This window comes from Pelodiscus sinensis, chromosome 1, assembly GCF_052426305.1.
Source record: "Pelodiscus sinensis isolate ZL-2025 chromosome 1, ASM5242630v1, whole genome shotgun sequence".
Taxonomy (NCBI): Eukaryota; Metazoa; Chordata; order Testudines; family Trionychidae; genus Pelodiscus; species Pelodiscus sinensis.
Window position 1 is genome coordinate 4,786,674 of NC_143052.1, and position 141,278 is coordinate 4,927,951.

Sequence of the window (141,278 nt, forward strand, 5' to 3'; positions counted from 1 at the left end):
CCCCAGTCAGGGTGGGGCGAGCGCCCCCTCACAGCAGTGCTGTGGCAGGGGGGCCGTGGGGCTGTTCTAGCTGCTGCCGTGGGGCTGGGCAGCCGTTGGCTGGCACATCCTGCCCCGGTCCCTTGGGGTGGGGGGGGGGCTGTAAGTTTGAGGGGTCAGAACCCCACAAGGCCTCTGACCTGGGTTCCACTCTGGCGGGGGGCTCCTAGGCCTATTGCCGCCTGCGGGGACCCAGGGCCAGTGCTGGGCTCATGGGGGCTGCCTTGGGGGGCCAGTGCAGGACCCTCCCTTCCCTCAGTGGGGGGGGGGGGGCAGCTGGCTCCTGTCTCTGCCCCAGCCTGAAACCGGCTCCCCCCTTTCTTCTGCCCCCTAGGCCCGGGAGTGCAGGGCAGAACTAGCAGCCCCCCCCCTGCCTCTCAGCCGTGGCACCCCACTTCCCTCGGGTGAGTGTGGGGGCTGATCCTGCCCCCGCCCCTGAGTGCTGCAGCCAGGAGAGCACAGCGAGCGGGGGCCACGTTGCTTTCCCCCACCACGGCTGGGGGTGTGTGTGTGGCTGTGGGTTCGAATCCTTTTCCCAGGGGCCAGGCCCCCTGGTAGTCGCTTGGGCCACCCAGAGTCTCTGGCCCCACCCACTGTTGGCCCCTTACCCCTCCCACCCATGGCATTTGGGGAGCACATGCCCCCTTGTACCCCACCCCCATGTGTCACCAGGGCCGGCTCGAGCCATTCCTCCACCCCACTTCTCCACCCCACCCTCCAGCGTGCTGCGCATCTTACAGCTGCCAGCAGGCACCCCCCATAGGCTGCCCCCCAGCCCTGGGGGTCACCCCAGCTCAATAGCTTGCTGGGCTAACTGTGCTGTTGTAACAAATCTCCCGTGGCTGGCAGCCCCCCCAGCAGCACCTCAGAGTTTTCTGTGCCTGCTTCATGCCCGCTGGGTCCCAGGCAGCCAGGGCGAGGGGGCGCCCCCCCCCCCATCCCACCCTGTGTCCCTGGCAGAAGCCGAACCCAGGGCTCCTGCTGGGGCAGCCGCATGTGAGAAAATCCAAAGCCAGGGTGGTTTCTGCCAAGGGCTTTAATTGCAGAACGCTGGCAGACCTGCGGAGCCGCACACCAGAGCCGGGGGCCGGCCGGTGCACCAGTGAGGCTCTGGGCAGGGCTGGGGCCTCGTGGCCTGCCGCTGGGGTAGGTTAGATCGTAATTGATGAAGGCTGGGGCCTGTGACTTTAAAACCCCCAGCCTGGCTCCCCCTCGCCGCCCGCTGGCCTGCCTCCGAGCCACCCCGCTTAGCTGGGGTTGGGTCCTGCCCCCGCTTTCTGCCCCCTCCCGCAGTGCGGTGCAGTGCCTTGGAGAGTAGATGGGGCGATCACGGAGCACAAGGGAAGATGGGACATTGACCAGCCCGAGAGGGTGTTTCTAATGCCGGGGGGTATTTACAACGACCCGGGGTAACAGCAGGGGCTCACGGCGGTTCTGCCCTCCAGCATCTCGCCAGCCTGCCCCTCGTTAGCGAGCGCCAAGCTCCCAGCCGGCGCCTCGTTGGGTTTCAACGCTGTGCTGCCCAAGGAATCGAGGTCCTGCGCCTACTCGAGCGAAAGGGGCTCCCCCAAGGGTGAGAGCGGCTGGATTTGCCCCTCAACTGGTCTGTTGAACAGCCTCTCTCCATCCTCTTTGGAACCCCCTTCAGGAAGTTGAAGGCTGCTCTCAAATCCCCCCTCACTCTTCTCCAGACTAAATAAACCCAAATCCCTCAGCCTCTCCTCATAGGTCATGTGCTCCAGCCCCCTCATCATTTTGGTTGCCCCCTGCTGGACCCTCTCCAATGTGTCCACATCCTTTTTGTAGTGGGGGGGCCAGAACTGGACACAATACTCCAGATGTGGCCTCACCAAAGCCGAATAAAGGGGAATAATCACATCTCTGGATCTGCTGGCAATGCTCCTCTTAATGCATCCTAATATGCCATTCGCCTTCTTGGCTACAAGGGCGCCCTGTTGACTCATATCCAGCTTCTCATCCACTGTAACCCCCAGGTCCTTTTCTGCAGAACTGCCACTTAGCCAATCGGTCCCCAGCCTGTACCAATACTTGGGATTCTTCCGTCCCAAGGGCAGGACTCTGCACTTGTCCGTGCTGAACCTCACCAGGTTTCTTTTGGCCCAATCCAGGTCACTGTGGACCCTCTCCCTGCCCTCCAGCGTATCTACCTCTCCCCCCAGCTTAGTGGCATCTGCTTAGGGTGCAGAAGGGGGGTTGGTGACTGGGGTAGGGTTTCAGAATGCAGGCTCCAGCTGGGTCCTGCTTATGTGAGGTGGGGGGGCAGTGGGGCAAAGGCAGGCTCAGGCCTGCCCTGGCCCTGCACCACTCCCCAAAGCAGCCAGCAACCTCCACCCCGAGTCCTGTTCAGCCCCGACCCTGCTGTGGGGAGATAGGATAAAGGGGGGGAAGGGGGGCACCTTGACATCAGCAGCCTCCTGTCCGTCCCATGCTCTGCCCAGCAGGCTCCTGTGGACACAACTCCACGGCAAAGGGCAGGAGACACGCAGTGGTGGGGAGGGGGAAGCTGAAGTGCTGTGCCTGATACTAGCCCCCTGGCCAACCCATCCGGATCCCCTGTCTCAGGCGCCAAGATTGACCAGTAGATCCAGAGCTATTGCTTGGTGACCCCTGGCTTAGAAGCTCATCTGGAGCCTTCCCAGAATCATGTGCATCTGCCGGCCTTCTTGCAGGAGAACGAGGGGCAGGCGGCTCTGAGGCCTCGCCTTTCGCAGGCCGCTGTGTCGAGTGAAGCCCCACGCCTTTGAGGGAGTACTTCAGCCTTCTCCAGGCCGTAGGTGGGACTGATCTGCAGCCTGCAGGAGGGGGCCCAGAATCCCATCCCCCCTCCTCTTCTAGGCCCAGATCGTCTGCCTCAGTGACTTGAAATCCTCAAGTCCTGATTTGGACACCAAGCGGTGGAGACGGAAGGTGGCCAGATGGTTGGACCCAAAATACAGAACCCCTCTTTCCCCCCCCCCAAAAAAAGTGTACACACTGGGGAAAAAATTCTGTGGAGGAAAAAAAAAGGGGGGAGGGGAAGAGGAGGAGACCAAAGTTGTTGAGGGGAGAAAAAAAAAAAAAAAACTCAGACTGAAACAAACAAATAAATAAATAAATAAAACATTAAAACCGCATAGCCCCTTGCAGAGTGAGTGCGGAGTTAGAAGAGGGGTAAGAACAGGGGAGCACTAAGACCCAGGGAAGGCATTGCTTCCCTTTGGTCTTTTTGCCGGTGGCCATTTTGTATTCTTGTTCAAGCCAGAATTTAGCTTCCCTGCGGAACCAGGCAAGCACGGAGTCCAGGGGTGGGGGGCTGGGGTTGTCAGGGCCCAGGTGGAGAGGCTGGGGGCTGGGCCCGGGCTCAGGCACTAGTGTTGCCAGGTGTCTGACATTTTCACATCCTGGCTGGGAAAAAAATAATCAGAAAATACAGGGCATTCTGAATTTTACCAGACAGGTGGTGAAAATACTGGATGGTCCGGGTCAATACCGGACACCTGGCAACCCTACAGACATGCTCCCATTTCCTCCTCTTCAAACTGGCCAGGGTTTGCTCCCATACTGCAGAGGAAAAGAAAAATCCAAGCTCCTGGCCAATATGCCTGTGTCACTCCCCAGGAAAGAACGGTCTGTGATCAACAGCCTAACAGTCGGCTTCTTCCAAGGCCTTCGCTTGTGTTAAGACATTCACTTTTGCATCCGCTACAGCGGAACCGTTTGCGGCGAGGGTCACCGCTGCCTGGAAGTTGTGTTGCCGGCGGGAATCATTCCTGCCATCTGCAGTGTGGTTTATAGCCAGAGGCAGGTGACGCAGCAGGAAGTCTAGGCGCGTAGCCTCCGTTACGAAGCTACTCCTGAAACCAGGATCCGGTTTAAAGGCAACCTCTGGAAGCCCATACAGCTGCCAATTGCAGGGGACACGTTAAAGCCGCGTTATTTTTATTGCGATACACAAGAGACATACAGCGGGAAAGGCCGGCACACACACTTCGGCACAGCTAAAACGGGGCATTCGCAGGGAGCGATGCGGAGGAATTGTCACGGTTCGTGCAGGAGGGTGTTGCGAGCGATGCGCAGTTTGGGTCAGGCATTAGCACCTAGTGCTCTTTTTAAAAAAAAAGCTGGCCCCAGCATGAAGCTGGTAGCATCTCCAGCCTTAGCAAAGCTTGCTGGGAGGGACGTGAAACGTTAAATGGTTAGCATCACGCTACATCGGTCCGGGGGAACCGGTAACCAGAGGGGGCAGGAGCAGAGGAGTGGCTCCCTGTTCGCCCTGGACAGGGGCTGAGAACTGGAAGCAACCCAGACCCAATGCAGGGCTGGGAGCCAGCAGCCAGCCCTACGTGGGGTGGGGGTGGGGGAGAGCCCTAAAGGATGTTCCAGCCGGGTTGGAGTGATCCCCACCCAGATGCCGCTTAAGCAGTGAACCGGTTACACGTTAGGTCAAAACTACCGTGTAACCCGCTCCCTTAAGCAGCGGGATTTTACATCCCTACTTGCTGGAACTCTGCCCTCCGGGGCACGGAGCGTCTGCCGCATCCGCCCCCACATGCATCACTCAGTACTCGTCCTCCTCAGCCTCCTCCCCGTCGGCCGAGTCCCTGCCCACCTCCTCATAGTCCTTCTCCAGCGCAGCCAGGTCCTCCCGGGCCTCGGAGAACTCCCCCTCCTCCATGCCCTCCCCCACGTACCAGTGCACGAAGGCCCGCTTGGCGTACATCAGGTCGAACTTGTGGTCCAGCCGGGCCCAGGCCTCCGCGATGGCCGTGGTGTTGCTCAGCATGCAGACGGCCCGCTGCACCTTGGCCAGGTCCCCGCCCGGCACCACCGTGGGCGGCTGGTAGTTGATGCCCACCTTGAAGCCGGTGGGGCACCAGTCCACAAACTGGATGGAGCGCCGGGTTTTGATGGCGGCAATGGCGGCATTGACGTCCTTGGGCACCACGTCCCCCCGGTAGAGCAGGCAGCAGGCCATGTACTTGCCCCGGCGCGGGTCGCACTTCACCATCTGGTTGGAGAACTCAAAGCAGGCGCTGGTGATCTCCGGCACCGAAAGCTGTTCGTGGTAGGCCTTCTCCGCCGAGACGATGGGCGCGTAGGTGGTGAGGGGGAAGTGGATGCGGGGGTAGGGGACCAGGTTGGTCTGGAACTCTATCAGGTCCACATTCAAGGCACCGTTGAACCTCAGGGAGGCTGTGACGGACGAGACGATCTGGGCAATCAGCCGATTCAAGTTGTTGTACGTGGGCCGCTCGATGTCGAGGTTCCGGTTGCAGATGTCGTAAATGGCCTCGTTGTCCACCATGAAGGAGCAGTCTGAGTGCTCCAGCGTGGTGTGGGTGGTCAGGATGGAGTTGTAGGGCTCCACCACCGCCGTGGAGACCTGCGGGGCAGGGTACACCGAGAACTCCAGCTTGGATTTCTTGCTGTACTCCACCGAGAGACGCTCCATCAAGAGGGACGTGAATCCTGAGCCCGTGCCGCCGCCGAAGCTGTGGAAGACCAGGAACCCTTGAAGGCCGCTGCACTGGTCAGCCTGCAAGAGAAATGCAGTATTTATTCATCTCATTACTGATGAACAGCCGACTGCAGGATCGGACAACACTGAGCTCCTTGAGTTTATCTGTGCAAGAACACGGGTCTAGCAATTCTCCTCTCTCTCGAGTCCTCAAAGCATGGGACTGGATCGGACCTCAATAGATCTCGTCCAGTCCCGACCACAAAGCAGAACTAAGCAATATTAATTAACATTCCTCTGGAGACCATCATTCAACCTTAATTCAGAAGGCTCCAGTTACCCCAAGATGGTTCCAAGTCCTTGATTTGGGTGTTAAGTGGTGGCACAAAAGTGCAGAGTAGCTGGCGCTATTAGAGGTGCTACTTCTCGAGTCTTCGGGCAACGCCTCATCCTCCAACATCCACCGAGCACGTGTCCCAGTGGACGTTCTTGGCTAGTTCTCGGACAGCTCCAAGAGAGAGCTAACCCCGAGTGCCTGTTACCGGTCAGTGCTAGTGAAAGTTGCTTATGGACAGCGTGGAGTTGGAAGTCATTTATGATACAGACGTTTGTCTACATGGAACCGGGAGGAGATCCCCCAATTTTATGTAGGCCTCCTCAGCAACTCTAGGGTTACAAGATGAACAGGGGTCCAATGCAGCGAGAGAAATTCACAGAGAACGGGTTCGGCAGTGGCCATTAGCCAGGCAAGGAGGGAGTCCTTAACTTCGGTCAGAACCTGGGAACGGGCGACCACAGATGGATGATTGTGTTCCCTCCCTCTGGGGCACCTGGCGTTGGCCACGGTCGGCAGATAGGACACCGGGAGGGATCGACCATCGGCCTGACCCACTATGGCGGTTCCTATGGGTTTTGTAATCTCCTCACCAGGCTGGGTTGGGAGACGTTGGTAACTGACAAGGCCTTGCATTAGACAAGAGTCGCCAAGTACAAAGATCTGACCCTCTATTTCTGGCCCCCGAAGCTCACTTTGCAGCCATCCCCAAGAGAAGGAACCGCCCCCGAGCTAGGGCGTGCAGGGCTCTTGTGGGAGCAAGGACCCGTTTGTACTTTGACCCTCTTGCCCATCACAAACATCACCTTAGCCCCTTGCTGCAATCCCATTTAAGTAGGGGCTGCCCTTCGCGCCAGGCCATGCCCCCCGACCTCTCTGCCCCCCCACATCTCCCCGATCGCCTGCTGCCCCATTCGGAAAGATGACCCACGGAGGGGCTGTAAGCCAGGTTTGGAGGACAGAGCAGGTGTTCTTTACTTGCCATTTTGCGGACTCTCCCCAACACGGGATCGATGATCTCCTTCCCGATGGTGTAGTGGCCCCGGGCGTAGTTGTTGGCCGCGTCCTCCTTGCCGCTGATCAGTTGCTCCGGGTGGAAGAGGGCCCGGTAGTTCCCAATTCGGATCTCATCTGCAGGAAGGTGGGTGGTCGGTTAAACAGCAGACAGGTCACAGGCGTGGGAGGGTAGATGCAGACAACTGAACACCAGGGCTAGCAAAGCCAGCAAGAGCCCCTCTGAGAGAGACGGGCTTGGAAGGTAGCACAGGCAGCGGAAGGAAAACAAGTGGAGTCGAGATAGCGGAGGAATTGACGGGAGAGCCCGGGGATTGGCGAGCTAGGCCCGGAGAACAATATTAGCCCGATCGACACCCACGTTTTGGCCCATAAGCTTCAGAGGGGGAACGGAGTTAGTTTGGGACTGGAAAAAACTTAAAAACCCAACCAATAGTCCTGCAGCATATTGATGGGGTCACGAGATTTGATGGGCACCACATGCAACTAGGACTTCAGCCTCTCCCTCCAAGTTTTCATGGGCTTTAGGAACAGCTTCCTGCCAGAGGATGCAACGCGGGAATACATTGCCTAGGGAGGTTGTGGAAGTCCAGCCTTCGAGATATGCAAGAGCAGGTTGGACAGACACCTGTCGGGGATGGACAATCGTTTTCGACAGAGGTCACTGCAGAAATTTTTTAAGTGGCCCTGGACCACCCCGGAAGGGGCGGGGCCAGGACACTTCTGTGCTTCCCCACTCAGACCCAGATTGATCTGGGGGTGGGGGAAACATGCAAAGTCTCCCCCCCCCCCAGAGAACTGCCAGCTGTTCTGAACAGCTGGCGGTTCCCTCTAGGCACTTGTGTGGGAGGAGACTTCACACCCTCCCCCTCAAGCCCTGATTGGCCTGAGGGCAGGGGGAGCAGCAGCGCCTCCATGCGGATTAACTCGCTTGGCAGGCCAGATCCCCCCCGATCTAGACGGCGCTGGGTCCTGCCGTGAGGGCAGGGGACTGGACTTGTTGACTCTCTAGGTCCCTTCCAGTTCTAGGATCCTACGACTCCATGTTCGGACGAGGGTTCCAGTCCATTTCTAGGATGCTGGCTGGGTTTCCGTGGGATTAGCTACCCTATGAAACTTGCCCATTTGTCTCACCTACTGAAAGCGCTTCATTTCCAATAGGCCGGGTGGGACCATTACAGCCTCTAGTCCATGGGTTCCCAAACTGGGGGGCATGAAGAAATTCCAGGGTGGGGGGGCACGAGGAGCCCCAGCCCCCCCTCCCCCCCGTCAACTCCCCCCAATTTTTGCTGCTATTTTTGTTTTTCGACTCTGGTCAGTTCCTTTTTTTGGCTCAACAAGTTTTGCTGCTATTGGGGGGGGGAGGGAAGGTGGCGTGGGGGTTTCTCAAAAATCAAAAAGGGGCTAGATGGACCTTTGGTCTGACCCAGTACGGCCGTTCTTATGTTCATGGGTGTCCCTAGCCTCTGTCTGAAGCTGGGAAGGGTGACAGGGGTGGGATTGCTTGATGATTCCCTGTTCGGATCATTTCCTCTGGGGCAGCTGGCATTGGCCACCGTTGGAAGACAGGAGACTGGGCTACAGGGCCCTTTGCTCCGACCCCATGGGGCCGTTCTCGTAAGACAAAGAAAGGCTGTGGTAATGGACTCTCAGAAACCCTCTTCACCCAGGAACCAGGTGCGTGTTTACACGGACATTACGGGGACGTTGTAGTAGCCAGTCTCAAGCCAGCTGACAGGGCCAGATCCTGCCCTGGGGTAAGACAGCAGAGCAGGCCTGAAGTCAATGGTGCTCTGCCAGCTTCCCCCAGCTGCGCATGTAACCCCCTACGCAAGAGACCCTCCCACGCCGGAGAGGGATGGCAGGGGTTCAATGTGACGCGCACCCTTGCGGAGGAGGCGTAACCTGGAGCCCGGTGTTGCACCCGCCGGCGATTCCAAACACCGCTTGATGGCCGGCCAGCGTCACCAGACTCTGATGGAGGGGGCAAGTCAGCGGATGCAATCGGTGATATTCTCTATTAGACCAGTGGTGGCCCACTGGGGCGCCACCTGTGCCCCCCCCTCTGCCCCCATGTGCCTCGGAGACATTGGAGTCCAACACTTCCTGCTCCTCCCCCGTTCCCCCCCCAGCACTGTCGGAGGAGCTCTGAATCGTGCTCTGTCCCTGCTCCTGCCCCTCCCTCCCAGAGCTGGAATGCCACGAGTCAGCTGTTCCCAGCATTCCGGCTCTGGGAGGGAGGGAGGGAGAGGAGCAGGAAGGGCGGGGGGGCGGGAGGGGAAGGGAGCAGTCAGGGGTCCGCGAGCCACAGGTGGAGCCCCTGAGGGCCACAGGCGGCTGCGGCCACTGAGGTGCAGGAGGCCACCCCTGCCGCCCACCCCCCATTCCCGGCTGCCCATCCCTGCATTAGCCCCTCCCCCCCATCAAGAGGCTGGGAAGGAAGGGGGAGAAAGTTCTCCCGCACATGGAGGAGTCGGCCCCGTTACCTTACCGATGACGGTGGGTTCCAGGTCTATGAACACCGCCCTGGGCACGTGCTTGCCGGAGGCCGTCTCGCAGAAGAAGGTCTCGAAGGACGAGTCCACCTGTTCCGTCTCTGGCTCGGCCGGCGGAGCTGCCCTGGCGCTAGGAATGGTCCCATCCGGCTGGATGCCGTGCTCCATGCAGTAGAGCTCCCAGCAGGCGTTGCCCATCTGCACGCCCGCCTGGCCGATGTGGATGGACAGACACTCCCTCTGGAAGTAGGGACACGTCTCGTTACTGTTTGGGGTTAAGGAGACACCGAGCCGGGTGGCAACTAGGTGCTGGCTTGAAGACAGCAAAACACAACTGCCGAGGCGACTGTCGACCTGCCCATCAAACGCCGCCAGGCCCCGTTGTCTGCGGGCGGACTCGAACCGGGGACCTCTGCTGCCTAGTGCAGAAGCCTCTACTGCAGGAGCGAAAAGCCAGCTGTTAGAGGCTAAACGCTCCCAGTGGCACTAGATGGGACAGTGCCTCACGCCCAGGAGGTGTGCGGGTTACACAGACACTTAGCCCCACTACGTACGCAGCAGTGACACGCCCTGCTGCTCCATTATACACGATTCCTGGGAGACCGTGCCTCTGTCTCCAGTATTTGCAAGGGTTCTGGCCAGCTGTAGAGCCCCAGTTTGAGTCCACCTGCAGACAACGTGGCCTGGTGGTTTAACAGGGTGCCAGCCTGGGGCTGGTCGGGGACACAAGGCGTGAAGGAGAGGAGAGAGGAAATTGTTCTCCTTGGCCTCTGAGCATAGGACAAGAAGCAAGGGGCTTAAACTGCAGCAAGGGAGGTTGAGGTTGGACATTAGGAAAAACTTCCTACCCGTCGGGGTGGTTAAACACTGGAATAAATTGCCCAGGGAGGTTGTGGAATCCCCATCACTAGAGATATTTAAGAGTAGGTTAGATAAATGTCTCTCAGGGATGGTCTAGACAGTACTGGGTCCGGCCATGGGGGCGGGGGGCTGGACTCGGTGACCTCTCGAGGTCCCTTCCAGTCCTAGTGTTCGATGAGTCCATCCCAGCATTGCAAATGGGCACCTGGTGTTGCACAGCACGAGGCAGCCGGCCCTTTGAACGCCACTGGCCTGCCTCTTGCACGGGTCCGTACTGAGACGGCCCCAGGCTGCGGGTTCCGTTCCCTGCCCGTGCGTCTCTTCTCAGCCCCCGCTGGTTCTCAACGCCTCTTACCAGGGGATGCTTCCTGGGAACCGGTTAGCCAGCCTCCCTGGGCCAGGTCACCTGCAGGAGGGTACTTCACTGGCTAAATGCAGCCTTCCACCAGCGAACGGATGAAACAGGCTTGGACAGCCCTCCTCATAGGGCCCCGCGCCCAAGCGCCCCTCACACCCGATCTCACTCCCCCTGCACAGTGCCCAGCAGCATGTGGCTGGCGAGGGAGAACCGAGGAGAAGCCACGGGGGTGGGGTGTGTGTGTGTGCGCGTGTACTAAGGAGAAGCCACGGGGGTGTGTGTGTGTGTGTACTAAGGAGAAGCCACGGGTGTGTGTGTGTGCGTGTGTGTACACTAAGGAGAAGCCACGGGTGTGTGTGTGTGTACACTAAGGAGAAGCCATGGGTGGCGGTGGGGTGTGTGTGTGTGTGTGAACTAAGGAGAAGCCACGGGTGTGTGTGTGTGTGTGTGTGTGTGTGTGTGTGTGAACTAAGGAGAAGCCACAGGTGTGTGTGTGTGTGTGTGTGTGTGTGTACGTACTAAGGAGAAGCCACGGGTGTGTGTGTGTGTGTGTGTGTGTGTGTGTGTGTGAACTAAGGAGAAGCCACAGGTGTGTGTGTGTGTGTGTGTGTGTGTGTGTACGTACTAAGGAGAAGCCACGGGTGTGTGTGTGTGTGTATGTACTAAGGAGAAGCCACGGGTGGGGGTGGGGTGTGTGTGTGTGTGTGTGTGTGTGTGTGTGAACTAAGGAGAAGCCGTGTGTGTGTGTGTGTGTGTGTGTGTGTGTGTGTGTGTGTGTGTGTGTACACGTACTAAGGAGAAGCCACGGGTGGGGGTGGGGTGTGTGTGTGTGTACTTAGGCGAAGCCACGGGTGGGTGTGTGTGTGTGTGTGTGTGTGTGTGTGTGTACGTACTTAGGCGAAGCCGTGTGTGTGTGTGTGTGTGTGTGTGTGTGTGTGAACTAAGGAGAAGCCACGGGTGTGTGTGGGTGTGTGTGTACACTAAGGAGAAGCCACGGGTAGGGGTGGGGTGTGTGCGTGTGTGAACTAAGGAGAAGCCACAGGGGTGTGTGTGTGTGTGTGTGTGTGTGTGTGAACTAAGGAGAAGCCGTGTGTGTGTGTGTGTGTGTGTGTGTGTGTGTGAACTAAGGAGAAGCCGTGTGTGTGTGTGTGTGTGTGTGTGTGTGTGTGTGTGTGTGTGTGTGTGTGTGAACTAAGGAGAAGCCACAGGTGTGTGTGTGTGTGTGTGTGTGTGTGTGTGTGTGTGTGTGTGTGTGTGTGTAAGAAAATGTAGAAGACAGATGGGTAGGGAGAACCATGGAGAGAACCCATGGTTATAGCCTCGCCCAGTGCAAGGAGACACGGGGGCCCGGCCAGCGTCTATGGAAATTGGCACTGGAAGAGTTTGGTCGCCTGGGTTGCAAAGGGCTAATCTGAAAGAGTCTTGGCTCCTAGCTACAGCGTGTGACTGAGGGTCCGATCCGCCAGTAAGATTGTCCTGAGTGGGCGTTGTGGGTCTTACGGAAGAGCTTCGGGGGTTCCGAACCCCCCCCCAAAAGCAGCATTTCTTCAATTGCCACCAATCTAGAGACAGACGCAATGGTGGGGCAAGAGTGTAGCTACCCACCAGCGGCGCAGCAACTAGAAGAGCTGTAGCGACACCCTAGACTTCCCGGCCTGTTGGATGCCTGTTCTGTACTGGAGCAATTCCAGTGGGGGACAGGTCCCTCGGACGCATCCCTTCGAGATCTCAGGCCCGCGCTGTACGCGGCAACCCAAGGGAAGGAAGGGGACGGCCACACATTTGTCAAGACACACAATGTGAAAGCCAGCGGCCAGCTGGCGGGATTGCCCTTGGGGATTGGAAGATCGCCCCCTAGCACCGTAGCCTATGGTTGCCAATTTCACTCCAGGCCTCATCTCTCCCCACAGCTCTGGGGTGTGAGCAGGCCAGTCCCCGGCCATCTCCAGAGGGCGCGGCCAGGCCTGACTATCTGGTGGATATTTGAGGTTACGCCTCTCAGAGTGCTGGCATTTGTACTATGTGCCCAGCCCTGCCATTTCCAGCCTTGCGATAGTGCTTAGCCACATTTTGCGAAGATCACCCCCACGGCCGGTTTTCCCCCCAGCTTTAGCAGAGACAGCTGTTTGGATGACTGGCCTATTATAGCTCACGAGAGACAGCACCTGCTCCCTCCCTAGCATGGTTAGTGGGATTTTAACATGAGTGCGTGGCAAATGGAAAAAACCCTCGCAGAATAGCAGGAAACGCAAGCTGGGAGAATGGTTTCCTTGGGGATGCAGTTAAGAAGTACCAGCTCAGCAGGGTATGCATTCTGTCTCTCTGCACCAAGACAAGCTGCATTTTACACCCTCAGGCACCACACTGAGCCAACATGGTTATCCAGATTTTTGCATTTACATTGCCAGGAAAGAGTTAAATTCTTGTAACTCGAGTCCTTAGACCAGCACTTTACGGTCTGCAAAAAAAATTTTCAAAAGCCCCTTTTCTTCATATTTTACAAGATGATTATATCCCCGCCAACAGGCAAAAAACCAAAAATCCACAAGCCTCCTGGAGAATATACTTAGTTTACAATAAGGTGACCCACTTGTATTATTCTTCCTGGGTGGGTATGCGGATTACATGCATACTTAAAAACTTGTCTGTGAAAGCACTTGAGTGTCAGAGCTGTAGAGTCCAGATTAAATCAGAGACGCTAACGGACAATTGTAACTTTACACACTTAATAGGGATAAACCCTTAGGGATACCACAGACAAAGGCAATATGGCAGCTCCAAAGGAAAAAAGTTAGCCTCTGCAGAAAGAGTTAGTTTCATCCATTGTTACACCGCAGTGTTAATTTCCAGGAGGAAGCTCACAAGAAAAACCAAGAGCCTGTCAGAGATTTTGCAGTTCACGAGAAAAAGAAAACCCCAACTCCTAGGAAAAGTTAGACACTTCAGAATGCTCCAGGCACCAGCTGCTCATGAGAGAAAAACCAGAGCAAGGGGACCACTTACAGCCATCCAAGTCTTAGCTTTTACCTTATAAGGAGCACATCTCGGTTCAATAAGCTATCAAGCAAGCAACAATTAAAGCAGAAACCTGCTTCCAATTAACACCCCCAGAGGAAGGGCTAGGTGGGGAGACCAGCTCCCTGTAGTTAGCAGGAATACAAACATGCATGCCTTACCATGATGACTTTGAGAGCTTCCTAAGGTTTAAGCAAACCCAGCTGCCTCGCCTCTTCCTGGAACTTTATATCCCAGTAAGAATTGACTCCACCTGAATGGAAAGGGGCCCTCTGCTCATTTAAAGCGGCAGAGGCGCCTTTTTGGGGGCTTGCCCGACACACATTCCTTAGGGGCCAGATACTGGGCGTGGAAGGATGAGGCTGATGTGAAGAGGGCTGGGCGGGAGGCGGTTTGGCCCCCAGCTTTTGCAAAGGGAGAAAGTGGCTGAAAAGTAAATCAATAAGCAAACCCACCGGGTTTGGAGAAGGAGGCTTGTGCTGCTTCGGAAGAACAGACTGGCCCTCCCAAGACGCAGGCTGGCACCTGAGCAGGCACCGGTCTGGTTATTGAACTCTGTTCCACATCCTCATGAGTACAATGGATTTCCGGTAATCCGGAACCATGGGACCTAGGTGGTGCCGGATTATCAAATATGCCGGACTATCAGGAGGTACTATAAGCTGGATATACATATAGGTTACGTCTACACCGGCATGATTTTCCGGAAATGCTTTTAACGGAAAAGTTTTCTGTTCAAAGCATTTTCGGAAAAGTGCATCTAGATTGGCAGGACGCTTTTCCGGAAAAGTACTTTTTGCAGAAAAGTGTCCGTGGCCAATCTAGACGCGCTTTTCCGCAAAAAAGCCCCGATCGCCATTTTCGTGATCGGGGCTTTTTTGTGCAAAACAGAACTATGCTGTCTACACTGGCCCTTTTGGCCAAAAGTCTTTCCGAAAAAGACTTTTGCCCGAACAGGAGCAGCATAGTTTTTCCGGAAAAGCACTGATGATTTTACAGGAGATCGTCAGTGCTTTTGCGGAAATTCTAGCGGCCAGGGTAGACAGCTGGCAAGTTTTTCCGGAAAATCATCTGATTTTCCGGAAAATCTTGCCAGTGTAGACACAGCCACACTGTATACATTATATACTGTATATAAAGTGTTCCTAGCCCTTTTGATTGTACATACTGTATACAGTATACTGTAATGTTTTCGGTTTTTTAAGCCTTTTTTACCCTTTTTGCTCAGATCAGCTGCTGCCGCTGTTACCTTGTGACTCATTTTTGGCCAAAGCTCACTCACTCGGCTCTTGCCATTTTGATGCCGGACTATCAGAAGTGCCGGACTATTGGATGCCGGACTATTGGAGTTTTACTGTACCACACGCTGCCACCAGTGTCATGTGCCCGATGGGGGTGGGGGTGCCACCTGGCCACAGAAGTCTGCCCATGCACTTACCAGGTCAGGTCTATTCTGTCTTATCCTGCCCCCCTTCCTGGCCGTGGGTGGCATTTTGCCCTGCACAGGGTGCTCGGGCCAGCCCTGTGCAGCACCGAGGGGCCCTCTCCCCCGGACACTCACCTCTCCCTCCCGTGCGTCTGCTCACATGCTTAGAGTTAAGCACCCATGTTCCAGGCCTGGCATTAAGCCCCGCGAATATGAAGGAAGTGTCTAGCTCCTAGGCAGGTCCTCAGCCCCGAGGCGAGTTTCCTCAGTCCTCAACTCCTCAGGCTGCAACCAGCCTCCTCGATTTCCAGGGGTGAGGGTTAACTCAGGGACTGAAGAGGCCCACGTTACCATGGTATCAGGGCACCTCGCAGGTTTCTGTGTGTTTATCCCGTCCGCACCCAGTGAGGTAGGGCAGGTTAGTATCCCTGTTTTACAGATGGGGAAACTGAGGCACGCAACGATCAAGTGACCCAGCTGAGGTCCCCCAGGAAGCTGGTAGCAGAGCAAGGAATGGAACGCAGGTGACCTACCTCCCAGGCTCAGAGCCTGATGATTGGACTATCCCCCATGGACCTCTCCCCAAGCATTCAAGGCAGCATTCAAACGGGTGGCATAATGGCAAAAGGGCAACAAAAATGATTCGTGGTTTGGAGCAGCTGCCATATGAAGCAAGATTAAAAAGACGGGGACTTTTCAGCTTAGAAAAGAGGAGACTAAGGGGGAGATGCTAGAGATCTATACAATCACGGCTGGTGTGGAGAAAGGGAATAAGGAAAAGCTGTTTACTTGTTCCCATAGCATAAGACCTCGAGACCATAAAACAAAATAATAATATATAGAGATATGCTATCTCATAGAGCTGGGAGGGGCCTTGAGTCCAGCCCCCTGCCCTCACAACAGGACCAAGGACCATCCACAACAGATTTCCCCCAGATCCCTACATGGCCCCCTCAAGGATTGAGCTCCTAACCCTGAGTATAACAGGCCAATGCTCAAACCACTGAGCTATACCTACCCTGCAAGGCCTGGGCAGAAGGTTTAAAACAAATAAAAGGAAGGTTTTCTTCATGCAGCACACAGGCAACCTGTGGAACTCCTTGCCAGAGGATGTTGGGAAGGCCAGGACTTTAACAGGGTCCAAAAAAGAGCTGCCCCCCTTCCTGGCCGTGGGTGGCATTTTGCCCTGCGCAGGTACTCGAGGGGGGAATAAATTAATGGGGGAATCAATGCTTATTAGGATGGGTAGGAATGCTGCCCCAGTCTCTGTTTGTCAGAGGCAGGAAATGGGTGACGAGAGGGATCACTTGATGATTCCCTGTTGTGTTCACTCCCTCTGGGGCACCTGGCGCTGGCCACTGTCGGCAGACAGGATGCTGGGCTAGATAGGCCTTTGGCCTGACCCAGTCTGGCCGTTCTTGTGGCATAGAAAGGCTGATCTGTTTTTAAAGAACCAGTAGCAAGGCGTTAGTGATATTCGCCCCCTCGAGTACCAGCCCCCCTGGAACCAGGTCAGTATCGGCAGGGCAGGCCATCAAGCCTGGATCCACGCTCGGGCCGTGTCTACGTGGCACCGTTTTGTCGGCGAAACAGCGGAGGTGCACACACGGACGTGCTGCTCCCGCCGACGTCACTCCGAGCAGAATAAGGCGCCGGGCGCACGTCGGTGTCGTTGGGGGGGCGTGGCTTTCCTTACGTTGCCTGGTGGCTGTCGTTCTGGTCAATCTCAGAGCCCAGAGCCCAGCTGCCCAGGAGAGCTGGGTGGCGGGACCAGACTTTGCGTGGGAGCCGTGGACAGCTGGACCACGCTCCCAGCAGGGGGCAAGAGGACCAGGCAGCTGGATCCTGCTACTGTCTGGGTGCCAGGGAGCTGGATCCTGCTACCATCTGGGCCGGGGTGGGGGCTCCCTCAGTCTGGCCCACAGGCTCCGCTGTAATGCACATTATGGCTGCACAGTGGCCAAACCTGGGTCGACTTATCTTGGTCACGTTGCCACAGCCTGCAGCTGGACGCTCTAGGCCAGTGATTCTCCAAGGGTGGTCCCTGACCGTCCCGCAGGTGGGCCACAGGGTCAAGGCTTGGCCAACCCCCCCCCCCCCCCCCAGTGGGGAGCCCCAAGCCTCGTGGGCCAGATCCAGCTTGGAGGGGAGGAAGTGGCTCCTATTGGCTGGATCTGCCAGAAACCAGCCAATGAGAATGGGCTAGGGGTGTGAAACGTCCCCCTCCCCTCTAGTTTCAAAGCAAAGGGAGCCCTGCAGCCGCATGGGGGTGGCCGGCGGGGTGAGCTAGGGACCTGCCTGGGGCTCCCCGCTGCCTCCGTGGGCCGGATCTGGGGGCTCGGCCGGCTGGATTCAGCCCTCGGGACGTATTTTGCCCAGGTCTGCTCTAGCAAGACTGGCTTCCCTGGGGGGCCCTCTGGGGTCACAGACAAGGCCCTGGAGCCCAGCCTGGCAATGCCGGTAGAGGGGCCCCCACCTGGTTCCCCTTTTGTTCCATGCAAAGCACTAGGAGAGGCTCAATGCGCTGGCGTCTGCGCTGGAGGGGCCCAGGGCTCTGGCTGCGGGTGCTGGGTGGCTGCCATTGTCCCACTAGCTGCTGCATTTCAATTCTCCACGCAAGGTGCTTAAGGTTCCAGGCTGGGATGCGGGACCCCCGGCTCTTCCACCACCTCCCTGTGTGACGCTGGATGAGTCCCTCAGGGCCAAGCATCCCCCCACCATGTGCAGGGACGTGGAGCCATCTGGGTCCCTTGGGAAGCTGGACGCAGGCCAACAAACCAGGTTTTCCCAGAGCCAAAGGCAAGGCCCTGTCCCAGCCCAGAGCAGACAGGCTCCACCCCTGGAGCGGGGACCTATCCCCGGCAGGCTGGGACTGTGAGAACGATTTTGGGGACACGCAGGACACGCAGGGCGCTGCTGTGGGGAACGCGGCTCCAGGCGTCACTAGGCCCGTGGGCAGAGGGGTGAGCAGGCCGGGAGGCGACACAGCCTCCGGGAGACGGAGATTGGAGGCTGCGGCCGCCTCCGGGGCCACATGGACACAGCTGTTGGAAAACAGGAGCTGGGGCAGCAAAGAGCCCCCCGTTCTGAGGGCTGAAGAAAACCCTTCTGCTTAGCGTCTGCCCAAGGACGCTGAGAGGGGACTCACGGACGTGTCGAAAGGCTTCCTGGGGCGACAACGTCCCTGAGAACGGGCTGGTTCACGGTGCAGACACGGCAGAACGAGGCTGGTGGCTGCAAGGGGCAAACAGACGAGCCCAGGGGGGAAATGAGGCACAAATGTTTCCCGGGGAGGCTGAGGCACCGTTGGCACAAACAGCCAAATCCAGGGAGGGATTCCCCCTCGTTTGGTGCCTCCAGTGCAGACGAGCGGCCAGTCCGGTGTGTGCGGGGTCAGAACGTGGATACGGGGGCTGGGACGTGCGGGGGGCAGATCTGACGCTCTCATGGGCCCTCGGGCCTCACGCTCTGCTAACGACTGAGGAGCTGGGCGGGGCGGAGGGAGCAGCCCCTGGGGCGTCACTGCCCAGCCCCCTGGACCCCAGACCCAACTGCCATTCAGTGGGGCTCCAGGGGAACCCCTCAGACAGCCGGAGGGGCCGGCCAGGGCCAGGACACCAGCCTAGCAGAGTGGCAGTGACATCACAAAGGTGGCAGTGACATCACAAAGGGCCCATTGCATGACCACAGCCTATTGGGGGACAGCGATGACCTCACAAAGAGTCCCTGGCAGCAGCCAATCAGGACAGAGGTGCAAGGGCGGAGCAAGCGCTGAGTTTCCTGCGGCTTGGCAGCAGCGCGGCCACTTCCCAGGGTCTCTGCGGGGGCCGGATGGAGAATCGGGACCGGGGGGGGGGCAGGAGGAGCCTCGGCGGCGTTTCCCCTTCCCTGCGCCCGGTCGTGTGACCCCGGTGGGGTTTGGAGCCTGCTCGGTCTGCTTCCCCTTTGCCCCCTGCCCCCCGTCTCGCCTTCTCCTGCGTCTTCCCCCTTTCCCTGCCCCACCAAGCAGGGGGGTGTTGGGGGGTTGGGGCGGTGGGAGGCGTCACACAGAGCTGGGGCTGGCAGAGCACTGGGAGCAGGAGGTGACCTGGGCCCTCCGTTTGGACGTGTGCGGAGACCCACCCCCCACCCCCCGGGGTCTCGCTGCCGACTGGCCGAGCGGGTGGTTACTGACGGGGGAGGCTGGCGGCCTTTTGTTCCCTTCCAAACCGTTCTCGGGGAGTCGTTCTGAACGGCGCCCAGCCCTGCGGGGAGGGCCTAACGCCTGGGGCTCCGCGGGGGTCTGGCTTGGGACTCTTCCCTATCTGCACCAGCCTTTCAGCTATCAGCATCCAGAGGGCGCTTGGTACGTTGGCAGATGATCCCAAGCTGGGAGGAGTGGCCGGTGCTCGGGGGACAGGCTCATACTGCAAACGGATCTGCACAACGTGGAGAAATGGGCTGAGGCAAACAGGATGCAGCTGAATGAGGAGAAACGCAACGTGCTCCGCTTGGGACGGACCAACCCTTTGGCACATGGCGCATGGGAAGCGACTGGGAAGGATCCTGCGGGAAGGGATCTAGGGGGCAGAGCGGATCACAAGGGAAATAGGAATCAACAGGGTGACACTGTCGCAGAAACAAGCAAACAGGATTCTGGGCGGCACGAACAGGAGTGTCGTGAGCCAGACTCGGGAAGCGCTTCTTCCGCTCTGCTCTGCGCTGATTGGTCTTCAGCTGGGCTGTGTCTACACTGGCCCGTTATTCCGGAAAATCAGCCGCTTTTCTGGAAGAACTTGCCAGCTGTCTACACTGGCCGCTTGAATTTCCGGAAAAGCACTGATGATCTAATGTAAAATCATCAGTGCTTTTCTGGAAAAACGATGCTGCTCCCGTTCGGGCAATGGCGATCAGGGCTTTTTTGCGGAAAAGCGCGTCTAGATTGGCACGGACGCTTTTCCGCAAAAAGTGCTTTTCCGGAAAAGCATCCTGCCAATCTAGATGCGCTTTTCCGAAAACTTTTTCCGAAAAACTTTTCCGTTAAAAGCATTTCCGGAAAATCATGCCAGTGTAGATGTAACCCTGGGCTGTGTCTACACTGGCATGAATTTCCGGAAATGCTTAAAACAGAATAGTTTTCGTTATAGGTATTTCCGGAAAAAGAGCGTCTACATTGGCAGGCTGCTTTTCCGGAAAAGCCCTTTTTCCGGAAAAGCCCTTTTTCCGGAAAAGCATCTGTGGCCAATGTAGACGCGCTTTTCCGGAAAAGAGCCCCGATTGTCATTTTTCGCGATTGGGGCTTTTTTCCGGAAAAGACTACTGGGCTGTCTACACTGGCCCTTTTCCGGAACAGTGTTCCGGAATAAGGACTTATGCCCGAGTGGGAGCAGCGTAGCTTTTCCGGAATAGCAGCTGATTTTGTACAGTAGAGCGTCGTTGCTTTTCCGGAAATTCAAGGGCCAGTGTAGACAGCTCGCAGCTTATTCCGGAAAAGCGGCTGATTTTCCGGAATAAGTGGCCCAGTGTAGACACAGCCCTGGAGTCTCGCTGCGGATTAGGCCTCTGTTGGATTAGTGTCTCCAGTTCTGGGCCCCACATTTCAGGGGAGTGGGTTTTATTTCCAGAAAAAGTTATGGAAATAGAGAACAGCAGTTTGAATAGTGGGGGTTTTTTTTTAAGAGGCATTTCTGGAGTTAAATGTCAGTACAAACCCTCTTTCCGAAGCTCCCTTCTTCCTGCTGGGAGGAGGCAGACTGGGCTTCCGAAACAGTGGGTTTGCACGTCCACAAAAAAATCAGAAGAGCAAATGTATTCCCTGGTTCCGGGCGGGGGGGGGGGGGGAAGGGGGTGGTTCTGGGATACCACTGGATAGAGCAGGCCTGAGACGGGCCATGAGAGCAGTTTTCAGGTTCCTAACACTGGGTTCCAGGGAGGAGGCGAATTGTTCCCCTTGGCCTCCGAGGATCGGACAAGCAGCAATGGGCTTAACTGCAGCGAGGGAGGTTCAGGCTGGACATTCGGGAACACGTCCTGTGCGGGGGTGACACACGGGGATATTTCCGAGCAGACGCCGGGCAGGGATGGTCTAACGGGGCTGGGTCCTGCTGGAAGGGCGAAGGGCTGGACCCGACGATCTCTGACGACTGGTGCCCGTTCGTGGGGGTTGGGCGGTGGCTGGGTGGAGGGGGTTGGGCGGTGACTGTCCGTGTGTCCTAAGGGGGTGGTTGGGGGCAGGACATCAGCCTGACTGGGGGGGAGGCAATGACACCACAAGGGCTGGGGGGGGGAAGGGGCTAGGGAAGGGCTGAGCTCATGGAGATCCCCTGACATCAGCTGCAAGGCAGGGCAGCCTCAGAGTCATCCCCCCCCTTCAGGCTGTGTGGGGAGCCCCCCAAAGAGGCGGGGCTGGAATCGCTCTGAGACCGACCCCTCTGGGGTGACCTGGGCCAGCCCTTGGGACGTCTCCTGAGACCTCTCCCCCCCCCCCCATCTCGCTGCTGATTGGCCGAGCAGGGGGCCATGGACAGGGAGGAGGTTTCCCGGGTGTGACCCCCCCCTTCCTTTGCAGGCTCTGCACGGGCGGGGTCAGGCCTCCAGCTGGCCCGGCAGGGGGACCTGTGGGCACAGCCCCACACAGGCGCCAGGAGAGCTGGTAGGTGAGCATGGGCGGGCGGGGGGCAGTTTTCCCTTAGTGCTGGGGGGGAGGGGAGACTGGGGACCCTCGGCAGGGCCGGCAGGGCAGGGCTGTGTTGGGCCGTCACTCCATCGGGGTCAGGGGAAGGAGATGGACGCTGACGTCAGGGCCTGGCTGCCCTTGGGGTAGGGACCCTCAAATCCCCCACACCCGGGGGGGAGGGGCTCGCTGGCACAGCCTGGGTGCTGGCCTATTGACCGGCCCCACCTCTCCCCGGCAGCGCGGCCGCTCCTGCATCGCCCAGGGTGTCCCGGGGAGAGCCAAGGCCCCGGATGAGACCCCCCTCCCTGCATTGGAGGAGAGTGACCCTGAGCAGCCCTTGGCCCCGGGGGGGCAGATGGCTCCCACAGGCCGCAGGGCGGGGGGCCGGCAGCGACCCCTGGGGAGGGCAGAGTCAGAGCCGGGCCTGAGCAGGGGGGCCGGGGGGCCGGTTGGAACCGGGCAGGCCGGGAGTTGAGCTCTCCGTGCGGGACAGAAAGGGAGCCAATGGGATTGAGCCAATGGGAACGGCCGGGATCCCCGAGGACGATGGAATGTCGGTCGGGATGGAAGGTCCCATATTGTTGAAACCGTCTGGCAAGCCCAGGCCTGAGCCAGACGGGGCCCAGCTCATCTCCTGGCTCGGGGAGACCCTGGGACGTTACGGGCCCATGTTGCAGCCAGGTTCCCGCCCCGCCCTGGGTCCCTCCTTGTCCCCCCGGGGCAGCTGGGGGTGCAAGATCCCATGGAGGGCCCTGCCCACTGCCCTTTGCCCCAGGAGCTGGGGGTCTCCTTAGCTCCTCTCCCCAGTGGCTCCAGCAGAGGGAAGTGGGCACCTGGCCCAGGGGGGTTGGGAGCCGGCTGCAGGACACTGATGGGCCCGTCTCCTCCCTCCCATCCCAGCTCAGCACTAGAGAGCTCGGGGCCCAGCTGGGACTGTCCCTTGGGGGCCCAGCCGAGGACACCGGCCGGCCAGGGAGGGGCCCGACCCCTCTCCCCACTACTGCTGCGCCAGAGGTAAGGGACCCGCTGGGCACCGGGCCCCTGAGCGCTGACACGGACAGACACCAGGCCAGGGGCCCTGCTGGAATGTGGCCCCCCCAAGCCTGCACCCCCCCCCCAGGAATGGGAGCCCTGTCTGTCTCCCCTCCCCCACGCTCCAAGGAGGACCAGCCTCTCCCCAGGCACCAAGGCACCGGGTCTCTGTGGGGCCAGGGAGGCAGCCCGCTGGGAACCCGGCCCCAGCCAGGGCCCTGGGGCAGCCGGACGCTGCAGGGGAACAGCTGGCGGGGGAGGGACGGGGGCGGGAGTAGGGCGGGGGAGGGTGTCGCCGATAGGCTGGGAGGGGTCTGGCCCTGGGGGGCACTGGAGAGGCGCCGTGCCCATCCCAGGCCCAGCTCCCACTGCCCCCTGGTTCCCAGGTCCCGCGTGTGACCAGCCCTTGCTCTCTTGGGACAGAAGGAGCCCGGCCACGAGGACGCGCCAGCTCCCCCTGTCTGACCCTGGCCCCAGGTGCCCCAGCTCGGCAGGGGCTGCCCCAGGCAGCTGGGGAGGGAGCCGCCGGCGGGTTGCAGCTTTTCCTGCTCACGCCGGGACAGGAGCCGCAACCGCAGCCGGGCGCCAGAGGAGAGGGAGGGGCTGCCACCCGCAGGGGATGAAACCCCCAACCCATCCCCTGTCTCTGGACAGGGACCTGCACAGCCTTGTGAGTCAAGGCCTGCTTACGGACAATAGCCATTAGGCTGCACTGCCCTGACTACAGGGGCAAAGAACTGACACTGGCCATTGGGCCGCACTGCCCTGGGAGAAGGGGCTAGGTACTGACACTGGCCATTGGGCCGCACTGCCCTGGGAGAAGGGGCTAGGTACTGACACTGGCCATTGGGCCGCACTGCCCTGAGAGAAGGGGCTAGGTACTGACACTGGCCATTGGGCCGCACTGCCCTGGGAGAAGGGGCCGGTTACGGACTCCACCCACTAGGCCGCCCTGCCCTGCGCCAGGCTCTGCTGGAGGGAAGCTGGGAGCCCGCAGGCTTTGTGGCGGGAGAAGCTACCGTCCCCTCGGCACCAGGAGCGGCCGACGGTGGCGATTGCAGCCCTGCACGGGGCGTGTCGCGGCGCAGACTGACGGCTGAAGAACCGGCCCAGCGGCCGCACACGGGACCGGCCCAGGCCAGGCCACACACGGGACCAGGGCAGCGGAGGAGGAACCGGCCGGCCGGGGCGGAGAGGCCAGATGGGGGCTGCACCTCGGGGACCTGCTGAGGCCTGGAGCAGACCAAGGGGTCTCCCCCTTGCGCCGCTTCCCCCAGACCAGAGCTCGGGCTGCCGGTGCCCGTCAGCCGGGGCGCTGGGCGGAGAAGCCACCGCGAACCTGGCGCCTCGCAGCCCTGTCCCGGGCGCTCGCGGCCTGGCCAGGCTGTTCCCAGGGACACTCCCACCCAGTGCAGATCCCTATGGCGGGGGTGGGGAACCTCAGGCTCAGGGGCCGGATGCAGCCCCGGCTGGCGGGGATCCGGCCCCTGAAGCTCGGGGCTCCCCCTGCATTGGGGGTCCATGTAGGGGGGGGCTGTTTCTCTGTTGTGTGCAGCCCCCCATGGCTCTCTCTGTGGGTCAGTAGCCCCGACCCAACAAACATTCCCCACCCCGCTCTGTGGGGGGTAAAGGTCCCTGGGAACCTGACTAGGGCCCCCCCCATTTCACAGCCAGGAGACGTGCAGCGGGGGGGCGGAGCGGGGGGAGTCTGAGCTCCCCACGTGGCGAGGGGCCGGGGGCACCAGCTGCTCCCTGACCGGGCAGGGATGGGACAGGAGTGGTCCTGCCCCAACACGGGCTCTCTTGGAGGGGCAGACCAGAGCCACCCTGAGGGGCGGGGAGTAATGAGGGTGGAACGGCTCCAGACCTGACCCACAGGCTGCTGGGAAGTGAATTTGGCACTCTTGGGACGCCCCCCCCACCCCTACCGCACACAAACCTAGTTTGGGCCAGGACCCGCCCGGTCAGGGAGCTGGGAAATTTCCCCCGGAAACCCCCGGGAGTGCGCCAGGGAGCAGTGTGGAAACGCCCTGGCTGTGGGATGGGCGAGGGTGCAGGGGGACGCGATGGGGCCCTAGTTCCAGCGTATTCCCTGGAAGTTGTGGGAAAGGGTCTGCCGGAAACTCCTGGCCCTGTTGGTCCTCAGGGTCATTGGGGAATCCCCAAGTGCCGCCTTTCTCCAGCGGGGGCTCCCCACCCAAAAGGGGGTCCCAGAGCCAGGGGAGGGAGCTCGCGAGCAGGGGTTAGCTGGACCTGGGCCTTCCCGCTCCACTGGGTCCAAGCCCCAGGTCCTGTTGGTCATGGAGCAGGGACTCTGACTGCCACATGCTGAGCTCGCAAGGAACAATTCCTGCCCTGGTGCCTTCCTACCAGCTCTGGCGCTTCTCTCCCGTCACGCGGTCTCTGGGCTTCCGTGGCCGTGGCTGCTGCTGGAGTCTCCCGCCACCCCCTGTTACACAGAAATCATGCCTGGCTGAAGATGAGTACTCATGGCTCCCCCCTCCCAAAATAGAATTTTCCCCAGTGGGGAGCCCTCCCCGTCCCCAGGGTGAAATCCCATTTCAGGTGTGTTCCAGCACCAGCTGGCAGGGCCACATGTCTCTGTGGGACCGACCGCAGCTTGGGCTTCCAGGGAAAACACAAAGCCATTCACAGATCATTGCCGTGAGCACTGGGCCATTAAGGTCCTTACACCTCACTAGTGGCTTTGTCTACGAGACCCAGATTAATAACAGGGATTGGGGCAGCTGGAGCCGTTTTAGTCTGTATCTATGAATACAATGAGGGGTCCAGTAGCACCTTAGACTCGTGGATTTATCTGGGTATCAACTTTTATGGGCAAACCCCACGTCGTTGTGACTTTCCTACGTGCCTCCAACTTCCATCCAGGACACGTCACATGCTCCGTTGTCCAACGCCAAGCCCTGAGACACAACCACACGGGCTCCAGTCTGTCGGAGACAGACACCCCCAGAGTCTGTGCTGGGCATTCTGCAAACTGCACCACGGGCTTGGGGCCGGGAGGACACCGACGGACAGAACCAGACCAGCAACCAGAAGTCACCTCCTGCAGGACAGACCCAAGAAGGAAGCTCACAGAACACTCCTGTGTCCATGTACAGCCCCCAGTTCACACCCCTCCAGACAGGCCCGGAGACAGCTCCCGCAGCCCCTCTGCTTGGTCTGTATCGCCCGGTGACCCCCTCAGCCTCGCACCCACTGCCTAACGGCTGCTCAGGACCCACAGAAACCGCATCCTGCTCCCATCGCCTCCCCAGCTGGGCCAGGAGCTGCGGGTCTCCAGGGACGAGTGTCTCTGGGCAGGGTCTGCCGGCAGCACTGGAAGAAGGACACATGCCGCCCCTTCTGGGAATCCAGCTGCTGCTCGTCCCCAGAGCCCGGATCCTTCCCTGCCATCTCAGCACCCCGCTTGGGCGCTAACCCGCCCACCTCAGCCATTACCCCCCACCTCTGGCCACTGAACCCCCAACCTCCATCATAACCTGCCTAGCCTCTAACCCCCCTACATCAGCCATTAGCCCCCCTGGCCACTAACCCGCCCCCCCGCCAGCCATTGACCCCTCCAGCCGCTAACCCCCACCTAGCTCAACCATTAACTGTCCCAGTCACTAGCCCCCCTCAGCCAATAACCCCCTGGCTACTCCCCCCCCACCTCAGCCATTAACACCCCTGGCCACTAACCCCACCCAGCCATCAACCGCCCCTGCCACTACCCCCCTCCCCTCAGTCACTGACCACTCCCACCACTAACCCCCCTCACCTCTAAACCCCCACCTCAGCCATTAATCCCTCTAGCCTGCAATCCCCTTCCTCAGCCTTTAACCCCCCTGGCTATTAACAACCCCAGCCACTAACCTCTCCCCCATCTCAGCCACTAACCCCTCCCCCATCTCAGCCATGAACCCCCCCTGGCTACTAACCCCCCCACCTCAGCCACTAATCCCTCCCCCTCAGCCATTGACCCTCCTGGCCCCTAAACCCCCACATCAGCATTAACCCCTCTGACCCCTAGCTCTCCCCGTCCCCCTCAGACACTAACGCCCCCACCACCACCTCAGCCATTAACCCTGCTGGCCTGTAACTTCCCTCCACACACAAACCTCAGCCACTAGCCACCCAGACTGCTAACTGCCCACCACAGCTCTTAGCTCCCCCTGTGATACCCCCCTCAGTTATCAACCCTCCCAGCACTCAACCCCCCCACCTCAACCACTAACCTTCCTGGCCTGTAACCCCCCTTCCTCAGCCAATAACCCCTGCCCCCAGCAGCTAACGTCCCTGTGCTGTCACTCCCCCAACTCAGCCATTCACCCCCTGGCCACTAACCCCACCCCGCCATTCATTGCCCCCTACTGACCCCCCTCCTCCGCCATTAACCCCCTGGCCACTAACCCCACCCCGCCATTCATTGCCCCCTACTGACCCCCCTCCTCCGCCATTAACCCCCTGGCCACTAACCCCACCCCGCCATTCATTGCCCCCCACTGACCCCCCCTCCTCTGCCATTAACCCCCTGGCCACTAACCCCACCCAGCCATTCATTGCCCCCCCACTGACCCCCTCTCCTCAGCCATTAACCCCCCTGGCCATGAATCCCACCCAGCCATGGGCGTCTGTAGAGTCTCCCTCTGCTCCTCCTCCCTCCTCAGCGTGTGCAGCTTGTTCAATCCAGCCGCAGTCGTTTCCCGCTTGGCCTGCACGTCGCTCTGGAGAAGGAAAAGCCGAGAGGAAACGGGCGCCCGGGGAGCAGAGAAGATCCGATCTGTGGGCGGGGGGCGAGGAAAGTGGCTTTCTTGGGAAATGTACCAGAAAGTTCCCTCCAGGGAGCCAGGTCCATCGCTTCCCCAGAAACACGGAGTCCGGGCTCCGGGTTCTCTGTATCCTGGAGGGTTTGTTTGAGCTTGGAGTTCACAGGGACAGCTCCATAGTGGGGAAACTGAGGGCACAGGGGCGAGGTACAGGGGGTGCATGGGTGTCTGGGGGGGATTTGGTTGCCCGGGGCTGGGCACACACACACCCGGGGGAGCCATCCCAGCGGGATGTGGGTGATGCTTGTTCTTTGACAACCTGTTCCCACTGTTGAGAATTTGCCCCAGGGGAGGGGCTGGGTGAGTCTGCACCACCGGACAGAGACCAGGAGGCGGCTGTGCTGAGACCCCCCCCAGAGACACAGCCGGATGGTGCCGGTGTAGCGCTGTCTCCCAGGCAGCCACCGGGCTGCACAGGGCAGTGTCCCAAGCAGGCTGCGGCGCCGGAGGCTGCCCAGGAGGGCACAGGGCACTCCTGCCCTTGCCAGGTAACATGCCCTGGGGAAGGAGCGGGAAGCCCCTTTAAAGCCCCACTCTGCTGCTGGGCTTCTGCCTGAGTTGCTTTCACTCCTGGCATAGGCGGAGGTGGGTGTGCACTTCTTTGGGGGCGGGCATGGGAGGAGGGGGGATTGGCTACTGGCCTATGCGTAGAGATGCCCGGGGCCCTCTGCACTTCCTCCCAAAACTCACCTGTTTGCTGCTCCTGGTTGCCAGCGTCACAGCTGTGAGCTGGCTTTTAAATCCTTGTTCTCCTTGAGTTAGCCCTGCCCCTTTGTCAATGTCAAGGGTGGCAGATGACAGCCTCCTTCAGAAGCTCTCTGCCTTGCCACCAGGTAGCTCAGCTAATAACCCCAAAGGGTCACCGAGTCGCTCCTCCTTCACCTGGAGAGCCCTCACCCTGGCTGCCAGCTCCTGTTACCGCCACCCCAACGCAAGCGTCATGAGGCAGCGGGCCCCGCGTATTAACCCACAAAGCCTATACCTATCTAGCTCACAGTAACAGAGATGTAGCTGTGTTAGCCTGGTCTTGCTGAAATAAAAGATGGGACTATGCAGCACTTTAAAGACAGCTTATTAAGTGAGGAGCATTCATCACCTAATAAACCATCTTGTTAGTCTTTAAAGTGCTGCATAGTCCTGTCTTTTGTTTTATCTACCTCATAGAGCTGGAAAGGACCTTGTGTTTAGTCCACTGCTTTCTCAGCAGGACCAAGTACCACCCCTGACAGATTTGCCCCAGAACTCTAAATGGCCCCCTTGAGGATTGAACTCCCAACTCTGAGTTTAGCAGGCTAATGCTCAAACCACTGAGCTATCCATCCTCCTTAAGAGAGAGTAAAAGGTTCCCACAGAACACAGATGTGATCCTCTTACGGCTCCCAGACACCTCAGGGGATGACTTTGAAAAGCTTAACCCACGTAAGCATCTCTTGGCAGAGTTACCCTTGCGGCTTTTCAGGGTGAACTCTTCCATCACCTAAAGCTTGATGACTGACTGTGGCACTCGGGTGCAACTCTCGCTTTCATCTCGAGGAGGTACCTAGGAAATAAGTGCAAGCGCTTTGCCGAGAGAAGCAAATACAAGAAGGCGGTTTTGAAATGGCATTAAACACTGAGCCACAAAAGCCCTCCTATCACTTGAGCCTGGATGACGTTAAGACTTTCGTCGTCGATTCCAAGGCAAAAGAGCCCACTGGGGTCATCTAATCTGACCCCAGAATATCCCCAAAATAATTCCTAGAGCAGGTCTCCTAGAAAACTGCCAGGGATGGAGAATCGGCCACCACCTTTGGTCAAAGTGATTTGTGGCATTCTCCAGCAGCAATGGGCAACCAGTGGGACGTAAGTTTGTCGCCACCCAGGCGGGCTCCTGGGATAGGGTCGTTTTGCTCACGGCGCTTGTGCATCTAGAATTTGCAGGGTGGGCCGATTGCACCGTAGCGACACTGTGATTGGCTGCAGAGGGCGCACACGGCTCTCACGATGTTGTGTGCTATCAGCCCGCCCCTCACTTCATGTGCCCTGGCTTTATATGAGTGTCCCTTTAATAAAACGGGCAGGAAAAAAACCTACGTGAGGGGGAAACCAGCAAAATCCGGCAACCCTGTGCATGGGCAACGCTCAATACAATATCTTGCAGGCCACACACAGAACCCCAACGGGCTGCATGTGGCCTATGGGCTGCTGGGTGCCTGCCCACCCCCCCGCCTTTGGGTTCAAATAGTGCTCTAAAGATCTAAGTTGTCTCGAATCCACTGGCTAGCAATCTTTGAAGGCAGCATGTGTAAGCGACCGACATCGCCAAGTGTGCAAATTCTGCAAAATGGGTCACTTGGCATCCTGAAAGCCAACAGGCATCTTTTGTAATCTGCGCACTTAACCATGCGTATGATCTTGAAGTGTAAAGAAGCCGATTTTGAATGCAAACGTGCAGAAGCTCCAGGATGTACATCTGTTAGTCTATAAGGTGCCACAGGACTCCTTATCACCCAATAATCATAGAATCAAGAACCTCGAGAGGCCATCAAGTCCAGCCCCCTAACCTCATAGTGATGCTTCCCAAGTAGCTGGTTAAGCGGTTACCCATTCACATCCCTATGGAAGACCGCTCTCTAATCCAGCCCACGTCTAACCAATGACTATGAGCCTTGTTTTTGCTGAGCAACATGTGCTCCTACAAACCAGCCTCGTTCATAATTCCCTCCCCTGCGGGTAGCAGTACATGTGGTTGGGCAAAAAATAGCTGCAAAGATAAAATGAGCAGCGGCATTAGCGGGGCTTGGCAAGCGGTGGTCAGCCCCACTCGCCAGCCGTGCGGTTTGGCATGCTGTGCGTGAGCTGATCGCACTGCGGCACCGTGCCAGCTTAAAATCTATTCGCCCCGGGTGAGTAGATTGACTAATCTGTCGAACCCTGGGCATTAGGCACGGGTAGTAATGAATGGTCTGTAGAGTCCAGCGTGGTACGAACTTAGTAGAGCAAGTTCTCATGCATGAGAGACCATTACAGTTGGCTTTCAGGCAGCATCTTCTGTCAACGGCTGCTTCCCTCCTCGGGTTTTAATCTCCTCAGCTAACTACTAGCTTCAGCACATCAAAACGCAGAACAGCAGTTACACTGCCATGACAAGCAGCGCTGTTGATTCATCCTGGGATGAGCTTGGCCCTCCAATGAGAGATTTTGGAACATCCCCAGGAACAGGCATGTGCTCGCTGGCTGGAGCTATTGTGCTAACGTAGCAGTGGGGTCTAGAACTCTCAAGCTTTGGGGAGCAAGCCTTTATTTTCTGTCCCTGGGGTGCAGATTCTGGGGAGACCGGGGAGCCCCTCCCCCCAGATGCCGGGGGGGGGGGGAGAGGGGAAGACAGGGAAGCATCTCCCCCACAGATCCTGACAAGGGAGGAGCCTCAGATCCCGCCAGTCTGCCTAGGGGGCTGGGTCCCAGCATCTTACATGCCCCTTCTTTCCTGCCCCCCCCCCCCCCACAGTTTGCATGGGCAAATCTTTGGCAGCGCGGCAGCTGTGGCCGTGGTGATGGTGGGGCAGCAGGGCCATGGGTGCCAGCTGCCCAGGGGGGGCAGTGTGGCCCAGTGGGTTGGGCAAGCAGGCCTGAGCTGCCGCTTCCTGCCTCAGTTTCCCCCCATTGAGCCCATAAGTCTTGGCTTGACAAAGCCCTGGCAGGTTGATTGAGTTGGGTTGGTCCTGCCTTGGGCAGGGGGCTGGACTTGATGACTCCTGAGGTCTCCTCCAGCCCTAGGATTCAATGGGGCTATGAGTCTAGGATAACGCATGCGCAGCACCGAGCACGGGGCGCCCAGCACCAGCCCCGCCCCTGCTCTCCCCAGACAGCCCCGCCCCCTGGATGGCCCCGCCCCCTGAGGCCGCAGGGGCCTCAGCCCCGCCCCTCGGTCCCTCCCGTCCCGCCGTCTCCTAGCAACGAGCGGCGGCGGCGATTGGCCGGGAGGAGCCGCCGCCATTTTCAAACCGCTGCGGGGCCGCCGCCGCCATTAGCCCCGAGCTGCCGCGGCCCGGCCCCTCCCCCCCCCCGCGGGCTGCCGGGGCCCGGCCTGGGCATGGAGAGCGGGCCCGGCCCGCGCGGGGACAGGCCCCCCCGGCGGAGACGGAGCCGGGCCAGCGCCCGCCCCCCCGCGCCGGAGGCGGAGACCAGCCCGGGCCGGACCGGGGCCCCCGAGGCCGCCGCCTGCAGCCGGTAGGTGCGGCCCCTCCCCCCCCCGATCCCGGCTTGCGGGGGGGGCCAAGGGGGAGCGCCCCTCCCCCCCAGATCCCGGCTTGCGGGGGGGGCCCAAGGGGGAGCGCCCCTCCCCCCAGATCCCGGCTTGCGGGGGGGGGGGGCCCAAGGGCGGGGGGGGGGAGCGCCCCTCCCCCCCAGATCCCGGCTTGCGGGGGGGGGGCCCAAGGGGGAGCGCCCCTCCCCCCCAGATCCCGGCTTGCGGGGGGGGGCCCAAGGGGGAGCGCCCCTCCCCCCCAGATCCCGGCTTGCGGGGGGGGCCCAAGGGGGAGCGCCCCTCCCCCCCAGATCCCGGCTTGCGGGGGGGGGGGGGGGCCCAAGGGGTAGCGCCCCTCCCCCCCCAGATCCCGGCTTGCGGGGGGGGGCGCCCAAGGGGGAGCGCCCCTCCCCCCCCAGATCCCGGCTTGCGGGGGGGGCCCAAGGGGGAGCGCCCCTCCCCCCCCAGATCCCGGCTTGCGGGGGGGGGCCAAGGGGGAGCGCCCCTCCCCCCCAGATCCCGGCTTGCGGGGGGGGGCCCAAGGGGGAGCGCCCCCCCTAGATCATTTGGTGATGTTGATTTGTCTGTGTTATAATCCGCAGCAATGTTTTTGTGATTATGCTATTCCAGGGAGGTGTTCATCTTTGTAGTTAAGTTTCTATCCTGTCGTCATGAAGATATTTGGGAGCACGTATAAACCTTAAATATGGTTTCTTGCCAGCAATTTGCAATAAATTAGACCCCTTTTACCAGGGATCTGAGTTTCCTGTGATTAAACAAACACACGCACAATTCTCTGTTTTTAAGAAGATGCGAAAATCCACATTTTTCTATCATTAAAATGTAATGCCATGGAGAAGAACCACAGCCTTGTGTGGGCCAAACAGATTCTCTGCCTTCAGAGCTGGGCAACCGGAGCATGGCAGCTGCTGGGCAGGCTCACGGCTCTGAAGGCAGCACTCCTGCCAGCCGTGGAGAAGTAAGGGTGGCGCTACCCAGTGCTTAATCTGTGCCAGCGCTGAACCCTGGAACCTCTAGGCTTGCCAAGTCAGTTAGGAAAGTAACAGAAATGAGGCATGACAGTGATGAAGGCGTTAGGTTGTTGTGTAAGCTGGTGGGACACTTATTTATTATTTGTATTATCGTAGTGCGGCTGTTCCTAACCCTGAACCCCTCTCTGGGCTGTGGCACATTGTGGAGCACGGCTGCCCCTGCGATCCCGTTCTCCCTCCTTCACTCCCTGCTCAGCAGGAGTCTTCCCTTGGCCTCCAGCTGCTCCCTGCCAGTGGCACACACAGTATTATTATGCATTATTAAGTGCCTAGGAAAATATGAATGTGCAGAATGTGTCAGCACGGTCACACCTGTTCACTCCTGCCTCTTTCATTCTGGTGCAATTGAGGCAAAAGCTTTGGCCTCTTTAACAAGTATTAGCAACTATTTTATTGCTTTTTTAAAGTGTGTGTGCAGCAGTTTTTTAAATTCTTGTTAACTTTCATGTGCCTCCCTCCTTTGATTTGCCTGATATACCATGGGCTAAAGTTACAATAATGAATATACAAACAAATTGCCATAATGAATATGCAAATGTTTCAGTGCCCATCCGCCATCTGTTTTGAATGAGTTTGCCAGTCCGTGGTCTAAAAAAGGATGGGAGCCACTAATTGTGGTGGTTAGGAGACTTCAGCAAACAGAATGAAAAGATCATTCCTGCTCCAAAGAGCTTGCAATCACAGACAAGACACAACAGGTGGATAGGAGCAGGCTGACTAGAATACAAGGAAAATGCAGGACAATGTAGCACTTTAAAGACTAACAAGATGGTTTATTAGATGATGAGCTTTCGTGGGCCTCATCATCTAATAAACCATCTTGTTAGTCTTTAAAGTGCTACATTGTCCTGCATTTTGCTTCAACTACCCCAGACTAACACGGCTACATCTCTATCACTAGAATACAAGGAGACACTGTGACTAGTTTGTGGAAAGGCTGTGTTTTCCTGGCTTTCATCCAAATTTCATAGCACTTCTGTTGTGGCAGTCTCCAGAGGCCCCAGGCAGAATCAGGCCATCACTGTACTAGGTGCTGTACAAATACATAGGTATTGATTGGTTGTGTAAGATGACAAAACACATGCAGTGGGCAAGGAAGAGGGAAAAAAACAATCAACTATGCACTGTTATATACAGATTTATTACAAAAAGCAAATTTTCCTCAGAGAGCCTGATTATCATTAACTGGATGGCTTCTTGCAGGCCTCACAAAATAGATTAGCCTCGAGGAAGATTAGAAAGACAAATAGTGACTCGCAGTGCCCTCCTGGAACTGAGCCAGCAGAAGAAACCGTTGTTTCTCCGCTTCTTAAGTCTGGCATCATTGGAGATCAGTGAGCGGGGGAGAGTGTGAGGCATGAGCTCGAACAGGGTGTGAAGGAACTTGAAGTTGGAGACGCGAAGTTTTACATCTGATGGGGTGCAACAGAAGAGTCACAGGAATGATTCCGAGTAATGCGTGTGTTCGATGTGGTCAGAGCAGCAGGCAAAGACTATCTTGGCAGCTGTATTGAACACAGACTGGGAAAGGATGATGTGGCGGCTAGGGAGGTCAGAAATGAAGGAGTTACTGTGATCATGATGGAAAATAAGGGCCTGGCTGTCAGCACAGAAAGGAAAGGGTGAATTTTCAGGGGAGGGCAGAATGAACAATCTCCTCCCTGAACTAGTATGAGTCGTCATTGCCTTTTTTTCTTTTTTAAATCCCACCCCCACCCTCCCATACACTCCTCTTCTGCAAGAAGTTCTCCATTTAGCTCTTAGGTTTATTCATTCTCTCCATTTATCTCGTGCTTTAAATATCTGTTACATTGGATTTTTTATTAGTTTAGCAGCCAAGTAATGCTGGTGGTGTCACCTCTGTCCTTTTCCCCCCTCCTTCCCCTTTCTCTTTATACCCCCTGGCTGTGTCTAGACTGGCCAGTTTTTCCGGAAAATCAGCCGCTTTTCTGGAAAAACTTGCCAGCTGTTTACACTGGCCACTTGAATTTCCGCAAAAGCACTGACTTCCTACTGTAAGAAATCAGTGCTTTTTGCAGAAATACTATGCTGCTCCTGTTCGGGCAAAAGTCCCTTTTGTGCAAAACTTTTGCGCAAAAGGGCCAGTGTAGACAGCTCAGATTTGTTTTCCGCAAAAAAGCCCCGTTCGTGAAAATGGCGAGCGGGGCTTTTTTGCGGAAAAGCTCGTCTAGGTTGGCCAGTGACGCTTTTCTGCAAAAAGTGCTTTTGCGGAAAAGCGTCCGTGCCAATCTAGACGCTCTGTTCCGAAAATGGTTTTAATGGAAAAGTTTTCCATTAAAATCATTTCCGGAAAATCATGCCAGTGTAGATGTAGCCTGTGACTGGGCTGGATGGAAGGGGGGAGAAGCAGCTCTTAAGAACAAACAAGGGCCCTGGCTAATCAGGGGCAGTTGATATAGCGGCTATAAATCCATTAAGGGCCAGGTGAGCTGATTTCAGGCTGCCATGAGGCCTCTTTAAAAGCCTTCCCTGTGGGAGAGGGTAGAGGAGAGTGGAGGAGGAGAGGAATGAATAACTGATAAGGAGACTCAGAGGAGCTGAGCAGATATTTTGGCCTTGGAAAGGGTTCAGAAAAGGGCAACTAAAATGATGAGGGGTTTGGAACGGGTCCCATATGAGGAGAGGTTAAAGCGACTGGGACTTTTCAGTTTAGAAAAGAGGAGACTGAGGGGGGATATGATAGAGGTCTATAAAATCATGAGTGGTGTGGAGAGGGCTGATAAAGAAAAGTTATTTATTAGTTCCCATAATAGAAGAACTAGAGGACACCAAATGAAATTAATGGGGAGCAGGTTTAAAACTAATAAAAGAAAGTTCTTCTTCACACAGCGTGTAGTCAACCTGTGGAACTCCTTGCCAGAGGAGGCTGTGAAGGCTAGGACTATAATAGAGTTTAAAGAGAAGCTGGATAAATTCATGGAGGTTAGGTCCATAAAGGCTATTAGCCAGGGGATAAAATGGTGTCCTTGGCCTCTGTTTGTCAGAGGCTGGAGAGGGATGGCAGGAGACAAATCGCTTGATCATTGTCTTCGGTCCACCCTCTCTGGGGCACCTGGTACTGGCCACTGTCGGTAGACAGGATACTGGGCTAGATGGACCTTTGGTCTGACCCAGTACGGCCGTTCTTATGTTCTTATCAGCGCTGCAGGGGGAGGTAGGGGATCTGACACGGAGTGTTTGGAGGCTCCCATGCCCCCCAGGTGGCCAGAAACTTCAGCCAGGGGCTGAGGAGGACTGTTTACTCAGCCTGGACTGGCCAGGGGCATTGGCCCCAGCACCCCTTTGTTTTGCCAAGAGACAGAAGGCCAAACGCCAAGAAAAGGCAAGTGGGACTTGTACTATGGCCCCTAAACTGCGGGATAGTGGGCAGAACAGGGGTCTGGGACCGAGGAGTGGGACTGAGCCTGCCATACCCCTTACACTGTTCCCTTTACTCTGTGCACTTGTACAGCTGCTCAGGAGAGATTCCAATGCTGCCCAGCTGCACTAGTGGCTCATAGCTAGGTTTGTGTTTCTCCTGGTGGTGCACCTGCCCATGCCTCAGTGGACATAAAATTATTCTGCACATGAATGGAAAAAATTAGAGGAAACATTGCTCCCTTGTGGTTTGTCTGAAATTAGTGATTTAGCTCCTTGGGTCAGAGCTTCCCTTTTATGTATGTTGGGAGGAGCCATTTGGTGGTTGGTAAAATGAGGCACCAGTGCAAGGTTTTCCTTTTCTCTAACTTGGTTGTAACATTAACAAATAAAATGACTTTCCACCTGACTGGAGAAGTAGTTATTTGTGAACATAATCAGTATTTGCAGTGCAGCTTTCCAAAAATCTAGACATTAAAAAAAACCCTTACAGCCACACCGTCCTGTATTATTTTAAGAGAACACTTAACTTGAATCATGAATATGAAATCCTAATTGTTTACATTATTTTAGAGTCTGTAATTGCACCCAAGTAGTCTTGTCAGTTTTGACAGTCTGTTTTCTTTCCCTGTTGCTTTTGAGCCTCCTTCCATTCTCTGCCTTGGTTCCCTCTTCCTTTCCCCTGTTTGTGTCCTCCCCTGCCTCTCAGGGATCCTTTATCCTCTGGCAAGGGAGACACGCACCACCGCACTTCACTTCATCTGCTGCAGGGAAGAAGCAAAAGAGATAAAACCTATGTCTAACATTAAATCTGTCAGTGACTTCAATTACAAATTCACTGACCTACTTCCTGCATTCTAGCCTTTGTGGATTATTTTTCAGTGAAATTACTTTGAGAACATGACAGTAATTTGAAGGGGTTTCCCAGTCTCTTTAACACTACCTGGATGCATCTAATGATGGATTAACATTTTTTCATCTATTTTCTTTTTCCATGCTACATTTTTTTAAATTAAATCCTGACCCCTTTGTAATTAATGAGTTTTGTAGTTGCTTTCCATGGAGCCAGGACTTTGCTCTTTGTGGTGAAGAAGCAGCATGCCTGATTTTTGTATCTTGCCAGCTGATGTCAGCAGAGTTCTGGCAATAGGACAGAATTGTTTAAAAACACACCTTCTGATTCAAAAACAATGAAAATGTAGATTTACTACATCAGGTGGCTTCTACATATTCCCATTCAGCTGTGCTGACAGTGCAGCTCTGGTGGTGGAAGCTAGTGAAATGGGAATTGAAATAGACAATCTTAAGGTGAAAGGCCTGCAAAACTACACACAGACTAGTTACATACACCATAGTAGAGGCCCAAACAAAACCTGTTCCCAAGTTAAAAAAAGCCATGGGTTGCATCTCCCTATTCTGGGACTCTCAGGTTGTCAACATCCGTGGACCAGCAGGATTACAAATGTTCCTGCACTATAGAGCCCAGCAACAGGGAGGTCTGGCCGTGGGGCAGGAGCTTGGTAACAGGACCGGTGACTCATCCAGGAGTCAGGGGGAGGGGTCCGGCCTCCGGGAGCTCTGACCCAGCCACAGCCAGGGAGCTCTGGCCCCAGCTGCGAAGTTCCAGTTCTGGCGCCAGGCAGCTGCGGAGCTCCCTTGCTGCTGCCGGAGCTCTGCAGCTGCCTGGCTTTGTGGCCAGGGAGTTCTGGCTGCAGGCCCAGGTGGCTGCAGAGCTCCGGCCCTGGCAGCAGTTGAGCTGGGGGCAGCTGGAGAGGCCTGGGGGGCTGGGGCCCTAGGTTTGGGGGCAGACGCGCAGTACAAGGCATTAGGGGAAGGGCCTCCCCATGTCTAGCAAATCCCCTTAGGGTGCTGGACCAGAGAGGTCCAACCTGTACAAAAAATGAGTGTTGCTAAAGAGCAGAGTAAAAGAGATGGATAAAGGCAAAAAGGTGTCCTTTCAGAACTGGAATTTAAGTGAAATTAGAAAGGCGCACAAACTCTGGCAAGCCAATTGTCATTAGGCTGGCCTAGGAAGAATTTGAAGAGCAACTAACAAAACACCTTGAACGCTGCATGCAGTTCTAGTTGCCCTCAAAAATATTAGAATTGGAAAAAGTACAGGCAAGTTCAGCAAATGATTAAGGTTACGGAACCGCTTCTGTACGAGGAGAGATTAGAAAGACAGCAGTGGTCAGTGCAACCACCAGCTGACTTGAGAGGGATCGGATAGGTCTGTAAAAGCACCTACATTATGGAGAAAGTGAATGGGGAAGAGCTATGTCACGAGAGCTAGAGCTCACCTGATTAAATTAATAGGCAAGTGGATTTAAAACCAAAAAACAGTAACTCACACAATATGCAGTCAACGGGGTCACAGAGTGCCAAACTTACAACTGCATTCAGAAAAGAATTAGACAAGTGTTTGGTGAATGGGTCCATTAATGGCTATTAGCCAAGATGGTCACAGACATAACGGACGGACACATTATCAATAAACTACAGCCTATATTGGAACAGGATACCATACTCAAAGAGGCTCTGGGAGACAGACCCATAGTCTCCTATAGACAACCACCTAACCTCAAGATGATTCTTACCAACCACCACAGGACATACCACACTAATACCAACCCTGGTACCTTCCCTTGCAACAAACCCCGTTGCCAGCTTTGTCCACATATTCATTCTGCTGATACCATTATTGGACCTAACCAAGTGAGTTATAAGATCAAGAACACATATTCCTGTGCATCCAGAAATATAATCTATGCTATCATGTGCCGAAAGTGTCCGTCTGCTATGTACAGTGGACAAACATCTCAGACACTTCGCCAAAGGATTAATGCCCACAAAACAGATATCAGACAAGATCACAAAGAGAAAACAGTTTCTTGCCATTTTAACCAGAAAGGACACTCTCTCAATGACTTAACCACCTGCATTCTGCTACAAAGACCTTTTACATCTGCACTTGAAAGGGAATCCTCTGAACTGTCATTCATTTTAAAATTCGACACTTTCCAACAAGGACTTAACAAACATTTGAACTATCTCACCCATTACCAAGATAGTTTCCCCAATTATCACCTCTAATACCATTAACTCACAAACATCCCACTCTCCCTACCTCTAATATCATCAATTCACAGACACTTACCTTCCTTCCTCCCCCCCCCCCCCCACATCCCCCTCCTGTTCTGCAATGTGATTTGTCATATTTGTTCATTTTTTTTAATTGTATCCTTTGGTATATATGGTTGTATGGACTACTTTCTTCCACTATTTGATCTGAGGAAGTGGGTCTGGCCCACGAAAGCTCATCATCTAATAAACCATCTTGTTAGTCTTTAAAGTGCTACATTGTCCTGCATTTTGCTTCAACTACCCCAGACTAACATGGCTACATTTCTATCACTATTCTACAGACATAACGGATTGTCTGAGTGCCACATAACCTTTGAGTGCCAGGCACTGGAACTGGGCAACAGGAAATGGATCACTCAGAATTGCCTGTTCTGTTAATTCCCTCTGAAGCGTCTGACATTTCCCATTGTCAGAAGACCGGTTACTGGGCTAGATGGACCATTGGCCAAACCCAGAATTCCTGTTCTGTTGTCAACAACAGCCCGTTGCATAATCTGTTCATGCTACAGTTAAAAATATTCTTAGGGTGAGTGTATTTCTGATGGCTTGCAACATATTGCCATTTTATAATGGTGTGAAACTCTGGGTGGGTAAAACTATCCTGGCTGAAGCTAGAAAATCTTAGTCCTATGAATTTAAGGATAAGCCCAGGATCCTTCCCAAATGGCCATTCTACTCACATCAACTCAGAATTCTTCCTGTACAAGAATAAATATCCAGGCACCTCTCACTTACCTCAGAGGATCCTCAACATCATGGGCAATATCTAGTGGAAAAGACCTTTCAATCCTAGATGCTCTTAGACTAGAACATAAGAGCAGCCGTACTGGGTCAGCCCAAAGGTCCATCTAGTCCAGTATCCTGTCTGCTGACAGTGGCCAATGCCAGATGCCCCAGGGGAGGGATCACAACAGGGACTCAAGTGATTCCTCCTTTGTCACCCATTTCCAGCCTCTGACAAACAGGCTAGGGACACCATTCTTACCCATCCTGGCTAATTGCCATTGATGGACCTAACCTCCATGAATTTATCTAGCTCTTTTTTGAACCCTGTTAAAGTCCCGGACTTCACAACATCCTCTGGCAAGGAGTTCCACAGGTTGATTGTGTACTGCGTGAAGGCTAGTACTATGAGTAGCAGCACTGGCTGGTCCCTCTCTCAACCAGGAACGTAATGGCTGAAATGCCAAAATATCTGAATTGGAAGTTAAACATTTAAAAAAAACTGTACTGAAAAGACATAGTTTGGAATGTGCCCTCTACTTTGTCATGATGCATCTCTCTGATTATATTAATAAATAGAAAGCAGTGCAACTTAAATAGGGGGTGAAAAACCTACTAGTGTAACTAGAATACAGAGAATCTCAGAACATGCAATTAAAAATGCGAGACTTTACAAAAAGACCTAATGTTACTTAAGGAAAGGGTGCTTGCTGTGAATGTTTGGCCACTGTGTAAAGGAGGGGGTGCAACTAAATTTTCTTCCACTGGGTGTCACTATAAGACAGTGATGCTGATATTTTAGAGTAATTAAAAGCTCGGTGTTTTCTTTGCTGTGCTTGCTTGTACTTTGAACAATGTTTATGTTAAACATTCAGCGGTTGGACTGCATGTGGATTTCATTTGATTTTTACTAATAAGAGATAGTGTAGTTAGGTTTTTTCCAGTGTAAAAACAAAAACCACCTTTTTAAACATAGTGGTAGAAATAGCTTCTTTCCCTTCCCCATCGCATGATTATTTTTTTCATGACAATTCTTTCTTATGACCAGCTTCTTTCTAACCCACACTGTCTGGCACCAGTTAAAGGTGACTTGCAAAGGTAACCTGAAAATTAAGCCAAGGATAGAAATATGCGCTAACCACCCTAAGCGCTTTGGGGGCGGGGGAGGAAGAATGTAGCCAGGCACGGGGTGTTGATCACATACGTCTAAACTTATAAATAAAAGAAAATCTTTAGTACATTCTGCTGTGTGGCTCCAGCATAAATCCTTCTGGTTGTGGCACTGAGACAAAACTCTGCTCTTGCATAATCAGTACGTAAGGTTACAATCAAAGTGTTTTTGCAAATGAGACCTTTTTTTTCAATGATGTCCATGTTTTGGTTGGTGAGGACACTCCATGCGTGTTACTGTGTTTGCTCACTTTACACCTGCGGGTCTCAACATGTGAGATTTTTGTGAGAGCCCAACTGACTTTCAGTGTGGATTGTGCTCCTGAGTCATTTACGCTCTTCAGAAGATTCCAGCCCATTTTGCAAGCCATGTCTGTGTGATTTCCTCTGCATTAGGAGCTTTGTACTCTATGTGTGTACAGGATAGGACGCCCTGGTGAGAGGGTATATTACTAAATTCATTTTATTACTGATGGGGAAAAGACAGTGACTGAACTGAGGGTCATGCACAGGGCTCGACATATCGCTGAATCTACTCACCCGTGGCGAGCAGATTTCAGCTGGTCACCCCCTTTACCAGCGGGGCGCGCATGCGCAATGCGGGTATTGCGCATGCGCAGTGCGGGGCTGGCGAGTAGATTTCGCTGCCATTTATCAAGACCTGGTCATGCAAAAATTCTGGCTGTCAGTTTATTGCACAAACAGCTATTCAGCATTGCCTTTACTTCCTCACCTAAGTGGTTGCATATTACAGTTAGGAGGCAGCGGGGCGTGAGGGGAGGTGGCTCTACACCCATGCTGGTTCCTGGGGAGAAGCAATTTACTACATTCAAATGGCAACAAAACATATTAGCATTTGATCAAGATGCTTGCAAGCAGATGAAACCCTGGGGTGCGTAGACCTAAGAGTTCACTTCAGTGTGATCAGGCAGGTATTAGCAATGAACTCTCGAGGTATTTACTTCTTTAGACCCTTTAACAAACAAGTTATTGCTGGTTACTTATCTTATATTAGTTAGTTCTTAGCTGAAGGCAGTTCACCCTTATTTCCAGTCCTAATTCAGATGAGATTTAGATCTCCTTTCTTCCCTATTTCTTCCTGACCGTTTTTCCTTTTCCTTTGGATTCATATAGGCCCTAACTTTGGAAATAACTGCGAGGATGGGAAAGTCCATGTTGACTCTTTGTAAGGCATAGTCTCTCTTATTTAAAAACCTTTGCACTCAGCCCTGTCAGTCAGAGGCCACTTTTTAGACTCATCTCTTATTTCATTAGTCATCCCTTCTGGCCTTAGAACTCTTCCCTTTCAAGGCCTTTCTTTTGCCTGCTAGTTAGTGTCTTTACAACACATCGCTTTAGCCAACCGTAAGCTAACTTCAGTTCTTTACTGCTGGGCAAGACAATAGCCGATGAAATTCCATGTTGATAACTGTAAACTAATGCGTGGCTGGAAAGTATAATCCAACTATATGCACAAAATCTGCTCCTTGTGCATGCGCCTTGTCGGGGCGGGGCAGCTTGCGTGTTCTTATGATCCCGGGAGCTATGCCGGCAGGAGCTTAGTGCTCCTGGTAGGTTCAACCAAGCCGGAAAGGTCAAGGGGGGAGGAGCCAGACTAAGCATGCACACCGATCTTCCAAGGCTAACAATCCTGACCTAGAAAAAGTTTTTGTTACGGAAACAGCAACAAAGAATTCCTTCATGTGTGACGGCCTTCCACAGTCGCTTACAGTGACTTGTATGACTGCCAGTGGTGAAAGCAGAAATGAAGCTACGGACATGAAGATGGTAGTCCTGAGCGCCAAGATTAAGACCAGAATTGGGTTCTGGAATGACCGTACCATGTATGAAACGGGTACGCTTGCACAGATTGCAACGAAACGTTACGAACTCAAATCAGGACCTGCGTGCACAGTGCAAACAAGACAACATGACTACCATCATTATGAAAAGATGCTGGAGATGGACTGGGCACGTGCTCAGGAAAGATGGAAGCTCTGTCACAAAGGTTGCTGTGCGCTGGACCCCTGAAGGGAAGCAGAAATGAGGACGACCCAAGACAACATGGCGTCGGACTGTTGAAGTGGAAATGAAGAGCATGAATCACACTTAGGGCACTATTGAGAGGCTGGCCAGAGACAGACAGAAGTGGAGGACCTTTGTTGCTGCCCTATATGCCAGTGGGCGTGAAGGGCGGCGATGATGATATACACAAAATGATGGGGACTAAATCAGCTGTTACCATTCAAGAAAGGCCTTGGCTGTGGATAGTTCTCTGAAAACATCAACTCCGTGTGCAACAACTGCCAAAGTGTTAAGAACAATTACGAAAAGGGACCAATAAGACCATGCCACTGTATACAGTAGGGATGTTAAATTTAGATTAATTAACTAATCAAATAGTCGATGGGATTTCTGTTGACTATTTGATTAGTCTATAAGGGCGCCTCTACCTTTGAGCTGTAGCAAGAGTCTGGTAGTCTCAAAAAGTGGTTCAAAAGTGGAAGCCCCGCAGGAAGCCTGGGGCCAGTGCGGGGACTCTTGCTAGCCCAGTGCTCCCTGCAGCGTCTCAGCAGGGGCTCCTGTATATTTCAGAAGGAAGCCCTGCAGTGAGCGCAGGTCCAGGTCACCCAAGGAAATGGATAGGCAGCAGGTTCAAACCAAACCTAATGAAGCGCTTCTTCATGCTGTGCACAGTCGGCCTGTGGAATGCATTGCCAGCAGACCTCATGAAGGCCAGAAGTATAAGTGGGTTCAGAAAATAATTAGGTAAGTTCTTGAAGGACAGGTCCATGAATGGCTGCTAGCCAAGATGGTCACAGGGACATAGCTCCATGCCCTGGGTCTCTAAACCTCTGACTGCTAGAACTGGGAGTGGACAACAGGATGGGCCACTAGAGAAATTGCTTTTCTATTCAGTCTCTCTGAAACATCTGGCACGGAGCCGTGCAGTGCGGCTGATGTGGTGGGGGGGAGGCCCTGGGGCCCAGCAATTTAAAAGCACCCAGGGCTCCTAGTCCTCACCATTACTGCTGTGGTGGCAACCAATTTAGACCCTCTAAATTGCCTCTGGAGCCCCACACAGCGTGGTCCAGGCAACACTGAGAGCTGCGCCTGCCCCTTCAGCCCGAGGCTCCACCCCTTCTGGGGGGCCCAGAGCTGAGCCCCTTCTTGCTCAGGGCATGGCAAAATCTGTCGCCAGCCCTGGAATCTGAAGATAGGATACTGGCTAGACCCATGGTCCCCAACGCGGTGCCCGCGGGCGCCATGGCGCCCGCCGGGGGATTTCTGGGCGCCCGCTGGAACATCTGGGTTGGCCCCGCCCCCGGCGCGCGGCACACGCATGGTGCCGGCTCCAGGCCCGGGACGCATGGGCGGCCCCTCCCCTGGTCGCGCGGCACATGCGCAGGGCCGGCCCGGGGCGCGTGGGCGGCCCCAGCCCCGGCCCCAGGGCACATGTGTGGTGCCGGCCTGGGGCCTGTGGCTCGTGGGCGGCCCCGGGCGTGCGGCACATGCACAGTGCTGCCCCCGGGCGCCCGGCTCGTGGGTGGCCCCGCCCCGTGGGTGGCCCCGCCCCCGGGCGCCCGGCAGCCACGCAACGTTGGGGACCACTGGGCTAGACAGACCACTGGTTTGACCTAGTGTGGCAATTCTCATGGTCCCTCCTGCCAGCTAAAACACTTGTCCAAGCCTCTCTGCCCCCATTTTCCATCCTAGTTACTGCTGCCACCTTCCTTTGGCCTCCCAAGAAGCTGTGTTGCTTTCTGTCTATACAAAATGATATGGGCAGCTGTATCTTCCTTGCTCATTGGCCCAGTCTCTGAATCCTTCCACTGGCTCCTCACTTAATCCTGTGCCGTTCCAGAGTCTTATCCTAGCATTTCAGCCCTTCCACGGCTCTGTGTCTCTGTTGTCTGTATGATCAGGTGCTCAAATGGCACCGAGCGCAGGACTGGAACAGCAGATGAAGGAAGGGAGTGTTGAGACTGGGAGCTAGGCATGTACGAGGAGGAAGGCTATTCTGGGAGCAAAAGGCAGCATGGGATAGTCACAAGAGAAATGAGGAGACACCAGCTGTGTCTCAGCACAAAAGTTGCTTCAGTTTAACACACATCTCTCTTACCAGTCGAATAAAAACCGCACAAACTCTGTGTGTCCTAATAGGCCTGCTGCTGGCTTAGTGATCTAGCATATCTGCCAGCAGTGACTGTCAACACCATTTGTTTCATTGTTGACATGCAGAGTTGCCTAGAAACCCAGCAATAAGAGGTGGGTGCTTACTTACCTTGCACGAGGTAAGAACAGAGGTAAAAGGAAGCAGGCACGCCTCATGCGCAGCTCCAGCAAGAGCTAGTTGAGCTGCGGTAAAAGCCAGCAGGGAGCTATTTCAAGAGCTGGCAGGGACCCGGGTTGCAATAGGATAGTGCCTGTAAGAAATGTTAAGTTAGGATGCATCTACCCTGCAGGGCTTAACTCAAAATAAGCTATGCAAATTGAGCTATGGCAATGGTGTAGCTTATTTCAAATTTGGGAGTGTCTACACAGCACTTATTTCAAAATAGAGCACTCTTTCCCCCGACCTCCCTTACTCCTCGTACAATGAGTGCTACAGGAGTTGGAGTAAGAAGTCCTCTAGCTTGACAGTATTTTGACACTTTCAACATAACTGCCTTCTGTGTAGATGCAGGCTAAGTTATTTTGGAATAGCGTTGCAGTGTAGACGTATAAGAAAATAATGCGAAAAGGACTCTCCCAAGAGAAAGCAACCCATATTCAATAGAAATACTTTTCTTATAAGGCTAAGGTATATCTTTAATTCATCAGAGTTTTAAAACATGAGGTCATTGTGCTGCCATGCCACCCACGCTCTACTGTCTGTGTTTATCTGAACCTCATCTGCTTAAATTGTACAGATGCTGCACTTAACAGCCCCACCCAGCAACGCTTTTCCGCCCAACCCTCAGGCTTGTATTCTCCTTGGCCTTCAGTAGCTTCTAATTTTTCCATCTCCCTTTCAGCGTCCCCCCTGCTCTGTATAGCACATGGGACCCAATGTTTGTCTGTTACGCTGTCCTTAATCCACATGCCCAAATCAGATCTCACTTCTGCTCATAGGTCCCATTCTCTCTACCCTCCAAAGCAAGCTGGATGCTCCTTTGCTAGCCGCTCCCAGGATCAGCAGGTGAATTTTAGTTTCCCAGCAGGATGGGGGTGGGAGAAGGATGGCTCCACACAGCAGCAACCGATGTGCCTCCTAAGCAGGAAGCAGCGGTGGCATGATCCTTCCTGTCCCCCCCAAGCTGAGTGCCACTGTGTACGTAGACTGGGCGGGCACTCAGTGTAAATAAAGATTGTCTGGATTGGGGGATGTAAAGTCCTGTTTCAAATGTTAAACTATGTTTAAGTGGCCCACGGCGCAGGTGGGGGCTTGTCTGGCCAAGGGCTGGTTAACCGGGTACCTCGGAAAGCATGCTGGCAAGGCAATGCTTACCAGCTAACTCTTTACCTCCCTAGTCTGGATTGCTTCCGATCCAAGCAAATGTTGTTTGTTTTTTATAAAATAAATCCACATACTGTGCTCTAGTTATCACAAATCCCCTGCTCTAATGCTGTACAAAGGGTACTGAGTGCTTTTTATGGACAACAGTTCCTTTTTAACTATACCAGCATAGTTAAAGCAGCACTCCTGGTGTAGATATACTGGTATGCAGCAGGGATGTGAATGGTTAACCTGTGGGCTGGAGCAGCCCCCCGCCTGACATGGGCTCCAGCCCGGCAGGGCCCGCCATGGTCGGGGGTACTACAGCCAGTCCGGCTGGAACAGTCCCTGCTCATGCTGCAACCCTGCCAGAGCAGCTCGGGCCTGGCGTGTTGGGGTTAGAGGCGCTGAGGGGTCCCCCATCCTGTCCACCTTTGTTTAGGCAATTAACCGATTAAATATAATGTTTGTGATTAACTGATTAAATGGGATTTTACATCCCTAATATACAGGTGCCTTTTCTTGGTATAGCTTATTCCTGAACAAGAATGGGAATAAGCTACATTGTGTATGATGCCTTACATCAGGTTAGCTGCATCTACGCTGGTGGTGTATTATTAAGTTGTTTTAATTACTTAAACCACTAACTGAAATAGTTATGCAGGTTGGACCTCCCTGGTCCTGCGCCCTCAGGACCTGACTGGTCCCAGATGAAAGATTATTCTGGACTAGGGGATATCGTTTCAGGTCCCCTGCTTCCTGCTTCCTCTGTGCCATCCTCCCACCTGGCTTCCTGGCCCTCCATAGCCCATCTGAGCCATGCATCAGCTCCTGGCGGGCCCCCTCCCCTGCATCCCAGCTGAGCTGTGCGCCAGCTCCCGCCCCCTCTCCCGCAGCCCAGTTGAGTCATGGCGCCCACCCCGCTGCAGTGTGCCGGGACAAATCTGTGGTCATGCTGGACCACGGATGTTAGTGGACTGGAGAATCCTGGATTTTAGAGGTGCAACATGTACCAGTGCGAAATCGGTGTAGACCAGGCCTTAAATGAGAGAGTCTGTGCCATCCAGCTTTAAAAGTGTGTCTGAACTGGTCTCTTGTGATGGCTTCTTATGTGTTTTTGAATCAAAACTTGTTCCCACAAGAACTCAAAATATCTTCTCTAGTTTTGAATATAAACATTCTCAGCTGGCATAGCACGTGGAGTGGAAATCTTGCTTTTGTGTGTTCTGGGCACATTGAATTAGTTGGTCCTTCTTAGTCTCCCATGAGAGCATTCAAAATAGAGACTTGAGGCTTAAGTGGAGAAAGTCACATAAAATACAGCTAATACCAGCTAATTCTGGAACACGCTTTTTGCCCTCTTACTGGAAATTTTCCACTGGTCTGAAGTTCACTGGAAACACGAATAAGTTTTAAGACCATGTTTGGGCTACAAACTTTTGTTGATGCAAATGATGATGGCACACAGTTGTCAATGTCTGTGTGTCGCTTGTGCACATGTATGCCTGCCTGTATTAGAGCAGTACATACTCACCAGGAAATGCACGTGAGGATGCAATGTGCATCACTAATGAGTATCCTAGTGCAGTGTTTCTCAAACTTTTTTATAAAGTACCCCTTTAAAAAAAAAAAAAAGAAAGTACCCCCAGTACCTACAGTTTTCAGACACACCATTTTTTTTTCTACCATTGCAACACATTTGTTTAAACAACTTAATCATAGCCAGGCGGGCGATGAAATTTTTGGGTGTAAAAAGTACAAAAATAATTAAAGCGCTGTAAAACTTAAAACAAAACTTCAGGTTTCTCCAAATTTCAGTTGTTGACGTACCCCCCAGACTTCTCTTAAGTACCCCAAAGGGAACTCGTACCACTGGTTGAGAAACGTTGTCGTAGTGTGCCGGGCTCTGCTGCCTGCTGCAATGTCTTTTGGGAGCTTTTTTTGCTGTTCTCTGGGTAGAACTGAATTGGGCCTGGATCTCTGGGAGCTAGAGGTCCAGTTCTCTCTGACAGAAGTTCTGTGCTGGGAAGCTCTGTTCTGCTCTCAGCGGTGCTGTAAGTACAGGACACATGATCCTCTGGGATGTGCGGGGCTGCGGGAAGGACTGCAGGATTAAGGTTTCTCTGATGGCAGATTAAGGGACATTCATAGAATCATAGAATACTAGGATTGGAAGGGACCTCGAGAGGTCATCGAGTCCAGTCCCCTGCCCTCATGGCAGGACCAAATACTGTCTAGACCATCCCTGAGAGACATTTATCTAACCTGCTCTTAAATATCTCCAGAGATGGAGATACCACAACCACCATCTACCCTGACAGGAACTTTTTCCTAATGTCCAACCTAAACCTCCCTTGTTGCAGTCCATTGCTGCTTGTTCTATCCTCAGAGGCCAAAATGAAAAGTTTTCTCCCTCCTCCTTATGACACCCTTTTAGATTCCTGAAAACTGCTATCATGTCCCCCCTCAATCTTCTCTTTTCTAAACCAAATAAACCCAATTCTTTCAGCCTTCCCTCATAGGTCATGTTCTCTAGACCTTTCATCATTCTAGTTGATCTTCTCTGGACCCTCTCCAATTTCTCCACATCCTTCTTGAAATGCGGTGCCCAGAACTGACACAATACTCCAACTGAGGCCTAACTAACACAGTGTAGAGCGGAAGAATGACTTCTCGTGTCTTGCTCACAACACACCTGTTAATGCATCCCAGAATCATGTTTGCTTTTTTTGCAACAGCATCACACTGCTGACTCATATTCAGCTTGTGGTCCACTATAACCCCTAGATCCCTTTCTGCCGTACTCCTTCCTAGACAGTCGCTTCCCATTCTGTATGTATGAAACTGATTGTTCCTTTCTAAGTGGAGCACTTTGCATTTGTCTTTCTTAAACTTTATCCTGTTTACCTCTGACCATTTCTCCAATTTGTCCAGATCATTTTGAATTATGACTCTATCCTCCAAATTAGTCACAACCCCTTCCAGCTTGGAATCATCTGCAAACTTAATAAGCGTACTTTCTATGCCAATATCTAAATCGTTGATGAAGATATTGAACAGAGCCGGTCCCAAAACAGACTCCTGCAGAACCCCACTAGTTCTACCTTTCCAACAGGATTGTGAACCATTAATAACTACTCTCTGAATACAGTTATCCAGCCAGTTGTGGAAAAATAATTTAGGATTGATAGTGGCAGTTATGGTGCAGCTGCAGACGATGGAGCAGTTTCTTGTGGAACTGAGAAATGAGCACTGATTAGGAGGGTTTCATGATCATGCAAGTTATGGATGTAAAATCCTGTTTATACAGGTAAAAGCAGTGCTGTCACTTCAGTTAGCCATTGAGCCAATTAAGGGGGCCAGCAGGGGTCTGGTTAGAGCAGCCTCCGCTACAGGCAGGGGCTGATCTAGCCCAGCTGCTCCTGGCCCCTGTGTGGGGGGCCCCCCACCACCAAGGTTCCAGGCCCCTGCAATTAAACAGTGGCCGTCGGGGGGTGGGGAAGGGGCCTGGTTCCCCCAGCACAGGCGATGGCTGCTCGGGTGAGGCTGGAGCACCCCTGGACCTGCAGTAGGCACTGGGGGGCTGGAGCAGCCCTCTGCCCGTAACCAGTAAGCATCACCTGGTTAACCATTCACATCCCTCCTATGAAGATCTTCCACCTCCCTTTTTTCTTTCCAGGATTTCAAGCTCTTCTGTCAACTAGTTTCTCTTCGGGTAAAGTTTTCTTTTTCTAGGTGTGGTCTTAGATCTGGGAGCATGGTGAGTGCGGCCCCAAGAGTCTTAGTCTCATTTTTACACTGTGTCGCACGTTGGGATTCCTGATTGGGGCCGTCAGTTAATACAGAACTGGACTTTTTTTAACATGGTGGGACCATTTTTGTTAGGTTTTAAATTAAGATTCAAAGGCATAAGGATGAAGGCTTGCGCCGTTGGAGATCTCAGGTGAAATGTCATTCACTGGGATAATCTACCTGTTTCATAATGTTTGCATCACTGTAATACACATAATCAAATAGCATTGAACTGATGTGAATGCAAAGAGCAAGCTGCAGTGAAAACAAGAAAGGGTTGGGAGTGAGCGGGGAAGGAAATACAGGCAGTCCCCGACTTACGTCGGATCCGCACTTACGAACGGGGCTTTCTCGCCCCGGAAGTCGGGGCGAGAAAGCCCCGTTCGTAAGCTGCTCCGGTGCCCCTGGTCTGCTGGAGACCGTCTCCAGCAGACCAGGGGCACCGGGCGGGTTCCCGCGCTTCTGAGGCTTTGCCAGAGCAAAGCCTCAGAGGCGCGGGGAACCGCCGCTGCTGCCGCTTCAATCTGGGTGCCTGTGGTCTGCTGGGGACGGTCCTCAGCAGACCACAGGCACCCAGATTGAAGCCGCAGCAGCGGCGGGGTCCCTCCCTCTGAGGCTTTGCCAGAGCAACGCCTCAGAGGCTCTGCTCCCCGTGTCCCTGGTCTGCTGGGGAGGGGGGGGGCGCAGCTAGTGTGCTCCCCCCCCCCCCCCCCAGCAGACCAGGCTTTTGTTTTGGACTCTGGGGCAGAGCAGCTGGGGCGCTGCCGATTGGTCCTGCAGCGCCCGCTCTGGGCACTACTGGACCAACCCTGCAGCACCCCAGCTGCTCTGCCCCAGGTCTTGATTCAGCCGCTGCTGGTCAGTTTCAGCAGCGGCTGAATCAGGACCCTGGGGCAGAGCAGATGGGGTGCTGCTAGGTTGGTCCAGTAGCACCCAGGAGCGGCGCTACTGGAGCAACCCAGCAGCACCCCAGCTGCTCTGCCCCAGGCTCCCCAAGTCAGCTTCTGCTGAAACTGACCAGCGCTGACTACAGGAAGCCCCAGGCAGAGTTGCTCTGCCCCGGGCTTCCTGGAATCAGCTGCGATCAGTTTCAGCAGCAGCTGACTTGGGGACGCCTGGGGTTCTTAAGTTGATTCTGTATGTAAGTCAGAACTGGCGGTCAGTTTCAGCAGTGTCTGAATCTGGACGCCAGTTCCGACTTACATACAGATTCAACTTAAGTACAAACCTACAGTCCCTATCTTGTACGTAACCCGGGGACTGCCTGTAAAGAATTGCTGCCCTGTCTAAAGAATTTATTTTGGATCTTTAGTTGGACTTAACCTTATGGGAACTACCAGATGAAAGTGTTTCTGCAGCTTCCCGAGTAAGTCGTGAAATACAAGTACAAAGATCAGGTGCTGACTAAGGGGTACACATTTAGTTAAAAAAAACCTGAAATAAGAAAGCTACATTAAATATGAGTTGGAAAGACGTTGCATTAGCCAGGAGGGTGCGGGCTCCCTTGTGCTATATAACGTAAGCCCGGAAGGATTTGATTTTTATCAGAAAAGGTCGATAACCCCATACGCACCCATCAATAATAATAGAAATGTACAGACAGACAAACCTGAATTCTGCCAAGTCTCTCTCTACTCTGTAGGGATGTTAAATTGTGTTTAATCAGCTAATTGAGTAGTCGATGGAATTTCCATCAACTACTCGATTAGTTGATAACGGGTGGAGCTGCAGAGCTAACCTGGGAGCTAATCCCATTGAGGCCCTGCCTTTTAAATGTATTAAGCAGGCTCTTAATACATTTAAAAGGCAGAAGCACAGCTGGGGGGACCCAGCGTGAGCCAGGAATCCGCTATCCCAGCTCCCATCCGGTTCCCCCGGCTACGCCTCTGTCTCCCCTTCCCCTCCATGGAGACAGTGTTGGGGGGGGGAGGCAGAAACTGCCTTTTAAACTGGTTCCCGTTTGCTGCCTTTCTCTGATAGATGCAGCGGGGGTGGACTAGTCGAGTCACTCCTTGACTACCTGATAAGCATGTGCTTATCGGGTAGTTGACTCATTGCTTACATCCCTAATACCCTGTTGAAACAAATCCAGATCCGATGCGGGATGCCCATCTTGTGCCCCTTGTGGATTTTTACTTATGGCTATTCTGCCCAAATAGAATTAAAGGCATGGAGCCCTGATATGGCATTAATATGTACACAGTCTTTTGTGTCCATCTTTCCTTTTCCCCTTCCCCCCAGCCCCTGACTTGAAACAGTGAAACACAGAACACTTTTCAGCCGGTCAAAGAAGTACACTTAAAAACCATTATGAAAATAATTTGACCAAAGTATTCAATTTTCTAAGCTCCTCCTAGATGATTACAGAAAATACGCTGCGGATATACCCGTCGGCCATGCCCACGCCAGGCGTACAGAAGTGGCCGCTTGTTGTTCACTGCTATTTATCCCTCGGCACTGGAATTCTAAAGGCCATCACTTCACTTTGTTCTGGGATGAGATCGTTGGCCTAAATTGTTTCTGCAGTTGTCTGGGGTCGAATTCTGAGGGCAAATTCTATGCGCTCTTCATGGCTTCAGTAGAAGCCACTTACATGCATCTGAAAGTCCAATTGTTTGCTGCAGAAAGACACTGAACACTGACAATACTTCATTGGACTTGTAACTTGTCATGCTGGCTTGTTTCCTCTCCTAGGCTGTTCTATCTTCAGTGATGTGTTAAACAGCAAATAGCCCAAACTCCCACCAACAGGGTTACACTCGTCTCCTCTGCTACCTTGCCAAACAGGGGTAGGTCCCTTTGCCTGCTTACATATGGATTTCTGGTTTTGAGAGTCCTTTGCAGCTTACTTTTCGGATCCAATGCCAACGCCCCATTTTTGCTTTTTGGATTTTGGGCATTAAGCTGAGCGTACCTTTGACATGGAGATCAGGACTGCAGGAGGCAAGCCACGGTATTTAATACAGACTCCTATGTTCTCCAGCCCTGTGGGAAAGGCAGACACGACACGACTGATGGAATTATTTTTGGCTGGTTTTGGTAAGCGCCTCATTTCCTTAAGCAGAGGCAGCACACCTCAGCCAATTTCTCTGGGCTTTCAGGCAGTCTCAATATCCTCTCTCAAATTTGGAGAGCTTTGCCTCTGCAGAATATAGTCGCAGCTCTTACATCTGGAAAACATTTAATGTGTTCACTTACCCTCTCCAGTTCTCTCTACAAAGTTAATCCGGAAAATACCTTCTTTTAAACCCAATTGCTCCCTGCTTCAGCCTCCTCCTAGTGGTCTCTTTCCATTGTTCTTTAAGCCCCTTGTGAACTTGGGGAGACTACCTGGTGCATGTTACTTGTATGCTTGTGTTCCCTCCAACTGTCTGCTCAGCCTGTCCTGAAGGGAGGGATATGGGGAGGAATGATACAAGTTCATTGTCTACCAAGAGCAGTCTCCCTTTTCAGGAATGCAAATGAATAACTAACCGCAGCTAGGAGTCATTCACTTCTGGGTTTCTTGGAGAAAACGAGCCGGTCCCCTTAATGTGGCATTGTTCAGGATAATTGGACTCCAACGGGTCTGTCTGCACTGCAGCTGGAAGCAACCCTCCCAGTCTGGGTTGACAGGCTCACGCTAGCTTGGCTTCAGCTAGCGTGCTAAACGCTGCAGCAGAGATATAAGCGACTAGTTGACTATCCGATAAGCAAAAGCTTATCAGATAGTCACCTAGTTGCTTTCCCCCCTTGCTGCCTCTATCAGAAAGAGGTAGCGGGGGAGGGAGGAGAAGAGAGGGTGCTGGGGGAGCCAGTTTAAAAGCCAGTTCCCTCCAGCTCCGTGGGAGGGGGTAAGGGCACGGCGGTCGCATTCCACCTTTGAAATGTACAAGAGTCCCTACTGGGACTCTGCTGGCCTCAGGCTCCATAAGGTGTTTCAGTCTTTGGGGCTCTTGCGCATTTCAAAGGCGGAACTTCTGTCTCTTGCTACATTTCACAGCGTAAGCGCCCCTATCGGCTAATCAAATAGTTGATGGACATTCCATCGATTAGTCGATTAATGTCATTGTAACATCCCTACACTGTAGTGCTGATGTTGCAGTTCTGAGAGTCACTCTGGCCAGCCACCCGAGCTCAGATGCTGGAGAGCCCAAGCTGCCACTCAAACCACAGCGTCCACACAGCTCTTCTTAGTGTCTAAGCTCAAGCCAAGTTAATCGGGTCTGAGCCAGGCCGGGAGACTTGTTCCAGCTGCAGTGTAGACATACCTTCATAGCTTGTCTGGATGGGGAGGTTGCATCAGATTAGTTTGTTCACTCTACGTGCAACAATTGAACTATATCAAACTGACGTGCCTCCACCCTGCTTAGTTATGGTACTTTCCTTAGTCAGCCTTGCATCCATGCATCTCCCCACTTGTTCAGATTACCAGTGCAGCACGCCAGGCAGAGGTCTGTGCTGCTCTAATGTGTCTTGCCATGCCTTGTGGCCTGGCCTGCCTCGTGAAAGCTGCTGGAAAACTGGGGTGTGAAGGGCTCAAACTAGCAAACGCCCGTGATTCCTCTCCAGGGCGTTTGCTAGTCACAACTTCCACTGATTTCAGATCTTCAGCATCTTCGCCTCCCTTCAGCTTACAGAGACGTGCCTCTGAAGAACGCCAACAGAAGCCTGAGTCTCTTGTGGTGTCCTGCTGGGGCAGATTATGTTGAGCATGGCCTATCTTCTTGGCATGGTTCTGTCCAGGCCAGGAGCTATCCATTTGGAACGAGTTCCTGGATGTTGGATTTGGCTATTGTATGTCAGTTACCTTGAGTTGAAAACCTCTACAGGAAAGGGATTTGTCCCAGAGGATACAAGTATTGAGAGCAGATTGGGGATAGGGATATAAAGGGTTAACCGGTCACCCAGTAAGCATCACCCTTACCCTCGCTGACTGGAGCGGCTCCTGCCCAGGCATTCCTAGTTAACCAGTTAAACTTAACGTTTAAGCTGTTAATTTTTTAAACAGGATTTTACATTTGTAGTTTGGGACGCTTGCTCAGATTTGACCTGGTTAGCGTGGGATGTTACATCACAGGCTTGTAAAACAATTCAAAGGGAAAGGGGGATTGAATTGATGACTTCCTGACATCTCTTCCAGCTCTATGATTCTGTGAACTGCAGCTACTGTCTCAATTGCGTTCTCAATTGATGTATCTTTCTCCATTCTCAACTCTCAGATACCCTTTGCGACGAGGCAGCTCTTTCACTTTCCTGACTCCTGGGCCCCACTGGGACTTCACGCTGGTGAGTAAAGCCTGTATTGTAATTGTTAACAAGCATTTGACATGCCATCAGAAATAATCTAAATAAACAAGCAGGTAATGTTCCTTCTTCCTGGATGAGGGAGAAAGAAACATGCTGTTCTCTTTCTGGTTAGGCAAATACAAACGCTTCCTCATTGAGCCATTCTGAGACTCTTGAGTGGCTATTGTTGGCCTTCACTTATTTGTACGCTTGTGGGTCTCTCAAGATAGTCCTTGTGTTTATTTGGGCTACAGCTTTTGCTCACTTGGCAGGAAAAATGTGACTGGGCTGGTACTTGAAACAGGATTTAGAACAGGCCTACAGAGTAATCTTTTGTAACAGAGAAAATCTGTATCTGATTTACAGGTAGAATAACTGAAGCAACCATAAACCTTACTGTAGTAACCCTGGTGCTATATTCTGCCTAATTCCTTCTTTGGCTTGCCTTCCTTTGGTCACGCATTAGGGCAGGTTGTGTAAATAATAATGCAGCGAAGTAGGGGAAATTAAAAGCTGACTTAATTCAAAAAACCCTCAAGTTTTAGCTGGTGGATACAAATTAACTTAATATTCATTTTTGAACCACAATGCGGATTAGATTCACTCAAGCCATCCTGCTCCTGTGTCACAGATTGAAAGCATTTGAAGCAATAATGTTATTTCTGTTTTCTGTGTGTGCTTCCCTCTGCTTTTTTCTTTGGTATGCTACTGCTTTATTCTCTGATGTTAAGTTAATGTTGCTAGATTTCATACCTCACCAATGAGAACTGCAAGGAGACTGATGATGAACAAATTAACTGTTTATCTACATTCCCCCACCAGTTCCCCCTATCAGTCACAACTACCTGTTCTTAATCTCTCAGTGCACTTTGTTTCTCCTTCATCCTGTGACTTACTGGAGACAAGTTCTGGGTGAACTCGAGAGAATTCTTCAGACTGGGGCTTCTCTCCGCATGGTTACCAACAGTAAGGAGGGCTCACGTGTTTAAGGAAGGATTCACTTTACTTAAATGAGCATGAATATGTGACGAAAGCAGCTCAAAGAAGGCATGAGGCGGGAGGATGAATCCCTGGGTTCTGTTTTCTTTGAGCCTGCATCGTTGCTACAGAGTTTAGGGCCACATCTACCCTTGGAAGGCTTTGCTGGTGTACTTATATCAGTCCCCGGGTTACATGGATCCGACTTATGTCGGATCCCTACTTACAAACGGGGTGAGGCAACCCCGCACTAGCTGCTTCCCCCCAGCAGATCAGGGAGACGCGAAGCTAGCGCCCCCCTCCACACCCCCCCCCAGCAGACCAGGGAGACGTGGAGCGGCTTTTCTCAGCAGACACCTCAGCTTGAGAATAGAGGACTGAGGGAAGTGAGGTGTGGGAGAATAAAACTGAGCTCTGGAGAAATGTTTGGCTAGAGTTTCCCCTACAATATGTACCAGTTCCGACTTACATACAAATTCAACTTAAGAACAAACCTACAGTCCCTATCTTGTACGTAACCCGGGGACTTCCTATATTAGCAAAACATCTGAGGGGTAGCTGTGTTAGTCTGTAACTTTAAAAACGAGTAGTCTTGTGGTAGCTTGCAGACTGACAAATAGGTACGACCATGAGCTTTTGTGGGTGAAACCCACTTCATCAGATGAGTTGGAGTGGAAATAACAGGATCCAAGGTGTGTGTATATAACAGCAAAAGCAGTTATCTGACAATTGCAGGACCTGGGTTAATGAGGCTAATTAAGTGGGCTGGATGTGTCCCATTCATAGCTTTTGATGTGAAAATGTGGATGTCAAAGGCAGGGGAAATTGGCTTTGTAGTGCGTTAATCAGTTAATATCTTTTTTGAAGCCCAAGTGGACAGTGTCAAATTTGTAAATGAATTCCTGTTCAGCAATCTCTCTCTGCACATCTAGTGTGAATCCAGCTATACCAGCAAAACTGATTTTGCCACCGGAGCTTGTTCGAGCCAGGGCCCTTCCTCCCCAAATGAAATAAGCTATGCTGGTGTGACTGCATCTATACAAGGATGTTTCCATGGTACATCTATGTTTATGGTGACCATATTTTTTGAACCAAAATTAGGGACCTGTTAGCCATGCCCCCTGATTCCCATTAGCCACGTCTGCCTGCCACAAGAAATCCCACTCCTGGAGGTAGTACTCCCGGGGTCAAGATGGACAACATGACTGGAAGTAAGGGGTGTCATGTGACTCCTCTAAGAATGCCTTCCATTGTCCTCTATCAACAGGGGTAGGTTTGGGCCCCCTAGGACCTTCCCATGCAACTCTTCTGCAATTGCATTAACCTAATTTGCATTGCATTAACTGGGGAGAGGCCGGGTTTGCCTCTGTTTCAGTGATTCTCAAATGTTTTGGCCTGTGAACCACCTGGCTCAATGTAAACCTTTCTGCGGACCAACAGTTGCTAATGGAAACTCACCGTTAATTACATAATTATGCCGGAGCCATTTTGCTTGTGCTGCTGCTAGGGAGAACAGTTTAATTTAAATTATTAAACAGATTAAGTGTTAACTTTCTCATGTTAGTTTATCAAACTTCATTTTAAATAAAGCAATATATTAATTTATGTCCAACTCGCAAGGTTTCAATGTTTTCTTCATGACAAGGGTAGGGAGCCTTTTTTGGATCGGGGCCACTGACCCACAGAAAAATCAGTTGGGGACCACACAAAGTGAGAAGCAAAAAAACCTCCTCCAAAGCCGCCCCCAACTAAGACATCACGCTCCTCTGGCGCGCCAGCCACACGGGACGAGGGAAAGAGACCGGGAGGACTGAGGTTCAGGGCTTTCCATAGGCCAGATTTATTTTTCTGGGCTTCCAGAGTTAGTGGATTTTATGGACCCCCTTAGGCTCTGGGGTGGGACAAAAATGAGAGGTTCAGTATGGGGGACAGGGTTGCTGGTGTGTGGGATAGGGATGAGGTGAAGGAGATAGGGTGCAGAAGGGGGAGAGATTGCGAGGTCTGTGTGGGAAGTGGGGTGCAGAAGCAGGCTGGGGGTAGGGTTTCTGGACAGTTGAGAGTGTGTCTGGCCAGGAGTTAGGGTGCAGGAGGAAGGGAGCGTGTTGGAGCAAGTTGTGGGTGCAGGATCTTGGTGGGGGAAGGGGAGTGAGTGAGAGGGATTGGGGTGTGGGGGTCTGGGCATGAGGGGGATGGTTACCTGGCTTTGCGCCCCCTTGCAGCAGGGGAAGCCTCTGGACAGTGCACTGCTGCTCCCCCAGTGGGGTGGAAAGGGGGAGAGTGCTCACCCCCCCCCCCCCACACACAGCGGGGATCCTGGTGCAGCTGCGAGGGTGCTGTGGGCGGGGCATGAAGAAATCCCAACCTTCCCTGCCAGACCAGGCTCGTTGCCTGCGGGGAGGGGAGGGGCGGGGGAGTGAGAGCAGCAGTGCACAGACCGTACCTGCTGAGCCTGAGCGCATCCTGTCCTGCAGCCGCCCCAGCTGGACTCGGCGCAGCCCCTGCTGGGGCTGAGGCAGCAACTCCAAAATCCAGAGGTCCGGGGCAGCTCCTTCAGGTTTTGCCTTGGATCCCATGGCGGCAGCGGCAGGAGCTGCTGTACTAACAAGCAGCCTAGTGGAGGAGGTGGCGCTGCCAGACCGGGGGCTCCGTGTGGCAGAGGCAGTCTCGTGAGGGGAGGGAGAGAAGCGCATGGTGGTGGAGCAGTGAGTGGTGTGCTGGCTGGAAACCGCGCTCCACCGGAAGCCAGCCCAGCTGCCCCCCAGCAAAACTCCAATGGGGCCGCTGTACTGAGCAGATGAGGCTGCTGCACCACACGAGGAGCAATGGCACGGAGCCATTCATACCTGCAAGCCGGTGTCCCCATCAAGTGGCAATATGTCCAGCGGGGCTTTCCGGGACATTTCACTACTTGATGGGGACACTGGGATAGAGTATTTAAATTTGGAACATATGGTCAGCGTATCTGTTGGTCACCACATCACACTTCATCGCACCCCTGAGCGACGTGGCTGTGCTGTCAAAGTTTGCAGTTTAGACCTGGCCTATTTCTCGGGTTCCAATGGGCAACACAGCCACCTAACCCAACCTCTTTTTCCCCCATTCCCATGTCTACATTAGCCCTCCTCTCAAACATTGCATGGCATGTTCACAGTCAAGGCCCAGGGGATTATGGGTAGCCACACTAAAAGTTGGGTTCCATCTTGACGCTGATGTGGGACCAGCTCACTAGAAATCTTTGCATGGTCCCATATTTGGCACCAATATGACCATATTGCTTTTAGAGAAGCAAGGTGGGCGAGGTAACAGTTTTCCTCTCTTGACCTTGTCAAAGGCTTTCTGGAAATCTAAGTATACTAGATCCGCTGGATCCCCCTTGTCCGCATGTTTGTTGACCCCCTCAAAGAACTCTAGCAGATTAGTAAGGCATGATTTCCCTTTACAGAAACCATGTTGACTTTCCCCTAACAAATTATATTCATCCATGTGTTTGATAATTTTAATCTTTACTGTAGTTTCAACTAATTTGCCCGGTACTGACGTTAGACTTACCAGTCTGTAATTGCCAGGATCACCTCTAGAGCCCTTTTTAAATATTGGCGTCACATTCGCAATCTTCCAGTCATTAGGTACAGAAGCCGATTTAAAGGATAGGTTACAAACCATAGCTAATAGTTCTGCAGTTTCCCATTTGAGTTCTTTCAGAACTTTTGGGTGAATGCCATCAGATCCTGGTGACTTGTTACTGTTAAGTTTATCCATTTGTTCCAAAACCTCCTCTGATGACACCTCAATCTGGGACAATTCCTCAGATTTGTCACCTAACAAGAATGGCTCCGGTTTGGGAATCTCCCCAATATCCTTAGCTGTGAAGACTGAAGCAAAGAATTCATTTAGCTTCTCTGCTATGACTTTTTCATTTTTGAGGGCTCCTTTAGCATCTCGATAGTCCAAGGGCCCCCACTGGTTGCTTAGCCGACTTCCTGCTTCTGATGTACAGTAAAACTCCGATGGTCCGACACTTCTGATGGTCCGGCACCATCAGGAACCCGGAAGTGCTCTGGGCAGCCGGACCATTGGAGCTGCTCTGCCCCCAGCTTCCCCGATTCAGCCGCTGCTAAAACTGAACAGCGGCTGAATCGGGGAAGCTGGGGGCAGAGCAGCTGGAGTGCTGCCGGGTTGGTCCCGTAGCGCTGCAGGACCAACCTGGCAACACCCCAGCTGTCCCCGATTCGAAACTGTCCAGTGGATGACTCCAGGAAGCCAGAGGCAGAGCTGCTCTGCACCGGGCTTCCTGGAATCAGCTGCTGGTCAGTTTCAGCAGCAGCTGACTTGGGTACACCTGGGATAGAGCACCTGGGGTGCTGCCAGGTTGGTCCCCGCAGCACTGAGGTGCAGCGCTGCGGGGACCAACCCGGCAGCACCCCAGCTGCTCTGTCACAGGCGTCCCGATTCAGCTGCTGTTGAAACTGACTAGCAGCAGCTCTGCCTCGGGCTCCCTGGAGTCAGCCACTGATCAGTATCAGCAGTGGCTGACTTGGGGACACCTGGGGCAGAGCAGCTGGGGTGCTGCCAGGTTGGTCCAGTAGCGCCAAGGAGCGGCACTACCAGACCAACCCGGCAGCACTCCAACTGCCCTGCCCCAGGCGTCCTGATTCAGCCGCTGCTGGTCAGTTTCAGCAGCGGCTGAATCAGGGACGCCTGGGGCAGAGCCGGGCTATCGGAAGGGGAGTCTGAGGGGTCTGGGGTGGCATCCCCCCCACCCCATCCCAGACCCCTCATAGCCCCCCCTTCCGATAGTCTGGCATATCTGATAATCCGGCACCCCGAGTCCTAAAGGTGCCAGAGTATTGGAAGTTTACTGTACTTAAAAAACATTTTACTATTACTTTTTGAGTTTTTGGCTAGCTGTTCTTCAAACTCCTTATTATATTTTTACATTTAATTGACAAAGTTTATGGTCCTTTCTATTTTCCTCACTAGGATTTGGCTTCCACTTTTTAAAAGATATCTTTTTATTTGTCACCGCTTTTTACCTGATTGTTAAGCCACGTTGGCATGTTTTTTAATTTGGGGTACACATTTAAGTTAGGCCTCTATTATGGTGTCTTTGAAAAGTTTCCATGCATCTTTCAGAGATTTTACTTTTGTCACTGTACCTTTTAATTTCTGTTTAACTAACTTCCTCATTTTTGTGTAGTTCCCCTTTCTGAAATTAAATGCCAGCGTTGGGTTGCTGAGGTGTTTTTCCCACCACATGGATGTTAAATTTTATTACATTAGAGTCACTGTTTCCAAGCAGTCCAGTTATATTGACCTCTTGAACCAGATCCTGTGCTCCATTTAGGACTAAATCAAGAACAGCCTCTCCTCTTGTGGGTTCCAGAACCAGCTGCTCCAAGAAGCAGTCATTTAAGGTATCAAGACATTTTATCTCTGCATCCTGTCCTGAGGTGATATGTACCCAATCAATATGGGGATAGTTGAAATCCCCCACTATTGCGTTTTTAAATTTTATAGCCTCTTTAATCTCCATTAGCATTTCATAGTCACTATCACTGTCCTGATCAAGTGGTCAATAATATATCCCTACAGCTATATTCTTATTATTGGAGCATGGAATTACTATCCATAGAGATTCTATGGAATATTTTGGCTCATTTAAGATTTTACTTCATTTGCTTCTACATTTTTCTTTCACGTCTAGTGCCACAAGGCTACAGCAACACAGAAAACAGGGTACAGTATTATTTTTTGTTACAAGACTTTTGCCTGAAAACAGGCTCTGTGATCTTTAGGAGTTTGAGCCCTGATGCACACTCCACACCTGAGGACTTCCAGGCTGACAATAAGCATCAGGAAGGACTTTTGTTCCTTAGGTATTTGCCAGCTATTTTCATGCAAATGTTCCTAGTGAAACAGAATGGGTGGGAGAAAAGGAGATGACTTGAATTATTTGCAGCCTGAAAAACACTGTTTTCCTCTGATGCATTACTGGATCATGACATTCAGTCCCTGAGGGTTGTTTAATGCTAATACTAATGGCGTCGTTTTGTGTCTGTCTTTATCCAGGTTTGCTTACATGTTTTGGAAAGACTTTTACCTCAGAGTTTCATTTAAAAATGCTTCATGCTTTTTCCCAATGCCTCTAGAGTAGCCTAAATAATACTTCCTGACTTCTTTTTTTTACAGTCTAATACCTTTCAGAGAAATATCTTTTCCACATGACCCGCCTTTCACGAGGGTTTTACATATCATGTCTTTAATTGTGACTATCGCTAGCCAGACACACGTCATAAAACAGTATTTATCATGGTTGCCCTTCTGCTATGCTGGTTAAGCCTCCGGCTTTGAGCTGTTTCAACAGGTGGTTTTCTTGGAATTCGTTTCTGTCCTGGTGCCATGTAAGAATGATACAGCTGGCTCTGTGGTCAAATGTCTACATTTTGAATGAAACTATGTTGGGCAGAGGAAATGGGGAGCCGAGCAATGCAGCGCCTATTACCCATGTCTAGCCAGATTAAAAACAAAACCTTGGCTTGGCTTTAAAGTCTGGGGCTGTGTGTTAAAGACATTAATACACTTGACTTACATAAAGGGAGAGGAAAATCTTCAAACCCAAAAGGTGTGGTGTCTTAAAACCTTGCATTGTGGCATGTTCTATTAAAAATCTGTTTTGAACTTTTTATTGAATTTAATCTAAGCAGCCAATGTGAGTATCAAACCAGCCAAAACTCTTTTGAAATAATGAACTGAAATCTGTACACGCCTCACAAATGAAATGCTGCACACATACGCTGTAAAAAGCTTTCCCTTAATCTACAGATGGACCTCAGTCATTTGGCTGGGAAGTTTGTATATTGTCTTTTAGAACTAAAATATTCGGACAGAGTAAAAGTGACTGGAAACTCTAACTTTGGTTAGCTGAAACTGCAGAAGGAGGGAAGTACTTTTGTGAGCTCATGGATTACTGTACTTTGTAATTAACATGTAATCGTCAATTTGTCTGACTGTAATTGTTATCCTGTAGAAACAGCATAGTATGTACTGCTAAGACTTATTGGGGTAGAAAAGTATCAATGAAAGGACTGTAAAACAAGGTGGGATTTCTGGAATCCCGAAGGGGAACTACAAGATACAATGTAGGATATATAAGGGGACTCTCACTAACATTACTAGAATTCTCAAGGCCTCCTTAGGCTTCGCTGAGGAGCCCATATGTGCTGGTGGGGTTACCTCTTGGGGAATAATGGAATCATCGAAGTCCTCTTCAGGATTCTAGAACCCCAAATCCAATTGTCTTTTAGTGGGAGCTGGCACCGTGCTCCCTTAGGGCACATCTATACAGCAGGGCTAAAGTCGAATTAAGCTACGTCAATTGCATAGCTGAAGTCAAAATAGCTTAATTCGTTTTTCGGCGCTTTCTACATAGCAGGACGTCTGAGTGAGCACTCTTCCTCCAACTTCCCTTACTCCTCGTGGAATGAAGGTTACAGGAGTCGGAGTAAGAAGTCCTCCAGCTCGCCATTTTTTAATTTCGAAATAAAGGCTTGTAGTGTAGATGCACACTATGTTGTTTTGAAATAACGTCAGTTATTCTGAAATAAAGCTGCTGTATAGACGTACCCCAAGATTCCTGTGAAAATCCCGACTTTGTTATTAACTGCTGAGCTTGGAAACCATACAAAGTATCTAATGTCCTTAAGTAAATCCCTGAATCTATTCAAAGTGCTAACTGCCACATGGATGCACTGTCTCCATTGCATTAGTTTTTCCTTGCTGTCTTTTCTTCACAGCCATAATTGTGGGGAGCATAAAGGAACAAATAAACTTACAAGTGTATGGTGTGTGAATGCAGCCAAATGACACGTCCAGGTGGTTTTTCCTAATTCTGCCAGTGTTGTAAGGAGAGCATCCTTAGATTGCTTCCAAAATGAGGCATGCTTTCTAAAGTGTAATCAAAAGGATCAACATGATCGGTTTCTTTTATTACAGAAAAGGAAGCGGAGGGAGAAAGATGACGACGTTGTCAGTCTTTGCAGCCTTGATTTTAAGGTAAGCCAAGCATTCTGCTGTTCAACATGGTGCTCTACCAGCTTCATCTGTCGGGCTGTTGTAGTTTATAGAGCCCCCAGAAATCCCCCAGTGGTTAATGTCTTATGAAAGATGCCCAAAGGAAGAGTATAAGCACGTTCCAGTGACCGGCACTTGAGATGGAAAAGAACAGTGGTAACGATGACACTTCAAATTCTGGTTTCATTAGCATGTTTCACTTAGGCATATACACCATGGCGCTTTGAGCAAATTGGACTTGATGCATGTAATGTTTTCATATCGAAAGCTTCAGTGTGCTTATGGTTAAAATGTGGCTCAAGTAAATGTTCTGGGCATTATGTGGTGGGAATCAGAAATCTGCTTCCCAGGAGACCATCCACCCCAACCTAATCCTTTGGCAAGGGAAGATTGTTTGTTGTAGTGTGGTTCTTCTGACGGTCTCACTGCAAGCGAGTTCTGAGAACAGAGGGAGAAAGAGGAATGAGCTATTCCTTCTGGGAAGGAGTAATTTTTGAATTCATAGCTCACTAGGCTTTATGGCTTTTTAATCTTGGCTTCTAGTTTTTTGGTGGAGAGTTATTTGTCTGACGTACAGTCGCTCTTCTGTGGCCTTTGTCATGCTTATATTTGTGACTGAGCGTGACATTATAACCACCTTATGTTGCGTTCGGGAGTGTCACAGCTTGCTGCTTTCCGTGAATAATCACTCTGTACAGAGGAAAACATACCGTGGATCCACTGTTCTGGACAAGCCTCTCTCTCTTTGTCTGGTATTTCAGTGCATGTTCCTTCAAATCAGTCTAGAAAGAATACCAGGGCTCCTGTGTCACATGGTGGTTGGGTTTTGGGGGGGTTCCCCAGGGCTTGTCTATGCTATGGGGGCTGGCGTGCCATAGCCATACTGCAGTAACCCCCTTTTAAGGGTAGGCCAGGCCCATGACTCCTCAGCAATTCTAGGAGTGCTGTGTTCCGTAAATGTGCCAGCTGGAACTTTAAAACAGTTCCAAACATTCTGCTGGGTTGGACAGAAATACCCAAACTCTGACACCGCGGTGGGTCACGATTGGGGAGAAAAATGAAAGTTATAGGTAATTTATTTGCCTTTTAATAGAGACTTTTCTCGGGTGTTTTCTCAGGCCCATTCAATGTTGAGTGTGTCTATTTGCCACATATACCGGCACCATGTTTTCCCCTCAGTGGTATCTATAGGAGACTGGGTCTGGCGCCCCCTGGAACAATGCCCACAGGTATAAGAGGTACCACCAGCTGGCCTCACCCTCGGTTCCTTTTTACCCCCAGTGATGGTGCTGGAATGTTCCTTTGCTCTAGCAAAGCCTTTTTCTCTCCAGTCTGTTTGTTGTGAACTTTCTGCTGTACAAAGTTAAAGTTTATTTTCTTCTTCGAGAGAGATTGCTCATGTGCATTCCATTTTCAGTGTGTGTGCCATGTGCACAGTTGCTGGGAAGATTTTCCCTTGCTGGATACCGTAGGATGGCAGGAGAGACCCCTCGAGTGACGCCCATATGGCTAGGTATAAGCACCTGCTGACCGCCCCCTCCATCAGTTCCTTCTTCCCACCAATGCTGGTTGTCAGCAGGCCTCACCAATGGCCTTTCTGGCACATGTCCCTGTCCAAGACGTTTGTCAAGCGGCCATGTGGTCTTTGGTGCACACGTTTACCTCCCACGCTGCCATTCCCTTCCCTCCCACACCTCAGAGTCCAACCGGGGTCCTCCATATACGGCACCAAACCTCCTGCCGGCGTCATCAGGATTCTCCTGGTACCTTGGCTCCCCTGCAACTCGTGGTGGTTTACACTGATGCCCTATGGGCACAAGCTGGTGTCCGTAGGCTCCAACAAACCTTCAGCCCCAGTCTCCTGTCCACCAGAGATGAAGGCTGCCCTGCTGGGAATCTCCCAAATGCTCTAGACAGGAGGGTGGATGCCCCACTGAGCAGATAGTTGAAGTGGTGACATCTATTGTGCCAGCACTGTCATTCTCTTCCCCAGATGGCAGGCCCCAAGGATGATGATGAAGGTTAGGATGAAGGGCCTTCCACTCTCTTCTGAGGATCTCTAACTGGATTAATTCCTGCGTCCAGACCTGTTTGGAGTTAGCACAGGTCCAACCGCTGCCTCTGAAGGCCTACTCGACAAGAGCACAGGTGTCCCCAGCAGTCTTCCTGGCCCATGTCCCCATCTAGGACAGCTGTAGAGCCATGGCAAGGTCTTGGGTGTTCACACATTTACAGAACATTATACTGTCACCCAAGAAGCCAGGAGTAATGCTGGTTTCAGCACAGCTGTGTTACAAACTTCAGCGACTGTCTAGGAAGGAGTACTGCAGAAAGGGATCTTGAAGGTCATAGTGGACCACAAGCTAAATATGACCCAACAATGTGACGCTGTTGCAAAAAAAGCAAACATGATTCTGGGCTGCAATAACAGGAGTGCTGTGAGCAACACACGAGAAGTCAGTCTTCCGTTCTACTCTGCGCTGATTAGGCCTCAGTTGGAGTATTGTGTTCAGTTCTGGGCACCGCATTTCAAGAAAGATGTGGAAGAATTGTCCAGAGAAGAGGGGGGGAAAATGATTACAGGTCAGAAAACATGACCTATGAAGGAAGACTGAAAGAATTGGGTTTTTTAGTTTGGAAAGAAGAAGACTGAGAGGGAACACGATAGCAGTTTTCAAGTATCTAAAAGGGTGTCACAAAGAAGAGGGAGAAAAATTGTTTTCCTTGGCCTCTGAGGATTGGACAAGAAGCAATGGGCTTAAACTGCAGCAAGGGAGGCTTAGGTTGGATATTAGGAAAAACTTACTAATTGTCAGGGTGGTTAAACGCTGGAATAAGTTGCCCAGGGAGGTTGTGGAATCTCCATCTCTGGAGATATTTAAGAGCAGGTTAGACAGACACCTGTCAGGGATGATTAAACAGTGCTTAGTCCTGCTGTGAGGGCAGGGGACTGGACTCAACCTCTCGAGGTCCCTTCCAGTTCTATGATTCTATGTCCATAAACTCCTGCCCAACTCAGTTGGTACTGCTTGAGAGTCACCTAACAAGGAATGGACATGAGCAAATGTAAGTGGTCTCAGTGCCATGTAATCCACTCACCTAGGCTGTATCTAGACTGCAGGGCAGTTTTTTTTTTAAAGTAGCCTTTTTCCGAAAAAAAATGCACCTGCGTCTAGACTACAGCCACATACTTTCGAAATTAAATCGAAAGATCGCGGCTTTTCTTTCGACAGCGGTTCTCCTCATTTCATGAGGAAGAACGCCTTTTTTTGAAGTGCTGCCTGGGTGCTCTGTTTTGAAAAAGCGGCTTGCTTTTTTGAAAGTACTGCTTGCCGTCTAGACATAGCCCCTAGTGGGTGTGGTTCACACAAGCACTTGAAGAAAAAAAAATCCCTTTTTCTGTAACTGGCGCTCTTCAAGATGTCCAATCCATGACTCCTTCCCCACTGTCTGAGTTCTGGCAAGAAGGAACTGAGGATGAGTTGGGGCGGGGAGGTTTCGCGTGGAATGGACACATCTCGAACACCAGTCTCCAAGACACCTCCTGAAGAGCACCAGCTATGGAAAAAGAAAACTGTCTTTTCTGCAGGGAGGGAAAAGCCCCAAAGCACAAAGAGTTAAAAGCTCACACAGTGTCTTTTGTTGGACTTGACATTTCACCTTCTTTTTAAATGGTCTGTCACTCTTACTTGGTAGCGTTGGGGTCACACCTACAAATTACACTTTGACACCCTTTTAAAAATGTTATTAATAGCTCTGATAATGCCTGCCCTTACGTTGTGTGTATTTAAAGTGTGTACGTGCCTTTTAACACAGTTGGCACAGTTTCGAAAACCCTTAAAGCCATTCGAGTCAAGGCTTTAGGGTAACATTTCATCCAGCAGTAAGTGCTCAAGTCATTTTTGACCAGGGGACTGAGGGTGACTACAGGGGTGTGAAAAGCAGCGTGTACCAAAGCGCTGCGCTATAACTCTAGAGTGTGGGTGCTGTGGAAGCAAATTAAAATAGCCCTACTTGCCATTTTGAAGAGGATTACATAATGTGAGCTAGGAACCTTGTAGTGTGCTCCCCCAACCTCCACAGGGAGGAGTTATTGTGTGGCACTTAGGTGCGCCTTGCTATTCATACCCCAATAAACCAAACCAAAGCATAGCAGGCCAGTGTAGACATAACCTTAGACTCCTAAGCTGCTGAAGTGCTTCTGAAAATGTTACCCGTAATCTCATCAAATTCATGAGTTGTTTAATCTAGTATTTGTAACTATTGGAGTAGGTTTTTAAAAAACCCTACTAAATCCTGTCCCCATAAAACCTGGAGATAGCTGTATCAAATGCATAAATTGTGAGGCCAGACGAGACAATTAGGATAATCTAGTCTGACCACCTGCACTACACAAGCAGTGCACTCCTAGCCCCGTTTTACAGATGGGCTCTATAGCACAGAGAGACTTGTCCAAAGTCACACAGGAAGACAGTAGTGGAGCAGAGAATTGAACCCAAATCTCCCAAGTCCCGGACTAGTCCCCTAACCACCTGAGCATCCTCCCTTAAATTAATTAATGTAACATATTTATAACTTTAATATGGGGTGGGGGTGGTTAACGACCATATAGGGAGGGACTGTGTAGCCTGAATTTGTATTTTTCGAGTTCTTGCTAATGTCCACTCCACTTAGGCGCGTATGCACCATGTGCATGAGTTCTGGAAGCTTTTTACCCTTAGCAGTACCCTTTGGGCCAGCCAGGGAGACCTCTGGAGTGGCACTGATATACTGGCGCATACATACCCCTGCTGGCCCGCCACCCGCTCAGTGCCTTCTTGCCTCCCATGACTGTTGCTGGAACACTTGGCTTGCGATTTTCAAGTGCGTAGGTTCCTACCTCTGACCTGTGGGCACAGCTTGGGAATCACGTAAGTGGAATTGACATAAGCAAGCACTCAAAGAAAAAATGGTTACTTATCTTGTAACTGTTCTTCTAGATGTATTGCTTATGTCCATTCCAAATCCCATCCACCTCCCCTTCATCAGGACGTTAGGCAAGAAGGAACTGAGGGGGTGGTGGGCCAGCAGGGGTATCTATGGGTGCCACTCCAGAGGTCTCCCTGGCTCGCCCAAAGGGTACTGCTACGGGAAAACAGGTTCCGGAACTTGTGCACACACCTAAGTGAAATGGACATAAGCAACGCATCCAGAAGAACACTACGACGTAAGTAACCGTTTTTATCTTCCTCAAAGGTTTTAGGTTTGTCCCTTCATATTCTTAGAACACTGACCAAGACAATTTTAGTTTTCATGTGCCAATACATTGCCGGTATTTTAAATTAAATGGAAGAGCATTCAAAGCCCAAAATGATAGAAGCTTCACATTTTTTTTGTTTGATTTTTGTTTTCAGGAGAGCAAGTGGGATGAAGTTTTCCTCCAATTTTCAAATAAACTAGGCTAGCCATGGCCGGCTCGCGAGCCACATGCATCTCTTGGGGGGGCCCCCCCCCAGGGTGTGGCTCGCAAAGCCCCTCCCCCCCAGCTCGCAAAGCCACCCCCGCCCTCTCCTCCTGGCTCCCTGTGCTCTCCGGGGTAGGGGAGCCGTCCGACACAGCCATGAAAGATGGAGTATTAAAGATGGTGTCGGCCGTCAGGAGCCTAATGTGGCCAAAAAGCTTCTATAAACATTTTTTCTTAAAGGGGCAGTCCTCTTTTTTATTGTTGTTGTTGCCAAAAAGTGACAGGAGACTCTTTTTAAAAGGGCAGTCTTTCCCTCGCCCCCTCTTGAGAACTTTGCCCTGGCTCTTTGCGCTGGATCCACTGATATCTCGTCTCTTTGCCTGGAATGGGTGGGCCACCCCTGGACTAGGCCAAGTTTAAGCTCTTTATGAATGCTATACTTCTCACAGTTTTGGGGCACACCAGAAATCCTTTGGTGATCCCACCTCTTCCCTACACTTTTTAGTGGGGGAAGCAACCACAGATCTATATATATATAATGCATTTTAACTGTTCCTGTTACGTTTTGTCAAATATATTCTCAGCACGTACAGCACACTGCGTTCTCACAGCTCTGTTATGCGAAGGGGGGAGTGATTCATTTTGAGATGTTCCTTAGTAACCAGTTTATGACCTTGCTGTATCTGATAGGGAGAGGACCAGGGCTGATGGTGTGCCTTGCCAGAAGCAAAATGAAGCCATTCTGAGTAACATTCGTGACTCAAATCTTGCTTGGCCTATAGATTTTTAGTGATTGTGGAAGGATTGGGAAAATAGAGTTCTCCTAAGGTGGATGTGTGAAGGGTACAGCTTTGAAAAGGGGAACTGTGCAAAGGAGATGCAAATGAACTTTCTATTTCTCACCAGTACATATTTTTATGGGGCCCTCTCATGCGAGTACGTGTTACTCAGTGAGTATGGCTAGGGTTTTGTCCACACTAACGCTGGAACGTCCATCGGTATTGGCAGTAGAGGGAAATTATTGCCAAGAAACTTCAGTGTAGACAGTTCCAGGGTGGGCAGGCCTGAATTTCTAATGTAAAAAACAAGCTGAAAAACCAGATCCCTTCTTGGGCCTTATTCTCCAGCATGTAGCATTTTAAAATCATTACTGGATGTTTTTGTAAAAGATAGGCTGTAGTTCAACCCTAAGTTATTGGGCTTAATGCAGGAATCATTGGTTGAAATTCTGTGGCCTGGATTATGTAGCAGATCAGACTAAAGGATCACAGTGTTCCCTTCTGGCCTTACATGTATGAATCCCTATGTCGTAATGATGCACCAAAGGCGCATATATCTGATTCTCCCTCCCCTCAACCACTCGCTCTGTCCTCATGCCTCCACCCTTGCCAGCTGCAGATGCGTTTTAAAAGAGAACTAGATCTGCTTTTGTCAGGTGTGGCAAGGAACGTTCATGCAACAACTTGCCCATTCACGGGTTGGAAAACAAATATTTGAAAATAAACGTTAAAACTAGCTCTGGCTGCTGGTCAGTCCTACAACATTTGAGACATTTGCAGTACAGTAATTTCTCATTTAACACTATAGATATGTTTCAGAAAATGATCGTGTTAAGTGAAAACGTGTTATGTGGGGTCAATTTTCCCACTGAAAATAATGGAAAAGGTGGGGGTTGCGTGTCAAGCGATGGTGTCTGTTGGGACCGGGACATAAGGTTGGGTTAGAAAGGGGACTGGGTTACAGCAGGGAGGGGAGGTGTTTGGCTCTGGAGAAGTGAAGGGGAAGAGAGAGGAAGGGGATTGGGTTGGGAGTATGCCCCTGTGACAGGTCTGCCGGGACCTGCACTGCATCCGGCAAGGGGGAGGTCACTGGGGAACGGCGCAGCGAGCGGCGAACCCTCCGCCGCTTTGCAGGGAGGCGGGGGGAAGCCCTGTGGAACTGCTGGCAACGGGCCGGCTGGGGAAATTGTGTTATTCCGGGGACGGTCATGTAATTCAAAAAACATTCCTTTAAAAAAAAAATCGTGCTATCGTGAAAACGTGTAGTGGGCACGTGTTAAATGAGGAATTACTGTACAGGAGTTTAAAGTGATTGTGCAAACACATTTCTGACTTGTACTAATACTTTGCTGGTGGGACAAATGTTTCATAAATGTCACAAGCCTTAAGTTCTTAATGTTACATCCATGTCAGCAGGATAGAAACTGTACCTTCATAGCCTGGGATCACATACAGCTAGGGTCCCAGATATCAAGATCATGGTATCTGGCTTTTAACAGAGGTCTCAAACGCTAATTTTAGAATAAAGAAAATATGTCTGTCTATACTAGTGCTGTGCTGTGTGGAATATTTGAACTTTCTTTTTATTCATTTCCATTATAATTAGAGCCTTCATGTCATACCAGTAAAAGTCAGGCTCTCAGACTACATGTAAATACTTCATATGACCCAGTAATCTGCTGATGTCATGTCCTACTTTTGTCTTCCTTCCAGAGTACTGCTCTGAATTTTTGACATAGAATATAAATATCTGCGGTGGAATGTTAAACGCAGAGCAGGGGTAGTAAACAATTGGACTGCACAGATAATGGTGGCTGACTTCATTCAAGTTATAAAAATACAAAAAGACACATGCGGCGGCCTGACTGTTGGCAAGGTCTGATTCAGGTTATGGGCCTGTTGTTCATGGCAGGATACAGGCGCCGTTAAAAACAGCTAAGTAAAAGTCAGCGTTTTTAGTTGGGATCCAGCATCTAATAAACTGAAATTTAGTTGAAAGTTATTTGTGGTGGTGGGGACTTCGCGTTTTGGAAACAAATAAAATGTTTATTCTGCAAAAGGTTCTGGATACTTGGGTTTTCCTGGTGACTTTTCAGCCGAACGGGATAGAACGCCACAGGTTATTTCTCTTGTATCCACTTGTCAGTTAGGTCACAGACCCTATCACTGATCCAGCAGCTTAAAGGAATCTCTAAAGCTGACAATCTGCCCAATGAACCGCAGGGTTGGGGGTGCTGCCATTGCACCAGCTCTACCCACCTCCCCATAGCCACTGGTGTAACGGGTGGGACTGAGACTTCTGCTCTCTGATTCTTCTCAACCGCCAGAAATGCTTTTGGCTGTAAGTTAAAATATCTCTGATTTATTCTACCTAGTCCACATGGTCCTCTGACCAGCCCCCGGACCCAGGCAGGTGTAAAAGTGGCTTTAATAATAATCCTGCCTTTTCTATAGGTCTTTTCATCAGTAGACATCCTCCCACTTACAGTCTTGTTTAATGGACTTCGCCACCCAGCCCCCTGGAGAGGCATGGCCATCCTGTTACCCCATTCTACTGACACGGAGCTGAAGCACAGAAATACTAAGTGACTTGCCCAAGATGACTTAAACCCGTGGGACTCTCTTCCACCCCCTAAGGTTAGAGCACCAGCGCTGGCTCCCTGCTGCAGGGGTGGGGGAGCCCTGAGTGTTGCAGGCTGAATCCAGTTTGCGGGGGAAGGAATCAACTCTTCATGCTGCCATTCCCAACCACCCGCTGCAGCTGGGGGAACAGCAGTACAAGAAGCTGCTTGCCTGGAGGCTTTCCCCGCTGCTCCCATTGGCTGGTATCCTGGCCAATGGGAGCAGCAGGGGGCGGTGCATGGGGGTGCAGAGCTAGGTAGGCGCCCTCTATACCCTTCATGAGGGTGCCAGACCCCACACTTCCATTGACCACACACACACACTCTTCTACTAAGACCCTGCACCCCTACCCTCAGCCCGCTCCTGCATCATGCCTTCTACCCAGACCCTGCACTCCCACCCCCTCTTGCCACCCATATTGTCGTCATAGGTGGTTGCCTGGTGGTCTATGGAAAGATTTACGTTGAGCGGAGTAAGCCATGGGCCAAAAAGTTTGAGAACCACTGTCCTAAACCAGTCTATTAGGAGCATCTTGAATCCTACAGCATATTTTCTCTTCCCCATGGTGTGTCTATTAAAAAAAATCAGCATTTTTGTGATGTGGTGGGGGGTGCTGTCTACTTTCTAACCTTGTGTTTCTGCCTGTCTGTATTGTGTTATGTGATTCCCAATGACTCGCTCCAAGTTTGTATTGGCCATACGCATAGACACCTAAGGGCCAGCCTGAGAAGATAATTCTCTTCCCAGAGAGCGACAAAGGGATATAGGCAGGGCTGCCTGGGGGCCAAGTGATCAGTTCCTGGGCGTGTGGGTTAATTTCGGCAGGGCAAGGATGAGGGAGGATGTTTTAGACCAAGGAAGGGGATGAGAGGAATAAGGCAGCCTACCCTGGCTCCTGTGCTAACATCGATCCTAAGCTACGCTGTGTCTCTGTGAACCAGTAAACCTTGTTCTACCTGCCGGATGAGTCACATCTGGCTGCAGATGGAGGTGCAGGGGCGGGGGCTCCCCATTGCGTCTTCACAGTTCTCCACTGTGAGATCCTTAACAATGCATTGTTATAAATGAATTGTATACGCCCGGCATGTTTCTCAACAGCATGTATCATGTAAGGAGCGTCCGTGTGCCATGTGTGTCACAGTAAGAACTTTACATTTCCATAATTGAACTTCAGCGTCATCAGACTTGAGTTGCATCACAGCAAATCAGACCTAGACGCAAGATGTCACCTAGAAAGGCATGCAACTGAAAAGGGAACTTCCTGCAAATGGGTCATGTGAGTCAGTAATATGTGGCACCAGGTCCTTTCCCTCAGGGCTCTGGAATAAGAAATTATCATTAGCACTTAATAACAATGTATGTAATACTTTCTAAAATGCTTTCAAGATGCAGAACATTGTATTCTAAGCTTCTAATTAGTAATCTAAGTACCTGTGCTTGTGTGTCAGATTCCACATAATGTTTCCACTTGTTGGTGCATATCAGAGCCTTTTCTTCTGTGAGGTTCGTAAACATTTAAATTAATAGCTTCTCCCCCTGGAAGGAGCAAACACTGGAACACCTCAGGCGCTGGTATCAGAGCCAGTTGCGTTCAGTGTCCTTCACTTCCAATTCCTGACTATATATAGTAAAACTTTCTGGCTATCCAAAACTACTTGGGTGAGGGAGAAATTAGGGGTTGTGAGAAGCTTCAAAAGAGCTAATCAGACTGGATGACTGAACACAGATGTCTACTTGCTGCCCGGCACTGTGCTTCATGGGGAGACTGGCTTTCTAAAAACGGCCAAGTGTCTGAATGCACTAAATGGCAATAACTTACTGAAAACAGACATTCATAGGAAAGACTTAGGTTGCAGCTGGGCTTGTGGAAATCCTGCGAATCCTTCCTCACTACATCTCGAAAAGATCGGCTCTCGGAAGTTCTGTGGCCTGTGCCATACGGATAAGACGAGGTGATCAAATCTTGGTCCCTTCTGGCAGAGAATCTGGAATCTGAGACTCCTTAGTGAGCTCACGAACCCTTTCCTGGAGAGCAGCAGCATCTACTCTGCTCCTGAATAAAATGGAAGCACGGGGAAATAGACAAGGATCCTCTGTTGCAAGATCTCAGAAGGGCAGTAACAAAGTGACAGAGAGACTAGAATGTGGAAGGGGTTTGATGGCCCAGTGCTTGTGCTTCCAAGTTGGGAACCAAGGTTGAAGCATTGTGTTCTAGGCCAATATGGGCTGGCAGAAACTTCTGCGTCTAGCAACCACTGTCTAACCCCAGGGCAGGCACGATACGTCTCGTGGGTCAGATCCAGCCTGCGGACCACCCTGCCAGAACCCTCAGGCACAGAGAAGCTGCTGCTTTAATCAGTTGGCTGCTCCCTGTAGCGCTCTGCTCTGGGGGGCGGCGTCCTGTGATCTCCCCACAGCCCAATCCTCAGCTCCTATTGGCCAGAAACAAACAGCCAATAGGAAGTGACCCCAGCTGATCTCTTCTCTCCTATTGGAGATGTTTTAAGTGGTCTGAGGCTGCAGCAAGCAGGGATCCTACAGGCCGGGAGCCGCCTAGGTAAGCATCTCGCAAGCAGAGCCTACATGTGGCACCCCAGCCCTTCCCGCACCACAACTTCCTGCCCAATGTCCCCATCCAAACCCTCTATACCCACCCCCTGCCCAAGGTCACAATTCCCTCCCAGACCCTGCACCCCCTACTCTACCCTCACCCCCCACCCCCAGGCCAGAATCCTCTCCTGCACCCACACCCCCTCCTGGATTTTGCGCCTCAGTCCCCTGCTTCAGATCACAACCCCTTCCTTCACCCAAACTCCCTCTGAGACCTCCCATCCTATCCTGCACCCTAGTTCCCCTACCCCATGCACCCTTCTGCATCCATCCTACACCCCGCAGTGTGGCCCATGACCATTTGCCAAAATTTTGGAGTGGCCCCCACCAAATGTTATTGCCCACCCCCTATCTAAACCGACTAAAACATCTGAACGAGAATGGCCAGTGTATCCTGGGAAAGGCTTGCTGGTGTCGCTAATACTGACACACCCTCCGAGTGGAGATGCAGGATACTGGCAAAAAGGTGGTTTTGCAGGTGTGTCTTGTACTGCTTCCCCAAGTGTGAAAAGCTGTACCGGTGAAAAGGCATTTTATGGTGGTGTGAAAAATAGCAATGGTGTAAAAAATCACCCCTCAGATTCTACCAGCCAAGTGTAGACTTGGCCAGTGGGGGAGGGGAAGATTTTGAGGTAACTTTCAGTAAAAAAAAAATCCCTGCTCTGAATTGCTCAAGTTTCACTTGCTTTGTGTCTGTCAAGTCAGAATCCTCCTGGCTCTCCAGTTGTCCATAGGATCTGCTGTGACATGTAAGAGATGCATTTTTCAGGGTTTTTTAAAGCTTATGAAGGCAGGGGGGAAAAGCCATCTTTGAAGGAAAAAATCTTTCCATTATGCCCATAAAAATGCAACCCCTCTTCCATGCGCCTCAGAAATTTCCACCCAGCCTGCCAGGCAGAAAGAAACTAGTTTATCTCTGTTGGAGGGCCAGGCATTCCCGATGTACGGTCTCAGGCTTGGAGGTGGGAAGCGGTAAGTCTTGAGACACACCAGGACAAAAGAAGTGGAAGGAGAAAGTGTGACCCATAATGGGGGTTAGGGAAAGAGGAATTCACAAGGAGGTCTAATTGGTTTTGTTGCTGTCCAGTAGTTGAAAGCAGCCAGTTGTTATCACCCCTGCTTTCTCCACCCCAGTTTGGGAGAAAAGAATTCCAGGGTGGGGAGAGACGGTGATATCAGACCACTCTTCCCAGAGGAAAGCCAAGGATGCTTCTGTGCCATGTAGTCAACTTTGGGAATTCACTGCTCTGTGACACACAGTCTGAGCAGGCTTTTAAGTGACCATAAAATCCTCTAGCATTTATCTTAACCAGCCCAGCTGCAATGCTTTCAGGATGCAGCCTTCCCTTTCAGGATGCAGCCTCTTTGCCTGCGGGGGATTTACCCTGGCCCCTTCTTTATATAGTACAAAACTAATTCCTTCTTTTGGAAGGCGTTTTCTAATACGTGCTAACACTTAAATGGGGACACACCTTTCAACTCCATTGAAATGCATTGGGTTAGGACTCGGGACTTTTGGGGTGCAAGGAAGCAGCATTTGGAGAGAGAGTCATTTGGCATCTGTTTTTATTTTCGTTTTCTACTAACCGCTGAAGCAATATGTACTGGCTGGCACCAGAGGCAGAATTAGATTAGACCAGTGGTGTCCAACACGCTAGCTATTGGCCACATGTGGCTATTTGGCCGGTTGAATGTGGCTAGTTGGTTTGAATAATGGGGCTAGTGCGCTATCGCAGTAGCAGAGGCTACTGCTTCAGAGCTGGTTGGACACCACGGATTAGACTGCCTAAGCACAGCATTTAGACAAACCAGGAAAATGCTGTTCCAGCTGGCTTAGATCTCTCTCTGCTTGGGTCTGGGACTTACTGCTCCATCTGAGCACTGGTCTCTTAAGCAGAGCCATACCTCTTTATTAAAGCCTGCTACGCTGCTTAATGTGGAGGGGAAGAAACTAGATTTTCAACTCCTGGTACAAAAGGTTTCCTCCTCCAGTGTGTAAGCTGAGAGGCGTAGGTGTGTCCGTAAGTGTTCTAACAAATGATGCACTAGAGCACGCCCCTGGAACATATGTCCCTGGCCCTCCTACTGCCTTGAGGTCTGCGGGCTTTGAACTCCCAGCTCAGAAGGCAGGCAGAGCTATCCCAGGGAAACATGAGCGAGAGCCTCCAGCAGGCTTCTGATCGCGCCAGGGGGGAGTTTCTAGGGAAGTAGCAGGAGAGGCCATCCAGAGGTGGATTAAAAGGCAAGTGCCCGAAGGAAGGTGACAGCATGGTGGCGCATGATGAAGTTGGAGGTCTCCTGCCCATTAAAAGGACGATTCGAGTCATCGATGCTCAGAATCAATCTTTCCGTGAACAAGAGGTGAGGCTGACGGGTTAGTTTGCCCTTTCTGGCACTATTGTGCGGACACTTTGATCTGCCTGTAAGTTATTGTTAAGACTGAAATAGAAGGCAGACCAGTTTGCATACTACCAGCTGTGTGTGGCAGTTTTGTCTCTTGTCAGCTGTTATAAATGTGGGTTGTGTTGGAAGACGAATCCTTTTTATGGCAAAACGACTCCGGCATTCGCATAATCAACAGGCTAAGTGCTACAGTGCTAGGCATTGTACCGACACGGCCTTAAAGAGCATACAAAACGCTGATGCCTGCTGAGGCACGTAGTTCTGTACAATCTCATTAGCTAGAGGTAGACTCCCGTCAGTTAAACAGTGGACTTTGGAGCTTGCCCTACCTAATACAGATATTTTCTGATGCATGTGTATTAATTTTTAATTTGTATTAGACTTCTGCTTTAATGGCAGTTTTCACAGGACTTCCTTAGCTCTTCAGGTAGCCCAAGGAAGCCGAAGTGCATTGAAGGGCTCTGCCAAATTTGTGTTTTATCCTTTCCTCTGCTAGGAAAGCTTTTAAATCAGGACTTGTCTTAGTCACTCTGCTTACTTTGGACTTGATTTTAACTTTGACTTCTAGGAGTGTTATAGATAGCTGGCATTGTGCTACAGTAGCAAAAAGAAATCTCTTTGGATTATGATTAAAGACGCACCATTGAGAGTTTTAGATGGTTTTATTTTTGTTAGGAGAAGAAACATTCTTGAATATAAATATTACATCAAATGTCTATATAAATTTTAGCTAAAAGCTGGCACTGTGTCGTATTTCTTCCTCATCTTTATAGTAAGTGTGAGTATTTTGGAAGTGTTTTTTAATACAAGCAAGGGAACATAAAATTGAGAACTTCTTGCTAGTGTTTCAAGTTTATTTGTTTTTCTGCCAGTGATTGGATACAGTGTTTCTCCTCTGTATCTTGAGAATTAGTTTTATTTTGTTTTTCTTTGAGTGTTTTAAATATTTTATTAATTAAAACATCTTAAATCTGATGGGTAAAACTTTCAAAAGCACTTCAGTGATTTATTAACTTAAGTGATTGAGAATCACCGAAGTCCCTTTTAAAAATGGCTAAATCCCTTAGATACTTTTTGGAAGATTTTATCTTGGTTAAGTGCCTAATCCTGCAACAGTGTATGCCTGTGAGCTACATGGCTTATGTCTGGTATGAGTAAAGTTAAATGTGTGCTCCAAGGATCAGTCCCTAAATTGGATTGATTTGTTCCTTCCAAAAGACTTTTTCTAAACCATGCTATCTAATGACTCGCAGATTTTTTTTCTGATAAGGTGTGGACTGTGTCTGTAAACAAGTAAGGTTATTTAAAAAAAAAAAAAAAAAAAGGGCTGGTGAATCAGTTTGCATTCCTGGAGGATTATTGCATACCTTAGGTGTTGACGCAAGGCACAAAGTCCAGTAGAAATGTACTGCCGATGGCCGCGTTTCTCAAACTGTGGATCCCGACCCCCCGGGGGGTCACGAGCAAGTGAGAGGGATCGCGGTATCACAAAGTTTGAGAACCCCTGGCCTACAGTATCATCTTGTTAAAAGATACAACTTATTTAAAAAAAGTCACATCTGCAGTGAAAGTCTGTTTGACACAAAACATTCTGTTGAAGGGTTTTTTTAGTGTCAGCTTATAAAACATTGCTAATCTTGCTTTCAGCAGAGAAATGTAAATGCAACCTCAACTAAAGGGTCACTTCTGTCATTTCATAATACCTAAGACAATCTAGATGCTAGAGAAATGAAATCTAATAAAAGCAGTTTAAGGAATGACCCTAAACCCTTGTTTGTATTGGTGTTGTAGGATGCTATTAACGTTAAGATGTGTATGGGGCATTTCGTTATTTTTTTGGTTTGGGGTGTCAGACATGAAAAATCAGTGGAGTTTAGTGTTTACGCCAGGGGCTTAGTTACTATCACGAGCCACTGAAGTCCTTTATCTGTAGAACAGGTACAGCAGAGTACTTCCCTTTACTCCAGTAAGGAAGTGAAAAAGTGGCTTAATTTCTGTATCCGTTCAATACTTGCACTTTGCCGAAAGTTGGTCGCTCTGAGATCTGGACAGCTATCTGCTGAGAACTGGACTGAGATCAAGCAAACTCGTGTCACAAATCTTCAAGTGACTGACTGTCAGATAACAATTACCTCTCCTCGCTTTGACTGGGTGGGTAGTTGAACTAGTGAGTTCAGTTGCTTTTGAATCTCACTGGTAACATTTGGCAGTAGTTTGTGCTGTGAATATTTTTTCCATTTGTCACCAACTTTTCCCATGTTTGCAGCCCGGGTATGATTTTGTAGGTAGAATATACAACTTCATGACACAATAAATGATCCTTGTAAAAAAAAATAATTACTATGAAGGAAATACACAATGCAGAATTAGCATTTTAATTCCTTGTGCACTTAAAAATAAAAACCACTTTGGACTTAATCAGCTACAAAATGCGGCTTTTTAAAATGTGCCACATTTGTACCTGTGAAGGAAGGGGGGGAAAAAAGTATTGTCTGCCTCTTTGTTTAGCTTCTCAGTGAAATGTGAAAGCATTGCTTTCAACCTGAAATCTTTGCATGCAATGTCTAGCCTAGACGTTTGTTTGTTTAAAAAAAAATCCTTGGAGAAAATGGGTTTCCAAAGGAAGAAGACATGCTGTTAACTGTTGCACCGCTGACACTTACGTAAAACCCAAGAAAATTCAATAAATGATCATCTTTTCTTGAAACTGCTGATTTCTGTAAGTTGAGCTGCCAACAGCCCTAGGGACTGTTTCCAATAACATCCCCCTCATATAAACGCCATTAGTTTTCATGAAGTTTACTTCAGAGATGAATTTGGCCCAATGTGGAGTTGCAAGTTAAACCCAAAGCTGAAATGAACCTGTGAAAACATGGTAAAATGCACTGTTTATCCTCTGAGGAAGGAAAACCGGTTTTTGCAAAACTATGTGGTGTTATGGTAGATTCTGTTTTGGATGATCTTTCTGAGTCTCTCTATCTTTGACTTACTTGGCAGGGCACATGGTTATCTACAAAGCTTTCTGATTGTGTTAATTCATTACTGGTGGATGGTTTGGACAAAATTCTTTCTTCCCTGCCTTAAAGGAGTCCTTTGGGGCGTACGGCTTTATTCTCTGTTTAAGGAACAGAAGAACTTTGGCTATTTTCACTTCATTCTAGTGCTTGCATGTCTGTTTCTATCAATGTAGCTGTGCTGGAGAGTGGTAATTTATAAATCCATTCAAACAGGGAGCCCCTTTGTACTGTCTTCGCAAATGGAAAGGCATGCCTTCTGCCAGACCTTGTGCATATGCATATGTCACTTCAGTCTTGCACAGATGTGCTGCAAAGGCATTCGCATGTGTGCAGTAGTGCATAGACTGTATCATTGTGTCCCATATCTGGAATGGGCGCTCCTTTGACCCTTCAACAGACTGAGCTGGGGAATATTACACACACTTCCCATTGGAGGCTCTGCGAGCTCTTCCGCTATTCGTTTTCGGAGCTTCGTTCTTCCTCCTCGTTTCATCTGTATTTCTGTTCCTGGGGGGATCTGCATATTGGGCTCATGTCTGTATAACTTCTGCTTATGTTCCTCATGAGTCCTCGGGCCTGTCTTAGCTTCTGTTTCCCTCATTCTGGTACTTGAGTACAGGCTGTAGAATCCATGCCTTTGCTCCCATCTGATCATTCATTACGGTGCCCCCTCTTCCAGCGAGTATGGGCCGACCTTTCTAAACGTTTGATTAATCCCTTTTTTGATGGGCGCTGTGTATTTCGTACTGTGAAATGGGTCCTCCATTGCAAGGAATGGTCACTAGGACATAACCACTATGTTGAGCATAAACAAAATGGATAACCCACTTCCTGCTCATTGTCATTTTTGTTTGCAGCTCTTTCCTGATACCTGTAATGTCTTCATTGTTTTAAGATCATGTGAATGTGGCATGAGCCATCTTGCGCTGAGCTGAAATTCTTTTCGCCCTCTATTGCATGCCTCGGTTCCTTCGAAAAATAAGTGCTGCTTTTTTCCCCCTGCAACTAACGACTTCATTTATACCTTGCCCCAAATCACCTCTTGCTTAATACTGGATATGGAAAGATACAGTTGCTCTTTGTACTGTGGCCTCAGTCTGATCTCCTCTCCCGAGGTTGTTACCCCAGTGTACTGCCACTGCCTCTGGTGGCGCTCGTCTTCACTCCCACTGTGGCAATGGGGGTCTAGATCCTGCCCCATCTGTGCCTTTTCTCCTTCGGTTCTGTCCCTCCCTTCTGCACAGAAGCAAAGAACACGCAGTCCATGGCTTTTCGGTGCAATCTGAGACAGGAAGTGGCTATTGGAGGGGCCCCATCTCTGTCCCTTATGTAATCTTTTCATTCCCCACCTTTTTCCTCTCGCTGCTTCTTACTAAGGAAGAATCCACCATAATGAACCCAGAGTGGCTGATAAGACTTTGATAAAATCAGCTGATTAAGGTAACTGATTATGTGTGTGGTCTAAATCTTCCTTTAAAGAAAACAACAATAGCATCCCAGTCAATTTCAGCAGCGCCATTCACTATAGGTGTGTGACTTGCCATTATTTTTATGTGTACAGAATATTTGCAGTTTTTCTTCTAACATCAAACTTTCATTCCATCCGTGCCTTACGTCCCACTGTGCGTATCTTTCCTCTAGGACAGTGACGCTACACCAGGAACCATATGTTGCAGTTACCCTAGCTTGCTGAAACAAAAGACAGGACTAGGCAGCACTTTAAGGACTAAATACCCTAGCTTGGTTATTTTATTCAAGTAATATCTGGCATTAAGAGCTTCCAGCCTCAGGGAGGTGATGGCTTTCCATCCAGGGAGGGTTTGCACTGGAACAGAGCTGAATTATCCAAAAGAGACTCTGTTCTCTGAACAACTTGTTTGCAGCTGGAGCGCGGGCTTCCTGTTTAAATATTGACAGTGTTGGGTTTGGCTTTGGCTTTTGGCGGGAGGAAGGCTTCAAAGCCTGGCGCTTTTCTCTACCCTTGGAACTGGAAATGTGTTTATGCCTTCAACAAGCCTGGGCAGCACGGAGCCGGTAAGGCGAAGCCGACCACAGTCAGTGCAATGTGTTCTTTTTTGTTTGTAACTTACAGGAGCCGAGTAACAAGCGGGTTCGACCTCTAGCTCGCGTCACGTCCTTGGCAAACTTGATCTCCCCCGTACGAAATGGTGCAGTCCGGCGTTTTGGTCAGACCATCCAGGTAAAGCATATGGAATGGATGCCATAATTTCAAGGCGTTTCTTGGGGAGATGGCCCATACTCAGTGCACAGAGTGTGCTGCAGGTTCCTAAGCCAGCCCTGGCTCTGCGTGAAAAACTGCCTTGAATGCACACGCTAAAGTCCTCCAAGGTGTCTCAACGTAGGTCAAATCGGAGGTGCTCCAGGCATGATTTCTTCTATGCTCCTGAGCCACACCAGCACAGCAGGAGAGGCGGGGAGTTAAAACCGTTGAGTGCTGATTTTATGGCGGTAATATAAAGAATCCATGGAGTGGGGAGTTTAGCAAGGGGGAAGGAATAAACCAGATTAAAAGGAGGGAGTCAACAGCTACACAAATCAGTGCATATTCTAGTCATTAAGGAACAGCAGTGTGTGTGTAGTGCAGCTACACCAGACTGGATTTAGAACCTGAATATAGAGGCATTGAGCCGTGTTGGCATCACCCAGGCAGTAGAGGAAGGCAGAGGGGCTGGGAGTGGGTATGGAAGCCGCCAATGGACATCTGCAATACTGGAAATAAACTTTTTTTGTTTTTGTTTTTTCTTTTTTCTTCCCCCCTCCCCTAGTCCTTTGCCCTCCGCAGTGACACCAAATCCCCAGGCTGTTCCCGCAAGTCATGTAGCAGATCTGCTGCTCCAACGCCTCCCAAGAGACGCAACAGTGTCCTGTGGTCAGAGATGTTAGACGTCAACATGAAAGAGTCTCTGAGCACCAAAGAAATTAAACGCCAGGAGGTAGGCTGTCCAGCAGCCGGAAGGAAAGGGGGGGGAGGCGTTGGTTGTCCTGTTTGGGGGAAGAGGGAAGCAGATGAAATGGAGGGAGAAATTGATGTTCGTTAAAGTGATTGTGCTCTGCTATGTGCCCTGGCTTTAAGGAAAAGTCCAGGTATGTTAACTGTCTGAAGATTAAGGGTTCCCTTGCTAAAACGATTAGTTATGCTGAGTGCCTAATTTCTGGTGCCTTGAGGGAGCCTAGTTTTTCAGAAGCCTCTGCTAAGCATGTCCAAAGTGATTAGTCATCTTTGAAAATTTAGGCCCGAGAGATCTTTTCTAGGCCAGATTTCTTCCTCTAAAAGCCCTTGCCAGTGGGTTAAGGGCCAAATGGGGAGGCCTTTCTATGCTTTTTACTTGACCTTCATGTTCTTTTCAAGTAAAAACACTTTGTATGTGCAAGTGGTGAGTTAACAGGTTTCATTTGGCCGTTAGTTTCAAAGCTGTCCCGCACTTTCAAGCCGTGTGCCTTTCTCCGCCCCAAGGGAGAGGGAGGGTTGACTTGGGACGTAGCTGGAGTGCAGGCGGCAGAGCCTGGCTTGGATCAGACTGTGCAGCGACTTTGGTTTGTTATTCACCCTCAACGGTTTTTATCAAGAACTGAACAGAGACAGGGTATAAAGTACGGAACGGAGCAACATGTACCCTTGCAAAGAGCAGCTGGACTCGTTGCCTGCTTGGGGCTTTAAAGTAAAACAATAACTCGTCGCCTTACCCCCCCTCATCCCTTCCTCTCTCTCTCTCTCTCCCCCAGGCGATATATGAGCTGTCCAGGGGCGAACAGGATTTAATTGAGGATCTTAAGCTTGCCAGAAAGGTTCGTAGTTTCCCTCTTTCCTTACGCTCCATGATCCTATCAAAAAGCTTCCTGAGGTCACCTGCATGTGCGCGCACAGAGTGGGGCTTTGAACCCCCCAGGGTGTGGCATTGAACCGGGGATGTGAGCCGGCCTCCAGTCACACGGGGTGGGTGACGTGCTCTGCCATGATCTAGTTCCAGGAACAACCCTTTGGGGTGCTTGGGAACCTTCTTTTGGGGTCCCAGTCCCTGGATATCAAGTCAGCGGGACTGTAGCTTCCATGAGTGCAGGAGCAGGCCTGTGTGGCACATGGGACCTTCCAGCTCTTGATACCTGTCGAGCGACAGCTATTGCCCCAAGCAGACGCTGCACCCCAGTAACGTTCTTTGGGTGGCTCTTGATGCCCTTTGGTGCTCTTCCTTAACAGGCTTATCACGACCCCATGCTGAAGCTGTCCATCATGGCGGAGGAGGAACTCACACACATCTTTGGGGACCTGGATGCCTATATCCCGCTGCACGAAGGTAAGAGCAGCTACTCTGTTTGTTTTCAGTGGAGCGCATCTCTCTTTTCGCACTCACCCCCTACCATCCCAGGAAACCATTCCTGAGGTGCTCACGGCGGCTCCCTTTTGCTTGTTCGTTTCAGACTTCTTGGCCAGGCTAGGAGAAGCAACGAGGCCTGATGGAACAGTGGAGCAAATTGGGCCCATTCTTGTCAAGTGGGTGAGGACACTGGTTATTGACTCTCATTAACGGGCAGGTGTGGAACCGGGATGAGGTTTGAATGTATACGCTACGGAGCAACAAGCTCTTGTTGACTTCAGTTGAATATCTGGGGTGAAATCAGATACTGACTTCAGTGGGGCCAGAATTTGACCTCTGCGTTGACTGAGGTTTGGGGTGTCTGCATTTTCAGGCCCTTTTATAAGAGCAGTGGTTGCCGTTTGTCTCCATTTAACCTCAATCGCCAAAGGGTTGGCTGCAGAGTGTGCATCTTCCATTCCCCCCCAAAATTAACTGCCAGTCTGCGATGGAAAATCAAATATTCTGTTGAGAGATAATCAAACTGCATAAGAATGACGTGTGCCTATAAGTCAGCACTTCTTACAGGGCAGTCTAGCTAACCGCTGCCGCTCTGGTGTTCTTTCAGTTGCCAGGACTCAATGCCTACAAAGGCTATTGCAGTAACCAATTGGCGGCCAAAGCTCTTCTGGATCAGAAGAAGCAAGACCGGAGAGTCCAGGACTTCCTCCAGCGCTGTCTCGAATCCCCCTTCAGCCGCAAGCTCGACCTCTGGAGCTTCCTGGATATTCCTCGCAGTCGGCTGGTGAAATATCCACTGCTCTTAAAAGAAATCCTGAAGCATACTCCGAAAGACCATCCCGACGTCCAGATTTTGGAAGAAGCGGTAAGTAATCTGAAGCTAATCCAGAGCCTTGTAACTGGGGTTATAAGGAAACTCTGAAATCCACAGTTTTTCACAAGAGGCCCCATCCTGCAAAGGGAATGCCAGTGGCGTTCAACAGGTGATTTATCCTGTGATTTATAGGAGCCACGTTGGTTATTACAGAGGCGCTTAAAGCATGGGCAAAGGAAAGCAGAAATCCCCACGCCAGCAAGCTTTTAAACCACTGTGTTTCGTAGATCTCCATAATCCAAGGAGTCCTCTCGGACATCAACCTGAAGAAGGGCGAATCGGAGTGTCAGTATTACATCGACAAGCTGGAGTATCTGGACGAGAAGCAGAAGGACCCTCGAATCGAAGCCAGCAAAGCGCTGCTGTGCCACGGGGAACTGAAAAACAAGAATGGGCAGGTACATTTGGTCCGATGGCCGAGGTCTCCTGAGAATTTGAAAGCTTTCCTCCCCCTCCGTCCCCGCTGCTTGTTAGCCAGGGCAGGGATCCTGAAACCCTTAGCCCAGGTTTGGAGGGTGCTAAGGAACCCAAAAACTGTAACAAGAGCGATGTGATGTCGGGCTTTATTCTAATTGTCCAGGAAAGCTGGTTGTGGCCAGTGTTTGTAAGGGCCTTCGGAGGTTGTAAAGTCATTAGCATCAAACTCCCAGAGAAAGCGTGCTCTGCATTTCCCACTCTGCCATAAAGAGTTTCCTGGCTTCACGTTGCCTTTGAACATGCCAGAACCATCCCAGTGATGTCATCTGGCCCCAAGCTCTTCCCAGCAAACGTCTGCACAGAGCTGCTTGCGTGGAAATGAAGTGCCCAAGGTCTTCTCTTCTTCCCAGGCTTGTCCGCCCCAAAAGCACACTCAGGCCCATGGTCTTCTGACAGTCACATCAGGGCCGTTTCTTACTACAGGGTCCTGTAACAGGAAATGTAATGAGGTTCACGTAGGTCAGGCTGCAGAACAGTGTTACCTCCCCCCAGAATGATGTTTTGAGAAGAGCTGGTTTGAATCCAAGACTTAATATTCACACCAGGCCTGTCTGCTTTTTTCCCCCTCCTCAGAAGCTCTACGTGTTCCTCTTCCAAGACATTCTGGTTCTCACTCGGCCAGTCACTCGTAACGAGCGTCACCTGTACCAGGTGTACAGACAGCCGATCCCAGTCCAGGAGCTGGTGCTGGAAGACCTTCAGGACGGCGATGTGAAAATGGGAGGTTCCTTCCGAGGGGCTTTTGGCAATTCCGATAAAGGTACAAAGCGAGCCAATTAGCCCCCATTAGTAACGCGCCCTGGTCAAGCCCCTCAGTACACATGCTTTGAGTTTAGACATGGGGAAGTGTCAGTAATTCTTGTCTGTGCGAAGGCTCGCTCAACAGGCAGGAGATGTGACCTGCCTTCGCACCCTTCTAGGTGGACTGTGTCTGAAATGGTGAAATCAAGCATGCCCACTAGCTGCTTTGCGTTCTCCATTTGGAAATCACTTGATGGTTCCCTGTTGTGTTCCCTCCCTCTGGGGCACCTGGCATTGGCCACTGTCGGCAGACAAGATACTGGGCTAGATGGGTCTTTGGGCTGGCCCAGTCTGGCCATGCTTACGTTCTCCATAACCAGCGCTGTTCCGATGGTTCTGACAATAGTCTCAGTGGATCCCTGGAGGAGCAATTGGCAGAACTGACTTTCTGTTTCTTCTGTTTATCTTTAGCTAAAAATATCTTCCGCGTTCGATTCCAAGACCCTTCCTCCGGCCAGTCTCACACGCTGCAGGCCAACGACATCTTCCACAAGCAACAGTGGTTCAATTGCATCCGAACGGCCATCGCGCCCTTCCAGCGAACAGCTGCTTCCACGGAACTGAAAGAGTTGCCCGAGCTCAGTGAAGAGTCGGAAGAGAACAACCCGTCTGCCTCCAACGTCCAAGTCCCGAGGAGGCAGCCCGCTAGGTCGGGGGTCGTTCACATGGAGCTAGACGAACACCCAACCGAGTGTTGTTCCATTATGGACACAGAGGAAGCCAAGAGCAGGAAAACCCACCGAACACAGTCTGGGCACAAAAGAACAAGAGAGAAATCACTAAGCAAGAAAGGGAAAGAAACATTAGTGTAAAGGAGCCCAGGGATTCACTCGTGGGAGGACTGTTTATTTATAAATAATGTGTACATTTGTTTTCTTGTAACATGGACATGGTGGCATTACTCTGATGAACATAAACGTCTTGTATGTTGTTGAATGGCAGCTACTGGTAATGCAGTTATCACTGTTAATCTGGAGTCTGTTTTTTGAAGAAGCTATGGCAACCTTGATTCAGATTCTTAATGCGAAATAAACAAGGATTCAGAAGTCCTAATGCTTTTGACTCTTATTTAATGGCAGAGTTGAAGGGTAGACTTCCGTTTTCCAAAACAATGTTATGGTACCCTATTTAAAACTGGAAATCCTCAAGTAATCTGTCCTGGCGACCGTGTAAATGCGCGCCCCCCCCCGCCCCCCCCGAGGGCAACTCGGCACATTTTAGGCTATAGATCGTGCATAACTTATGGATCAATGTTGCAAAAGAACTTTAAAATTAGACCTTAAAACCGGAGTAATATTGTATTCTTGCTCTTATGACAGGCATGTTTTTGCAGTTTGTTTATTTTAATTCATGCAATGCCAAGTTTGAAAAAACAGACCCCAGATTCGATACCTTTTCCATTTTACCTACTGGAACTCTGCGTCTTTGTTTGCTCGCTGTACATTCCTGGGTTTCATTTACATAACCTGCCAGGTATTGCATTTTTTATATTTTAAAATAGGGTTTTGTAGGACTTTTTGTTTTGTATTTTTAATTATTTTCAGTGTATTGTATTTTGAGACTTTGAACTTGGCATTTCCTTTAAGTTCTTGAGCTTTCGGGTTCAAAAATGTCTGTGTGCATGTGTGTGTGTGTTTGTATTTTTGTTTTTTACAATCAATTCACAGCTTTGCTAAATGAAACCAAGCCATAGTGTTTTGAGGCGATGGGAATGAGCGGAGGTAATTATCTTGGTGTAGCATTTTGAGTTGGTTACGAGAAGTCTGGTCAGTAGCTGGTGCGTGCTCTAAACTACTGAAAGAGAACTGTGTGGATAAAAGGTGAAGGCTTTAAGAATGTCGTGGAAGGTTTGGGTGGGGAGAAGCGATGTCAATGGCAAACAGAGAGGAGAAAGTTCACTTTTTGTCAGAATGAAATGTCTTCTGATTGCTGGAATATGACAGCCCGTTCTGGAGGGGATATTGTATGTCGGAAAAGGCTGGAGAAGAGAAGGGATGTGAGGTGATGGTGAGAAGAAATGGAAAATGAGTGAGTATTTATACTTGTTGTAATTACAAGTTTACACATTTTGGTGGCCTTTATAATCCTAGAGATGAGTGAAGGAAGGTTGTTCCTTTCGTTAAAACAGTAACAAAGGCACATCATAATGAGCCTAAAGCATGACATGAAATTGGCTGTCAAGAGGCTGTAACTCAGCTGTAAAGGGTTATTGTGTGCAAGATGTTGGACTGGCAGTCATGGAACTAGGAAGAGACTGTAAATAGACACAGCCAAATGAGTGGTTCTCTGTAAATGTACTGTACAGTTGCCAGTGCCAAGTACAATTAAATTCCTGACAGCATCTCGGTTGTATTGTGTGTGTTGATGCAAGGGGGGGGAGTGAGTAAATCGTCATAAATATTGGGCCTGGATACTTCTCAAGAAGCAATATTCTTGTTCCAGCAAATGTTACTGATTCAACTAACGCGCACACAAGCAGCTCCATCCAAACCAGGCCTGCTTGTGTCCAGAAGAGCTCACTCGCTCAAGGGTTCTGCAGCACAAGGTGTTACGAGACGGGATAGAGCACGCGGCTGTAAACACAGACGTCCTTGTCACACACCCGTAACCTGGCCTGTCGCTCCTGGGAGCCATGATCAAAGTCCTCGCTTTGTGAAGTCTAGCGCTGGGTAGGCTCAGAATTTCCCCTGCCCAGGTAGGCCTAACACTTGGCTAGCCACCAGCCTCATTTTCATTGCTTTAGCATCGAGATCCCAAAAAGGAACCCTTGACAGTGGTAAGCTTCCATGCAGGACTCCTTTGATACCTGTGTATGCAACTTACCTTGCTCTCAGTCATAGGGGGCTGGAGGAGACCTCAGGAGTCAGCGAGTCCAACCCCCTGCCCAAAGCAGGACCAACCCCAACTCCATCATCCCAGCCAGGGCTTGGTCAAGCTGGGAGTTAAAAACCTCTAGGGATGGAGATTCCACCCCCTCCCTAGGCAACCCATCCCAGTGCTTCCCCACTCTCCTATTAGTTTTTCCTAATAACCAACCTAGACCTCTCCCCCATGGCAACTTGGGACCGTTGCTCCTCATTCTGCCATCTGCCACCACTGAGAACAGCCTCTCTCCATCCTCTTTGGAACCTCCCTTCAGGCGTTGAAGGCTGCTATCAAATTCCCCCCAGCAGTGTTTTTAAGTTCCTCAATTCCTGAAAGTACAGATGCAAAACAATCTTTACATGAGGGGTGTCAATGCCCCCAAATACCCCCTCTGAGTTTTTTTTCACCGTGGCTTTTCCCAGAGATTGGAAGGCGCTGGCCATTCTGGGATTGAGCTGTTTTAAAACCCAGCCTGTTAAAATCGTCCAACAGGTATTTTGCCTGGGTGGGGTTGAGCTGGTGTAACTATTTTTAAACTTGCATCTGACGAAGTGGGTCTTTGCCCACGAAAGCTTATGCTCCAACACTTCGGTTAGTCTAGAAGGTGCCACAGGACTCCTCACCGCTTTTGCAGATTCAGACTAACACAGCGATCCCTCTGATATTTTTAAACTTGGCTCCGTCTTTTTAGACAAGGGGTGAATGCCTCATTAAGAACAGTCTGTACAGATATTAAGAACAACAAGAAGTCCTGTGGCACCTTATAGACTCACAGATGTATCGGAGCATAAGCTTTCGTGGGCAAAGACCCACTTTGTCAGATGCATGACAGATATTACTGGTCCATGGGAGATGGCTTGCTTTGCCAATTGCGTCTTGGCGCATTTGCAAGCCGTCTCTACTGACATGCTTTTTATTAAGGGGGTTAACAAAGAGAACAAACAATATTGTGTGAGCAAGGACAGAGTCCAATTAATTCCCTTTCCCTCCGTCCCCCCGTGGTCGGAGAGCGGTGGTAGCATCCAGTCCTCCCCCAGAAATCAGGTTGGACCCAGACATATCGGCGAGAACTCTACAGACATTCCATGGAGGTGTAAAAACGACCCTGTTGCTGCTTTCAAACTCACCCTGTAAAAATGTGGAGGAGGGACCGGGGGAGAGTCCTTATTTGGCAAAGATTTATAAATAACTCTGAAATGAATAGACACAATCTGCTAAGGAAAGCTAAGGGGGAGGTGGGGCGGCATTCCCCAGTCTCTCGCGGCTTTGGGACTGTCTTTAGACACGTTGGGTTTCTCTCTGGAGGCTGCATAGATTCAGAGGGAGCCGGGGCTATTCACCAAGGATTCCGCTCAAAAAGAGGGATCGGCCAGTGAAGATAAGACACCTGGAACTATCGACGCAGGTCAGCATGTGTGGCATCCGCGGCGCAGATGCGGGTACAGGGCGCCCCCCATAAGGCACCCGGTGTACATCCGTTCTGCACTAAAGTCGTTGACGCGTGTAGGAAGTGATGCGCTGTACGTCCTCCCGTTCCCCGCTCTGAGGTTGCACACACATTTTTGCGCAAATGGAAGTCAGCCGCAGGGGGAAAAATTCCCACTTTCAGTTTTGCTAGTGTGAGTGCCGACCAACTCCTTGGCCCCGTACAGCACACAAAGGGAGTCCCTGCCCGCACCTCCTTGCACAATGACGCTCGCTTCCTATAAAGTTCCCTCCAGCCTTTTAACGCAGGACCCTAGCTACTGTGTAATTGACGAGCTGTGTAGCTGCATGAAACCTTAGCGGTTACATGACTATGCCATAGTCCCTAGGGGCTGGGCTGGCAGCCAGTGCACTCCCAGCCCCATTCCCGAGGGCCCCCTGTCGCTCTGTGCTGCTGCCCTTTGCATCAGGGGCACCAGCATGGGGTGGCAGCAGCCCCTGGCTGGGGCGGAGGGGGTCCGAAGTCAGCACGGACAGAGGCTGCTCCTTGGGATGCGGAGAGTTCGGACCCACCACAAACAGAGGCTGCTTCACGGCAGCCGCCCCTGCATCTCCGCACTGCTGCCTCTGATAGCAGGGGGAAAGTTTGGGGTTGACCCAGGAGTGAGTTCTCAGAAACCAGGAGGAGGAACCACCTCGCAAGGAATCTATTTTGCAGTGCTTGGTTAGAAGCAAAGGATTCATGGGGGGGGAGGGGGGGGGCGCGCACTGAACCACAGACAGGTCAGCTGGGTACCACCCACAAGTGAGAAGCAAAGAAAAATAAAATAAAATTTCCCCTTGCACACCAGAGTCTGCAGGGGCCAGGCTAGTAGATTTCGTGGGCTCCTCTGGGGTGGCCAAAAATGAGACGTTCAGTTGTGGGAGGGGGGGCTGCCAGGAAGCAAACTTGGGGTGTGGGGTCTGGGCAGGAGGGAGGGAGCAGGAGTGGGTTGGGGGATGGGCCTGGGAGGGTGGTATAGTGCAGGAAGGGATTGAGGGCTGGACAGGAGGTAGGGTGGAGAAGCGAAATGGGAGTGCAGGGTCCGGGGGGGGGGGGGGGGGCGGGGGCTCAGGGCTGGACTGCCAGCTCCCTGATACTGGGTGAGAACCCTGAGCCGCCAGGGCCAGGCAAGCCAGGGGCCAGATCAGGCCCCATGGCCGTAGGTTCCCCACCCCTGGAGTAATAGCTGCAAATATTGCCGGAAAGGTAAGTCGAGAATCCATCCAGGCACGTGTGGGAAAGGGACTTGGAAGCAGATCGCTTTTCCCCAGAAGCGTGTCGAGACATCGGGCAAAGAGCTTTATCCGACCGTCCAATAAGACGCTTGCAAGACTAACACCTGAGCTGTGCGCTGCACCTCGTTAGACACTTTACTCCGTGTAGGGGAGCCAGAGTCAAACTCCCGGAAGCAAGCGTCAGTCCCAGGCGTGCGGACTCATCTGGGATTTGGGTCTTTCCCCTGGGATTTTCGATGGATGGTTTTTGTCTAGTTCTTCCTGCCCTGGGAGAAAGATAAGTTTGTGAGCTGACCCAGAACTAAACTCCCGATTTTGCTAAATCGAATTAGCGCATCCTCGCTACGGGGAGGCATGAAAGGAGTCCTAGGCAGGCTTCGTTAATGTGGACCCACGACCTCGCTCTTAGAGCCCCCGGTAGCACTGCTGCTATTTCAAAACTTCCCCAAGGAAAGCTTTGGGGCTCGTTATTTCGAAATAACAGGCTTGGTTGTATGGACGCTCCACTTATAAATTCGACTTAAGGGAGGGGTGACTTCGAAATAACGCTCTGAATCTGATGCTAGAAGGCCAGGCCACATGCTGCATACAGAGTCCCCGAGCTACAAGCAGGGTCCGGAAATACTCTAGACCCAGTGGTGTTCCACGGAATCCCACGGTTCCGAGAAGCGAAAGTAAGAGTTCTGCGAGAAAATTCCACTTAGCGCTGCGCACTCAGTCCATCAGTGGTGCGAGCGCGTGTTATTTAACACCGGAAATCCCCGTACTCACTGTCACATGGGTGACTAACAATACAACTTACTATTATCTACACATATAATTTAAATGATTGATACCAAAATTCCCCGTGGATCATTGGCTAAAAGAAGGAACTTAAAAAAAAGAAAAGAAAAGACAAAGCGAGTACTTCAAACACTCCTGTTACTGAAACCAGCAAGGAAGATACTGAGGCAGTTCAAGCTCATTATGAAGAATTACAGCCAAGTTATAAGAAAGGCAGGTCTGCTGAGGCCTATTTGTCATTTGGATTCACAAGCAATGGAAATAAAGATGGTCCAGATGCCCCGTGTGTACTATGCAACAAAATATTATCTAATGGTTCGTTAGTATCTGCTGCATTGTGAAGATAGTTTGAAACATTTTGTTTTTAAATATGTGCAATTAAATTAAATGTTGATCTCATGACCTTGTTTAGCATTTGTGTATTATTAGCCTTACTTATTTGTGGTCTACTTTTTCAGCTCCAGATATAAGACGGTTATTAAGAGTTCCACGAAATTCGTTCGCGTTTAAAAGGGTTCCGTGGCCAAATAAAATCGGGAAACACTGCTCTATGCTGACAACGATCGCTTGTATCGACCACTGCGGTAAAATCGCACCTCAGTTTGGTTCCCTTTCAGCTGAAGCCCCCCAAGAGATTCCAGCGAGACAGGTTGGGGTGGAAGGAAGTGGGCCGGGGTAGACAGAGAAAGAGAAAAGCCTGAGTCACCTGTCTAGCGATGGCAGCTGAAACCAACATATTAGCGAGATGGGATTGTCTAGACACGGTGGAAAGCGAAAACCGCAAGGGATGGATCCTGGAGTGTCCGCTCTCCTAGAGGGACACCGGAAACGAGGAGCTGAAACGGGGTAGGAGTCAGAGAAGATCCCTCACACCTAAGTCAAGCGGCTGGAGTGGTTGATTTCTGAGGGAAAATCCAAAGCCATAGATACTGACAAATGATGAGTAAGGCGTCAGTTAGCTGGGGTCCCTTACTCATCCACGTCTAAGGCTTGAGAAGCGAGAGAGACTTGCGGTGTGAGGCTGTGACGTGTTCTCCAGGGGGAAGCGGCAAGATTCCCCTACCGCATGGGACCGTTCAAGCTAGGTGAGACAAAACGATGGAGAGCAGATTGCAGGGCCGCCTTGGCAGATGGGTTGATGCGGCTGCTTCAGAGGTGTTTTCTCATGTCTGTGGTTCTTACCCTCCTTTTGGGGCTCTCCCTTACATCACAGTCAACCTGCGGAACTCCTCGCCAGAGGATGTTGTGAAGACCAGGATTTTAACAGGGTTCAAAAAAGAGCTAGATAGATTACTGGTGGTTAGATCCATCAAAACTTATTAGCCAGGATGGGTAGGGATGGGGTCCCTAGCCTCTGTTTGTCAGGGGCTGGAAATGGGTGACAGGGATCACTTGATGATTCTCTGTTCTGCTCACTCCCTCTGGGGCACCTGGCATTGGTCGCGGTCGGCAGACAGGAACCTGGGCTAGAGGGACCTTTGGTCTGACCCAGTCTGGCTGCTCTGATGTTCTTATAGTGAGATGTGACCCTCGCCCGCCCCCTGCAGATCTCTTCCTCTGGCATCTCTGAAACCGAACGTTGTTACAGCCCACGGGCCAGAAAAGGAGCGAGCAGCCTCCTCCGTTTGCAAGCTGAGCAGGGCCCCAGCCCTCTCCTCCCCGCCCGGCTCTGAGTGGGGTCGATCTGCCTCTCGTCATGCCGAAGGGGGAGGGCCGACGGGCGGCCGGGTTTAGACCTTTCACCGCTGCCGTTGTCAAGCTCACTGCAAAATCATCCTGATTCCCCAAAGCCAAGTGAGGCCAAGTACAAACAAGCCCCAGCGTGTGAGCCTGCCAGAGCCCGCGGAGCAGGAACGGAGTCGTGGTGCCCAGAGGGGCTGGAGCTCGGCCGCCTTTTGAGCATGGCTTGCTCTGACTGGTTCTGCGCTGGGGGTGGTTGTGGTGCACCAGGCAAATTGGCATGTTAATTCCTGGTCCTGGTCCTGTTTGCATTTCCCTTACACGTCCCCTCCGCATCTGTCTGCCTACCTGTCCACCCATCCCCATCCTGTCCGTCTGTCCGTCCATCCACCCCCATCCATTCCCCCCATCTGTCCGTCTGTCCATCCATCCACCCCCATCCATTCCCCCCATCTGTCCGTCTGTCCGTCTGTCCATCCATCCACCCCCATCCATTCCCCCCATCTGTCCGTCTGTCCATCCATCCACCCCCATCCATTCCCCCCATCTGTCCGTCTGTCTGTCCGTTCACCCCATCTGTCCTTCTGTCCATCCATCCATCCATCCGCCCCATCTGCCCTTCTGTCCATCCATCCTTCCCCATCCTTCCCCATTCACTCCATCTGTCCGTCCATCCATCCATCCCCATCCATCCACCCCATCTGTCCGTCCATCTGTCCGTTCACCCCATCTGTCCTTCTGTCCATCCACCCACCCCATCTGTCCATCCACCCATTCCCATTCATCCATCCCCATTCACCCCATCCATCCACCCAACCCCATTCACCCCATCAATCCGTCTGTCCGTCCATCCATCCCCATTCACTCCATCCATTCATCCCTCTGTCCATCCATCCTCCCATCCCCATTCACCCCATCTGTCCGTCCATCCGTCCATTCACCCCGTCCATCCCCATGCACTCTCTCTCTCTCTCTCTCTCTCTCTCTACCCGCATACTCCCCCTCTATCTGTCTCTCTCTCGATCACAGGTTGAACCTCTCTGGTCTGACACGCTTGGGCCCTGACCGGTCCCAGAGGAGGGATTTTGCCGTACTAGGGGAGGTCATTGCTGCCCCCTCCCCCCGCTACTGGCTCCCCAGCCCTGGACTGGTCACTGGCTTCACTGTCCTGCTGGTCCCCCCATCCCGCTCCCTGCTGTGCCGGGCAGCCCAGCTCCCAGTGCACAGCCCCTGCCACGTTGGGCAGCCCCGCTGGGTTGTACGTGGCAGCCCAGATGCAGCACGCCAGGCAGCCAGCCCTGCACCAGGACGCTCTGGTCCTGGAACAGCTGCTGTTGCCAGCGCAGGGAGCCCCAGTGAACAGAGGTTCAGCCTGCGCGGCTCACGAGTAACGGCAGACCCAAATGCCAGGCTGCTGACACCCAGCCGCCCGCTCGGCACTGGCAATGCAATGATGTCACTAAGTACCCGCCTCTAATTAGGGGCGCCATTAACGCGGGGCACAGGCTGACACCCCCGGGCCACGAGCTGGCTTTCCCAGCGAGGCGCCGGGTATTCCTCGGGAGACGGGAGCCGCTCTCAGCCAGACGGACCCGGACGTGGGAGGAGGGTGACAGGGCAGGAGCATGTCGACAGTGAACATCTTTAGAGCTGAGCGGGAGGCCGGGGCAGTCCGTGGAAACCCTCCGTTCACCGCACTTTGCCTCAGCCTGCCCAAGAACTGAATTCCTCCGTCTTCCTTTAGCAAGACGGGAGTTCCCAGCACCATCATGCCAGCCTGCCTTTCGTGTGCGAGCTCCAACGTCCATCGCGGGCCCAAGAGCCTAGAAAAGGGCAAGAAAACCATTAGAGGTTTGGAACGGGTCCCGTAGGAAGGGAGATTAAAAAGACGGGGACTTCTCAGCTTAGAAAAGAGGAGGCTAAGGGGGATAGGATAGTGGTCAGTAAAATCATGACGGGTGTGGAAAAAGGGAATAAGGAAAAGTGATTTACTTATTCCCACAATGTGAGAACTCAAGCCCACCCAATGAAATGAATAGGCAGCAGGTTTAAAACAAATCAAAGGAAGTTTTTCTTCACTCAGCGCACTGTCAACCTGTGGAACTCCTCGCCAGAGGATGTGGTGAAGGCTAAGACTTGAACAGGGTTCAGAAAAGAGCTAGATTGATTCGTGGAGGTTAGGTCCATCGATGAGTGGGAATGATGTCCCTAGTCTCTGTTTGTCTGGAAATGGGTGACAGGGGAGGGATCACTTAAGGATTCCCTGTTGTGTTCCCTCCCTCTGGGGCACCTGGCATTGGCTGCTGTGGGCAGACAGGACACTGAGCTAGATGGTTCTTTGGTCTCACCATGCCTGACCGTTCTTATGTTCTTAACCCGGCACCGTCCCCCTGTTCTGTGCAATCCCTCTGGCTTTGGCAACCGCGTTGTTTTCCGACAGCGTTTGCTTGTCTCCAACTCCTTCCCTCCAGCCCTCGCTCCGGGCTGCTCCCTGGCAGCCGGCCAGGCGCTCCGGCGTAAGAACACCGGTCGGGTCTCAGTCCATAGGGAGCGGGGTGGGGGAGAATCGAGTCAACCCACCAGCAGTTCTGCAGCAAGTCGTTGCGCAATATCAGATGCCAGCGTGCGCAGCTGCCAGAGCTGGCCCCAACCTCCCTACGGTCTCAGGTCGCTTTGGTCCTTAGCAAACAGGTTCCACCAGGCCGGCGATAAATCCAGGGAAACGGCCCGTCTGGCTGATAATAGCCCCATGCAGGCTTGTCATTCTTTCCAGATGAGGTACGCAGCCCGCTCTGCAAACTCTCCGCAAGGGGCCGGAGCTTGCACGAGGCCCAGTGACACCGAAACACGGAGGGGGTGGGAGAGGCCCAGATGATCTGGGGGGGGTTGGTTTTGGGGTGCTTAATCGTCGATGCCAACATGGGCCTTGAGTTTCCGAGCGGCTCTGAACCCAGCATGAGGCGGGGGAGGCGACTAGCCGGCTTCCGTTCTCGTTTACACGGGAGCAAGCTGCACCCGTCAAAAGGGAGCAAAGTGGGAAGGACACCGTTCCCACCCATCGATAGACCTAATCTCCATGAATCTAGCTAGCTCTTTTTTGAACCCTGTTAAAGTCCTAGTCCTCACCACATCCTCCGGCAAGGAGTTCCACAGGTTGACAGCGTGCTGCGTGAAGAAAAACGTCCTTTTGTTTGTTTTAAACCTGCTGCCTATTCATTTCATTGGGTGACCCCGAGTTCTTATATTGTGGGAACAAGTATAACATGTGGGAACATTTGCTGGCTGGGAGCACGCAGAGAACACTGCCTTCCGAGCGGGCCTGGAGTGGTTCCTGCTTCCATGTCTCCGCAGCTTGTTTGAAATTCTCTATCTTGGCTGCCTGCCAGCACGCTGGAGCCCTGGTTAAAGGTCTCCGTGTCTCCACAGGCGGTCTGGCCGGTTGTAGGTGGGTCAGACAACTGTCTTCCGTGCTGTTCTCTTGGCCTGGGCCGGGTGGGTGTCAGGAACCGATTGAAGGCCGGATCAGGTTGGATTTGGAGCGGGTGCTGTCTTGCTGGCTGGCTGATGCGGAAGCTGAATGGCACCCAATACGTGCAGTCTGACAGCTGGGAAAGCAAGCACCCAGCAGGCAGAAAAAGGCAGGGGAGCTGCGTTATTCAGGCCTGCAAGTAACGTACCAAACAGCGGCCAAGAGAACCGATGTGTCGGGACGTCAGCGCAACGTGGTCTCCCCGATCTCAAGTGGCAAGGCGGAGAGCTGAGGCCGCCGGCTCCAATTCCGACTGCTCCCCACTGCAGAGGGGCATGTCAGGGGGAGGATGGAGGGTCCCTAAGGGACCTTCTGCAGGCGAGACTCTGGCCTCAGGATGCACGTTTCCTGCGTCTGAACTGCTGCCCACACTTGGCACACAGAGTGTCAGAATTCATTCCAAACGGGGGAGAGAATCAGACAGAGAAGATCTTACTGCCGCTGTACGAATCCGTGGTGCACCCACATCTGGAATACTGCGTGCAGATGTGGACACCTCACTCCAAAAAGAGATCCTGGCATTGGGAAAAACTCAACAAAAATGATTCAGGGTTTGGAACAGCTGCCATTGGAGGAGAGACTAAAAGACGGGGACTTTTCAGCTTAGAAAAGAGGAGACTAAGGGGGGATAGGGTAGAGGTCTATAAAATCGTGACGGGTGTGGAGAAAGCGAATGAGGAAAAGTTGTTTGCTTGTTCCCATAACTCTAGTACGAGGAGGCCACCAAATGAAACTAATAGGAACAAGTTTCAAACAAACCAAAGGAAGTTTTTCCTTGCTCAGAGCACCGTCAACCTGTGGAACTCCTTGCCAGAGGATGTGGTGAAGACCAGGACTTTAACAGGGTGGAAGAAAAAGCTAGATAGATTCCTGGAGGTGAGGTCCATCAATGGCTATTAGGATGGGTAGGAATGGTGTCTCTAGGCATCATTTGTTTGTCAGAGGATGGGAGTGGGTGATGGAATGGATCACTTGTTGATTTCCTGCTCTGTTCACTCCCTCTGGGACATCTGGTATAGGATACTGGGCTGGATGGACCTTTGGTCTGACCCAGCATGGCTGCTCATGTTCTTCTGCCAGCCCTGTGCAAAGGGGTGACTTTCACCCCCGTTTGCCTGCCCAATTGATACGTGCCGTGGCTCTGACCACTCGGGAAATGCCACGTGCCGTTCAGGCCCCCGAATCGGTTGCGCGGTGTCCTCTGTGGCCTAGCCAGGGGGCTGTTTTTACGGCCCAAAAGGGCTGGGCTTGAAAAGAGATTTAGGAAAATCAAGGGGAGGAAGCAACTATCTGTTTCCTTTCACAAAGCAAGGGAAACTGTCTAGCCCAGCGCAGGAAATCCTTCTAATCCGCCTGGAAAATCACTGGGCCTTTTGTTTGGCAATTTTTTACATGTCGGTTCTACCCTGCAGCCTCCATGGAGAGCTATCAAACAAAGAGTTATCTCAGGAGCAAAACTGGGAGGCCGGGCCCCTCCTGCAGCAGCCGTTGCGGTGCGCACAAGAGCGGGCGGAACAAACGTCTCCTTCAGGGCTCTGGGCAGCACCAGAGCTGGCGGCTGAAGAGAGCCCAGGATAAACGCTCTGAAAGTATTGCCAAAGCCGCTGTGAGCACGTTCACACCTGGCCCCTGTTACCTGAATCTGGAATGTATTTCGCCGCACAGCCCTCCTGTGAGGCCAGGAACTCCTATGGCCCCATTTGACAGATTGGAAACTGAGGCACGGAGAGGCGAAGTGACTTGCCCAAGGGTATCTGGACGGGTTGTGACAGAGGAACTGAACTCCGGTTTCCTGCATGCCTGGCCATGCTTCTTCTCCAGAGTGATAGCCCCATTGCTCCTACCAAACCCTCTCGCCAGCTCCCCACCCGCCTCGCAATGCTCTTTGGCTCAAGCGTTTACACACGCTAGATGTTCCCCCGGCACAAAGCGTGCTGGGACTCTGAAATATGAAGCTATGGGCCGATTCGGCGGCTGTGGTCTGTCCTAGCCCTCCTGCCCCGGCTTCTCGGAGTCAGGCTGACGGCTGGGGTAGCTGCCATTTTGTGTTCCGTCCAGACGCAGCCTGTTACCAAGGAGACGCACACTCTGTGCTCTCACACGGAGACTTTGCCTCGGTTCCCTCTCGCTTGGCTGTTTTCCTTTGCTCGGAAGTGAAATTCATTTCGGGTGACACTCACCCCACCCAGATAGCCCCTTTCCGCATGCCCCCGGCAAATCCTCTTAAATCCTCAATGTAGGGTCATTGGGTGGACTATGACACATGGCTCCCCTGCAGCCTCTCTGTCTGGTCTGGGCTAGGCCTTACCCTTAGTCCAGCGTTCCTAGAAGCATGTTGAAAATCACATGCTGGCCCTTTAGACCAGGCACAAAGGGCTCTAGCAGGCCAGTATCCCAAGAAAAATTCCCTCTAGTGCAGCGACCATGAAAGAGTGCCACAAAGCTAACTTCGGGGACCCCCCTGCAAGGCCTGGTGAGGGGGTGAGCCTGGAAACTCTCTGAGGGGTGGGTATCATAGGCCCAGGAGGCTAAGTCTCCCCAAACAGACAGAGGTGACCAATGGTCCCTGTAATCGTCTCCATCCATGTGCAGAATAAATTTTGTTCCGTGCACCGAGGCATGTGCAGATGTGCACCACTGGTAGAAACACAGGCTGCCGGCGGTGGGCACTCTGCTAATCCGTTGGGTGGCACCTGAGCCTCTCCTGTAGCCACCCAAGTGCTCAGTTTATAGGGAACACCGTGACCCTGCCCACACTGCACCCTGAGGCCTGGCTCCTGCGTCCCGCTCTATCCCCGTAGCTCTGCCCACGCCCCCTCAGTCAGCAACTTGGGACTTAGGGTGGGTGGAGCCGGCTGACAGGCGGGGGCTCCGGCCAATCAGGGTGGCTAGAGTGGGCTGACTGGCAGGCCTGGTGGTTTGGGCTGGCCCGTGGGCCGGGACTCAGCAGGCTGGCTGAAATGGGGCTCCTCCAACCGCAGCCGGGGTCGGGAGGAGCAGAAGGAGTGGGAAGGGGTCACAGGGGGAAGGGCCAGGGCTGGATGCCTCCCCCAAGTGGGGGGCTCACACGCCGCCCATGGGGCCGCCCCACAGAGGGCAGCTTCACTAGGGGCTGTAGAGCTCCTGGCTCTGAGGGTGCCGTTTCGGTGCCGGGGCCACGCTCCGCTCTGCGCCCGGCCGGATGGCATCTCAGGGCAGACGTGTCACTGTGCCTGGGGCCCAAATCCGGACCTAGTGCCCAGCGAGCAAGGAGCCGGAGGAACCGGCAGGGCTAGACCAGCTCCAGGGGGGCCTGTGCGTTGGGGGTGGGGCGAGGCGTGTAAACCCACGGGGGGACGGGGCAGCAAACTCCGGTTTTCAGCCGGAGCTTTGTTTAGTCTGGTGAACTCAACCCTGTGGTTAGGTGGTTCTTGCTGACGGGGACAATCTCATGTCCAGCTCCAGGGCAGCCTCCTCTGGCCTCATGCATGCTCTGTCTTCACCCTAGCATCCCCCCCCCCTGCACCCCGTTTCTTCTTAAAGGGGCAGCTCCCATTTCTCTTACCGCATTTATACCCCCATTAACCAAAATAGACGGCAGAGAAGCAACACCTATTCTGACTGACGCTACAGCCCCTTTCGGAAAGATCGACTCCAGGCTGCTCCCGACAGCCGCAGCCTCATTTCTCCGGGTCCTGCTGTGTCTTGAAACGGTGACTCATTTATCAACAGGATGTGGCTGTGGCCGTTTCCCCTCCTCTGGTCTGTCTCTGTCAGCGCACGCCAGGCCAGCTTGTTGTTTCATTTCAGGCTGGATTCAGCGAGTAGCCGCGGACGGGGGTCTCCGTGATGCCGGTGGAAATCTGCAGGAAGGCCGCTGTAATGGAGGGGCTTGAAGCGGGAAGGGCCGAGAGCTGCCGCAGGCTGGGCAGCCCGTGATTTTGAACGTGGCCGGCAGTCGTGGGGCCATTTTGGGACTGAGCAACGCCAGGGCGGCGCGAGGACCCAGCGGGTGTAAGCGCCTGAGGGCGGGGACGTTGCCGTAGCTCGTCAGGTATTTTTACCACCCCGATGCACGGCAGGCCCAGGGCGGCAAGGTGCGTGGTGCCTCCCACAGAGCTCCCTCAAAGTCAAACCTGGGTGAGGCTGGACAATTCCAGGGGCAGGCTTGTGGCCTGGGATGTGCAGCGCCATGAGGTGCCCTTGCAGGAAGACTGGAGAACATAAGAACTTCAGAACCGCCACACTGGGTGAGACTAAAGGTCCATCCTAGTGCAGCGTATTGTCTGCCGACCGTGGCCAATGCCACATGCCCCAGAGGGAATGAACAGAACAGGGAACCATCAAGTGATCCAGCTCCTGTCGCCCATCCACATCATCTGACAGAAGCTAGGGACACTATTCCTACCCATCCTTGTTAATAAGTATTGATGGGCTGAGCCGCCATCAATCTAACTGTTCAAGTCCCGGTCTTCACAACATCCTTCGGCAAGGAGTTCCGCAGGTTGACTATGTGTTCTATAAAGAAAGATTTCCTTTCGTTGGTTTTAAAGCTGCTACCCATGAAAAGACTCTAACTGTGCCTTTAGACCAGTCCTGGAATCACAGTCGTTAGCAGCTTAGGAGGTGGAACTGAAGTTAGCAGTGAACACAAGTTAGTTGTGAACTTGGGCAACTCAAGCCGCAGCTCAGGGCCTCAGTTTCCCTGCCTCAATTGGGTTTTAGATTAGTTCTCCTCCTCCTCCTCCTCCTCAGGAACTTTAACAGAATGATTGTGAGCTAATTAGTCCCACGCTCCTGCCGTTTATTGCCCTTACAACACGTCCCCACTGAGTTGGGTGGGATTCATCTGAAATCCGAGGGGTCTCCTTCCCGTTCTCATTCACACCCCTTTTGCACCTCTGACAGGGGCAAGGGGTCTGGGCCCAATGAGAATCTGACCCTTTGGCAGAAGAGAAATCACAGCAGAGATTCACAGCTGTCTGCCCTCACATCATGGGGTCCTTGGAAACCCAGCTGCACAGCATGAGGGAGCTGGGCGTGTGGGTTTCCAGCCCCCTCCTGTCAATTCCTCTTGGTAGTAGCCCAGGGTTTGCACCTCCGCAGCTCCCCCTCCTCCCCTCTGCAGCTGGTTTCAGTGAAACAAGACTCATCACGTCTGGCCAGGATCCCTTCTCAAGATTTTAAAACATACGTCATAAAAGCCCCAAGCAGATTTCCCTTCCAGCCAGCTCATCGTCCGCAGCGAGAACATGCCAGCCTGAGAAAGTTACATGGCGTTAACGCTCTGAAATCTCCGTGTTCCCGCACCCAGGAGATTTATTCTGAATTCGCATCGGGGTAGCACCCGGGAGCCACAATCCGTGACCTGAGCCCTGCCGCGCTTGGAGCTGTACAAACGCGCTCTCCAACTGGCACTGCCCCGTTGGCAGCCGGCGCTGGCTCCGAATCAAGCTGCCCGCAGGCCGAACAGCAAGAGCCGTGACTGTAGGAGGGAAACAGACCGGCATTCTGCGTAGACCATCATCATCCCCTAGCAGAGCCAGGGAAACTGAGGCACGCCGTGACTTGCCCCAGCTCCCCGAGCCAGGCCACAACCGAGCTAGGCGAAGGACCCTGCTCTGTTAACGCCTAGTCCTACCACCTAACCGTGGTACAGCCGCTGCTGCAGGGAGCATCCCTGCTCTGAGACCACAGCTGTGTTCTGGGTAGCCCTGGGTTTGATAACCAATATGAATTCCTGGCTGGTGTTACATGACAGAGACAGCTGGAGGCGGGGGTTGTCCCGCAGAAATCTGAGCCCTAAGTCTGTGGGGGGGAATATATGGGGGGCAAGGGGAACCCACTATATCCTCCTTGACATCACCAATGGACTCTCTTCTGTCTAGATCACGGTATCTAGGCAAGAAATCCTCTTCCGATGGTCAAATAAAGGGACCATGGTGACATTCTCTTTCCCTGTGATGCGGCTGAGCTCCCGGGCACTGTGTAGCTAGAGAGACACATGGCCAGGCAGATCACTGAAAATATTGTAGTTCCTCTGCAATATTTCCACACGCCCCTCGGCAGATACGTCTGCCCCTGCTCTTCGCCTCTTGTGCCCTGCAGGCAATGCTGCCATTGCTCCTGCTTGCAGCACAAGCTTTGATCCTCCCTCTGACTTCACCGGGGCGTGCAAGCCGGCTCCAGGCTCTCAGGTGATGCAGAGGGTGTGGAAGCTGCCATTCCAGTGCGCAACTCAGGCTGAACGCACACCAGAAGCCATTCCCTGCCCGTGCCCACGCGCTGGTCAGACGTGCCGAAGCAAGGCACACCGACCGTGTATCGCTCCGGCGGTTGTGCGACACGGCAGCTTGGAAGGCGCCGGCATGGCCGAGTCGCTGACGGAGGAGCAGATCGCGGAGTTCAAAGAAGCCTTCTCGCTCTTTGACAAGGACGGGGACGGGTCCATCACCACCAGCGAGCTGGGGACTGTCATGCGGTCGCTGGGGCAGAACCCCACCGAGGCCGAGCTGCAAAACATGATCGGCGAGCTGGACACCGACGGCAGCGGCACCATTGACTTCTCGGAGTTCCTGTCCATGATGGCGAGGAAGATGCGGGACACGGACAGCGAGGAGGAGATCCGGGAAGCCTTCCGGGTGTTCGACAAGGACAAGAACGGCTACATCAGCGCGGCCGAGCTCCGGCACGTCATGACCAACCTGGGCGAGAAGCTGACGGACGAGGAGGTGGACGAGATGATCCAAGAGGCCGACCGCAACGGCGACGGGCAAGTCAACTACGAGGAGTTTGTGCGGATGATGACGGAGAAGTGACGGCAGGGCCGGGCCTGGCGCCGCGGGGTTTCACTTTCGCTGGCTTCCTGGCGTTGGAACCCGCCGGTCGCTGGGCCTCTCCCTCGTGCCTGTCTCTGCTGCTCGGATGGGTTCGTTATTCCCTTGCTTTATGCTAACTCCCGGCTGCGCCTCACCCTGTGCGTTCGCTTTGCCCCGTGGCTCACCTCTGGCCGCGCGGCGGGTTTATGCCTGTGGCAATGAGGTTTCCTTTAGAAACAGGTGGCCCGGTGGCTTCGGAGTCTACGTGTGCTCAGGACAGTCAGCAAAGGGGGCCCGATAATGCCAGCTCTGACTCCTGCTGGTGTCCGGGACTAATTCCGGAAGCAGGGATTCCTCACCTGGACTGGGGTTTTGCAGGATCACGTCCTTCGGCAATTTGCAGGGTCTTTCCAGCCCGATCCAGAGCCTGCTCCTGCTTTGGGGCGCATGCGAGCACAGCCTCCCCCGGAGCGGGCCCTGTTGAAGTCGGGCAGAAGGGTCTGCGTCAGGGTAGGCAAGAGAGCCTCCGCAGGCCGGATCTGGCCCACTAAGCGAGTCGATCCAGCCCACGGCCGCCCTGCCCCTCCCCTGGCCCCAGACCAATCGAGATCTGGGAACAGGTGAGTGCATGCCCCCCGGCTGCCCCCCCCCCCCCGGCTGCCAGGGGCATGTAGTGCCTAAAGCGAACCACCAGCTGTTCCGAACAGCTGGTGGTTCTCTCTAGGTGCCGGGGGGCAGCGGGCAAAGACTTCATGTGCTCCGCCCCGCCCCCTGGTCAATCAGGGTTTGTGGGTGAGGGGAGCATGGAGGTGTCCTGGCCCCGCCCCTTCCATCTGAGGCCCCGCCCCTTCTGGGGTGGCCTGGGGCCACTTCAAAAATTTGTCAAGTGGCTCCCCCCTCTAAAATGATTGTCCACCCTGGTCTATGTGCCTGCAGATGCATGTTCATCATTAGCAAAGAAGAAGGGCCAAGCTACAGATCTTGTGTCTTGTTCTGGGACTTCCCCTTCCCTCCCCCCAGAATCCTGCGACCCCCGTCGGGTTGCACCCACCGGTGCCTGCCTCGGGGGAGTTTCGCGGGGGCCTCTCCGAGGTTGCCTTTGTGCAGTCCAGCGGTGGGTCCCACAGGGCTGGCTGCGGAGTCCCCGCGCGGAGGCCGACCTCCGCTCAAATTCGGACGCTGGACGTCAGCACCCGTGGGCAAGGACTCCCCCTGCGGTGCCCAGATCCCTGAAATGACTTCCTGCGTTACACACTGGGGACTGGCTGGAGGAGATCTGTGGACACTTCCCCCAGGAACGTGTGGCCAGCCGGGGAAGATGCCGTGCCCAAACCTTCGTCCAGCTGGCACGGCTGGGCAACCCGGAAAGGCGGGCAGAGGAGACGGATGAGCGAGATGTTTCTTTTCGGCTAGTGGTTATTTTCAGGCAACGGGAAATCTGACAATTCAGGCTGCTCCAGCCACATGCAGAGGGCAGTACGGGTGGGGTGGCACGTCCGTTACGTTCCCTTTAGACTTCGGCCGTGGCATTACACCCAGGTCCACTCTATGTTATAAAGGCAACAGGAAGCCGAAAGCTGTAACGCTGCAAATGTGGGGTGGGGTTGGTTGTTCAAATGGGGGGCATTTTTGCTTTCCCAAGGGGAGACTGACACAGGGGTGTTTGCGCTCATTTTTTCCCACCGGTGTGCGGAATAACGTTTGCTCTGTGCACCGAGGCATGTGCAGATGTGCACCACCACATGCCACCAGCCATGGGTAGCTGTGGGCGTGCTGCTGATTTCTTGGGCAGCATCTGAATCTCTCCCGGGGGGCTGCCCAAGCGCTCAGCTTATGGGGAACACTGGGGGTGTTGCCTGGGCTTTGCATGGCACGAGAGAGGGTGATATGCTGAGGGCCACAATACGGCTTACGTGGTGGTTAGATTCCACTTAAATTCACAGGCCCCGATCCTGCAACCTGTTTTACTCACATTAGGCCTTTACCAGTCAATGGGGCTGCTAGCTGGGGGGGACGGGGGGTTGACGTTAAACCAAATGTCAGTGTTTGAAGAGTGGGGTCTATATGGCTGACGTAAGTGGCTCGTAGGTTTCTGTGCAGGGCTGGAATTCCGCTCCCCCAGGAATGCTTCTGTACCCCTAATTGCCTGCCCCGTGGCATAGCCATGCTGCTGGAAACCCCCACCTGTGCCCCACAAAAATATTCCTGCTGCTGTGTCTGCACCTTCCATGGCCGGTAGCCGAGCGTTTGCCGAAGGAGCCGCTTCGGGAGCCTGCCCGCCTGCTCACCGCCAGTCCAAGCGCTAGCTTTGTTGCCAAATAAAGGACTGTTTTTTGCCTCCAGCGGGCGTCCAGCTCTTCCTGTTCTCCACGGCCGTCTAAAGCCCACAATAAGCGTCGATCGCATGGGGCTAAGGAGAGGCTCAGCTTGGTTGTCCACAGCCCAACGTTCCTGGCTGCTCAGGCAAGATGCGGCCCTGGGGCCGGACGCGGCCCACCTTACACTTGGATTCGGGTCATGGACGGGATCTGGCTGCTTTCTGTTTATAGCCTGCGGCTCGTGCCACTGAATTTCCAGGCGGTGGCTCAGGCCACAGGATCCTATTTCAGTGGCTCCCAGTTGTGGTGCTGCCCGGCAAGGGCTGAAGCCGTGAGCCCTTTAAATTCCCAAACTTTTCGGCATCACGCCCCCTTTTTGATTTTTGAGAAACCCTCACGCCGCCCCCCCCCCCAAAAATAGCAACAAAACTTGTTGAGCAAAAAAAAGGAACTGACTGGGGTTGAAAAAAAAGTCAAAAGTCGCGGCCCCTTTAATTCCCGGGACCCATGTAAAGGTGCCAGTACTCAGGGGAGTATTCTGAATTTTTTAACCGGACACACACACCCCAGAATTTCGGCATGCCCCCCAGTTTGGGAACCTGTGCTCTAAATAGTCGCGGCAACCCCGGACAGCTGCCAGGCAACAGCGTCGTGGTGGAACTGGGAGCCGCGAGCTCTTTGCTGTGTTTCTACTTCAAAGCCTCCGGCCCCAGACAACTCAGGGGGAAGGGGTGGTGCTAGTCCTCAGCCCCGCCCCTTCCACCTCAAGCCCCACCCCTCTGGGGGTGGAGCCAGCCCGTGACCACGTACCAAAATTCATTAAGTGGCCCACCCCTGTGAAAATTATTACCCACCCAGGTTAGGCCCTTTGGGAAAGCTCACAGGGCTGGGAGCCGGATTCAGCTGAGCCTTATCTACAGCTCCCAGGTCAAAGAAGGCACCAGGTGCTACCAAAGCAGGATGTGTTGATGCAAATGTCTACTCAGGACCCAAGACACCAGTGATTCAAGTGCCAGGGGTCCCTACGCTCCCCTCCTCCACGCTCTCTAGCGAGAGCGCGATTCATCTTCCCATCAACACCCTATGGTCCCAGGTCGGTGTTCGGCAAATGGGCCCCCTCTTCAAACGAAACCCCCCGCGGCCAAAGAGCCGCTTGAAATCCAGCTCCAGATCCGGAATCGGCATCGAGGTTCCATCCTCACTGGAGAACCCGGGGGCCAGGCTGGGGGCAGCCCTACATGGGTGGGACATTAGGAGAAACACTGCAATAAATCGCCCAGGGAGGTTGTGGAATCTCCATCGCTGGAGATATTTAAGAGCCGGATAGACAGACACCTGTGAGGGATGGTCTAGATGGTGCTTGGTCCTGCTGTGAGGGCAGGGGACTGGACTTGATGGCTTCTCGATGTCCCTTCAGTTCTAGTGCTCTGTGATTGTATGAAAACTGAAGGACGAAGACTTCCTCACAGTCCCAGTTCTGGGGAGCAGTGCAGGAGGCAGAATCATAGAACAGTAGGGCTGGAAAGCACCTTGAGAGGCCATCTAGTTCCTCACCCTGTGCTGAGGCAGGACCAAGTCAACCTAGATCATTCCTGACATGGGTTTGTCCCACCGGTCCTTAAAAGCCCCAGGAATGGGAATTCCACGACCTCCTAGTCCAGACCTTATCGATCCTTGTAGTTGGAAAGTTTCCCTACTGTCTAACCTAACCCTGCTGCAGGTGTATCCCATTGTCCTATCTTTTGTGGGCACAGAGAGCGGCGGCTCATGGTCCTTGTTCCAACAGCCCTTCATATGCTTGGTATCAAGTCCCCCACCCCCAGAACTACAGGGCTGTGTCTAGACTGGCAAGTTTTTCCGCAAAAGCAGAAAACTTGCCAGCTGTCTACACTGGCTGCTCGAATTTCCGCAAGAACACTGACGATCTCATGTAAGAAATCAGTGCTTCTTGCGGAAATACTGTGCCGATCCCGTTTGGGCAAAAGTCCTTTTGCGCAAAACTTTTGCGCAAAAGGGCCAGTGTGGACAGCTCAGATTTGTTTTGCGCAAAAAAGCCCTAATCGCGAAAATGGCGATCGGGGCTTTTTTGCGGAAAAGCGCGTCTAGATTGGTACGGATGCTTTTCCGCAAAAAGTGCTTTTGCAGAAAAGCGTCGTGCCAATCTAGATGCTCTGTTCCGAAAATGCTTTTAACGGAAAACTTTTCTGTTAAAAGCATTTCCGGAAAATCATGCCAGTCTAGACGTAGCCCAGTTGTTTTTACCTTTCCTCACACTGGAGGTTTGCGAAACCCTTTAGCCCTTTGATAGTTCTCCACTGCACCCTCTCCAGTGTGTCCACATCTTCCCTAAAGTACGGCATCAGAGGCGGCGGAGCCTTCCCCAAAATCAAGGGGGCTGGGGACCTGCCCCCTCCGTAGCCCCACCACATCCCTCGTCTTCTCCCCGAGGCCCTACGCCTGGCCAAGCTAGAGGCAGCCGAGGGACTAGTAGGTTAGGATTAGCTGGTGTTTTTTTCTTTATTTTAATTTCGCAACTTACTTTGATCTGTCTGTTTTCACTTGCAACCACTTAAATCCCACTGTTTGTATATAATAAAAACACTTTTGTTTATCGTCAAACCTGGTGCAAATAATTGTTACTTGGGAGAGGGAGCAACCATTGTGCATATCTCTCTTTCACTGCTAGCTGGGGGTTTGCTCTGTAACACTTTTACACAGAGTAGGATGGATTTATTTGGGGTTGGTTTCCCAGCTGAGTCCTCCCACAGCTGAACTGGTTCAGCATCCATGTTGTGCTGAAGGGGAGTGGTAACCCCAACTCTGAGCCTGGGGGAGACCAGAAGATCTGGCCCAGCAGGACAGGGTGGTGGGGAATCCCAGAGAGCAGGAAGGCAGACATCAGTGGCTTGATCAGCACACTGGGGGACAACCCCAAGTGGATTTCTGTGATCTCACCTGCCACACCCTCCTCAGAGTATTTCCTGACTGAAAGGCTCAGCAAGCGTTTGGGCTGTCATGGAAAGTCTCTCAGGTCAGATAGGTCCCCCAAAGAAATCTATGAGGTGACTGCGAACCCGTCCTCTGAGGCCCCATGGTGCATGGATCTCTAGGGCAGTGGTCCCCAACTCAGTGCCCATGGATGCCATGGCATCTGCGAGGGCATTTATGTACGCCTGCTGAGTGATCAGGGCCGGCCCTGCCCTGGGCGTGCGGTGCATGCACGGTGCTGGCCTTGGGCGCATGGCGCATGGGCGGCCCCACCTACAGGCGCATGGCACATGGGCGGCCCTAGGCGCGCGGCGCATGCGCAGTGCTGGCCCCGGGCGCATGGCGCGTGTGTGGCCCTGCTGCCGGGCACCCAGCAGCCCCAAAAAGTTGGGGACCACTGCTTTAGGAAGTACGTATGTGGGAGGAATAAGGTAACAGTTCAGGCTTCTGTTCTCGTTTACACTACTGTAAATCCAGGAATCACTTCAGTATGCCAGTGGAAGGAAGCTCACAAAATAACTCCCCCTTTTTTCCTTCTTGGTTTGCTTGACCAAGTTGGGCCAAATTCCACTTTTAGTTACACCCATAAAAACCCACACGCGTTCCACTGAAGGAAATGGCTTTACACTGGGGTAGCTGAGGGCGGGATTGAGTCTTTCACAGGGTATGGAAGGTTTATAAAATACAGCCTGGGCAAAATCAATGCCTGGCACATAGTCCTTTACTTTGGGCCCTTTGCGGCAGACTCCATTCTGTTGTGTTGGCAGGCTGTGTTCCCATAAATATTGTATAACAATACAAAATGTAAAGGGAGGCATTTGCCAAGCAGGTGTAACCCCCAGACCTCGGTACAATTTTTGCCTCTGGACTTCTCGTCTCCTCCCCGAAAACATTTCCTTCTGTTGTTCCTGAGCCTCTGACAAGTCTCGGAGATGTTTATTTTTAAAGGAATCTGCTGAAGGCTAAGTTGGCCTCAAATCCATTCCAAATGATATACTTGTTTCAATAAATAATCCTTTTCCCTTCTCTCCTGCAGCCCTCTTTCAATCTTCTGTTTTATTCGCCGCCTGCTTGCAATCAGAAAATGACATCAAAGGAAAGGCTGAAAACCGGGTCTGGCTGGAAACTAGGCTTGGAAAAATATATGAATCAAGGAGTCCAAAAACGGGTGAAGTTAACTGCTTGAGTCCTCATGTAGGTGTCTAGGATGCCAGATTTTCTGTGGCGTTGGACATTGAAGTCAAAGGAAACTTAATTGCCCATCTAGATGTGGAAGTAAATGAGAATTAGGTGCCTTAATGCTGTTGAGGAGCTAGGCCTCAGAGCCTAACTTTAGGCAGCCATTTTGGAATACCATGGCCACAGCTCTGCACGCTGGTTCCACTACAGCCAGTGGGGGCTAGCCCCACAAGCTTGAACCATTTTACGCAGGGGAGGGCCTGAGCACGAGGAAAGCAGCACAAGTGTAGAGCCTGGAGGTGCGAAGGAAGAAAAAGGGGGGGACCTAAAAGCATGAGGAGAAATCACGCAGCTGCCTTCCCCCTGTGTTGTCCGGGGGAATGAGAAGGAGCAGAGCCCTAAACGTGTTCAAATGGCTATTGCTGTGTGGCCAACTCTCACAATGTTACCACACAAGACTCACCCTGTTTGGGGAGGGGGGGACGATTCGTCAAGCCCCATCTCCTGGTGTCATGGGACTGCATGATACTCCCGACATTCCATTTAAAATATATATATTCCAGCCCCTTTCGGCGGCAAGGAAAGCTCGAAACTGTAACCCTCAGTGGTTCCAGAAACAGAAGGCAAATGCAAAAATGCCACATTGGTTGTCAGATCTCCTGATTTTTAACTTGGGGGATTTTTCAGCACTTGGCTCGCTAGCCAACGAGGCGGACGGTACAATTTTTGTTTCAAGACTCAAAACAATGCACATCTCCCCTGGTATGTGGTTGGGTTACATGCTGGCAGCTCAAACCAGGTTTACTTTTGCAGTGAGCCTTGGACTGTTTTCAAGCCACCCTGAATTAATTGGCTAGTCACTGACCTAGCAAGATGGCATGTAACCCACACACCTACTGGACTAGCTCACCCATCACTTACAGCGAGAGAATGAAGTTTGTTCTACAGCCTTAGCTAAGAGCCAGCTGCCTTTTAGCTCAAGCTGTAGATCAGGGCTACTCAACTTTGGAAGCCCCGGGGGCTACAAAGATACTCCCAGCACATGCCGAGGGCCGCAACTTAAGCGTGGTTGCATGCACATGCAAATATATATGCAAATATATGCAAATAGCTTCTTTCACACTGGCCGGCATAAATACAAAGATTAAGACACGATTACACAACACACAGCCCCATTTCAATCAGTTTTGCTGATATTAATACAATGTAATATTTACCCCATTTCCACTCATAGGACAGCACTTTTAATGAGCAACGACAGTCCAGGAATTTAACTACTAAAATGCATCTCAACATAAGACCGTTATACTGACGCCTTTTTCGTTTTGGCTCCCACCCGTGGGCCATGTGTTGAGCCCCGTGTAAACACAAACTGCGCCGTGGGCCACAAACAAACGGGCCACAGGCCACATGTGGCCCACGGGCTGTGTGTCGAGTAGCCCTGCTGTAGAGGCTCATGCCCTAAGGTCCCAGTTTCGGTTCCACCTGTTGGCATTAGGCACACGTAGGCGTTCTAGGGTGACTGTTCCTGGAATCGGGGAGGTTGCTGATAGTCACAGAGAGCTTGTAGCTCTAATCCTAAGATATTTTGGCCTTGGAAAGGGTTCAGAAAAGGGCAACTAAAATGATGAGGGGTTTGGAACGGGTCCCATATGAGGAGAGGTTAAAGCGACTGGGACTTTTCAGTTTAGAAAAGAGGAGACTGAGGGGGGATATGATAGAGGTCTATAAGATCATGAGTGGTGTGGAGAGGGCCGATAAAGAAAAGTTATTTATTAGTTCCCATAATAGAAGAACTAGAGGACACCAAATGAAATTAATGGGGAGCAGGTTTAAAACGAATAAAAGAAAGTTCTTCTTCACACAGCGTGTAGTCAACCTGTGGAACTCCTTGCCAGAGGAGGCTGTGAAGGCTAGGACTATAATAGAGTTTAAAGAGAAGCTAGATAATTTCCTGGAGGTTAGGTCCATAAAAGGCTATTAGCCAGGGGATAGAAATGGTGTCCTTGGCCTCTGTTTGTCAGAAGCTGGAGAGGGATGGCAGGAGACAAATGGCTTGATCATTGTCTTCGATCCACCCTCTCTGGGGCACCTGTCGGCAGACAGGCTACTGGGCGAGATGGACCTTTGGTCTGACCCAGTACGGCCGTTCGTATGTTCTTGTGTGAACTCCGGGGCGGCCCTGCTTTTCAGCTCTCTTCTTTCAGAGTCGTTATTCCAAATCACCCCTCCCCCACTTCCCAAACACCCTCAGCCACAAACCGCATGGGGAGGGGTGTTATGAAATAACCCTTTCCACCCCCCCCCCCCCGCCACGCAATCACAGACATTCTCCCCTGGTTTGAAGCCCCCCCGGGGAGCTGCTAGGTTCTATGCAGGCAGGTCACGTTTTCTGGCTCCTGCCTGTCTATTTTCCGACTAAAACAAACACAGCCAGAGCCTGTTTTTCCATCAGCGTTCCCCTGCCTGCACACGAGCCGCAAAAGCAGCTAGTTAAGAACGTCCCCGTGGCCCCAGGCCTGGAAGAAAACAGAGCGAGCGACGGGAGGGGAAAATCCAAAACACTTGCCTCCGGTGGGCCAAACAGCTTTGCCCTGATGCACAAAAGAATATTTCGGGGTCACATTCATGGGGCCTGGCTCAAGCAAAGTTTGGCAAAGTCCCTCCTGGAGTTTGCACCCCCACACCGCATCCTGTACCCCCACTCACAGTCGAGAGCCTACACCCAGGATCCAGACTTACCCCCCACAATCTGCACCCAGCCCCCGCCATGCCCACATTCCCTTCCAGAGCCTGCCCCCCTTATCCCCCTGCACCCAAACTCCCTTTCAGTGTTTGCACCCCCTCCTGCACCCCAATTCCCTGCCCCAGCCGAGAGCCTGAACCCCACATCCAACTCCTGCTCCTGCACCCCCATTTCTTGCCCTAGCCCAGAGCCTGAACCCCACATCCAACTCCTGCTCCTGCACCCCAATTTCCTGCCCCAACCCAGAGCCTGAACCCCACATCCAACTCCTGCTCCTGCACCCCAATTTCCTGCCCCAACCCAGAGCCTGAACCCCACATCCAACTCCTGCTCCTACACCCCAATTTCCCACCCCAGCTGAGAGCCTGAACCCCACACCCAACTCCCTCTCCTATACCCCAATTTCCCACTGCAGCCAAGCCTGAACCCCACACCCAACTCCCTCTCCTGCACCCCAATTTTCCACCTCAGCCCAGAACCTGAACCCCATGCCCAACTCCCTCCCAGAACCTGCACCCCCTCCTGCACCCCAATTTCCCACCCCAGCCGAGAGCCTGAACCCTACACCCAACTCCCCCTTCTGCATCCCAATTTCCCACCCCAGCCGAGAGCCTGAACCCCACACCCAACTCCCCTTCCTGCACCCCAATTTCCCACCCCAGCCGAGAGCCTGAACCCCACGCCCAACTCCCTCCCAGAACCTGCACCCCCTCCTGCACCCCAATTTCCTACCCCAGCCCAGAGCCTGAACCCCACACCCAACTCCGCCTCCTGCACCCCAATTTCCTACCCCAGCCCAGAGCCTGAACCCCACACCCAACTCCCCCTCCTGCACCCCAATTTCCTACTCCAGCCCAGAGCCTGAATCCCATGCCCAACTCCCTCTGGAACCCCCTCCGGAACCCAAATCCCCTGCCCCAACCCAGAGCTGCACCCAGCACCCAACTCCCTCCCAAGCCTCAGGCAGCTGCGGGGGGAAGGACTTTGGGTTGGGGAGGAACGGGGACTCAGGGTGTCCATCAAAATCTTCCATTGACCCAGCACCGTTCCTCTTGGCCCCACTGAGCAAACAGCGGCTACCTCGCGGGGGAGAGGCGAGCGGAGATCTGTCTGGTGTCCTCAGCCCGAAGGGCCCAGCGTGGGCCTCACGTCACAGGCCAGAGAGCCTCCTCCACCCCCCCTTTGACAGGCCTCCCCCTCTGACTGAGTTCTTCATCGCCTCAGCTCTTCAGGGAAAGGCCACTTCGCGCTTGCCCGGGAGCAGTAAGAGGAAGAGACCGCTGCCCCAAACGGCCCGTCGTCTCCCCTTGCTGCTTTCCATCCTCCTGGAGCAGGAGCCTGGCTGGGGGGAGCCCCATGTGCCCAGAGTTCTCCAAGGAGGAAGAGCAGCCACCCCCATGTAGACAGAGAGCTAGGAATGGAGCCACCTAAAGACCCACCTCAGGCATGCACCCACCACGGCCAGTGAGTTGGATGTTACTGGCGCAATGCTGATGGACATCCCTTGAGGATGTTGCTCATCGAGGAGAGCGAGGAGAACTGTCCATAGGAATTTCGGGAGGGGAATTATTTGGTGCGGCCCAAGGATAGGGCAACTCAAGGTAGACTCATAGAATCACAGAACACTAGAACTGGAAGGGACCTCGAGAATCATCAAGTCCAGTCCCCTGCCCGCACGGCAGGACCAAGCATCATCTCGGTCATCCCTGACAGGTGTCTATCTAACCTACTCTTAAATATCTCCAGTGATGGGGATTCCACAACCTCCCGGGGCAATTTATTCCAGTGTTTCACCACCCTGACATTCAGGAAGTTTTTCCAAGGTCTGACCTAAACCTCCCTTGCTGTGATTTAAGCCCATTGCTTCTTGTCCTGTCTTCAGAAGCCAAAGAGAATAATTTGTCTCGCTCCTCCTTGTAACACCCTTTTAGATACTTGAAAACCACTAACATGTCCCCTCTCAGTCTTCTCTTTTCCAAACTAAACAAGCCCAATTCCTTCAGCCTTGCCTCCTAGCTCATGTTCTCAAGACCTTTCATCATTCTTGTTGCTCTTCTTTGGACTTTTTCCAATTTCTTCACATCTTTCTTGAAATGCGGTGCCCAGAACTGGACACAATACTCCAACAATACTCCAACTGAGACCTAATTGGTGCAGAGTGGAAGAATGACTTCTCGTGTCTTGCTCACAACACTCCTGTGAATGCTGCCCAGAATCACCTTTGCTTTTTTTGCAACCGTGGGCGCATGTAAACTACATTCCTCTTTTGAAAGAGGAATGTAAATGAAGCCGATCGAAAATGCAAATGAGCGCGGATTTACAAATCACGCACTTCATTTGCATAATCACGTGAGAGCGCTTTTTCGAATAAGGGTTTTTCAAAAAAGAAACCACAGTCTAGACAAGGTTCTTTAGGGGAAAAAGCCCTTTTTCGAAAGAACCCGTGCTCCTTAAAAAATGAGGTGTATGGGTTCTTTCGAAAAAGGGTTGGTTTTTTTCGAAATCTCCCTATCTAGACTGCAGTTTTTTTTTCGAAAAACCCTTTTCCAAAAAAACGCTCTCCTGTGATTATGCAAATGAAACACGAGACTTGTAAATCCGCGCTTCATTTGCATTTTCGATTGGCTTCATTTACAGTCCTCTCTTGAAAGAGGAATGTAGTTTAGACATAGCCAGTGTCATGCGGTTGTGGACACACCGGTATCTATTGTCCTCGCTGAAATTCACTTCCGTGCAAAGAGCAGTCCCTCCAATGAGTCTGGATTAATAGGGGTATGTCTACACTGCCACCTTACTTTGAACTAGGTAGTTGGAATTAAAGCTCCTAATTCGAACTACTGCGAGCAGGGAGTTCCAACTACGGGGCATTTAAAAATGGCGCCCAGATGGGAAGATGCAAATAAAGCCTGGGATATTTAAATCCCGGCTTCATTTGCAAGTTCAAATGCCTACATTAGCCACCCTAGTTCGAACTAGGGGGCTAGTGTAGACATACCCTAGGATCGGAGTGGGACTTAGCGGGGTACAGGACTGATCCAGCCCTGGTCGAAGGCTGAATTTCACCCAGAGCTATTTTCATGCATTTACCGTTAGGAAATAAAGCCAGAATTTGCCTGTGTGAACTAAGCCAGAAAGCCATGCATGCGTATTATCTTTAGGAGCCATAAAAGCCTCTAAATTTAGATGTCCATAAATGTAATTATTAATGGGGCGTTTTTGCTGCAAAACGGCACCTTTTATTTTTAGGCCTGACCTTTTTCTCCCTCGTGCTTGCTATTCCTGGGATGTTTCATTCCCCCGAGCTTTCCGACATGGCTTCTTTAGAATTGTTTTCCTTCCCCATGGCCTTTAATGGTTCCCAGCAGCTCGTGCTGACTGCGAGCAAACGTGGACCGCGTCCAGAAATGGCAAAGCAAGTCCAAGGAACTCGGAGGGCTGTTTTTGGTGGCACTGGCCCAGGCGAGGACGTTGACTTCTGCTTTCTGTGTTGGAAGGAGCCGAAAAGGGAAACAGATTGTCTGCGTGATCTGGAGAGCTCTTTGTTTTGCTCAAAGAGCCGTGCTAAAGTGATTATCCTGGCCAGAGCACTCCCGCTTTGATCCTACCAGCGATGTGCGTACAGTTCCGGACGTTGTGCTCATCAGTGTTATCAGCCACCCCCACGCTCCAGCTCTGCCTTCAGAAACCTCACCTTGGCCCCAGATCGAGAATCATAGAACACTAGGACTGGAAGGGACCTCGAGAGGTCATCGAGTCGAGTCCCCTGCCCTCATGGCAGGACCAAACACTGTCTAGACCATCCCTGATAGACATTTATCTAACCTGCTCTTAAATATCTCCAGCGATGGGGATTCCACAACCTCCCTGGGCAATTTATTCCAGTGTTTGACCACCCTGACAGTTAGGAACTTTTTCCTAATGTCCAACCTAAACCTCCCTTGCTGCAGTTTAAGCCCCTTGCTTCTTGTCCTATCCTCAGAGTCCAAGATGAACAAGTTTCCTCCCTCCTCCTTATGACACCCTTTTAGATACCTGAAAACGGCTATCATGTCCCCTCTCAGTCTTCTCTTTTCTAAACTAAACAAACCCAATTCCTTCAGCCTTCCTTCATAGGTCATGTTTTCTAGACCTTTCATCATTGTTGCTCTTCTCTGGACCCTCTCCAATTTCTCCACATCCTTCTTGAAATGCGGTGCCCAGAACTGGACACGAGACTCCAAATGAGGCCTAACCAGCACAGAGTAGAGCGGAAGAATGACTTCTCGTGTCTTGCTCACAGCACACCTGTTAATGCATCCCGTGTCTTTTCTGAATAAGACGGAAAAGATCTTATTGCCTCTATACGCCCACACCTTGAATCCTGCTTACAGATGTGGTTGCTTCATCTCCGAAAAGAGCTCTTGGCGTTGGAAAAAGTTCCGCAAAGGGCAACAAAAATGATGAGGGGTTTGGAATGGGTCCCATATGAAGAGAGGTGAAAAAGACGGGGACTTTTCAGCTTAGAAAAGGGGAGGCTAAGGGGGGGATAGGAGAGAGGTCTATATAATATCATCACAGGTGAGGAGAAAGTGAATAAAAGAAAGTTATTTACTTGTTCCCATGACATAAAAGCCAAGGGGCACCAAATGAAATTAATAGGCAGCAGGTTTAAAACCAGCAAAAGGAAGTACTACTTCACGCAACACGCAGTGAACCTGTGGAACTCCTTGCCAGAGGATGTTGTGAAGGTCAGGACTTTAACAGGGTTCAAAAAGGAGCTAGATAAATTAATGGAGGGTAGGTCCATCAATGGCTATTAGCCAGGATGCGCAGGGATGGTGTTCCTAGCCTCTGTTTGTCATAAGCTGGGAATGGGTGACAGGAGAGGGTTCATTTGATAATTCCCTGTTCTGTTCATTCCCTCTGGGGCATCTGGTATTGGCCGCTGTCGGTAGACAGGATACTGAGCTAGATAGACCTTTGGTCTGACCTAGTATGACTGTTCGTATGTTCTTAGATTTCCTTGGCTTCCCCAATTTGCCTGTTTCTGTCTCTTGTCTTACATGTTAATTGCATGTTCTGTGGAGCACCCAGCACAGAGGGTCCCGGGGGGGGGGGGGGCACGGCGAATGCAGAAGACGAATCAGGGTGAGATTCCTTACTCTGCGTTCTCACCAGGCCTGTTAATACTACCGTCGCAGGGTCAGCGGACCAGGCAGTCTGCAGCCAGCAAGAAGCGCGGGTCAGTGGACCCTACCTCACCAGAGGCCCCGCCCATGAAGTTCCTGATTGGAGGAGACATTTGGCCTCTCTGATTGGTCCAGATGCACTATTTAAGCGTGAAAGAGGCCCAGGAACAAGATGGATCCCTGGCTGGCGGCCATATTGGATCTGCCTTCTTGTGCGATGCTGAAGGACTTCTCGTTCCAGATCCCTGCTTCTATACCCCGCCCCAGCTACTGACTCGGGTTTCAACCCCCGGCTTAGCTCCTGACTCTGGTTCTGACCCCCAGCTCCGGTCCCTGGGTCCTGCTCTGACCCATCCATTGTATTGTCCACATCCCAGTCCGGGACAGCCGCTCTGAGATGCAAGGCCAGATAATGTCCCTCCATCTGTCTCCACTGAAATCAGTGACGCTACCAGTTTACACCGGGCGTCGTGGCTTCCCAAGGAGCAGTAGTTACTCTGCAAAGGGACATTTTTTTCCTCACGGTCCTTCGCCGCCTGGGTGGGGTGTTGACATGAATTTGCTTCTGCCCCAACCGGGCCTCTTTCGTGTCCACTTTCCCCACACACGTTTCCCCCCCCACCCAGATCAAAATGTCACCGCCACCCACCGGGGAATGGGCAGAAACCGACCGTAACGTTCTCCCGGGCGAATATTCCCCTCAGAAGTCCTTTCTGCTCACCCCGACGGGAAGCAGCCGCCGCCCCATGGGACGTCTCTGACCACCTGCCGCTCGCCAATGCCCCATCCTCCGAGTGCATGGCGGTACAGAGTGAGCATGGCCTACCAGGGGCAGAGAACGGTTTACGGTTAACTGGCGGGTTAATAACATGTGGGCTGAGGCGGGGGACATGTACTGAACTCGTCTGAGTAAACGTGACGAGGCTGCCGGCTGCCGGGAGGGCAGGAAATGAGGCTGAACCCAGCGAATAGTTAAGACAACGAATTCGTAAGAGGTTGATGCGGCAAGTCCCGGCAGGCCAGGGGCGGCGGGTGCGTTCCTAGTACACGTGGAGGCTACACCTGGGGACAGGAAAAGTGAGTCATGGACCCATAGTCAGACGGGACCACAAAGGTCTCCTGGTCCCACCCTCTCCTCAGCGGAGGGTCTCCTGGTCCCACCCTCTCCTGAGGCGCGTGGCAGGCAGAGAAAGGAGGCACCACCTGCGTGGCTGCCACGCTCCCCATTTCAGCCTCATCCTACACCTGGACTTCTAAGCGCACCGCTCCACACCGGTGCCCTCCCGGGTCCAAGCCACCGGGTGGGACATCCATGCTCCCTGGACGGGGAATCTTCCAGACACCAGCTTTGAGCCTCCTCCGGCCTGGGCCACAAGAGTCCCAAATAGGGCTGCCAGGTGTCTGGTTTTGAACCGGACAGTCCGGAATTTGAGCTTCCTGTCCAGGAAACCAATTGAGAAATTACGGGAGATAGAACTGTCCTGTATTTTCTAATGAAGTAACTTGTATTATTCTGAGTATCAGTGCGTAGTTGCGCACTGCCTGGCAGGTCGACATGCTCACCCTGTGTGAGTGCGTCTACCGGCCAGGCAGTGCGCAACGACGCAGTAGAGAGGAAGGGGGTGGGGGCAGGCCGGGGTGGGGCGGGATGGAATCCTCGGGGCCGGATTCGCCCGTGCGCCCCGCCAGGGCTGTGTGCGGGACGGGCAGCACCCCGGGACCTGTGTGCCTGGGCCAGCCCTGCTCCCCGCCGGCCAATTCTCTCCCCTCCCTGTCCCCCCCACTCCCAGCCAGCCCCACTCCCCCCGACCCCCTCCCGGCCAACCCTGCTTCATAGAATCATAGGACTGGAAGGGACCTCGAGAGGTCAACGAGTCCAGCCCCCCGCCCTCAAGGCAGGACCAAGCTCCGTCTACACCATCCCTGACAGATGTCTATCTAACCTGTTCTTAAATATCTCCAGAGGGGGAGATTCCACCACCTCCCTTGGCAATTTATTCCAATATTTGACCACCCTGACAGTTAGGAATTTTTTCCTAATGTCCAATCTAAACCTCCCCTGCTGCACTTTAAGCCCATTACTCCTTGTCCTGTCCTTAGAAACCAAGAGGAACAAATTTTCTCCTTCCTCCTTGTGACACCCTTTTAGATATTTGAAAACCGCTATCATGTCCCCCCTTCCCGCCAGTTGGTCTCCCCCCGATCTTCCCCAGCCAGCCCCACTCCCCCCGACCCCCTCCCAGACAGCCCCGCTTCCCACCGGCCGGTCTCTTCTCCCCAGATCTCCCCCAGCCAGCCCTGCTCCCCCGACCTCCACCCAGACAGCCCTGCTTCCCGCCAGTTGGTCTCCCCCGACTTCTTCTCTGGCCTGCCCCACTCCCCCTGACTCCCTCCCGGCCAGCCCTGCTTCCTGCTGGCCGGCCCCCCCCAGTTTCCCTCAGCTAGCCCTGCTCCCCCCAACCTCCTCCCGGCCAGCCCTGCTCCCCGCCGGCTGGTTCTCCCCCCAGATCTTCCCCAGCCAGCCCCACTCCCCCCGCCCCTCTCCCGGCCAGTCCTCCCCACCCTTGATCTGAGACCGTGTGTGTCCGGTATTTTTCTTGAAGCCGTCTGGTAACCCTAGTCCCAAATGCTAGTGAGGGAGCAGCGTAGCCTGCTGTGGAGAGGGTAAAATGCATCACCCTAGGCTGGCCCACCGCTTCCCAAGCTTGAGTCCTTCCCCAGGCAAGCCCCAGCCACCGCAAGCCCCGTCTGTCTTAGCTGGTTGAGGGAGGCCGGTGGCTTGGGGGAGAGGGGAGATGTTCAGCAAAGGGGCCATGGGAGTCGCCAGGAGAGCCCTTCAGATCAGCGTTCAAGCGTCAATGCAGCCAAAACGGGGCCCTGGCCGCTCACCTCCGGGCGCATGGCGGTACTGAGGGAGCATGGCCACCCTGGTCTGTACCAGGAAAGGGCAGGTCTCAGTTCGGCCTCCCTAGACGCAGCCATCCGCTCTAGAGTCCGGGAGGGCTTAGCAGTCCTGGGGCTCACCCGCTGTCCTTATCCTCAGAGCTCTCCAAGGCCTGGGTCTCCACAAGACCCTCTCACGCTCCAGGAGAAAGACCGTGACCCACAACGATGCTTCTCTGGCCCCATGGAGTTCCCGGCAGGCGGGAAGCTCCGCCGTGTGGGGGGCAGAGTCTCTTCCAGGGGCGGTCGGGCGCTCGGAGATGAGCTCCCCGAAGGCTGAGAAGAACCACCGCGAGCCTCGGCCCCGTCCGTCCCGGGTGAAAGGTCTCGGTGGGTGGAGAAGACCTGCCTTCTCTAATGTAAACACATAGCAACGGTGTGTGTATTCAAGCCCAGATCCCGGCCAAAAGACGACACGCCTCTCCTCCGGGGGAGAGATCAGAGAACAAACAAGGCACGGCGGACGCTAGGCACGTTGCGTAATGTACTGCTGGAAATGGTAGGACACCGTAAGAACATCAGAACGGCCACACTGGGTCAGACCAAAGGCCCGTCTAGCCGGGCGTCCTGTCTGCCGACCGTGGCCAACGCCAGGTGCCCCAGAGGGAGGGAACACAACAGGGACCCATCAAGTGATCCCTCCCCTGTCGCCCATTCCCAACCCCTGACAAACAGAGGCCAGGGACCCCATCCCTACCCATTCCTCCATGAATTTATCTAGTTCTTTTTTGAACCCTGTTCAAGTCCTGGCCTTCACCACATCCTCTGGCAAGGAGTTCCACAGGTTGACTGTGCGCTGCGTGAAGTAGTTCTTCCTTTTGTTTGTGGTCATGAGCTTGGTATAAGAAGAGAAGAGAAGAGAAGAGAAGAGAAGAGAAGAGAAGAGAAGAGAAGAGGAAGGGGAGGAGAGGGAAGGGAAGGGAAGGGGAGGGGAGGGGAGGGGAGGGAAGGAGAGGGAAAGGAAAAGACTCATATGTTTTTCCGGCAAATAACAAACGGGCATTGTCACACTAGGGTGTGCGTCTTACTCTGCCCAGCTACTAGAGGGGAGGTTATTAGGTGATTCAAAATTCCAAAGAGGAAGCAGAGTGGAGCAAAAAGGGATGGTCCCAAAAATTTCTATGCACCTGGCTTTGGACAGGTGGGTGGATTTCAACATCAGCCCTTCTTGGCACAAGCCCGTGGGTGAGTCATGCCGACTGGGGGAGACTTCCCAAGGCAAGAAGGCATCAAAGCAGTGAAAGAGGCACCGGACGTTTAAAAGGCCTTTGAGACGGACCTTCCCCCGGCACATGCCTGGGTGGTGTCTGCCCATGACTCCCAGCCCCTTCCCTCGGATTTGGCCGCTCCCGGCCGGCGATCCACCTGGGAACCGCTGGTGTTGTTTTGCACAAGACAGGGGCTGTTGCAGAAAGTGACTCAGATGCTGCTAGAAGGGAGGACCTGGACACGTCTGGCTTCAGCCTTCAAACCGGTTCAGCCCCACAGAGAGGCCGGAAAGTCGCCACAAGTCAGGTTAATATCGTTAGGGCGAAGATCCTCTGAATTTCAACCCCACGGGGACCTCCCCCGGCCATGCTCCATCCCCCACCAAAGTGCCCCTCCCGGCGCCTTCCTTGCGGGGAGGAAGGGTGGATGTAACCTCTCTCTGGAGCCCACCCACAGCTCTGGACTTGGGGCTACGGCCTGGTCTCATCCCCATGGGGCAGGGGGGACCCAATGCACCAGAGGGGACGGCTACACTGCAAAAGCCACTGGCAGCCCTGGACTCGGGCTGTTGCTTTGTTGTTACAAATCGCCCGGTAGAGGTTCCCGCTCGCGCGCTGACTCCCACCTCCTTGAGCGGCCGACAGGCACCCGAGTGCCGAGACTTTTGCCGCTGCAGAGGTTTGCTGGCAGCGTAGACGCACCCCGACCGACTCGACGCCGATAGGAGTTAGGCGCCTCACTACCTAGGAGACTTGCCAAGAGCACCCCAAGAGAGCGGGAACACAGCAGGGCGGCAAACCCTCTTCTCCTGAGCAGTAGGTTACCGCCCTAACCACTAGGCCGACCTACCCCTCCCAGGCCTGGACGCGCAGGGTGCAGGGCTCAGCATAAGAACCTTCGCGGACAGGTGGGGTCCTTCCTCCGACAGTCCCAGCGTCGTCCCCAAGGTTTGGATTCGGCCCTAACCAGCGGCAAGTGTCTGTCCCAGGAGAGCCGTGCTAGCTTAGTGCTGCCTGAGGAAGGGGCCATGCCCCTCCCGGGCCCCGAACCGCAGTCAGTCGCCATCACTGTCAGTGGAAAATCCCCGCCAGCCCCGTTGTGCCTCCCCGCCTGCGCCGGAGCCTTCCAGCCAGGCCAGACGAATGCAAAGCAAAGGGGGAAGGGGCTAGCCTGGCTGGAAAGTCCTATGAGGCCTGGTCTGGCGCTGCGCAGAGATGTATACATTGGCAGCAGGCTAGTCACCCCCTTTCTCAGGCAGCGGGCCAGGGGCGTGAGGCTGCAGCCCAGAGTGAGGACAGACAGCTGGCTGGATTGCGGGCCCAGCGTCACAGCTAATTACCGGCCGGTCAGACCCCAGGGCTGGATTTTGGAAGTGCCATCTGCTTTCTGCTCTTACGGGAAGTTACTGCTCAGCTGGGCCCAAGAGCCGGGTTCCTCATCTTCCCCTTGTCGCAGGGAGGAGCTGTGTCGAAAAAGAATTAATAATCGGTCTCATCTTCCGAGGCTCTTGCGGTCTGTGCTCACAGCCATCCAGGCCGTGAGATAAAGGAGCTTCATTGTTCCCACAGTAAGGGTGGGAAGGAAGGAAGGAAGGTCCCTGCTCTGGCACAGGTGGCCTGTTTGACCTTGGTCAAGTCACCTAGCCACTCTACGCTGCCGTGTCCCCATCTCTAAAATCGAGATAACAGCACAGCCCCCCCACACAGGAGTGTGGTAGGATAAAGGCAGTGGTGAGGGGCGCTGATATTGTGATGCAGGAGGTTGTGTAAGTGCTGGTGATGAATCAATGGAGACATGGAGCGTCTGGTCTGGAGTGTGTGCGTGTGTGTGTGTGTGTGGTGGTGATATCCAATTCAGACATGGCACCACACTATAAATACCCCTGTAGCACAGTGGCAGGAGGCAAGTTGGAAATTACAGCTCCAGCATTAGCGTAGACACACGCCCCTCCTTTGAGAGAATAAAGAACTTGCCCAAGGCCACCGAGAGAGTCAGTAGCAGAGCCAGGGATCTCATATTGTATTAAGGCTCCATCGTTTGCTAACAAACCCAGCAGACCAATACACTGGTTTTTCATTCACACTCACAGACATTTTGCTAATGAAGATTTTCCCCCCAGTGAACTGCGGGGTACCCCCCAAAGCTACATTTTACCCAGGAAAATGCCCTCACCAACGCCATGGTCCAATTCTTCCATGGCACAAGTCAAAAGCAAGCATTTCATTTTGGAAACATAGACGTGCCGAACCTCAACAGCCCTCCTGGGCCAACACACAGCAGCCTGGTTTGTTCCGCCATTTCTGAACCGCACAATTTTCAGGGAGTTTTGGCTCCAGGAACATTTTCGATCTTTCGATGTTTTTGTCCCGTTACGGGGCAAAAAACGCAATGTTGAAACGTTGGCATTTCCTGTGGGACAGGAATTCCATTCTCCACACAGCTCTACTGGCTGTCAGGGCTGGTGACTTTCCAGAACGCCTTCTCCTGCGCTGCCATATCCACCCGCAACAGGGAATCCAGAAAGAGTAGCCTGTTTCGACTTAGGCTTGAAATAAGCGACGCAATTTGCGTGGTACAAATTGTGTATCTTATTTTGCGTTTCGGGTGCTGTGCAGCTGCACCCCTAGGATTCTATGATTATGCAGCCCTGTGTTAAAGCAAACTCATTCTCCTCTTGCCTGATCTTTGGTGGTTCTCGCCCTCAGGACCACTAAACCCGGTGGGAGGCGGATGCGTGTGTCTTGTTTTCCTGGCTCTAACTCTGTTCCGTTCTATTTCCAAGCATCTTATGGGAAGCAGCTGCTACGTGGCAAGGCAAAGTGGCCGCAGCATGGTCTGGAGGAGACACACACTCTATGCTCTCTCTTTTGCTCTGAGAAAAGCCAAGTGCATGGGGGACACATGCTGACGTACCGACCCTCCCCCCGGCAGACCTCAGACCCTTCCTTGCGGGTTCTTACGGGCAACGTGTGCAAACTGGAAGCTTGGTTTGAATCCAGGTCTTCTAAGAGCTTGAAGGCAGATCCCTGAGATCTGCTCTAACCGGGGTGCCACGTGGCGTGTCATGGTCTGGCGCTGTGGCCTGTCGTGGAAGGGAAGTCAGACTAGGTCCCTCTGAGCTTCCAGACCCGGTCCGTGAAGAGTGAACGGCTTTTCCTTGTGTCAAACCGGCTGTCAACTCGCTCCGTCTGCTCAAAACCAACAAACCGCTGCTGGTTACGCAACCGCCCAACGGCTCCGAGGCTGCAGTTGGCTGTAACCTGATCGGGTGTGTAAGGGGAGGCGGGAGAGACAGCGCCCGGGACGGAGAGCCGAAAGCCAGGGGGTTATTGAACAAACAAAGTCCGTTGGGTTTCGCAAGCCCATCTCGCTCCCGAAGGCCACGGCCTGGCAGCGGGCAAGCCTGCTTATCGAGAAAAAAGCCGGGCGCGTCTCTGTATGGACCTATCTGATGAACCTTCAACCCACCTTTACACCCACACGCACAGCCCTGTTCTCGCACACACCAGCGCACGGGGCTCCTCCGTGAGCCAACGCCGGCGCTTGCACTGACGGACCTTGAGCAAATTCCTTCCTTTCCCGCCCTGCAGCCGCCTGGCCTAGGTAGACTAGATTCCTCAGTGGAAGGCCTGTCCCAGGCCATGTGTTTGTACAGCACCTAACGCCAGGGCACTGAACAGCTACAAGGGGGTAACAGCGTTCGGCCTCTGTTAGCTGCGACTGACTCCCTGCCGGCTGAGAGCCACCTCTGGCTGCGGGGGCAGGGGGCAGGGCCCGGGGGCTCCCCCACGTTTTGGGGCTGCATAAAAGGCAAAGGGGGGGTTCCGTTCTCACTCGCCCCAGTGCAGGCCCATCGGGAAGGGCAGAGCTGAGCCTGCGTCGCTCCGGCTTTGAGCCGCCTGGGATCTGCTGCCCCCGAGCGCCAGAACCGTAGCGCCGAGAGGGACGGGTTCTCAGCACGGGAAGCCGACCCAGTGCCGGGCTCCATGGACGGGGCTGTTCCTTTCCTTCCCCCCGGGCCCGGCCAGCAGCCCCTCGGGGCAAGGCGACGCGCCTCTGTGCCGGCAGGCGGGCCGAGGGGGCCGGTGTCGGGGGACAGGAGGGGTGGGCGGTGGGGAATTAGAGACGGGGCGGATTTAACTGCCTCGGGGGCCAGGTCGCGCCGCGTGGGACCCTTGCCCCGACGACTTGAACCGTCGGGCTCCGGGCAAACCTCCGGGCAAACAGCAGAGCCGCGCCGCCGAGCCCAGAGATTTGGAGTCAGGCGACCGTCAGCCCAGGCTACAGCAGGGAAGCAAGAGGGGGGGCTGAACCCGTGAGGGGGGCCTGAGTTTGAATTGGGGGGGTGAAACTGCGAGGTGGGCCCGAGTTTGAATTCGGGGGGGGGGGGGCGAAACCACGGGGGGGGGGCCTGAGTTTGAACTGGGGGGGTGAAACCGCGAGGGGGGCCTGAGTTTGAATTCGGGGGGGGGTGAATTTGCATTGGGGTGGTGAAACTGAGAGGGGGCCTGAGTTTGAACTGGGGGGGGGGGGGTGAAACTGCGAGGTGGGCCTGAGTTTGAATTCAGGGGGGTGAGTTTGCATTGGGGCTGAAACTGAGAGGGAGGCCTGAGTTTGAACTGGGGGGGGGGGTGAAACCACGAGGGGGGCCTGAGTTTGAATTGGGGGGGCAATTTGAATTGGGGGGTGAAACCGTGAGGGGGGCCTGAGTTTGAACTGGGGGGGCTGAACCCGTGAGGGGGGGCCTGAGTTTGAACTTGTGGGGGGAGGTTTGGATCCAGGGTTTTGGTTTTCCACAGGACCGGCTTAGGGCTGGGTCTGAGCCTCAGGCTCCGAAGGGCCTTGGGCGCCAGAGCTGAGGTGCCGAACTGAGGCCAGCCACGTTTAAACCGCCATGGAGCGTCCCCACACAGCCCCGGGCGGAGGGCAACGCGGGGAAACGCCCCCAAACTGCCTATGCCCTCCGCTGGCCGCTGGGGAGGGCTGGGGCTGCGGCAGCCTGGCTCTCCAGCTGGCTAGGAAGGATCGAGCTCTGGCCACCTGGGAAGGGTGAGGCTATACCACTCGCTGGGCTGGGGGCAGTAACCTGGGATGGGGGCCAGGCTTGCCTCTGTGGGGGAAGGGGAGAGGTTGGGGGAGGGGAGGGGCCTCGGGCTTGCCTTCCCCAACTGGGCCTTCACCATGCACCCAGTATTGCCCTGGTTTCACCAGACGGGTGCTGTGGGCCACAGAGATCCCCTTGGGACTGTCACTTGACGTTCTGAAATGCCACTGAGGCTATCTGCCTAGCCCCACCCCCCTCCATCCCCTGTGGGGCTGGGCCAGAAGCTCTGGTCTCCCCCAGCAAGGCACAGAGTTGGGGTCACATCCCACAGCAAAGCCGCACAGACACGACAGCTGCTCAGCGCTGGGAAGGCTCAGCCAAAGAGACTAGCGACAGCCCCAGTGGGACCTGACCCCCCAGATAAATCCATCTCACTCTGCATAAAGTTTTGTCAGAGCAAGCTCATAAAATGTTCGCTTCCTTTATCAATGAAAGTGAAAGATGCTCAGCTGTTTCCCCCTTCCTCCCCCCCGGAAAAATATTTACACTGGGTTTATTAATAAACACACATGATTGTAGTAAGTTTAAGAAGCAGGATTTCCGTTGTGGCAGGTGATAGCGGACAAATCAAAGTAAGTTAACTAAGCAAACTAAAACAAAACACACCAGCTAGGCCTAATCCACTAAGAAACTTGTGACACGTAATTTCTTACCCTAACACTAGTTCTAGTCTTTTCTCACACGCCTCCCAGCTTGGCCCTGATCCTACCCCCGTTCAGGGATGTTTCTAGCAGTCCCTTTGGATGGTTAGCAGGGATGCCTGGCATCCGGCAGCTACTCCTACTGTTTGGTTGCCCACTCTTTGTAATCAGTTCTCACCTTAGTGAAAAAGCACAGTGCTCAATATCAGTCACGGCATCAGGTAACCTAACCACATGTCCTTGTGGGGACTCCTAGCCCCTCGTCCTGGCTGGTTCCTAGGAAAGACAAACCCATTTACAGATTTTTCTTCTTATCCATGAGCCTCAAGCTTGAGACAAATCCTTTATTAGTGTTCCCTGTAAGCTGTGAGCTTGTGCGGCAGCTAAGGAAAAATTCAAACACCACCCAGCTGATTAGCAGAGTGCTCGCAACTAGGTTTGTGTTTCTATTGGTGGTGCACATCCACACATGCACTGGTGCACATAAAATTATTCCGCACATAGATGAGAACATTCCATACATGGGTGGAAAAGATTAGAGGGACCCTTAGTGGCACTCATATGGCATGTCTAGATTGGCAAGTATTTTATATTTCTAATAACTACGGAAATGATACAAGCTCACAAATAAAATATACGCACTCAGCAGATTATAACTTTTTAAATGAACCTTACAAGAAGGGCACCACGTTTCAGGAACGATGGGGAGAATTTGGAGACGGTCCAGAAAAGGGCAACAAGAATGATGAAAGGTCTAGAAAACAGGAGCTGTGAGGGAAGGCTGAAAGAATTGGGCTTGTTCGGTTTGGAAAGGAGAAGACGGAGAGGGGACATGATAGAGGTTTTCAAGTATCTAAAAATGTGTTACAAGGAGGAGGGAGAAATATTGTTCTCCTTGGCCGATGAGGACAGAACAAGCAATGGGCTTAAATTGCAGCAAGGGAGGTTTCGGATGGAGATTAGGAAAAACTTCCTACGTGTCAGGGTGGTTAAACACTGGACTAAATTGCCTAGGGGGGTTGTGGAATCTCCATCACTGGGGATATTTAAGAGCAGGTTGGACAGACACCTGTCAGGGATGACTGAGATGGTGTTTGGTCCTGCCATGAGGGCAGGGGACTGGACTTGATGGCTCTCGACATCCCTTCCCGTACCAGTGACACGTATTTTGCATAGCGCAGGTTCCAGTGATGCACATTCCTCTCCAGAAGCGCATTTCCATATACAATCACCAGCACGGTTGGAACTTCCCGCATCCCAGTTCTGACCAAGTCCCTGAACCTCGCTAGCTGGCTCAGGGACAGGGGATCTCCGGGTGCAAATAGCCCAGGCCCGGACAGAAATGGAGACTGCCCCCTTCCCACGCAGGCAGGCGGGAGCCCAGTGAAACGTTCTACCCACCCACCCACCGCTGAGTCAAGCCCGATGGCGGGAGCTCTTTGGACGGCACCTCTGCCCCCTTGCAGGGAAACCAGCTCTTTTTGCAGGGAAGTCACCTCTGCTCTCTTGCAGGGAGTTGTCTCCGGTATCCGGCTGGGGCAGACAAACCAGACTCCTGCCGGGAAATCGAAGGGCTGGAAATTCTCCACTGACAGGAGAAGACAGAGAATAGCCCCTGCCTTGCGGGAACAAAGGGAAACCCGTCTCAGGTCCACCCATGCAGTGAGACATACACGGCTCTTCTTGTCCACAGGGAGGGTCAGGCCAATGCCAAGCCCCAAAGGGCACCCAACCCCTGGCCCCCAAACCAGAAAAGAGCGCCCAGCACTGGAGACCTGCTCAGTAGACAAACTCACAGGTACCTCCAGTCTCACCTACCCGGTCCTGTACCTGTCTGTACGTCTAACACCCTCTCACTGAAGCGCACGCACCCCCTCGCACGCACCGAATCCCGTGACACGTGCACGTAGCCACATTCCTGTTCATTCAGACACACACGTGAACTCAGATTCACACACACACGCTCTCACGCTCCTAGAATCGTGACCCGTGTGGCGAAAGGGAACAAAGACCTTGCGGATTTAGCTCGTGCCTGGCCCCCGTCCTGCTGCCTGCAGTGTAACACGGCTCCACTCGGAGCAATCTCCCCTACTGCTGGGTTTGACTTGTGTTTTCCAGTGACGTGTGTGTTTGGGGCCGTTTGCTCCCGCGTTTGGAGGCTGGAACTGCCGAGGGCCGGGCGTGGCCGGAGTCTGAGCAAGACAGCAGCTGCACCGAGGCGTAAACTGAGCCGGCGTTCAGGCTGGCACAAGATCGCTGGCTCACGCCCAACGCTGCTTCTTACCTGCCCTGCGCCGAGCGTTGTAACAAAGCGCTCTTTGTTGGGGCCCGCACAAACACCTTCTTCGACCTGGGTGTTTTCCTTCCACCACCCACCTCCTGAGACGAGTGCCAGCCTGCCTTCCCATATAAAAGTGTGGCCCCTGTCTGACCGGGTGCTCTCCACATGCCACTGGTGGCATGTGCCAAACAACGCTGGGCCCATGGCTCTCTCACAGGGCCCATTACCAGCAGCATTCCCTGTCAGCGGCTGCACAGGAGAGAGTCCAATGCCACAGCTAGGTTTTGTTTCTACTGGTGGTGCACATTCGCACGGGCCTGGGTGCACAGAACAAAAATTATTCGGCACACCGGTGAAAAAAAACCAAAACAACCAAACAAAAAACACTGCAGGCAGCTGGAAAAGCTTAGAGGGAATATTGATTCCAAAGGGTGGGATGGGGGGGAGGAGTTTCGCTGTGTTATTTTGCCCGGCTGATCGCTTCCGGGATGGATAGTAGCCCAGCGGCTTTGGACTCACGCTTTGCTAGTGCACCCCCATCTCACTGACATGGCCCCCAAATGAAAGACCCTCCCCCGCATTCCCCTCGCACAGCAGAGCCTAGGGGGGCCCAGGCTAGTAGATTTTGTGGGGGGAAAGCCTCCAGGAAGCGATTTACTGCACCAGGCGGGGGGAGAGGGAGGTGCTTCCTCCCCCCGTCCCACCAGGCAGAGCCAGTAGGTCGGACCCGGCTCTGGTTTGCCTGACTCTCCTCTCCCCACAGTGGGAAGCCGGCGCTGGAGCTCCAGCTGTGCGCGGAAGGGAGGGGCTGTCTCCAGCTGTGTGCGGGGGGGAGGGGCTGTCTCCAGCTGTGCGCGGGGGGGAGGGGCTGTCTCCAGCTGTGCACGGGGGGGGGAGGGGCTGTTGCGCCGGCGTGGGCTCCCTAATGGTGTGGGGAGGGATCGCGAGCCTCCGGGGCCGGATCCAGCAAGCCAGAGGCCGGCTCTGCCCCCTCCCCGGGCCGTAGGTTCCCCACCCGGGCTATAGCAACTCGTGCGCTAAGCTCCAGCGGTTCTAGGTTCGTTCCGCCTGGGGGTGTTACATAACCGCCGGGAAAACCTGCCGGGGTGACTTCCGCGGAGAGCTGTTTGTCTTTGGGGTGGGGAGTGACCGGCCACTGACCCGCCAATGTTCTTCCCTTTAAGGTTTAATGTTTAGCCTTGTCTCTACAGCCCACAGGCCAGGGCCGGGCCGCCCACTGTTTGCTTGTGCCGATCGAAACCGTCCTTCGCCTTTCCCCGAAGGGGGGATTGCAGGAAGGGCAGGCTCCACGACCCTTGAAAGGCCCCCCCCATTTCCGGAGGCTTTGCCTCAGGCCCCTCCAGACACCACGGAGATGGCTTGCTCAGTGGGTTTGGTTTCCTTGCAAGCTCTTGCGGCCTTGTGACTCACAAGGACTCTGGGCACAGGCGCCTCACCCGGAGCCCAGCCTCTCCCGCCACCTGCTCCTTCCTCCGCCCACGAGGGCTCCGTCTCCCTGGCAGCGGACAGAGGCCGTGAGGTGGCCATGTTGACTTTGCTCCTGCAGGGACTGCAGCCCCGGGCGAAGCCTGTTTTCTCTCCCCTGTTATCTCAGGCACGACCCCCCCGTGCCACGGCGAAGGAAAACGATTCGCGACGGATGGTTCGAACAATGGAGCCCTTGTCATTGGTTTCCTTGGCTGCAGCCTGCCAGGGTCCTCCGCTCCAGGGAGTCGGACGGTGCCTCGGCACGGCGCGGCCGTGGCTAAACCTTCCGTGTCTCCATGGAGGTGTGCCCCCAATGCCCTGCTCTCCATGGGGCGGGGGGAGTAATCTTAGCGTAGGCCCTGCTGTCTCCCTCCTCCACCAGCAGGCAGTGTTCCTTCTACTGTTTCCCTTCTACTGTTTCCATCCACATGTGGAATAAATTTTATTATGTGCACTGTGCAGATGTGCACCACCCCTAGAAAGAAATGCTGCCAGCTGTGAGACTATGAGACATTGTGGGCACCTCTCCTGGGCACATGCCCAGGGTGTTTGTGCAGTGCTGTTCCTGAGCTGTGGCAACACTCTGCTCTTCTGAGCCAGGAGAGCTGGTGACAGCCCTCAGATCTACCCTTATCAAGGCAGGGAGCTGAACCAAGGCCCAAGGAGAGGGGACAGTCTGCTGCCCATTCCCTCAGTTCTATGCTGGGCCTGGGCAGAGGGGTGAATTCGGGCATCTGAGCCAGGCCAGGCCTCAGGTCCCAGCCAGGAACGGAAGTTCAACAAGGACAAGTGGACAAGTGCAAAGTCCTGCACTTGGGGATGGCTGGGGAGCGACTGCCCAAGGGGATGAGAAGCTGGAGATGAGTCAGCAAAGTGCCCTGGTAGCCAGGGAGGCTGAGGGCCTATTAGGGTGTGTTAGGAGGAGCATTGCCAGAAAATCTAGGGACGTGATTATTCCCTTTTCTTCAGCACTGATGAGGCCATGTTGGGAGTGTTGCGTCCAGTTCTGGGCCCCCCACTACAGCCAGGATGTGGACATGTAACTACCACTGGGGGGATTTGAACCTGGGTTCTCTGAAGCGGAGTAGAGGAGCTTCTACCCTCTGAGCTAAAAGCCAGCTGGCTCCCAGCCTGTGCTGTGGAGGTCTCTTGGTCTTAGCCGTTGCTGTGGTCTAGGTACCACTTGCATTGCTCAGTAGCCACACTCGGGCTGTGTCTACACTGGCGCGATCTTGCACCAGAGCTATGCAAATGAGGCTAAGCGTGGAATATCGCCGAGCCTCATTTGCATATCTAATGAGCCGCCATTTTTGCAGAAGAGGCTCTTGCGCAAGAAAAACCCTCTTGCAATGCTGTTATTCCCGAAAATAATCAGCATAACATCCGTGCAGACGTAGCCTAGGTGTGGGGGTTGCATACGCATTGGAGAGAGTCCAGTGGAGGGGACTTCTGAGGAGCGGCTGAGGGAATTGGGCTTATGGGCCCCTGGTAGCTTGGGGGGGGGGAAGACGTCGCCTTTCCAACCCACCAGGTATGGCCCTACCCACACTCTGCCCCCAGAAGGCCTGCCGTAGCCATGCTGGTGGGGGGGAGTGTTGCTGGTGGGGGGGAGTGTGCTCAGGGAGCCAGAGAGGCTGATGTGTGCCCCCTCTCTGCGTTGTGGGATCGTGCGCTGCCCCGCCTCCTCCCCTCCCTGTGGTGGGGGGAGGGGCCTCGTCAGAGGGGGCGGGGCTGTAGGTGGGGCAGGGGGCCTGGCTCCCGCAGCCCCAGCTGCACCAACCACCCATGTCTGCAGAAGAGAAGAGTGAGGGGGGATTTGAGAGCAGCCTTCAGCTCCCGGAAGGGGGGTTCCAAAGGGGATGGAGAGAGGCTGGTCTCAGTGGTGGCCTTGGGCAGGGGTTGGACACGATGACTCCTGAGGTCTCTTCCAGCCCATGGATTCTATAATTCTAAGTCAGGTCTTTCTACTCCCGGGCCTGACGATTCTCCATCCCTCGGCTTCTAACACCACAGGTGTGTCTACGCTGCATGTAAACGGCATCTTCTTAAATCCGGTTCGCTAACCTGCATTTGCTGAGGCTGGGATTGCAGTAAAGACACAACAAATTGGGTTTTAACTCAGGTTACCAGCACGGGGAAAACAGGTGGTGGGAGGCAGCAACACTCCACCCCCATAGGCCTACAGTAGGCATTCCGGGGGGCGGAGTCTGGGAGGGGCTAGGCTGGAGGTTTGGGATAAGTATGTCAAGGACTAGTTTTAAAAAAATTAAATTTAAATTTAAAACATTTAAAATTGAATTTAAAAGTAATTTAATTTTAACTGTAGGCGAGTCGACTAGTTGCTTCCACCCTGCTTTGCTGCCTCTCTCAGCACCTGTAAGGGCTCCATGTGGTGCTGCCGCTTTGAAACGCCACGGCGGTGTTTCAAAGGGGCAGCGCTGCACGGCTGATCCTGGGCTCTGTGTGGTGCTGCCCTTTGAACCACCGCCATGGCGTTTCAAAGCAGCAGACCCCGGGATCCGTGCAGCATTTCCGCAGAAGCCACAGTCAGATAAGGAATTCTGAGCTGACCCCGGGCTCCACACAGCGTTTCCACAGAACCCAGGGTCAGCTGGGGAGTCCCGAGCTGCCCGAAATTCCATCAACTATTCGACTAGCAAATTAACCGATATTTAACATCCTTAGTTTGGGAAAGCAAAGCCTTTCCCCACCTAGCATACCCGCCACCCGACTGTTCCCCAACTGTAAATATTTATACTCCTTCCTCTAGCCCACCCATTCTCTGATTTGTCCGTTTTGTTTATACGTGTTTTCGGGCAGTGTCTGTCTGTTACTGTGTGTGCATACAGGATCTGACACAATGGCTCCTGTTCTTGGTTGGAGGTCTCTACGTGTAAGAACCATAATGCCAAACAGCAGAGTCTGAAATTATTCCTCTCCTTGTTCATCGAAAAACTGTCCCGTGTCCCAAAAATGACCCCTTTTCCCCAGAACTGTAGACATCCTCAACCTCATTCATTTCTCGCCACAAATTCCGCGACATTTGAAATCGCCTTTTTATCTCCAGTTTATCAAAATGGCTACAGAAGTCGCTTATTTATCTTGGTAAAGGCAACACATCCAGGAATCATTTTGATAATGCTTTTAGTAATGTCTATAAAAAGCTCAATTTTTTCCCCCAAAACACCCGCCTTCGAAAGGAAACTCGCTTTGGCATTTTAAATGTTTTCATGCAACTGGCTTTTTGTTTTTCAACCAGCTCTAATAAAGATCGACACTGTCATGAAAGGAGAAGCAAGTCTTGATTATCTGGAGCGTGTGTTGAATGCACGTTTCTTTATTCACCCTCGGTAATAATCTTACGCAAATATGATCTGTATCTTGAGAAATGCAAACCCTCAAGAGAACCGGAAGGGTCACGCAGGCCAGGAGGTGGCATGTGATAGCGACGGCTTCGCACTGCTAATACTAACCAGACTTGGTTAAATGTCTTCATGACAGCCTTTCTCTTGGCCAAGCCAGCCAAGAAAATTCTAGGGATATGAAGTACGAGGAAACCTGGATTTCTGTTCAGAAACAAGTCGCAAAAAAGGCTGGAAAAGCCATCAGGAGAGACGCCGAGTCAGCCTGCTAAATATGGATTCGAATCGCTCGCAAACGTCTCCCGCGTGTTTTCTCTAATCAAACAAAGATTTTTTTCCATGGCTGCCTCATTTCTGCACGGTGCTATTTGGCACTGTGCACTGGCTTCCCAAACTGTCTGTGTCCCTGAAAGGCCATTAAAAGTTAAGTGAAACAAATGGGCTTTTCGAAGTGAGAGAAAAGGCATGTCTCCAAACTGGGAGGGACTAAGGATATTTGAGAACCTGGCAGCTGAACATGAGAGGAGCAAAGAAGCAGAGGCAGAGAAGAGAAAGACAGAATATAGAAATTACCCAGTGACCCGGGTCATGGAGTGTCCTGTCTCGGATCCAGCGTAGAGAGAGCGGTGTTCCCAAGACTGCTCCAATTCTTTAGCTTTCATTCAAAAAGGAACAGCCAAGCGTATCCCTCGCTGCATCCATCACGACTCACTTCAGGTGGCCTGTCCGTGGGCAAAGCAAACGCCTCCCCAGCACCGGTGTGGACAGACGTGCAACACACGTGCAAAAGGTTTCACTTTTCCCAGTGCTTCCACAGCAGACGAGAACTAGAAACGGCTCCTCCGTGCCTTCTGCTCTGTTGTCATGGATGGGGGCTTAGCACCTCCAGGGATCCGGCCCTGAGAAGCCAAGGGGAGTTTTGCTGCAGCTTTCAGAGGGGCCGGGGTGTGAGAGAAGAAGGACTCTCAGGATGGAGAAGGGCAAAGGAAGATGCAGAGGGGGTGGAAAATCACAGCACAGTGCATTTCAAGCCAGGCGGGGCCCACACACAGCATGTGCTGCATGGGATGGCCCACGCCATGGACCATTCTCACGCTGAGCCAAGGGCTTGGATGTTCCTTATGGCTAAGACTCTTGGAGCAGGGCCAGAGGGCTCAGTTAGCTGTCTGCAGACAAAGAAGCAGCCAGGGTTCCCTGTCAGCTGGGCGCTTGTGCGGCCGCTCAGGAGAAATTCATTAGCAGAGCGCCCACAGCTAGGTTTTTTTTTGCTTCTGGTGGTGGTGCACTTTCACACATGCCTTGGCGCACATAACAATTTTATTCCGCACATAGGCAGAAAAGATTAGAGGGAACGCTGGTCCCAGGAGGTACCATGGCAGGCAGTGCTCCTCTGCTCTGCCCCATGGGGCGAGCCACAAGAGGGATTTTCATGGCCGTTTCACAGCAAGCTACTTCTCAGCAGTTCCATAAGCTAATGGAGCTTCTCCCTCCAGGAGACAGCTGGGTCCGGACCAGGGTTCCCTGTAAGCTGCGTGTTTGGGAGCCGCCCAGGAAAGATTCAACTGCACCCAGCTGATTAGCAGAGCACTCACAGCCTCCCACAGTCAACAGCATGTGTTCCTACTGGTGGTGCACATCCATTTTTGCATTGGTGCATGGAACAATATTTATTCCGCACATGAATGGAACTAAATTAGAGGGAACATTGGTCCAGACCGGGCACAACAAAGGGACAGGAAAGCTCCATCCCCGGTGCTCTGAACACATCTCAGCATGGGGGAGAGAGAGCACGCCTTCCATTACTCCAAAAGGCCCATGGCAATGCTGTCCTGGCCCCCACTTCTGCGCCGTCACGCTTGTCCATGCACTGGCCTCGTCGCCGCACGGCCTTTCCAAAAGCACCAGCCGCCTCCTGACATGCAGCACGCGTGCGTCCGGCTGATGCAGGAAACCGGTTGCACTTAAGAGCTGGAAACAGGAGCCCCTAGGCCCGAAAACATCTGGAAATCAACAAGGCAATGTTGGCCCGTTTGATCACGCCGCATCGTGCGGGGCTTGCACGCAGGCATGACTTCAGCCTGCCCCTCCCACTTCCAGGGGTACAGCGCTCCGGGGACGTCGGGGGGATATACACAGCGAGTTAAAATAAGCCAGGTGTCTCTTTACCTCGCCTCCGACCCCGTCCCCTCGTTAGGAAAGACATTCAACTCTATTTTTACAGCCCTGGGTGGAGACACAGGCCCCCTCTGTCTGTCTGAGGGGCTGTCTGGGAAGCGTTCGGTTTTTTGAGAAGCGTAGCAGGAGCTAACCCCCGGCACTCAGCCGATGTTGAATAAAAAGACACGGCCACGCCGGAGCAGAATGGCGGCTTTGTTCCCCCCCTCAGCCCCTGCCTCGCCGCCATCTGGCTCGCTGCCTCATAAAGCGCGGTGGCTGTAGCGACTGAAGGATTTTACCCTCCCCTCCTCCTCGTGTGGCTTCTTGGAAGCCCTGAGGGACGCTGCCGTCTGCAGGGAGAAGGAGCCATTTTGGGCCGGGTTCGTTGCCGTGCGACAAAGACCCGACCCCCCGCCCGGCCCTGCCCGCGTGCATGTTCAGAGAGGGGCATCGTGTTCTGCTCTTTTTGCGCGAGAGCATCAAGCGCCGGGGCGGGGGGCTGCAGGGCTTATCCTGACACCGTCCTCCTCCTCTGAGGTAAACCAGTGGAGGGCCGGGGCCGAGGGTCTGACGCCCAGCCCCATGAATGCACCATGGAAGCAGGCTACTGTTCTTTGTGGTGTTTCACTCCCTGCCACGCCCCATGCTCAGGGGTAGAGGGCAGGGAGCATTGAGCCCAGTCGGGGCCTGATAGGCCTGGGTAGGGGGTGACGGTACGGGTGGGGAAGGCAAGTTCCCAGCCCTGCCTCTAGCCACGCCCCTTCTGAGCAAGCCCCGCCTCTAGCCACGCCCCTTCTGATCAAGCCCCGCCCCATGGGAGCCAAGCCACTCCCCCCCAGTGCCACGTGGCACTCAAAGGCAGAAACGCTCCACCCCCCGCACGTCTACAGGAGGCATTCTGGGGGCGGAGTCAGGCTGGCCGGTGACACCCCTGCTGACAGGCCAGACCTGAGCCGTTCCAGAGAAGACGTAATCCCGCAGCGCCCAGAGCTGACTGTAACGTGCCGCAGGAAGGGAGCCGCTGAGAAGCGATGATTCATTCAGGAGTCAGCGTTTGGGAAAGAGTGGGAGAGACTCGGGCCTGACAGAGAACAAGAGCCTACAAGCACAGCCAGTGCCCGCCCTGCAGAAAACAACACCTTTCCGGAGGGGTGTTCGTGCCGGCACACTCGGAGGGGCAGC

At 52.7% G+C, this 141,278-nt stretch overlaps 3 protein-coding genes across 4 annotated transcripts; 2 read left to right on the plus strand and 1 right to left on the minus strand.

Moving 5' to 3' along the window:
• Nucleotides 1-3,957: 3,957 nt before the first annotated feature.
• LOC102446337 (tubulin alpha-1C chain) lies at nt 3,958-13,898 on the minus strand. The gene is made up of 4 exons (XM_006116672.3): nt 13,736-13,898; nt 9,337-9,580; nt 6,814-6,962; nt 3,958-5,575 (listed from the first exon to the last, which is right to left on the minus strand). The coding sequence occupies exons 1-4, from the start codon at nt 13,736-13,738 to the stop codon at nt 4,598-4,600; spliced, it is 1,374 nt and encodes a 457-aa protein (XP_006116734.2). The 5' UTR covers nt 13,739-13,898; the 3' UTR covers nt 3,958-4,597.
• A 17,614-nt stretch (nt 13,899-31,512) lies between these two features.
• On the plus strand, nt 31,513-90,496 carry NET1 (neuroepithelial cell transforming 1). 2 transcript variants are annotated; one of them, XM_075925038.2, is made up of 12 exons: nt 31,513-31,725; nt 55,681-55,747; nt 64,718-64,777; nt 83,762-83,869; nt 84,456-84,623; nt 85,414-85,476; nt 85,886-85,982; nt 86,107-86,183; nt 86,611-86,868; nt 87,105-87,275; nt 87,928-88,114; nt 88,567-90,496. In XM_075925038.2, the coding sequence occupies exons 1-12, from the start codon at nt 31,589-31,591 to the stop codon at nt 88,965-88,967; spliced, it is 1,794 nt and encodes a 597-aa protein (XP_075781153.1). In that variant the 5' UTR covers nt 31,513-31,588; the 3' UTR covers nt 88,968-90,496. The 2 variants fall into 2 exon arrangements, with proteins under 2 accessions (XP_075781153.1, XP_006120373.1); XM_006120311.5 differs by lacking the exons at nt 31,513-31,725; nt 55,681-55,747; nt 64,718-64,777 and adding an exon at nt 78,332-78,610.
• Nucleotides 90,497-105,594: 15,098 nt separating this feature from the next.
• On the plus strand, nt 105,595-108,854 carry CALML3 (calmodulin like 3). Its single transcript, XM_075925057.2, has one exon. It carries the CDS (start codon nt 105,895-105,897, stop codon nt 106,510-106,512), a length of 618 nt encoding a protein of 205 aa, XP_075781172.1. The 5' UTR covers nt 105,595-105,894; the 3' UTR covers nt 106,513-108,854.
• The last annotated feature ends 32,424 nt before the right edge of the window (nt 108,855-141,278 follow it).

Excerpts from the sequence above, each read along its gene's own strand:
- CALML3 (XM_075925057.2), top strand. The coding sequence starts at position 105,895 with ATGCAGAGGGTGTGGAAGCTGCCATTCCAGTGCGCAACTCAGGCTGAA.
- NET1 (XM_075925038.2), top strand. The coding sequence starts at position 31,589 with ATGGAGAGCGGGCCCGGCCCGCGCGGGGACAGGCCCCCCCGGCGGAGA. Across the intron at positions 86,869-87,104 it reads TCCAGATTTTGGAAGAAGCG|ATCTCCATAATCCAAGGAGT; the intron begins GTAAGTAATCTG and ends TGTGTTTCGTAG. Across the intron at positions 87,276-87,927 it reads TGAAAAACAAGAATGGGCAG|AAGCTCTACGTGTTCCTCTT; the intron begins GTACATTTGGTC and ends CCCCCTCCTCAG.
- LOC102446337 (XM_006116672.3), bottom strand. Across the intron at positions 6,963-9,336 it reads CCTGGAACCCACCGTCATCG|ATGAGATCCGAATTGGGAAC; the intron begins GTAAGGTAACGG and ends ACCTTCCTGCAG. Across the intron at positions 5,576-6,813 it reads TGGGGAGAGTCCGCAAAATG|GCTGACCAGTGCAGCGGCCT; the intron begins GCAAGTAAAGAA and ends TTTCTCTTGCAG.